The sequence below is a fragment of the Ambystoma mexicanum genome, chromosome 1q (assembly GCF_040938575.1).
Source record: "Ambystoma mexicanum isolate Mex_15411 chromosome 1q, UKY_AmexF1_1, whole genome shotgun sequence".
NCBI classification, from domain to species: Eukaryota; Metazoa; Chordata; class Amphibia; order Caudata; family Ambystomatidae; genus Ambystoma; species Ambystoma mexicanum.
Genome location: NC_090922.1, coordinates 16,394,145 through 16,538,323, shown reverse-complemented (window position 1 = coordinate 16,538,323; position 144,179 = coordinate 16,394,145).

Below are 144,179 nucleotides of genomic sequence, written 5' to 3'. Positions count from 1 at the left end.
GCATCATCTTTTTCTGTGTGTCACACAACACCTTCAGTGCAGTGACACAGGGGTGTCTTTCCAACTCCCCAAGGTTTAAATACCTTCTCTGGGACGGACTACCATCTCCCAGAGCATGTAAAGTTAAATTGGCTTTACTAGTCTCTTTACATTTACTGACCCAGCACACACTATCTTCCTATAGAGTGCTGGAGGGGTTGCTTAGCTTCGCCTGAGTCAAAACGCTCATGCAACAGTAAAATGATACATTTTCCTACTTTAAATGGCTGGTGGCAGTGGTTTAGATCAACTACTGTGATTTTTCCCGACTGCTAACAACGGTAGCTAAAAATCGGGTCAGCCATGTTTTTCAATATGACGCCCAAGACCTATCTGTAAAAACAGACTCTGGTCATCTTTTTGCAACATTTCTTTTAGGAAAAGTCCTTCTTGTGTTTGTCTCTGCGCGCCAAACCAGGTTTGGTCCCTTTGTTTGTTGGCCTTTGGCAGGCTTCAGTGCTGAAGCCCTCCTCTGGCACCTGAGTCTCTGGGATGGACAGGATGTGAGGGAGGTGCCTGAAACTCCCTGTGCTTAGTCTCCTAGGAGACCTGAATGCACTCTGCCATGATTGGCTGACTGTCCGGCAAGGACAGCCACCCTGCTGTGTGAGTGACAGCCAGGCTGGAATGAATCGGGGAAAACTGTTTAAAAGCAGGTCTCTGGGACTTGGAAAGCAGAGTCAACCACTGGAATGAAAGAACCGAAGACCAGCTGAAGGAAGAGGACTGATGCAAGCCCTGGATGACGGGTGAAGCCCTGCTGCAGGCTCCGAATTGCCTAAAACTCCAATCGACAGAGAAGCCCTTCAAGGTTAACTTCTTCCCTTGAGTTTGGTGGGAACAACCAACTCGTAAACCACCTGGACACCGTCCGTACCTGCTCGAATTTTCATCAGAGTGCTCTTGAAAACCGGATAGCCAGAGGGAAGGAAACCAGCTCGTGGACTTTTAAGGCACTTGCACCTCAAACCGACGTCTTGCTACAGCTTTTGGCCTCATCCCTGGGCAGTGCAGGAACCTACTGACGTCCTCCTTCTTGTCCCCACGACTGAAGCCCAGGAACAGCGAGATCTGCTCAAACTACCAGGAACTGCTGCCTCAGCTACAGCTTTCTTCATTGACAAGGTACTGTGCAAACGCGGTTCGGAACTATTTTCAGCCATCGAGAAAGTGCATGAAACTTTCCTCAACTACGAAGGCTTATCCTTCCCTAAACATTTGTCAAACCTTTTGCCTATCCAAATTCTTCTAAACTCTGTGGCAAGGAATTAACCGTTATCTACCGGAACTGTGCTATCCTATACAAAGACTCTGAACCATTGACTGTGGCCCAGGCCTATGAGAAGAATTGCTGGTTGTATTTAACTGAAACCCTTTGCCCTGCCTATGAATGTATTTGGGCTGTCTATTCATATAACCTTGTCTTTTTATCCCTTTAATAAGTATCTGAAATGCCATTTTGCTCCCACCTCACTGGAGCTAAACTTTTTCATTTACTTACCGGTTGGGTTTTTGTAGTGTATTAGTGCGTGATATTGAGCTGCTTATGCTAGTGTAATGTTTTCTAACTGACTGTGTAAGTAAATGTATATTCTTTTACCAAGAAACTTTGAGTAAGTGTTTGTTTGAATCACTGTATTAGTTGGTCCTTTGTGTAACTTGTTCTACTGCTCACTTAAACTCTTGAGATATGTCTGGCTGCTCAGCCATTGCTACCACTTTACTGTGTAGTACAGGCGTGTACCAAAGGTGAAATTGTGCTTACACTAGCAGCCCTTATTGCCTGTAGTGTTCCCAAAGGGTACTGCAGGGGATTCTGCCTAACACTGTTGTGCGCACATTATTTTCCATGTGCGCAACTGACTAACGAAGTAAGCCACTTTGTGAGCTACTGTCGCAGAAGAGAGTTTGGAAAGGAATTTCCTCTTCCAAGCCACTGCAATTCTTTACAAATCTTACAACACTTTTTCCAAACACATAGCCTAAAAAAAAATGTGATTATACAGAAAACTCATCTACCAGTCTAAGACTTCGCTATCTGCCACGGTACCTTGCAAACGTACTTCTGCGCAGAGAAACATTTCGGCCTCCTTGCGAGTTTGGCAGTAAGTGGTAAAGTTGGCGGTAACTCCATTACTGCCAACTTTACCGCTACGCCAAATTACGATTTCGGGCATGGAGTGGAGGATTTGCCTGCAGGAAAAGCTTGGAGGTAAATCCTACAACTCCACGCCGAAATCGTCAGAATTCTGCCAAAAAAGCCACACAAAATGTACTCAATATGAATGGGGAATTACACCACTACCACCAGTTGTAATCCGGCGGAAATTCCTCCGGACCAAGTGGCGCTAACAGTAATTCGTTTGGGCGGTATTCTGGCAAATTTGCGCTGTGATACCGTCCCAAGTAGTAAGGAGGCCCTGTATGTTTTATGCCACTGGAAATCGTTCACTTGTATTACAAAACACAAATATCTGTTGTCACAACTGATGTGGCTGTCAGGAAACTCAGACAGAATACATTTGCTGATGGGTTAATGGCAATTAAAAGCAATGTGTCAAAAACATGCTGAAAGGAGTTCAAGTGCCTCTTTAAAGAACTAATTCAAGTGCCAGGAGAACATGCTTATAATAATTTGTTTAAGGATGATAATTGCCTCAGAATAACTGCACCTTAGAATATGATGATCCAAAATTCATGTGCCTCTGCTTACTATCCACATTACGTTCTCCTGTGGGTAGTGATAACACCAGCCTTAGAGCTAAGAGACATATGCACCATGCATTTGTACTCCCTAAAAAAGGAAAAAGTGCCTAACTAAAACAAGAAATAATGAACATATCATTGCTTCAACCCACAAAGCTCCACTGATATTTTTTCGAATAAGTGACCAGTAGAGCATTGGCATAGGAAGGAACTCTAATAATATTAATGCCTGATCTCAAAAGGAATTCTATGGGGAAAGAACTTCTTTTAATAAGCAGAAAATATCCCTATTGGGAAACTGCTTTCTTACTCCCTGAAAAATCATTTGACTCAAAGTAAGGAGCAAAATCTGAGTAGAGCCCTGCTTATACCCCTCACATAGGAAGTGAAATAACAGGGCACATAATAAAGTGTATAGTTTTGCACCACAGCCTAGATAAAATTAAACAAGAGCCTTAGTGATCTTTGTTATGGAGCCCTGTTGAAGAAAATCACACATATATGCCGTTTAAGTTAATTGCATCAATTCATCAGAGATGCAACTGATTTGAGTGCCTTCTTCTGTAACTATGAATCACTCTTCTGCAATTCTTTGTGATCAGTTAAATAAGATACAGGGAGATGCTAGAGACGATACACACAGAACACATTGTTATTTTGAGAAGCTCTCAGCAGTTGAGCAAATAAAGAAAAAGAAGGTGCTGTTGACTAAATGGGTACTAGAATTTCCTATCCTTTATCCAACACGCAACACATTTCCTTCAGTGTACTGCCGAAACATCTGACTTGGTCTTTGAAAATTGCTGCTTTGTTCATCACCCGCAAGGAGTGATACTTCCACCCATACCCTTCCCCGGCCCCTGTGCTTGCTTCCAATACTAGTTGATGGAACACTGTAAAAAGTGAGGGATTGTAGCAGTAAACCCTCACTGGGATATTTGCAGACCCACAATACTTTGCAAGCAAGGCATATTAAAATGCTTCAACATATGATGTGCATTTTAAGAATGGCATGACTCTGCATGTACACAATTCTTTTTTAGTGCATACAAGATTGTTTGCAACATACCCATCCCTTATATCATTGTGTAGGATTACACAGGTGCTCAGTGAAACTGTTTTTGTATAGAAGTGAGTTAACATATAATATGTAAAGGTATATGCCCAAAGGAACTCTGAACACTTGGAAACTATGCAGATTGTGTGAAAAGCATTCTTCTGGGTGAATATCCGGTGCTCTGATACTATGGACGAGTAATCCCAGGCATAGTTCATACCCATTATCCCTTTGGGCTAAGCAAATTATATTGCAATGTTGCTCTCTACTTATAACCCCTGCTCTTCCTCTGGCCCTTCTTCGGCCACCTCTCATCCCTCCCTCCTCGGCCTTTCCCCTGTTCTCCTCAGACAAGGTTTCTAGAGAAGTCCGATCTATGAATGTCTTGTCGAAACAGGTTCACCCCTGTTCCTTCATCACCGTCAAGGACCACATTGACACCCTGGCTCTGGCTGATTTTTGCAACCACTCCTTTGCCACTGGAGTCTTCCCCTCCCCCTGAAGCACTCTCTTGTGCACCCTCGTATTAAGAAGTCCTCCGCCAACCCTTGCTGCCCGGCTAACTATCGCCCAATCTCCATCACTCCTTTCCTAGGCAAACTCCTGGAAAAGCTGGCCATCTCCCAGCTTAACCTTCACTCTGAATCTGTTGGTTGTCTCCATAACCATCAGTTTGGCTTCAGAGCTGCCAGAAGCACGGAAACTGCTCTCCTGAACATACGTGAAGACCTGCTCTCCAACCTTGATTCCAACACCCCCTGTGTCCTCATCCTACTTGATCCCTCTTCTGTCTTTGACACGGTCAACCATGCCATCCTGCTCAACCATCTGTGATAACCTGGGTATCACCGATCAGGCCCTGGCTTGGCTGACCTGCCTCTCCGATCGACCCTCCCAGGTCCAACTTGGGTCCTTCCTCTCCTGTATCTCTGCCTGTGGTGTTCCTCAGGGGTCTAGCCTCTCTCCCTGGATGTTTAACCAATACCTGGCACTTTTTGCCCACCACATTGCCACTCTCTTCCCTAACTTTCAGTGACACTGAGCTCATTTTCAGGCTCCCTTTTACCACCTCTTCTCCTTCTCTCATCTCTGACTCTTTGTCCGCCACCCAGGAGTGGTGTGCTGCCAATGATCTCTGCCCTAATGCCAGCAAGACTGAGATTCTCCTCATTGGCACACCTGCTGCCTCCTTCCCTGTCACTCTCTGGCCAGCCTCTCTTGGCCCTCTTCCTGCTCCCACTTGTGAAGCTAAAAACCTCAGGGTCATCTTCGACTTCACACTTTCCTTCTCTCCTCACATCTCTGACGTCTCTAAGAAGTCACACGACCAGCTGCGCCTTCTCAGAGGTATTCTTCCTTTCCTCTCCTTCCCCCATAAGCTCTGTCTCCAGAGCTCTGGTTCTCTCTAGGTCAGACTACTGCAACAGACTCTTTCTAAATCTGACTGCCTCTACTCTCTGCCTTCTGCAACTCATCCAAAACAGGACTGCAAGACTTTTCCTTGGCCTCAAGCCCAGGGATCGTATCTCTCCAGGACTGAAATCTCTGCACTGGTTCCCAGTGTTGGCGAGGATTAAGTTCAAGGCCCTCTGCGTTGTCCACAAGGCCTTCTGGGGCCTCAATACCTTCAAATCTCTCTCTTCTTAAATATCTTCTTTCTCAAGCTCTTCGATCATCCACATCCAACTTCCTCCGGGTTAGTCGCTTCTCCAAGCAGTGAGTTGGTGGTAGATCTCTTTTTTTCTGCTAGGGCCTCCCTCTGGAACAGCCTCCCTGCCTCTCTGAAACTTGAGGAGAACCATCGCCGGTTCCGGAAGCACCTCAAGACCTGCCTCTTTGCTTCTGCTTTCTCTCACATGCTGATCTCTTGGCTGAATCTGAAACTGCATTGGTTACCTGGCTACCCTCTGATCTCGGGCCCAGGTCCCCTCCCCGCCAGTTGCACACCTGCACTGACCCCCTGGCAACTGTTGCATTTGGGCACTAATTCTGTATCCCTACAGCCCCTATTAGCACTTGACACCTGATGTCTGCACTTACCCTTGCACTTGCCACCAGCTGGCCGCACTTTTTATTTATCTTTATTTTTTTTTTACTGTTATCCTATGTACTGCACTGCCCCCTCCCCTTTCCCCCCGCACTTTTCCCTTTCCCCCCTCCACTGCAGTTGCACGATTTGAATGTCACCTGGCCAAGTAGGATCACTGTCTATGTCTTCCCTCTGGTTCCCCGCCCTTGCCTAGTCGCACCTTGAAACACTTGTGTATAGGTACGTTATAAATGCCATATCATATAATCTAATGTTAGTAATGCTACCGTAGGAGACGCTGAGCATCACATTTGTTTTTTCAAAATCTTTAGAGGGCAAATTAATATTTTGAGTTTTATAATGCGTTAACTTACAAGGGGGCTGATTCAAAGCACGTGCATGACATATGTACAAAGAAGAGGAAGTATGGGATTTGGTTACACATCCAAGTAGCCTACTTACTTACACTCAGTATCCGATATTTGAGCTGGTAGTTCGATTATATAGTGTGGGTGATGTTTTTGGTAAAGCACAATGAGTAGTATACATTTTCGCGTGTGAACATTATTCATGTTACAACAAACATAAAAGAAGTGGATGTAGGTACACGTCTGCTAACGTTTCGCAGAGCCAAGAGAGGAAGAGTCAAGGTTGTCCTGAAGTATATTAATGTGCTATGGGACAGAAGTTAGTCATAAGCCAAAAGTGTGAGAGTCAGGTTTAGGAGTCATGGGTGGGGAGGGAACATTTTTGGTGAATGTGTGCAGGCATATCTTGGTCGGTACACCCCGTTTCGGCGCCACCAGTTCGGCGCGGGCCGATTCGCCGTGGCCAGTTCGGCAACGGGATGTTTTGGCGCTGGGATGTTTAGGCGCGCCGTGGGATTCTCTCCAGTGCCTCAGTGCGCACTCGGGTGCTCTCTTTCCCTATCTAGCTCAGGCGGCGGGTCACTGCAGGTCCAGTGCCAGGGTCTGACACAGACAGCTGAGTGGGCTAAGGCAACCGGCACCACATCCCACATTTATATGCGGCCAGTTCGGCACCGAACCGGCTCCTGCGTCGAACCGGCCGCACCAAATCGGCCCGCGCCGAACCGGCTATGCCAAAATGTCCTGCTCCGTATCTTGGTTAGATTCTTCTGTTCATGGAGCCAATTTTTCATATTAGTTTTTAACCTCTTGTGCTGTAGTTAGCTGTTAGGGATTTTAGGTGCATCGTAGTGTAATGCAAATTAGCAGAATAACGAGACTAGTTGCTTATTTTAAGAGAGACAATTACAGGTAATTGCTGTCTGTGGCTTGTGCCTTATTAAATCTTTTTGAATAGGTGAGAATTGTCTTTGTGCGCTGCTAAAAATCATCTGAGCGGCACCCAAGAGGAAGCTGGGCAAGCGCACATTTGCACAGTTTAGAGGGAATATTGAGTGGCCAAAATCCCAGAGAGATCGGATATATGACGATCCCAGGTTGGGACATTCAGTTAAAACGTGTTTTGCAGTTTCCAAACATGCAGTATTATTACACACACAGCCAATTCTATGTTCACTCTGTAGCTTTAGTGCTACAGCCAGCACAGGCAGTCTGTTTATACAAAACAGAACAAACCTATGTAGATTTTTAGAAGGACATAATTTCAGATGTGTTTGAGGCTTCTCAAAAGAATAAATCATCTGCGGGACATGTACATAAGATTTCAGTTTTGCCAAATGGGCAAAATTATTGAATCAGTCCCATTGCATCAATTTCAATTCGAATTGTTTTTTCGGTGCCTGGAAGCCCAACTCCCATACAAGGGACCAATCAACAATTTAAAACGGTTCTCATTTCTTGTCCCAATACATTTAATAACTGGCATGTCGGGTCAGTTCAAGCTTTGATATAAAGGAGGCCATGCCTTTTTAAAACCGTGGCCACCATGGAGATAATAAGACAGAGTTCCAGTCGCAGTATCTCCATGGGGACACACAAAGGAAGACAAAGTATTTTTCGCCAGAAGGGGGCCTCCAGCTTCCTGACATATGAAATGTCCATAATCTAGAGACTTTCTAGCCTGTATAAGATAGCTGGACCAAAACACAGCTTATATAGATGAATGGTACCTTCCAGACTGAATCTGCCAGTTTTATTAGTAAAAGTTATTATGAGAGCCGTCAACTGAGCCCTGATGTCCTTTTACGTAAGGTAATACATTCCAGATTACCCTGGTTCAGCTCAAATTCATAACCTTCCCATGCTTGAAGAGAATTATCAGTTTTCTTTCTGTTTATGATTAAATGGTTTTCTTCAGCATCATTTCACAGTTCATTAGCTGGGTTCATCAAGCCGGAGAAAGTATGATCTAGAATCACTAGGTTGTCTGCATAGGTGAGGCACTTAATATGGTGTGACTGAATCTTCGGGGAACATGCCCTCGCGCTGCCAAGATATCGCGGAAGGTCAACTAAATATAGGTTGAAAAGCAAGGGAGGCAAGACACAGCCCTGCTTGACCCCTTTGGGTTGTCAATGCTCCCCCACCGTCCAACCTCACCTGGACAGTATTGTCCTTGTGAGAAAGGAAGTGTAGTAGAATAGCCGGGTATCTATAACCATCCAACTTCAGCCATAATTTAGTTCTAGATACTGAATCAAAAGCCAATTGAAAGTTGACAAATAGTGCATACAGCAGAGGACTCTCATTAAGTCTGGAGCTGGAGGTCAACAGGTCCATAAGTCTTAAATGATCTGTGCAGGAACCCGGGCGGACCCAGTTTGAAATGTATCTAGCATTGCCGGAAGTCGGTAATTTTCAGGCAATGCACGGTCACCTTTTTTATAAAATGGAATTAATATAGGCGTCTTCCCTAATAGGGGAATACTACCAGTAGCTAGTACTTTCCCAAATAAGATTTCTAAAACACAAGCCCAAATTTCAGCTTTGTGTTTCAGTACTATGCTTCGTAGTCCATTTGGACTGGGGGGGGAAGCATTTAATTTACCAATTTTGGACATAAGTTTCTCTTTATCAATTGATAGTTGTGCTTTATAATTAGTAACATCCAGTTTACCACAAGGTAACGCTGGCTCCTCCACCGGGTTAAGAATGTTATCGTTTTAACACCTTTTGCCTCGCCTGATAGTTTCCATAAATCTCTTGTGTTCCTTGAGTTTAACACCTTTAGCATTCTCTGCCAAACCACACTTTTAGTCAAATTGCGCCACCAGAGCACCCGCCCTCTGAACTTATTTTTGATGTTTTTAATGACTCTCAGCACAGGGGGATCAATACCACCCTGTTTTTCACTGCAGATTTGCCTGCCTCATTTCCCTCTTCCGGTCTCTTATAGTTTTGTCAAACACTGGCCGTCTGACACTTTCATATACCACACTCGTAGTTTTATGTAATGTGATTTTAAGAGAGAGGTAATGTAGCCATTCCTCAATCTCATCTATGTTCATCTGTTCAATCTCGGCATACAAGCTGGATCCGGCTTCTTTGATATGAAAAGTTGCCATCTCCAAATGTTTCACCAACCAATTAATTAGATTGGCGGCATGGTTGATCTCGAACTCTCTGAGCTTGTGCTGAGATTTTACTTTGCCAAATGATTCAATAGCGACAGGAATAGTAGTGTGGTCACTTAAGTCATTTAACTTTACTCCCATGCCCTGAATGTTATTTGCAAAGAAATAGTCTAATGCGACTCATCATTTAGATACCAGGTATAGTTGCTGGATTAATCTCCCAAGGTCCCCCCATTGAGCATATTACAATCCCAATCATTAAGGAAACCAACCTATCTCTGACCTGCTTAATAGAGGAGGAATATTTCATAACAGATGTACCTACTATTTCTGTGTAGTCTTCAAGGATGTTAGTGCATTTACAATGTGCGTTTAAATCACCCCCCCCCCCAGCAAAATCCAATTACCATTATCACCTCTAATCCATCCTATAAAAAGCAAGGTTAGGGTATCAAAGATTACCTCCGTGCTAGCAACCCCCAGGGAGATCGTGAATACAGATTAGTACATGACTATTGATTCCAAATGACCCAGAGACCCTCTGAAACTTTCCAAAATGTATGGGGGGTGTCCCCAAATTGTCCTTGTGGGTGCGGACAATTGGGATCGCTAAGTCATATATGATGGGAGTGCCCTAGAATTAAAATCTACTTGCGGGAACTTTTACGTTGGATAAAGGAGGTGAAGGGTGTGGGGCTGGAAATGGATCCCTTACTAATTTTGCTGGGTGGCACCTCCAGTGTCAGGGAGGAGTTTTGGGTCTCAAGGATGTGGGAAGCTATGTTGAGGGCAGGGGGACTAGCAGTGGCCCAAAAATTGAAGAATCAACTGGTCCCAGATAAAGAGGAATGGATACATAAGGTTTTGGACATATTCACAATGGAAAAATGTACATATTGTTAATGATTAGTTGGGCTCCTTTAATGAGGAATTGGGGAATTTGTGAGAAAATGGGGACCAGGTGGTCTTCACTGGGTGAAGGAGAGCCAATCTGTTTATTCAGGTAGGGTATCGAGGTGGAAGGACTCCAGGATAACATCATACTCAATACTATCCCCTCATTGAATTGAATCTTAATATGATGGACACCATGCGGGATTTGGGAGATTCAGATAAGCCCCTGGAGCGAAACGAAAGGAAGAGGGAAGATCCTATGGTCGTAACATAACAGAGTCATGCGTCCTTGATGTCATCATTGGTTAACGTTTACTCACCAGAAATGTAAGGATTTTATCGAGGGACGGGGCGCGATAGGGATGTTGATTGTTTCTTTTTATTATTTGTGTGATGTTTTGTTATGAGAAAAGGTAAAAATCAAATAAAGTATGTTTTAAAACAAAAACAATCACATTTTCAGGCACCAGTCTGAACACATACAGGGTGTCCTAGAGTGAACCAGATTCCTCTTGCTTCTAAATCTTCCAAATGTTTAAATCTCCCCTTGGGAGTGAATTCCACCTCCTCCTAGGATTCTAGTACCAAACAATCATTACCCTGTGCAGGGTGGAGGTTTGTTAGAGAGGGTAGGGGTTGAAAGAATGGGTTGGGTAGATTATAGTTGGGGTTTTGTTAGTGAAGGTGGGGGTAGAGAGGTTGGCTGGGGACACCCAAAAAGAGTGGGGCTAGGGTGGGTGAGTGCACCCAGAGGGAAGCTAGTCATGCACACAGCATAAAGAGGAACACGGGTAGAGATAGTGGGGGTTTGGTAGAGAGGGTGGGGGTAGAGCGAGTGGGGTAGGGTGGGCGGTTGGGGTACAGAGAGTGGGGGTAGAGTGGGTGGGGGTAGAAAGCGTAGGGACATTATATATAAGTTATGCAGTGTTTGCAATTCCTAAGCGATATAAATCTACTATAACCACACAGAGGGCCTCTGCACATGAAGTTATATTGCTGAGCCCGTACATTCACATTGTGAGGTGTTACACAGTGTACCTTGACACATTTATTGCAATACCATTTGAGGAAGGCGAGGAAGTGCATGATTGTGTTGCATACAAGGGTCCCGAAGATGATTTAATATGACCAAGGGAGGACGACTTGAGAAAGGGGAGGTGCTCTTTGTTGATGTGTCATCAACGATTGATCAGAAGACTGGCCAGAGAGAGACAGGTGCATCAGTGGTGCGCCTTGTATTTATTTTTACATTTGTATAGCGCGCTAAACCCAGGCACATTGGGGCGCTGTTGACATGACCAGTTACTCAAAGGATTGCAGACATTATGATTCATACAGTGTACAGTTTTACAGATTGATCCGGGATGCCGGACCTTCATGAAAATAAGTGTTTTTAAGGATTTCCGAAATGTCCAGTAGGAATGTTCAGCACATAGAGTAGGTGGGAGGAGGTTCCAATGTCTGGCTGCAATGACTGGGAAGCTAGATCTCTTTAGCCTGTTTAAATTTAGGCTGAGTGATGCAGTGAGTATAGGCTGTTCTGGTTGGTCTGGAGGATGACATAATGGAGATTTTTTGGGATAAGTAAGGTGGAGTGTCCTTGTTAGGCATTTGTGTGTGATGGAGAGGGTTTTAAATTGAATTTGTGCACAAATAGAGAGCCAGTGGGCTTTTTTCCATGCTGATGTGATATGTTCGTATTTGGGGATGTTCTGGGCTGTTCTGATTGTGTCATTCTGGATAACCTGACCTTTCCGGATGTTGGTGTCAGTGGTGCCTGCAAAGTGGGCATTGCAGTAGTCGAGCCTTAATCCTATTGTGGCTCGAGCGATAGTGAGACAGCTGTTTGGGGAGAGGAAGAGTCTGGTGGCGTTTATTAGCTTTGTCATGTATGCGACAATGGAGGCAATGGCGTTGACGTGCCCTGGATTCAAGGTAAACACAGAGGGTTTTCACGAAAGGTGAAACTGGGATTGTGATTCCATCAAGTTGAAGGAGGCATATAGGGGGTTAAGCTTCCTGATCACTGATGGGCTTACAAGAAGAATCTCTGTCTTCTCATTGTTGAGGCATTGGAGATGGGTGGCCATCCAGGCTTGGATGGTCGTGTAAACAGAGTTAAGGTTGGCAGAGTCTTTTAGGTGATTGCCGGTGAGTGGGGTAGTAAGATTTGCGTGTCATCGGCATAGTTTGTATATGATATGCCGATGGAGTCAAGGAGGGCAAATAGTGGTATTGTGAATATGTTGTACCGAGATGGGGAGACGCAGGAACCTTGGGGCACACCACAGGTGATAGGTGCTGGTGGGGCGCTGGCATTCTCTGCAAATACTCAGAGGGACCTGTCCCCTAGGAAGGAGGAGATCCAAGATATGGCTTCAGGTGAGAAGTTGGCTGAGATTGATAGTATTAAGAAAAGCGCCTCGAGGGCGCAGAGTACCTGTTCATCCGGTTGACATTCTCAGAGAAGGTGCCAGACTGTCGGAAGGTCGTGTGGAGATTTGAACGACACGGGGAACGAGCCCGACTCCCACCCGAATGTGAACCAGGTTGGAGGTGAAACAGCTCCCAACGCCACGGGTGCGCTTTCCCCTGATTTACGTGACGTCAGGACAGTGCAGGCACTGACAGGGGAAGCGTTTTCTGATGAAAGTTCAAAGTCCCTCTGTAGACAACAGGATCCAGATGATGGTGGAACCACAGGCAATGATGTGGTAATGAAAGCTGATGAATCCAAAAGGGCAGCATACCAGGGCAGGACAAGAGGTAGATAAGACAAGGCAAGGCAGGGAACGCCTGGAAGAAGGCGCAGGACCAACCCAAAAGAGCGAACAGAAGGGGAACCACCCCAGGGCAATTGGGTCAAGGAAAACAAGAGAGCCCCCCACCCGGGAGGAGGGAGACAGGTCCAGGACAGCACAGCCAACAGGAAGAAACAGAAAACAGGAAAAAACAGGAATTGGGCCAAAAGGAAGAACTGGAGCTCAAGGAGTCCGGCGTGAACACAACCTGAACCAAACCGCATTGAGACGTGGTTTATTAGAATGGCCAGGCTCCTTATAAAGGGCAACCAACACCTGGGAGGCTTGGAACGCAAGCCATGCTGTTCCCAGGCGTTGGTATGCCCAGAGAGAGGCTCAGACCTCAAGTCCGTCCCAGCCCAAGTGCCCTGTGCACTGCGCATCCGCGGAGAGCGAGAGACACGGCCGCTCGCGCATATGCAGTCCAGCGCACACGGGAAACCCGGAAGCACCCGGGGACAGAGACACCCCAGGACCCCCCAGACGAAAGCACAGATACATCCGCCAGGATGGGGCACGCCGTAAGCGGCAGGAGGACCCTGAAACCCAGGTAAGTGGTGTGACACTATGCCCCCTCCCAGAAAGACCCGGGCACAAGGCTTCCAGGTATAGCGAAGGAAAAAGTCACGAACAAGACAGGGTGCATGCACATTACAGCGTGGCTCCCAAGTGCGATCGCAAGCAGGGTAACCTTTCCAATCCACCAAAAACTGGAGCACACCCCAACGAATTCGTGAATCACAAATTTCCTGTACTTCAAACACAGGGACCCCCCCCTGCACTTGAATGGAGGTAGGACGAGGACAGGAGCTCCCAAAGACATCTTCTACAAAGGGTTTCAGAAGGAAGCTATGAAACACCGGGTGTACCCGCCAAGATTGGGGCAACTGTAACCGAAAGGCCACAGAGGACAGGCGTTTGGTAATCTTGAAAGGCCCATAAAATCGGGGTGCCAGTTTAGTGGGCAAATTGCACACCAGCAGGTTCTTGGATGACAGCCAAACCAAATCCCCTACTTGGAAGTCTGGTTCTGCGGTCCGGCCCTTATCCACCTGCTTTTTCATGCACTCTCGTGCCTCTACCAAGGTACTGCGTGCCAAGTCGTGTTGCCTCTGGATATTGATGACCAACTGATTGGCTGATGGGACAGCACTGGGTTGTACAGGACGAAAAGGAACCAGTTTAGGATGTTGTCCGGCAGAACAGTAGAAGGGACTGACACCGGTGGTGGCGTGAGTGGCATTGTTATAGGAAGGCTCAGCCAGATCTAGATGCTTTTTCCAGTTGGATTGAGTGGCATTAGCATAGCAACGCAGGTACTGTTCCAAGGTCTGCTTTGTTCTTTCCGTCTGACCATTGGTGTGCGGGTGGTAACCTGAACTCAAAGCCCTGTGAATTCCAAGATGACTGCACAACTGATGCCAAAAGGAGGAGAGGAACTGGGATCCTTGATCAGAGATGATCTTCTCTGGCAACCCATGTAACCGGGAGATGTCATGTAAACCCGCCAGGGACATCTGAGAGGAGGTAGGTATTCTGAGAAATGGAATAAAGTGTACATACTTGGAGAAACAATCCACAACTTCCATTATGCAAGTGTAGTCCTCTGATGGTGGGAGCTCAACAATAAAATCGGTGGCGATGGTGTGCCATGGGTAGGGCGGTGTTTCAATGGAACATAGCAATCCCAGAGGCTTTCTTCTAGGTGTCTTGGTCTGAGCGCAGATAGGACAACTCTCCACATATTGCTTAATCCCCTTGGCCCAACCCAGCCACCAAAATTGTCTGCGTAGCCTTGATGCCACGATGACCACGTACTTGTGAATCATGAAATCCGTGGAGTATGTTCACCTGAAGAGAGCTTGTGGGAATGTACAATCTGTTCAAAAAGAAGAGTAAACCATTGCAATCTGTGGTCGTTTCAGAAGGTCAACACGAACGGGGTCGACTAGAGTCTCTTGCAATATCTTCTGCAGGTGAGGAGAAAGCGTAAGTAGAAAATGTTTGGGAGAAATCAGTGGGGTGTTCAAACTGGTGTTTTCATCTTTCTCCAGAGAGTGAGATAAGGCATTAGCCTTCAGGTTCAAAGCACTGGGAATGTATGTGATATGGAAGTCTTAATGGGAAAATAAGAAAGCCCATTGGGCTTTGCGAACAGTGTGACCCTGCAAAGACTGCAACAATTGCAAATTGTGATGATCTGTTCTTACTTCCACAGCGAAGCGTCCCCCAAGCAAATGGTGCCTCAATTCCTTGAATGCTGTTTTTATGGCCCGAAGTTCCCTCTCAATGACGGCATAATTCTGTTCGCTGGGAGAGAGTTTTCTAGAAAAATAGGCCACAGGCTGTCCATCGCCAGATACAGGATGTTTCTGTAGGAGAATGGCGCCAACAGCGAAGTTTGAGGCATCGGCCTCAACGATGTATGGCATCTCATTGTTAGGATGACATAGAACGGGAGCCATACTGAATGCTGTTTTCAAAGAGTCAAAAGCTGAGGAAGCCTGTTGATCCCAGAGGAATGGTATCTTGTTGCTGGTCAAACGAGTTAATGGGGCCATCACCCGTGAAAATTATAGAATGAAGCGCTGATAAAAAATTGGCGAATCCCAAGAACCGCTGGCGAGACTTTAAATCGTGGGGTTGTTTCCACTTTCGGATGGCTTGAACTTTATCGGAATCCATATGTATGTCTGTATTGCTGATCATGTAGCCCAAACACTCCATGTCTTTCCGATGAAAAGAACATTTCTCGGCTTTGGCGAACAGCTGATTCTGTGATAGACGATGAAGCACCTCTCGGACGTGTGAAACATGTTCCAGAGTGTTGGAAAAGACAAGGATCTCATCCAGATAGACCCACACCGAGATACCAATCAATTCACTGAAGATGTTGTCCATAAATCATTGGAAGACGGCCTGGGCATTACATGAACCAAATGGCATTACCCTGTATTCGTAATGCCCAAATGGAGTCTTAAAGCCTGTCTTCCACTCATCACCTTCTTTGATCCGAACCAGATGGTTGGCTCCGCGGAGATCTAACTTAGTGAAGAGTTTGGCTGATCTTAGGGATTCCATGATATTCCGAATCAAAGGCAAGGGGTACCTGTCGTTTAGTGTGATATCATTTAGCTGGCGGTAATCGATACGTGGCCATAAAGTGCCTTCTTTCTTCTTCACAAAAAACAGCGCGAATCCTGCGGGGGATTTGGAAGGCACAATGTATCCTTTCTTGACACAATCATTCAAATAGTCCCAAAGTACTTGTCTTTCGGATTGAGTCAGGGCATATACTTTCCCATGGGGAATCACAGCACCCGGAATCAGATCAACTGAACAATCAAAGGATCTGTGAAGTGGTAGAGGTATGTCTCGTAGCTCAGAAAACACAGTCTGTAAGTGTGCATATACTTGCGGAATCTGAGACAAAGAACACAGACCGGATGAGTCCCTACTGAAAGCTAGAAGTGCTGAAGTTGAAGAAGCCAAGGACGTGCCGGGCACACAACAATCTTGAAGACAAAGGTCAGAGGTAAATACCAGAGTTCGAGTCTCCCAATTGATGGTGGGATTGTGTCACTGAAGCCATGGTAACCCCAACACCACCTGGTATTAGAGTGACTTGATTACATCGAGAGCTATTCGTTCCTCATGTCCCTGAATCCGAAGGAACATGCCAATAGTGTGCAAACGTATGGGACCCGAAGATAGAGGTGTACCGTCAATACCCTCCACAGGCAGTGCGTTTCTTCTGGAATACAATGGTATCCCATTGTTAGCAGCAAATTCTTCATCAATGTAATTTCCGGAAGCCCCACAATCCAATAAACCATGGATATCTACTGTCTTATCAAGCCACCTCAACTTGATCTTGAAGACCATCAAGACAGCCGGTTGCATTGGCAGGGGCACAGGACTGAAACTGGAAAGGTCTCGAAGCAATGAAGGACCTGTCGTAGCCTTTCTGGTACACAACAGGTCTTCTAGTTTCCCCCCTTCTTGATAGGGCGCAGAGGACAGGTACCCAGATTGTGCTTACACTGTGGGGCTGCTGGTCACTATCGCAGACTTCTCCTGCATTTTTTCTCCTCATCAGACAAGGGACCCCTTACAGCACCCAATTGCATAGGTTCTGGAGTTGAATCCGAAGGCACTGTAGTTCCGGTTGGTATGTTTGGAGGTCTGGCATACAACTTCCCAACCCAACGTCTCTCTCCTCTTCGCTCGGCCAATCTCTGGTCAATCCGTAAAACTGTTCAATAAGACGCTGGAGGGTTTCAGGCACAGGAATGTGTAACAACTCATCCTTGTATTCCTCTCTTAATCCTCTGCAAAACAAGGAGTTCTGAGTAATTTCAGGCCATTGTGAATCGGTTGCCAGTTGACAGAAACGACCAATGCAGGTGATTATATCGCTGTTAGCTTGTTGGATGTCCATTAGTTGGTTCTGTGCTGCAGAGGCCAAATTAGGAGACTGAAAGACTTCCAGGAATGCCTTTTCAAAGGCCACAAAGTCATTGAGTATAGGACTGTTGGTGACAACCAAAGGCGTTGCCCAAGCAAGAGCATTTCCTGATAGATTGCCTAGGATGTAACCTATTTTAGCCTTATCATTGTTGAAATGCATGGATCTGTAGAGGAAATGTATCCTACAGTGATTGCAGTATTCACCCACACGTCTGGGGTCGCCATCGAACTTCATTGGTGCTGTGTGAGCCATTGTGCTTTCTGCCTGAGGAGCGTCTCCAACACTCTGTGTCACCATCTGACATAACGTTGAATTCTCCTGATGTAGCGTGGTCGTCTCAGCACGTAGCGCTTGTAACTCATTCTGAAGATCTTGGTTCTCATCCATCTCCGAGTCTGAGGGCAGGCGTCTCAATCTATTAAGAAAAGCGTCTCGAGGGCGCTGAGTACCTGTTCGTCCGGTTGCAGGTCTTGGAGAAGATGCCAGACTGTCGGAAGGTCCTGTGGAGATTTGAATGATGCAGGGAACCAGCCCGACTCCCACCCGAATGTGAACGGGGTTGGAGGTGAACCAGCTCCTAACGCCACGGGTGCGCTTTACCCTGATTAACATGATGTCAGGACAGTGCAGGCACTGACAGGGGAAGCGTTTTCTGATGAAAGTTCAAAGTCCCTCTGTAGACAACAGGATCCAGAAGATGGTGGAAACCCAGGCAATGACGTGGTAATGAAAGCTGATGAATCCAAAAGGGCAGCATACCAGGGCAGGACAAGAGGTAGATGAGTCCAATAGGGCAGCGTACCAAGGCAGGACAAGAGGCAGATAAGGCAAGGCAGGGAACCCCTGGAAGGAGGAGCAGGACCAACCCAAAAGAGGGAACAGAAGGGGAACCACCTCAAGGCAGTTGGGTCAAGGAAAACAAGAGTCCCCCACTCAGGAACAAGGAGCAGGGAGACAGGTCCAGGACAGCACAGCCAACAGGAAGAAACAAAAAACAGGAAAAAACAGGAATCAGGCCAAAAGGAAGAACTGGAGTTCAAGGAGTCCGGTGTGGACACGATCTGAACCAAACCCCGTTGAGACACGGTTTATTGGAATGGCCAGGCTCCTTGTTAAGGGTAACCAACACCTGGGAGGCTTGGAACGCAAGCCGTGCTGTTCCCAGGCGTTGGTATGCCCACAGAGAGGCTCGGACCGCAAGTCCATCCCAGCCCGAGTGCCCTGTGCACTGCGCATGCGCGGAGAGCGAGACACGGCCGTCCGCGAATGCGCAGTCCAGCGCACATGGGAAACCCGGAAGCACCCGAGTACAGAGACACCCCAGGACCCCCCCAGATGAAAGCGCGGATACATCTGCCAGGATGGAGCATGCCGTAAGCGGCATGAGGACCCTGAACCCCTGGTAAGTGGCGTAGGTGCTGGCTAAGGATATTGTGGTGTACGAGGTCGAAGGATGCTGATAGGTCAAGGAGAAGTAGCAGGGTGGGCTTGCCTTCATCCCGGATTTAATCAATCTGCATATTTAGGTCGAGTAATGCTGATTCTGTTCCGTGACCTGGGCGAAACCCAGACTGACGGATACCTAGAATATTGTTGTCCTCAAGGAAACGCTGGATTTGCAGGTAGGCTGCCCTGTCCAGGATTTTTAGCATGAAGGGGACGGTAGTTGGTCGGGATGGTGTAGACTAGTGAAGATTTTTTGATGAGGGGGAAATACCCAGGCTTCCTTGAGGCAGGTGGGGACTATGCCGGTGGAGAAGGAGCCGTTAATAAAGGAGGCAATGAGAGGAGATAGGATGTCGGCAGTCTTTGAGACTCGGCCGGCAGGATTCCCCTTTGCACTGAAGCTGTTTAAGGCCCTTTAGTATGGCTGAGACTTTGTCTTTTAAGACATTAGTGAAGTAGAACAGGGGGAGATTTTGTTTGTTGGCAGTGAGGGAGGGCACAGTCATCTGAGAAGTTTGTGAGGGGTCAATTATCGATAGTTTCCTGTCAATTTTTCATTGTAGTGTGTCGATTTTGCCAAGCATGGCGGTTTAGATATTAGTGCATCAGAGATTGTCTTTGATAATGGTGAACAGGGGACGGGGGTTAATGGGGTTTCCAGTTACCTAAGTATGGTGAATATCTCGCAGGTGTTTGGTTTGGCATCAGCAATGCATGCATTGTATGTGGTGGATTTGGCAGCAAGAGTGGCTTTTCTGAAGAGTTGGGCAGCTTCTGTGAACTGCAGCTTTGTAGCTTCAGAGTTTGTTTTTATACACTTAGCTTCTGCTAGCCTTTTGAGGGATCAGAGCATTCGAAGGTCTGGGGAGAACCAGGAGTTTCTATCTGCTAATGGTTTGGCCTTGTGATGTTAGAGAGGGGCAATGGTGTCTATGACGACAGTAAGGGTTTTGGTGTATAGGTCTGCGAGTGAGTTGGGCTCATTGTCAAAAGGTGGTTCAGGTATGAGTGAGCTGAACAGGGGAGCAAGACCTATCTTGGTGAGGTTTTTCGAGCTACAGGCAAGGGTGGGAGACAGCGGGATCCCGTTGGTCGAGACGTGTCTGGTTGGAATGATGGAGAATTGCAATATGTTGTGGTCGGACCATGGGTAGGGGCTGTTAAAGAGGATGGTCACCTGACAGTTGAGTCTTGTGATCCAGTCTATGATGCAGCCTTTTCTGTGTGTGGGGGTGTTGATGCATTGTTGTAAGACAAAGGCGCCTAATGAGTTGGAGAGTGATGTGGCTTCTGGGTCGTCAGAGTCATTGTACCCTAGGTTGAGGTCTCCCAGAAGGATAGATTTGGAGGTGGGTTTGATGTTCGTCCCCAAGGTGCGTAGTAGGTTTTCTTCAAAGGACGTAGTTTGGCCATGAGGGCGGTATATCGTGTTCAGTGTGATGGAATCTGAGTCATAGAGGGATCATTTGACTGACAGGATGTCACAGTTGTTGGGCGCGGTGGAGATCAGTTCTCTAATGGAAAGATGGTCCTTGGCGATGAGTGCTACTCCTCCTCCTCTGGGATTACTTCTGTCAGAGCGGAAGATGGTGTACCTGGGGGAGGGCAATCGAGAGCGCAGGGTCTGGATGCTGCATGCAGCCAGGTTTCAGTGGTTGCTAGGATGTCAAAGTTGTGGATGGTTATAAGGTCATTGATGTCGAGGGCGTGTACAGGGATTGACCTTGTGTTGATTAGTGTGCATTTCAGTGATAGGGAGGATATATTTTTGGTCTGTTGGCGAGAAGGGGCTTTAGCCGTAGCCTTCTGTTGGGTTATAGGTTTTGTCGGCTTTTAGGTGTTGCAGGTTGCTGTGGTTCTTGGTCTAGTGGGGCCTGCTATACGGTACCCTAGGCAAGTGTTTCTTTTGGCCATGGTTTGTGGGAGCAAAGTTTTCTTTGGGAGGGGTGTCTGTGAGTGGGGGCTTTGCAAGGTGTTCTGTTGCTATTAGGAGTAGCAGTGATGGACTTGTTTACGGGCGTATGGGTGGGGTTGGGGTTGGTGCCTGGGCAGCACGTGTTGGTCGAGTGCTCCGGAGTGAGTGGGGAGGTGGCAGGTTTGGGGGTATGAGAGAAGCGGGCGAGACTGAAAAGTATCAAAGGTTTGTTGTGGTTGTTGCGTTCGGTGTGAGTGGCGTGTGAGGAATGCTGAGCGAGTTGGATGCACATTGCTGTGTTGGTAGGTGTGTTCGTAACGGTTGTCTTAAGGTATACAGTTATGGTAAGGGCAGGACTAGGATAAGGTGCCGGAGGCCTTGTGGATGGTTGTGGGAGGGGATTCAGAAGTGTTGGAGTATGAGAGAGCCAGTGCAGTGAGTGGAGGGGGTGATGTTTTAGGACTACGGGGAGAAGGTGAGTGTCCGGTGGACCTGCCTGTGGGTGCAGGGGTGGATGGCTTGGGCTTTGTGAGTCAAGAGGTGCAAGGTGGCAAGCCCATGGATGTTAAGTGGGTTGTAGTGGCAGACAAGGCTGTAGGTCGTAATGTATCTGTGTGTGATGGGTTGGGTTGATGTGAGATGTGGCATTATCTTGATGCGGGGGCATGCAAGTGTGGTTCTTGTTAATGGTTTGGAGTTGTCGTTATGTGGTGTGTGCTGATGGCTTGGTCTTTTTGGTGTGGGGGACTGTGTGGGGGCAGCTGGGAGGTTCGGCAGGAGGTGTGCGGTTTTAGTAAGGTTGTTGTAGGGTCGGGCAGGAAAGGTACTTTTCAAGAGTCAATCTTGGCTTGGTATGGGCACAGGGGGAAGTAGATTGGAGGGGGTATCACATGTACAATAGAGTGTTAGAATGGTAGCTTGGCATAAAGGCTTACCGAAGATTGGGTCTCGTGCTGGGGGAGAGAACCAGGGCTCAGCGTGGTACGTAGTGCAAATGATGGGCGTAAATTTGTGTCCCTCAGTGTCCGGACAGGCCCAGGCAGGATCAGTCCTTGGCGGTGATCCTTGATGGTGAGCCGGCTTTGCCTGCCGGCTTGCCTCCACCACTGGATAGGCGTCTGGCAGCGCTGCCCAATGTAGATGAGGAATATGAGGTTGTAGTTCAAGAGAGGTTGCCAACACATTATTTGACTCAGGCAGAAGAACTGATTGTAATTGTTTGTAGAGCTTATACACAAGTAAAGTGCTTCAAAGCGGGAAGGGAACAGGGGGTACAGTCATCATTCTTAGGCCTTTAAGTTTCCGAATGATTTACAACAATAGCTAGCATGTTAGGCCAGAGGCATATATACTAGTAAAGTGCTTGACAAAGAGTGAGGGAGAAGTGTGTGTGGGTGTGGAGGGAGAGGGAGAAGAACAAATGGATCCATAAACTACAGTACTGGCCTGGGGACATTTCAGGTTGCTTGGTAGTTGGTCGTCAAAATTCACCTATGCATGTGTATTGCAAGCCTGCCAAAGCTAGGGATGGGAGACAGAGGGAGGACAGGACAAACAGACTTGCAAGGCCTAGAACATTCAAGGTCAAGGACGTGCAAGTGAGCATAACAGAAAGTGCAAGGGAGGGGAAGGGGGACAAGTGCGCCTAGTCCAGCAGGGGCCCGGGTTAAGCGCAGAGTGGGTGCCCCTCTCATGTAGCATATTGCCTTAGTGCACAGAGTGTGGAGGCCTGGAGGCAAGTGCAGGACTGATTGAGTAGGTTGTGGAAGAGAAGGAAGGAGGGAAAGAAGCAAGGAGAAAGGCGGTTAGCAGGGGAGAGGGAGAGAGAAGGAAGAAAAGAAGAGGTAGGTCTTGAGGAGATTCCGGAACTAAGGAGGTCTGGCTCAAGACGGAGAGAGGTAGGTAGACTGTTCCAGAGAGAGGCACCTGCAGAGGATAATGATCTACCACCAAATCTCTTTTGGAGATGCGGCTCACCCCTCCGGGAGCTGGAGGAAGCCCAACGGAAGGCTCTAGAAGGAGAGTATTTGGGAAGAGAGTGTTGTAGATAGTAAGGGCCTCGGTCCCAGAAAGCCTTGTAGACTATGCAGAGGGACGTGAACTTGATCCTTGCAGCCACAGGGAGCAAGTGGAGTGATTTCAGCGCCGGAGAGATGCAGTCCTTGGGCTTGAGGGCAAGGATAAACCACAACCCAAAACAGCTGCTAACTAAGGGGCTGCACTGTGGGGCATGGAAAAGATCACAAACATTGAAAATGTTGAGAACACTTTTTTCAAAAAACTTCTTGGGCTACCGCAGTTCTCGCCTAATTATGGCACCCACTTGGAACTGGGGTGCCCGCATATTGCTGATTAGTGGCTATTGGCCCCCATCTCGCATTGGCTGACTTTATGGTCAAACCCGAAGGCTATCCTCTCACATAAGATTATAAGAGCTCTGGTGAGTAGCCCAGCTGCAAAGAAAATCCTGTGGCTCTCCTATATCCAGAAATGCACTAGCTAGTTGAATTCTCCTAGCCTTGTATGTCCACTAACATTTTTGACTCCATGTGCCGTAAGGAAGTACAAGCAATTGTTCAATGCCATTCTTGTATCAAACAGGGAGTCTTCGGCTTTGTGTATATCTGCAAACAGAAGACATATTGTCTTAACAACCGTAGACGCCATCCAGCTGTATTTGCTCCACAGTGATAAACCCTCTGACCGCTGGGCTTTGACACAAGCCCAATTTGATTCTCTCTGACTCGGGGCCCGAACTTAAAGCTGGTCCAACAATATACAGCCTACAGCTTGTCCATGTCCACTCTTGCTCCTGACTTGGATGACCTCTGCAATCACTCTTTTGCCACAGGCTCTTTCCCTCAAGCACTCTCTTGGGCACCCTCACCTAGAAAAGCCATCTGCTGATCCCTCTTGCCCGGCTAACTATCGACCTATCTCCAGCACCCCTTTCTTGGATAAACTCATGGAGAAGCTGGTCATTCCCCAACTGACCCTCAGCACCAAATTGGCTGGCTGCCTCCATGAACACCAGTCCGGTTTCAGGGCAGCCTGATGCAGTGAAACTGCTCTACTGAATACCCAAGAAGACCTACTCTTTAATCTGGACTCTAACACTCCTGTTCTGATCCTCCTTGATCTTTCCTCTGCTTTTGACACTGTCAACCACTCCACCCTCATAAACCATCTCTGTGATACCCTAGGCATCGTGGACAGGGCACTGGCGTGGCTTACCGCTTTCCTCTCTAACAGACACTCCCAAGTTCATATGGGTCCTTTTCTCTCCTCCACCTCACTCTCTACCTGTGGCATCCCACAGGGATCTATCCTATCGCCATGACTCTTCAACATCTACCTGGCACACCTGATCTCCATCTACTCCCTTAATTTCCAGTGTTACGCAGATGACACACAGCTCTCTTTCCGGCTGCCTTCCCCTACCGCCTCCCCCTCTTCTTCCTGCCTTATACCTGACTGCTATTCAGGCATGGTGCTCAACCAGTGATCTCTGCCTCTGTGCCAGCAAGACAGAGATCCTTCTCATTGGGATGCCTGCTCCTAGTTTACCCCTCACTCTCTGGCCAGATTCCTTGGGTGCCCCCCCTCACCCACTTGTGAGGCTAAAAACCTAAGGATCATCTTTGACACTGCACTCTCCTTCTCTCCACACATCACAGACCTTGCCAAGAAGTCCAATTTTCAGTTTCATCTCCTCGGGGGTATTCTACCCCCAGGTACTCTAGGCTAGACTGTTGCAATAGCCTATCCTCAACCTTCTTCTTTCCTCCCTTAGTCCCCTCCAACTAATCCAGAATAGGACTGTAAGACTTGTCCTTCGCTTCAAGCCCAGGCACCAAATCTCTCCAGCCCTAAAATCTCTCCACTGTCTCCCAGTGACTGCAAGGATCAAATTAAAAACCCTTTGCATCATCCACAAGGCTGTCTGGGGCCTGGGACCTCTCTACATCCAGCTTTCCCTCCCAAAATACCTCCCAGTCAGAATCGTTCGACCTTCTGGTTCCAACTCTTTGTAGGTCAAACTTTTCTCCAAGCAGAGTAGGAGAGGTAGATCCCTCTCATCGGCTGGCACCTCCCTCTGGAACAGCCTCCCTCCTCCCCTCAGACTTGAGCTGGATCTTCTCAAGTTCCAGAAACTTCTTAAGTACTTCCTTTTTCCTCTGCCTTCCCTCTCCTGTGCTAAGCTCTCCACCTGCTGCTGTGACTGGGGCCTGGTCCCCTCAAAGTCATACAGACACCAGACCACTCTACACCAGTCCCTCCCAGCATCCTTTGCCAGCACTTGCCCACAAGTGCCCTTCCCCAGACTATCCCAACCCAGTCCTCCTGTCCACTGCACTCTCTTCTCCCTGGCACTTGCTGCCATGGCCTGACCAGCACTTGTCCGCACTTTACTCGTGGGTACTCCACTCTTGCACTTCTCCCTCTTCCCCATCCCCTTATCACCTTGTCATGCACTTTCACGGTAGGATTGTCACAAGAGGATTGTCACAAGGTCAATATAACCGTTTCTTTTTTCTTGCATTCTTATGATTCCCATGTTCCCCTCCCCATCATGTCTTGTGGTGCCTGGAAACACCTGTGTATAGGTGCCTTACAAAGGTCCAATAAAATAAAATAAAATAAATAGTAAATCATTTTATATTAATGAAAGGGAGGAATGTTGGGATGCGCTCACAGCGTCCCAGCCATGCGAAAAGGCTCAGGCTGAGAAAAACCTATTAGCATACATCATCGTGCAAGCAGAGTGAGTTTGGCACGGCAGAAGGCGCATGTATTGTTTATTGTTAGGTTTGACCTATATTAAATACCCACATATAACAACACATACAGAGCAACAAATGTATTAATGTTGCGGTTGCAGACGTTATTGATAGGGTAGTGTAGTATACACTCTATGTTATGTTTTCAGTCAGATGTCAGACGAGAGCTGAAATAGGTGATAGATGGAGTCAGAAAGGTACTGCGGTAGTAGCAAGGCCAGTGTGTCATATGGCAGGAGTGTTACCAAATTAGAAGTTAAGGCCTAAGATACAGTGAACAGAATAGAATGCAGACCTCAATGTGGAGCTGTGGTTCTGGTTAGTTCTGGGTTAAAACATATACCCATCTTCTGTTCCCCAGGAGAGAAGCCGAGGTCAGAGGCACCTCTGGTATGCAGGTAATTACTCCATTTTATCCAGCTGAAGGGTCTGAACATGCTTTGAACAGAATGTTAGTTGGAAGAAGAGCAGGAAGGGAGGCGCGCTTTAAAGGACACATTTATGAGAATAGGGCATGAGGTTTTGTGATGCCAATGGGACAGGTGACAATTTATAGCGCTACTGCTCTCTCTCAAGAGAGGTCATCCTATTTGAACTGCATGCAGACAAACTACCAAAGCAAATAAATGACTGAAATTCAAGCTCAAGAGTGGTGCCCTAGTCACGTCATTACCGGGCACCTGCAGTTGGAAGGAGATAATGGAGGAGGAGGGCCTGGAACATTCTGTGATTTGGGATAGGAGGAGCAGTGTTGATGCCAATAAATTCAGTACAAGGTCGGGGAGGCAACTTGTGTGCTCCACGGTATCTGGTATAATGAGAGGCCTATTGTGAGTAGTCAGTAGTGCAAGGCAAACAACTGCTTGTAGTGTTCTCAAGATTAGATATTTTGTTTGAGGAAAACATTTGCAAATAACTTTACTCTCAAGACATCTTCTGCTGTACAACCACAACAATACACGTTTTGAGTACACAGGACCCTCTCGGAACTTTCAGGTGAAATCTGCTGTCTCCACGTTCTGGCCTCCCTTCTGGGTATCCGATTCTTTTATCGAAAACATTTTTTCGAATGCCATTTTGTTGACCTCAATTTTGCCCAAATAATTTTTTTCGAATGTATTATTTTTTCGTTTATAGTTTTTTTTTTTTTTGTTTCGTAAGCAAAAAAAAGTGGTTAAAACAAAAAAAAACGGGCTTGAGGGGAGCCCCCCCATTTATTTATTTTTATTTTTTTAAAAAGACATTCAAAATATTTTTTTCCAGCCAATTGCTGTTGACAAAATGGCATTCGAAAAAAATGCCATTCGAAAAAGTCATTAGAAACCTCCCTTCTGTGCTCCTACTTGATTGTGAATTGCCAGCCTCGTGCTTCTCCTCTGCTGCTAATACTGTCAGCCTTCCAACTCCTGCTCTAGCTCCTTCCTTCTTTCCTTTCCTGCTGGGGGCTTTTATGCCTCACAGGTTTGGCAATTGGCTTCAGGTGTGAGCCATCAGCATCAACTGCCGTACTTCTAAAATGGCTTTTAGGCTTAATTGACTGACTACTACATCTACATTCCTCTTCAGTCCCTCTAGGATTATGGTTGTTTGCTTCATTAGTCAGGTTTTCCGACTGGATTATTTTTAAGGGTAGATTTAATTCCTGTAGTAATTCTACCAGAGGGACTATGATGTTTAATTCGTCAATAGACAGATGGTTAGAGAAGACAACATTTCTGCCATTCTTTGTAGTGTACCCTTGGAATTGAGGTGGAGATTTAATTTTAGAAACCAAAAACAGTCTTTCCTTTGGTATAGAATGCTTTGTTGTTACAACCTTAGGGAGGGTTCACCACCTTAGGTTTAGTAGGAGGTTCAGAGTCATTAAAATGGCAAAAAGTCATAACCTCTTCTGGCATAGTATTAAGAGTCTCCCTATCAGAGGAGAAATACCACGTCTTATCCCACGGATCTCCTCACTACCCTGGACTCTGTCTCCATACAGGTGATCCTGCCACAGTACACCACCCCTATGGTTAGGATCAGGAAGCATCTGCGTTAGGCAGGGTTTCAGTGAGGGATCAGCAGGATTCTTCACACACCCTTCCCCTAAAGACCTGACCTCTCGGTCCAGGTTCCTGTTTCTCTCCTACTTCTCGCTCCCCTGTATTCTTAGCAGGTCCACCAGTTGTTAGTCCCAGGCTGGATCACTGTCAAAGACAGCTCCACACACCCATGAATCAAATGGGGAATATTGTCAAGAATCTGTATCCACGTAGACTATGAAAATCTCTGTCCCCAAGCACCAGTCAGGGAGAGAGGAAAAGAAACTCGCAGACCGGTTATTGGAGCCACAGGTGGCTGGAACGGGAACGCTGGACCACGGGTAGCTGCAAAGGAATAACAACAATAAACCAGTGTCGGGCACTATTACCATGCAACATGGGTTTCAGAACAAGACACAATGAGCACCTACCTAAGGGACAGCTGAAGAAAAACTTAGAAGAAAAGGGACCTCAAACCAAGCAGTAGGACTGCTCAACCCAAAGGGATGTCAAATACCAGGTGACCGGGGAGCCGTACCCAGCAGCTGCAGGTCAGCGACGGCGAGCAGATGTGAGGAGGAGCAGGCCTAGTAGTCCAGCAGTAAAGGGCTATGAACTTCCAATATCCAAAAAGGCAGAACATGGAGGGAGTTCCAGCCTTAAATCAGAATCCAGGGAAGAGCAGTGGCAATCCGTATAGCAGTCTGTGGTCAGCAATGGTAAATCAAAGTCTAGGAAAGAACAGCAATCCATAGAACAGTCTGGTTTTCAAAGCCCAGGTGTAGTCAGACAATCCGTATTACGTGAGCCCAGTTTCCAGAACTGTAGACACGAGCTTCAGCCAGGTCATCATAGCCAGAGGACAAAAACAAGAGCAATCCACGGACGTGAGCGTGGTTTTAAAGTTTCAAAAAGGCACAAACGAGGTAGCGCATAGCAGACTGTCTAAAACAGCGGATAAGCACTGAACTGCAGGGCTAGGTTCCTTTTAAACGCGTAATAGTGTGGTCACATGACCGAAACAAGTCCCGGTCACGTGAACGGGGCCGTGCCACCTGACTACTGTGATGCTTACCGATGACTACGTTCCTTCCCCATGGAAACCGCAACCTCTAATGTGGCCATAGGCGCCATGTATGCCGGAAAGGACATGTCCGCAACCCTCCTGTCAAAGGGAGACCGCAATGCCGTACACAGAGATGCCGCTGCTGGATGGGCACATGAGGAATCAGGGTAGGTGTGCATGAATCAGAGGGGCTGCAAGGAGTGACTGGGTGCATGGATGAATGCATGACAGAACCCCCCCAGCAAGGGCCCACGACCCGTGGGCTGGACCGATTATCCCTGTGAAAGCGAGAAACCAAGAGCGGGGCACAGACGTTGGCAGCGGGTTCCCATGATCTCTCCTCAGGCCCGTACCCTAACCAGTCCACAAGATAATACAGGCACTCCCTAGTGAGACAGGAACCAAGGATACCGCAGACCTCGTACTCGTCCGGGGAACCCGGCAAGACAGTAGAGGGAGGCAACACTGCCCGAGTGGTAGGCGGACAAGGTATCAGAAGGGAGGTATGGAACACAGGGTGGATACGCCAGGCAACAGGCACAGACAGGCGATAAGCGACAGGATTGATAACTCTAGTAACCTTGTAGGGACCCACAAAACGAGGGAGCAGCTTCCGACACCCAGGGATGTGCAGATGTCTAGTGGACAACCATACTTTGTCCCCGACATGATACGAAGGGACTGGAGCACTATGCTTGTCAGTGGCCAGACACATAAGGGATTGCGCATCACGGAGGTGGGTCAGGGCTTGACCCTGGACAGCGGACAGATCCCTGAAACAAGCATCGGCGGCAGGGGTGTCAGAAGCAGGGAGATCGGGGAATTTCAGGGTGCTGGGATGCTGACCATACAAAACGTAAAAAGGGGAAGGACCAGTGGCAGAGTGTGGAGCGTTATTGTATGCAAATTCAGCAATAAGAAGTACTTGATGCCATGAGTGTTTGAAAAGCAGGAACAAACAGCGTAGGTATTGCTCGAGTGTCTGATTGATGCATTCTGTCTGACCATCGGATTCAGGGTGATAAGAGGAAGAGAACCTTGCTTCGATGCCAGTGAGTTTAGTGAGGGCCCGCCAGAAACATGAAGTGAATTGAGAACCCCTATCAGAAACCAGGATAGTGCGGAGGCCAAAAAGACAAAAAATGGAACGAAAAAACAAATCAGCCACAGCAGGAGCAGAGGGCACACCGGTACAAGGAATAAAACGTGCCATCTTTGTAAACGAGTCCACCACGACCCATATAGAGTCGTACCCCTGTGTTCTGGGTAAGTCGGTTACAAAGTCCATAGAGACCATATGCCACGGACAGAGTGGGAGAGGCAATTGTTGGAGTAGACCCAGAGGTTTCCCTCTGCGATTCTTTCATTGGGCACAAATGGCACAACTATTGACATAATCATACACATCCTTGTGCCTGGTAGGCCACCAACACCAACGTTGAAGCAATGCTAGGGTGCGTTTTTGACCGGGGTGTCCATTAATCAGGGCATCATGTGACCATTCCAAAGCACGGATGCGTGTGTCCTGGGTAGGTAAGTAAAGCCTGTCATGTATGAACGGCAAATCATCATGGAGGACCAGGTTCCAGTCTTGTATCAGTTCAGGGTTATGAGAAACGCATTGTCTGATGGTAGTGAGCAGACAGTCTGGATGGATAGATAAGCAGATAATGTGCTGCCTACCCAATAGTGTTTGAGGGAAAACCAGAAGAGATTCACCCCAGGTAGACGCCACAGGGCATCTGCTTTAGCATGGATAACACTGGGGCGGAGGCAAATGACGAAGTCATGGGTGGAAAAAAAGAAGTGCCAATGTACCTGCCGGCTATTGACACATTTGAAAGTAGCAAGATCCTGTAAATTAAGGTGATCCGTATATACCGTGATTTGATGTTTGTCTCCCAAGAGGTGGTGTCGCAATACTTGGAACGCATCCCTAATAGCCAACATCTCCTTTTCTGTGACGGTATAGTGGGATTCCGTAGGAGTGAACTTGCGGGAATGGAAAGCCACTGGATGGAGGAGACCAGTGGCGGGACAGGTTTGAGACAAAACTGCACCTAGAGCGTAGCGAGAGGCATCGGCCTCTACATAAAAGGGCTGTTCTTCATGAGGGTGTTGAAGTATAGGTGCCATGGTGAAAGCAGTCTTTAATGCCAAAAAAGCCTCCTGTTGTATGGAGGTCCAGAGAAATGGTGTCTGTGAACTAGTGAGTGCAGTCAGAGGAGCAACAATGAAAGAGAACCCCGGGATAAACCGCTGATAAAAATTGGCAAACCCAAGGAAGGACTGAAGCAATTTTACTGTAGTGGGGACAGGCCAGTCAAGAACTGCGTTGACTTTGGTAGCATGCATGGACAACCCGCCTGAAGTAATGCTAAACCCTAAAAAATACACTTTGAAGGGATTGTGTCCTCCGATGTATTCCTTATCTTGATAGTTCATCTCCAGCTTGCTGGCCTCGGAAACATTTTTTCCGTAGAGGGCGCTGCGCGTCGACGTCCCTCGAGCCGATGTCCCCCGACAGCCTCCGTATCGGTGCCGACGTCATCATGCGTATAAATAGACTTGCGCAGCGTCCTTTGCTCAGTTCCGTTTTTCCGCGCTTCGTGGGCCTCGGAATCGCATTGCTCAGTTCGTTAGTCAGATATATTCATTATTCCTTGAGAATACCAACACTTATTCGATGGCTTCCTCATCCGAACCGACGACCCCACGGTCCGGCTTCAAAAAATGTCAAGACTGTGGAAACAAAATGTCGTTGACAGATCCTCACAGGATCTGTTTGTGGTGCCTGGGATCGGAGCACCAATGTTCGGAGTGCGAGGACTGCATGTCCATGACGGCGAAAGCCTTGAAGGAGCGTAAGGGGAAGCTTGAGAGAGGTAAGACAGTTAAAACTCCTTCGAAAGTTTCCTCGGCAGAGTCGAGACATTCGTCTCCTCGCTGACACAGGAAACATTCTCGTTCTAGGTCTCGAAGCAGTTCCCACCACTCTTCCAGGCATTCGAGTAAGAGACGTCGAAGATCCTCTTCCTCGTCTTCTTCTGTTTCCCCGGAACGAGTCACCTGCCCCACAAAACATGGCTCTCAGGCTGAGTGGGAGGAATTATGTAAAAGGATGCTTAGCGTCTTTGAGAAAGCGGCCTCAACCCCCTCAAAGACAGCTGAGGGTGATACCCTGGGTGAAAGACCCAAAAAATCGAAACGCCGCGAGTCGTTGCACCGGCGAAAGAAACTACTCGAGAGCGTCACGAACCCTCGAGCAAAGGCACTGTGCCATCAACGCGATCGTCGAAAGTCCCTTCGACGCATACATCTGCGTCATCGACGCCATTATCGAAGGGTTCGTCGACGCATAGGTCGACTTCGACGCCGATAAAGAACAAACCCACGGCCATCACTACCTCACAGTCAGTGGTCATACCCAGGGCCTCTAACACGACCTCGGGAATGTCATCGACAACCTCGAGTAGGATTTGGATCCTTTCGAGCTCTTCGAGGCCTCTTCTGATCTTCTCAACGCCTTTTTCTGGGTCTTCAAAGCCTTTAACGTCCGCGGTGACGATGTCGACGTTTTCTCAACCAATTACGACAAATTTGACCCCTTCTGCTCTGGAAATGGGATTTAAGCCATTTCCAAGATCTGATTTTTTCAGACCCTTGTCTTCAATTTATGAAGAAGGGGAGGATTCGGATCAAGAAAGACCCTTTGGGTTGCAGAGAACCACAACACCTGAACCAGAGGAATTTACCTCTGAGGAAAATAGGTTGAAGGACCTCCGAGAATCCTTACATGAGGCAAGTGGGTTAGATACTTCCCCAGAAGTAGAGTTTGCCAAACCAGACCCAGGGGAACATGCCGAGACCCCTTACAGAATTTTAATGGCAAGGATTATAAAATTCATGGGTTGGTCTACACCTTCCACCTGCATTTCAACAGAATGACCTTACAGACATTTTAGTTAAAGGCACACAGGAGGATCCTGTGGTTCCATTTCACACTGCATTACAAAGAAAAATATTGGCTAACTGGGAAACTCCTGAGGTTATCCTGGCGGTTAACAAGAAGTTATCAGCCAAATACAGGGTATCTACTACAGACCCTGAATTTTTGTCTAAACATCCAACTCCAGAGAATCTGGTTGTCCAAGCAGCAACTGCATCAGGCAGTAGATCGGCATACCCTACTGTTCCACAGGACAGGGATGACAAAAGATACGACTCTATGGCTAAGAAAGTCTTTTCTGCATGTAGCATGGCGTTGAAATCTATTAACGCTACTTGTACGCTCGCAAGGTTCAGCCATACACTTTGGGAGTGTGCTTCATCGGCGGCTGACTGCCTCCCAGAGGGAGAAGAAAGGGAAGCCCTTCTAAACATCATTAATGTGCGAATCCCTTCAAACTGGCATTGATTCTGCTGACAGTATCAGTAGGGCCATGGCGGCAAGTACTACAACCTGCAGCTTTGCGTGGTTGCGAAAGTCTGGGTTTGCTTCAGATGTACAAGCCAGACTTTTAAATATGCCCTTTGACGGCTCTTCTTTGTTTGGTAAGAAGGCGGATGACAGCCTAGAAAAGTTACAGACATCCAAAGCAGCAGCTAAATCCCTGGGAGCTGCAATCCGTCAAACGGGATATCGCCCCTCAGGAACCTCTTGGAGAGGTAAGTCCTTTCGCTTTTAGCCCGCATTCGGAAAAGGCAGAGGACAGCCGGTTCAAAGAGGTCAAAAAAGATTCACCCGAGGTGGACGGATTAAAAATACAAAAGCAGCAGCAGCAGGTGCCTCTTTACCCTCGGCATCCGCATCAGCCGCCTCTAAATCACTCTGAGGACTCTCCTCACAAGACACCAGTAGGGGGCAGGCTAACTCAACATCTGACGGAATGGCAGGCTATTGCTTCAGATGCTTTGGCATTGGAGACAGTTGCCCAAGGTTACTGCCTGCCTTTTCTACGCATTCCTCAGAGTCATCCACCGGGGAACACCTCTCTGAAAGTTCCAGATCCGCTCCTCTTGCAGGAAATTGTAGAACTGCTGGAGAAAGGTGCCATAGAACCGGTACCTGTAGCGGAGAGGAACAAGGGCTGGTACTACCCCTACTTCCTAATACTGAAGAAGGACGGAGGACTGAGACCTATCTTGGACTTACGAGAATTGAACAAGTTCCTCAGGAAGGACAAGTTAAAGATGGTAACTCTCTCTCAGATCCTTCAGGCCCTCCCGCTCCAGGACTGGCTGGTATCTCTGGACCTTCAGGATGCTTATTTCCATGCGCCAATCCATCTCAAACACAGGAAATACCTGAGGTTCGCAATTGGCGGCTCTCATTATCAATTTTGAGTTCTGCCATTTGGGCTGACTTCCGCCCGAGGGTCTTCACAAAGCTAATGTTGGTAGTGGCTGCAAGTCTAAGGAGGGAAGGGATTCACGTCTACCCCTACCTGGACGATTGGCTGATCAGAGCTGTATCTCCGGAACAAGCTCAGATCCAGCTAGATTATGTCTGCCACTTCCTTCACAAACTGGGCTTCTCCATCAATTTAAAGAAGTCACAGATGATACCATGACAGAGACTCCAGTTCATTGGAGTGGTCCTGGACACTTCGCTCGGAAAAGCCTTGCCACCAGAGGTGAGGGCTCGAGATATTCTGCAGATGGTCACCAAGTTTCAAAATGCCCAACGTCTCCTAGCCTTCGACTTTTTGAGGTTGCTAGGCCTCATGGCATCCTGCATCTTCCTTGTGCCATAGGCTCGCCTGAGAATGAGATCTCTTCAGTGGGCACTAAGAACTCAGTGGTCGCAATTCTCAGGGAGAATGACAGATCTCCTTCAGGTTCCAGACAAGGTGGCTCGAGACAGGAGCTCAGGAGAACATTTTGAAAGGAGAACTGTTTTGGCAACCATGGCCGGATATAACAGTAGTCACGGATGCCTCACTCACGGGGTGGGGAGCCCATGCCAACGACTTGACCATCAGCGGTCGTTGGTCTCCATCGGAGTCCAGACTACATATCAACTTGTTAGAGCTGAGAGCGATCAGACTAGCGCTGAAGGCTTTTCTGCCATCTGTACAGGGGAAAAATGTCCTGATAATGACGGACAACACAGTGGCCATGCACTACCTCAATAAAAGAGGAGGCGTAGGATCACTGCCTCTGTGCAGAGAGGCGATGCAGCTCTGGTTTTGGGCAATCCAAGAAGGAATCTCTCTATCGGCAGTTCACTTAGCCGGAGAGAAGAACTTGACGGCGGACGCTCTGAGTAGGCAGAGCACAGTCTCCCACGAGTGGGAACTAGCTCAGGAAGTCCTTCAACAGATCTTCACCCTTTGGGGAACCCCTCAAGTGGATCTGTTTGCCGCTAGCATCAACAGGAAGTGTGATCAGTTTTGTTCAAGGGAATTTCCCCCGAGAGGAGCTCTAGGGGACGCGTTCGTAGTGGACTGGGAGTTTCCGCTTCTGTACGTGTTTCCTCCAGTCCCTGTCATTCCTCAAATGATAAGGAGGATGAGAAGGTTCTGGAAAGCCATGATCCTAATTGCCCCGGACTGGGCCAGGAGAACATGGTACCCGGGCCTTCTGGACATGTCCATCTGCCCTCCAAATCGTCTTCCACTCAAGGAGAATCTTCTCTCACAGAAGGGAGGTCAGGTTCTCCATCCAGACATCAGAACCCTCAACCTTCACGCTTGGTATTTGAAAGGTTGAGATACAAGGATTGGGACCTCCCAGATGACGTCATGAAGACGTTGGAACACATTTTGCAGCTGGTGTAGAGAAAAGAATATCGATCCCTTTTCATGTGGTATACCAACGGTGTTATCTTTTCTACTCTATTTGGCAAATTCGGGCCTTCAGGTTGGCACTATCAAGGGCTATCTCGCAGCGCTATCGATCTTCAAGCGCACTGCAGAGGAGGCATTGTATTTCAAGTTACCCTTAGTAATACAATTTCTGAAGGGATTAACCAATGTCTATCCTCCAAGACCATTCCAAGTTCCCTTATGGGACTTAAATTAAGTCTTACATTTCCTGATGGGTACTCCTTTCGAACCACTCCACTCTTGTTCGTTAAGATTTCTCATCCTTAAAACTGTCTTATTAGTGGCATTGACATCTGTTAGGAGGGTGAGCGAATTACAAGCTCTATCTTGTAAACCCCCTCATACAATTTTTCATAAAGACAAAGTTGTCCTACAAGTGAAGCCTAATTTCCTCCCAAAGGTGGTTTCTGAATTCCACATCACTCAGCAGATTACCTTACCTTCATTCTATCCTCCTCCCCATCCGGGGAAAGAGGAAGAAAGGCTACATAGGCTGGACCCAAGGCGGGCTTTGAGCTTTTACATCAGCAGACTTGCTAGGATTAGGCAAGCAGACCAACTTGTAGGTTACTCAGGGCACAAATTGGGATTACCGATAACAAAACAGACCATTTCCAGATGGATTATTTTGGCCATTCTGGAATGTTACAAACTGGCAAGGAAAGAGCCTCCTCAAAATCTTAGGGCTCATTCAACCAGGGGTATCGCAGCCTCTTCGGCCCTCCAAAGAGGGGTACCGATTCGAGACATATGTGCGGCTGCCACATGGTCGTCTGCACATACCTTCACAAAACTTTACAACCTGGATTCCTCCTCTAGCCAAGAGACTAGATTTGGCAAAGCTGTGTTACACTCTGTTCATTCTTAAAGGGAAACATGGCAATTTTACTCCCACCTCCAGTTACACACCACTGCTATGAGAGTCTATCAAGATAAGGAATAAGTCGGAGGACACAATCCCTTCGACTGAACAAGTTACTTCTTACCTGGTAACGTTCTTTCGATGGGATGTTCCTCCGACGTATTCCTTATCACCCCTCCCATCCATCCCCTCAGTAAAACGTCCCTTGTGGTTACAGCTTACGCTCCTTCAGGGTCAATAACCAATTCATGTAAAGCTACTGTTAAACGTCAAAACGGAACTGAGCAACAGACGCTGCGCAAGTCTATTTACATGCATGATGACGTCGGTGCCGATACGGAGGCTGTCGAGGGACGTCGACGTGCAGCGCCCTCTACTGAAAAAAAATTCCGAGGCCAGCGAGCTGGAGAGGATCTATCAAGATCAGGAATACGTCGGAGGAACATGCCATCGAAAGAACGTTACCAGGTAAGAAGTAACTTGTTCTTCTGTGGCATGAAAAAGACACTTTTCAGGCTTTGCATATAGTGCATGGGTTTTGAGTCGAGCCAGGACCTCCCGGACGTGTGTTATATGTTCCTGTAGAGAGGGAGAGTAGACCAATATGTCCTCCAAGTAGACAACGACAAAAGCGTCAAGGACATCATGGAACACATCATCCATGAACCTCTGGAAGGTTGCAGGGGCATTACATAGGCCGAACGGCATCACTGTATATTCATATAGGCCATATTGAGCGCAGAACACGGTTTTCCACTCATCATCCCTCCGAACGCGAACCAGATTGTAAGCACCCCGAAGATCAAGCTTTGTTGAAACCGTGGCATGAGTCAACTGGTCCAGAAGAGGGTTGATGAGCGGAATGGGTTATCGGTTCTTAATAGTCACTTAAGCCGCCTATAGTCCACACAGGGACGGAGGTCACCCACCTTCTTTGGCACAAAAAAGTGTCCAATATGGAGGGCATGTTGGATGTATTCCTTCAGGGCCTGATCTTCTGAGGGGGATAATGAGTATATTCGACCGGTCGGGACAGTAGCACCAGGAACCAGGTCAATGGGGCAGCCAGGGGAAACGGGGTGGGAACATAGACAGGAGTCTGCTGGTTGGCGCTGCTGGGCGAACTGGGTGGCGGTTGGGGATCCACAAATTCCCGGTCTACGGGTAGAGCATGCCATTCACTTTGTATGACATCCAGTCGTTGGTGTATGGCTGCTGTGGCGGCTGACATGTCTGCCCGCAGAACTGTAATAGCCTGAACCAAGGCGGCTACCGGTTCTCCAGCAGCAGCTTCCATAGTCTAGGTAGAAGGCTTATCAGTCTGTCAAGAATCTGTATCCATGTAGACTATGAAAACCTCTGTCCCGAAGCACCAGGCAGAGAGAGAGGAAAATACACTCGCTGACCGGTTATTGGGGCCACAGGTGGCTGGAACAGGAACACTGGACCCCGGGTAGCTGCAAAGGAATAACAACAATAAACCAGTGTTGGGCGCTATTACCATGCAACAAGAGTTTCAGAACAAGACACAATGAGCACCTACCTAAGGGACAGCTGAAGAAAAGCTTAGAAGAAAAGGGACCTCAAACCCAGGAGTAGGACTGCTCAACCCCAAGGGATGTCAAATACCAGGTGACAGGGGAGCCGTACCCAGCAGCTGCAGGTCAGCGACGGTGAGCAGATGTGAGATGGAGCAGGCTTAGTAGTCCAGCAGTAAAGGGCTATGAACTTCCAATATCCAAAAAGGCAGAATGTGGAGGGAGTCCCAGCCTTAAATCAGAATCTAGGGAAGAGCAGTAGCAATCCGTGGTCAGCAATGGTAAATCAAAGTCCAGGAAAGAACAGTAGCAATCTGTAGAACAGTCCGGTGTTCAAAGCCCAGGTGTAGTCAGACAATCCGTATTGCGTGAGCCCAGTTCCCAGAACCGTAGACACGAGCTTCAGCCAGGTCGTCGTAGCCAGAGGACAAAAACAAGAGCAATCCAGGGACGTGAGCGTGGTTTCAATGTTTCAAAAAGTCAGAAACAAGGTAGCGCATAGCAGACTGTGTAAAACAGCTGATAAGCACTGAACTTCAGGGCTAGGTTCCTTTTAAACGCGTAATCGTAATCGTGACCGAAACAAGACCCGATCATGTGAACAGGGCCGCGTCACCTGACTACTGTGATGCTTACCGATGACCACATTCCCTCCCCATGGAAACCACAACCTCCAATGCGGCCATAGGCGCCATGTACACCGGTAATGACGTGTTGGCAACCCTCCTGTCAAAGGGAGACCGTGACGCCGTACACCGAGATGCCACTGCTGGATGGGTACATGAGGAATCAGGGTAGGTGTGCATGAATCAGAGGGGCTGCAAGGAGTGACTGGGTGCATGGATGAATGCATGACAAATATGATGATTTTTGCCCATTTGACCGATTGACAGATTGTACTTCAGTTTTTAGTTTCTTTTGAGCTATATGATGAATCTATTCATCAAAACATGGGACCTCATGTCATGATGCCTACCCCTGGGGAACCAGACCAGGTCCAGCTACCCCGGAAGCAGGCATCAAGTTGTTTTGAGCAAGCCCAAAAACCCCTGCTAGGGGCTGTTTGGGTGCGGTCCTGGCGCCTATGGTGCCAGGCTCATATGGAGAGTCAGTCCTGGCGCCATAGGCTCATAGAGTAGAACTTACCTAATGCAGACCATGCTGCAAGCTTACCTGGTGCAGACCATGCTGCAGAGCTCCAAGCCAAATGAGGCTTGGAAGGGACTATTTTACTGAGGAACTATTTTTTACTTGGGTGGGGCTGGGGAAGAATACTTACCTGGGACTACTTTGGAGGCTATGTAAACCACGCCGGAAGAGCAGCACACGCTTCACGTTATTCTGCATCCAGCAGCGTAACGCTCACCGTGTCTGCAAGCCTGCATCCAGTCTTCTGCCACGCCCGCCTCGAGTCTGCAGCTCCTAGAAAAAGGGAGGAACAGATGAAGAAAAGCTTAGAATAAGAGCAAACCTTCGATCCTTACCTGAATTCCGGATCCACCGCACCTTCGGGCTAGAAGAAAGAAGCATTTTACCCGCGCCTCCTCGCCTGCTGCAGCGCCGTGCTGAACTCGCCTGACTTCGCAGCATCCTCACGATCCACTGCATCCTTCTGCACGTTCCCACCGCATTCTGGCACCTAAGGGGAACACAAGAACAGCAAAGGTGAGCCAAGGAAATAAACAGAGGCAATAGTAACTACCCCTATAGACTTACCTGATTACCGCCGGGGATACTATTCCCCTTCACGGGTCGGCGCAGTCTCCATTGCATCCTCGCCGTACCCCGGCCCCTAAGGGGAACAAAAGGACGACAAGGTGAGACAATGGGACAAATGAGGTGAACTCTTCTCACCGCAATAGACTTACCTAATTTTACCGCCGGAGGCATAATTCCCCGAACTTCATATTTTCTCGCCACACCTGCATAAGGGAACAAGCAGCTTAAATTCTGGCCTTATTTTATTGAACTGTGTAGGATAAGCCAAATCCTTACCTGAACTTCGTCAGCTACCACGAGGAACTCTTCGCTGGGGTCAAGCTGCAAACTGCAAGGAATCGAACAAGAGTGAAAGTCAGACATGTGAACTCTTACGAACTACATACTTTTCGGAGTTAATATTGTTCTGGAACTCACCAATTCCTTCGAGCCAGTGAAGCAACTGGTTATCAACGCGCCCCTGCGCTCAATGCAGGATGGGGAGCTCATCTTTTCAAACCATCAGGTGAGACTATAAGAGGGGACATCAAAGGTGATCTGTGGGGAGAACAGTGGGGGTTGGGGGGGTTTACGCTCAACTCCACGGGTGGTTAATTCCCTTTCTCCATTTGCAGAAGAATATTCCCATACGGGCCAAGCAAACAAAGCTAGGTGGGCCAGTTCAGTCCGTCATCTCGGCACTACACGTCACATTGGTGGAGACCGCAGCTGTCCAGTTCAGATCGATGCTCTGTGGGAGCCAGGTGAGCGTAACAGAATGCAAAGCCTACCCACAAATTCCCACATGGGCGTTGTGGATACCTCAGAGACTGACCAATTGGCCCAATTGCTAGGGGAACTGACGGCTGAAGTGCATTCTGCCCGTCAAGAAACTAATGCTCTTAGGAGAGAACTGATTTTGTCAAAGGAGCGAACTGATGGCCTTGCTAGGCAACTATTGCAAAGCCAGGCTAGACAAGCACCCCTACCTGGTTCCGGGGGAAATCCAGCTCCTGTGTTATTGAGTAACCCTGTGCAAATAAACCTACCAGGAAATATTCCATTAGCTCCATCCGAACGCTTTGCCAGAGATCCCAAAAGGTTCGCCGTGTTTATGAACCAATGCCGCCTGCACTTTTTATGCAGACCTGGAGCCTTCCCAAACGACCAAGCCAAGGTAGCCTTTATATTGTCATATCTCAGCGGCAGTGCAGCTGATTGGTCAATTCCACTAGTCACTCAGGATGACTCAATTCTTCGAGATTTTCAGGGCTTTCAAACTAGCATGGAAAGACTATTTGCCCGGCACTCCCAAGGACAGGCCCTGGATAACAAACTTTTGTCCCTACGACAGGGTAACCAGGACCTTCTATCCTACATTGCAACCTTTAATAGGTTGATAGTGGAAACTGGATGGCCTGAGGTAAAACGAATCACGTTATTTCGTTGAGGGCTACGAGGAGAACTCAAGGATGTCTTGGCTCAAGTCGTGAACCCACCTCAAGACTGCGCTGAATATATAGACTTAGTGGTCCAGTTAGATCACAGACTTCAGAACAGAAAGGCTGATCGAGCCAAGTTTGAGAATCGGGTGTTGGTCAAAACCCACGCTAACCCCAAAGGAGCAGATGCTTCAGAACCCATGCAAATCAGAGGGGTTAAAGGACCCTTAACCCAGAAGGAAAGAGAAAGGAGATGACAAATGCAATTGTGTCTATATTGTGGAACTTCTGGGCATTTTCTATGGGATTGCCCTGTAAAACCACCCAAGAAGGTGGTAGGAGATGCTGATAAAAGCCATATGGAGTCAGACTCGGGAAACAACCACGCCCGACAAGCGTAGAGGTCCGCTTGCCGAGCTTGAAGAAGGATACTCAGACCTCACATTTCATCATACCAATGGTCCTGGTAGATCCAGGGCAGCCATTGCGTATTCACGCAGTAAGGGCATACATTGATAGCGGGGCCATAGGAAACTATGTGGACTATGAATTGGCTTCCAGGATGAATCTACCTCTTTGCTGAAAAACCACCTCAGATGTCATCACCACAGTCGATGGAACTGAAATTGCCTCTGGGCCTGTAACTCATTCCACCGCAGAGAGGACACTATTGGGTCAGGATGGGCATCGAGAGACTATTGTGTTTGATCTAATCAAAGCCCCACAGTTCCAAATAATACTGGGGATACCTTAGTTGGAAACACATAATCCTTGTATTGATTGGCGAGAGAAGAGAATAACCTTCCCGGATTGTGCACAAACCTGTTATCCACAGACAAATCAGAATGCAGGCCTGGCCACAGTAACCACAGCAGTCATGCAACTACCTCCAGAATACCAAGAATTCCAGGATGTCTTCCAAAAGGAACAGGCAAACACCTTACCTCCCCACAGATCGTACGATTGTCAAATCAATCTCCTACCCGGTCCACAACCCCCTTGTAGCAGGATCTATGCCCTTACGGAACCTGAGAACCTTCACCTATGGCAATATTTAGACCAGTACCTTGCCAATGGTTTTATTCCCCCATCCAAGTCCCCTGCATCTTCAGCTTTGTTCTTTGTGCCCAAAAAGGAAGGTGACCTCAGACGTGCATAGACTACTGCGCATTGAACCAGATAACTGTTAAGAACCGATACCCATTGCCTCTCTTCCCTGAACTACTAGACCAAGTGAAGGACGCTTGTATACACACTAAATTAGATCTACGGGGGGGCATACCATCTGGTACGTGTAAAAGAGGGTGACGAATGGAAGACTGCTTTCCGCACTAAGTACGGGTTATTCGAGTACCAGGTGATGCCTTTCGGGTTGTGCAATGCACCAGCAGCCTTCCAATACTTCATGAACGATGTCCTTCGTGAACTCATTGACATTTGTGTTGTCGTGTATATCGATGATATTCTAGTATACTCCTCTTCAGAATCTGACCATGTAAAGCACGTCCGAGCAGTCCTTGAGAAATTGAGCCAGCACAAACTATATGCAAAACTAGAAAAATGCGTTTTTCATGCCACAGAAGTTGAATTCCTTGGGTTTATCCTGACCCCAAAGGGAGTCCGAATGGACTCACGAAAGGTGGACGCAATCTTTAAGTGGCCATCACCAAGTTCAGTTAAAGGAGTACAAAGCATGCTCAGCTTTGCCAATTTCCACCGCAGATTCATCCCAGATTTTTCACATTTCGTACATCCCATCACATATGGACTGAAGAAGCTGAAAAAGCCTTCCAAGAACTGAAAGCGAAATTCACGTCTGCACCTGTGTTAAAGCACCCGCGCCCTGAACTTCCATACATAGTGGAAACTGATGCATCCAGTCTAGCCATGGGAGCTGTCCTGTCTCAAAAGGACCCTGAAACTGGCCAGCTTCACCCAGTAGCATTTTGGTCCAGAAAGTTCGCGGCACCCAAGTTAAACTATGCGGTTACCGACAAGAAGTTATTAGCCATTAAATCCACCTTCAAGGCTTGGCGGCACTATCTTCTCAGTGCCAGGCATACCATTACTGTGATCACCGATCACCGGAACTTACAGTATTTAAAAACAGCCAAGGCCCAATCATCACGTCAACTCCGATGGGCATTGTTCTTTGCCGAGTTTGATTTCGTGATAACCTATCGACCAGGTTGTAAGAATGGTAAAGCAGATGCCTTATCCCGAATAGGGATGGGAGAGGCAGAAGTGAACCCAGAACCAGTACCTATAATTTCCGAACAAAGGATCCTTGGCATGACTACTCTACAGACACTAGAGGACATTCAGGTAAAGATTCAGCAACTCTTTGATCCTACAGCCCTGCAGGACTGGGTAAAGAAAGGCCCGGACTACTCTGTCACCAATGATCTGCCTTATTACCAAGGGCGACTGTTTCTGCCACACAAGAAATTACAGGAGCAAGTCACTTCCCGTTATCATGATACCCTAATGGAGGGGCACCCAGGTATTGCAAAAACTGAAGCTAGGATTAAAAGACAATTCTGGTGGCCCACCTGGCGAAAGGATATTAAATCATTTGTGATGTCTTGTGGCATTTGCGCCCCCAAAACAAAAGTCAAAAGAAAAAACCAGGTGGACTCTTACAACCTTTAGACATTCTGCCGACACCATGGCACACCTTATCGTTAGATTTTATTACTGATCTTCCTCCTTGAAATGGGTTTAACACCATTCTAGTTATTGTGGATCTTTTTTCCAAGATGGCCCACTTTATTCATTTAAAAGGACTACCTTCAGCCTTAATCCTGGCCAAAGAATTCCTCGAAAACATTGTTTGCTTACATGGATTTCCGTCCGTGTTGGTCTCTGACCGGGGCAGTCAATTCATTTCACATTTTTGGAAGAAATGTTGTCAATTGGCGTAAATCGACGTGAGATTATCGACCAGTCACCACCCACAGACCGATGGTCAAACAGAGAGGACCAACCAGACTCTTGAACAATACCTGCGTTGTATGTTACATCAAACTGAGAGTAATTGGAAGGACATCCTTTGGATCGCCGAATATGCATACAATAATTCAGTACATTCTGGAACTGGACAAAGTCCCTTTTATACCCTATATGGGCACCACCCTCGAACCTCACACCTTGACTCACCCCAACACTTAGAAATGCCCGCAGTGGACCATCTACACTCTAGGATTACACAAGCCTTTAAGGAGGCAACTGCACATTTGAAACAGGCGAAGGAGAAATATAAGAAAGATGCTGATCAGCATAGACGTGATACTCCACAGTACCAGATAGGGGACCAAGTATGGTTGGCCACAAAATGCATACCTCTCAAGGGAACGCGGACCTTTAACCTTAGATATTTGGGACCTTACTCTATTAAGGCCATTATCAACCGTATGGCCGTCAAGTTGGACTTATCTGCTAATATGCGAATTCATCCGTCTTTCATGTGTCACTTTTGAAGCCAGTGCAACCAGGGACAAGACTAACCAAGCCACCAGACCCCGTCCTTATAGACGGGGAACCCGAATTTGAAGTTAAGAACATCCTGGACTCCAAGATGGTGAAGCCAAAACTTTTTTATTTAATCTACTGGAAAGGGTACGGACCACGGGAAAGGTCTTGGGAACCTAGTGACCACGTGCATGCACCTCGATTGGTGAAAGATTCCACCGAAATTTCCCAGACAAACCAAAACCACGGGGAAGAACGACTTTAGAAGGGGCCTTGGGGGGGGGGGGGAGTGCTGTCATGATGCCTACCCCCGGGGAAACAGACCAGGTCCAGCAACCCCAGAAGCAGGCATCAAGTTGTTTTGAGCAAGCCCAAAAACCCCTGCTAGGGGCTGTTTGGGTGTGGTCCTGGCGCCTATGGTGCCAGGCTCATATGGAGAGTCAGTCCTGGCGCCATAGGCGCCAGGCTCATAGAGTAGAACTTACCTGATGCAGACCATGCTGCAAGCTTACCTGGTGCAGACCATGCTGCAGAGCTCCAAGCCAAATGAGGCTTGGAAGGGACTTTTTTACCTAGGGACTATTTTTCACTCGGGTGGGGCTGGGGAAGAATACTTACCTGGGACTACTTTGGAGGCTATTTAAACCATGCCCGAAGAGCAGCACATGCTTCCCGTTATTCTGCATCCAGCAGAGTAACGCTCACCGTGTCTGCAAGCCTGCATCCAGTCTTCTGCCACGTCCGCCTCGAGTCTGCAGCTCCTAGAAAAAGGGAGGAACAGAAGGAGAAAAGGTTAGAATAAGAGTAAACCTTCGATCCTTACCTGAATTCCGTATCCACCGCGCCTTCGAGCTGAAAGAAAGAAGCATTTTACGCGCACCGCCTCGCCTGCTGCAGCGCCGCGCTGAACTCACCGGCCTTTGCAGCATCCTCACGATCCACTGCATCCTTCTGCACATTCCCGCCGCATTCTGGCACCTAAGGGGAACACAAGAACAGCAAATGTGAGCCAAGGAAATAAACAGAGGCAATAGTAACTACCCCCATAGACTTACCTGATTACCGCCAGGGGTACTATTCCTCTTCACGGGTCGGCGCAGTCTCCATTGCATCCTCGCCGTACCCCGGCCCCTAAGTGTAACCAAAGGACGACAAGGTGAGACAACGGGACAAATAAGGGGAACTCTTCTCACCGCAATAGACTTACCTAATTTTACCGCCAGAGGCATAATTCCCCGAACTTCATATTTTCTCACCACACCTGCATAAGGGAACAAGCAGCTTAAATTCCGGCCTTATTTTATTGAACTGTGTAGGATAAGCCAAATCCTTACCTGAACTTCGTCAGCTGCCACGAGGAACTTTTCGCTGGGGTCAAGCTGCAAACTGCAAGGAATCGGACAAGAGTGAAAGTCAGACATGTGAACTCTTACGAACTACATACTTTTCAGAGTCAATATTGTTCTGGAACTCACCAATTCCTTCGAGCCAGTGAAGCAACTGGTTAACGTGCCCCTGCGCTCAATGCAGGATGGAGAGCTCATCTTTTCAAACCATCAGGTGAGACTATAAGAGGGGACATCAAAGGTGATCTGTGGAGAGAACAGCGGGGGGTGGGGGGATTTACGCTTAACTCCACGGGTGGTTAATTCCGTTTCTCCATTTGCAGAAGAATATTCCTACGGGCCAAGCAAACGAAGCTAGGTGGGCCAGTCCAGTCCGTCATCTCGGCACTACGCGTCACATTGGTGGAGACCGCAGCGGTCCAGTTCAGATCGATGCCTCTGTGGGAGCCAGGTGAGCGTAACACCTCACTGCCCAAAACCAAAGACGTGGGAAGGTCAGATCTTACAATCACAAATATTGAAGAATTATTCCCTAAAATGTTAACATCGAGAATGGTTAAGGGATGTTTTTCATTTGCCCATGAACACAATTTACTTCTTTATAGTCCATGGTTTTCCATCTAGCTGGAAGAAGACTAGCTTGTATGGCAGAGTTTTTACTTCCAATAATGAACTGTGCCCAGATAGTGTTACCCTGGAACACCACAGGTATTCTAAAAGTGGACTATTTCCAAGTATACAACATGTTAGCTGCCTGCTCTTCTTTTTTGTATTTGGACACATTTAAAGAGGACATACTGTCTTTAGAAATGTCTTGGTTTCCTCTTCCCACTCCTCCTGTAAGACTCTATATGGATGCTGAGGTCGACATCCATACTCATGCTGGTCAAAACTCTGACATTGCAAAACACCTTGACTCAGGAGATACATCTCTCTCAGAAAAATCTAAGTCTCTAAAAGGAGAAGTGTTTTCTTGTGAACTTGTAGAATCAGAATGCTGGGATATATCAAAACCTGGAGGTAAGGTTTCATCTTCCTCCTCAAATGTGGATTTGTTTTTTTTAGAGATGAAGAATCCCCATATGATCTTCTGTCACTAAACCTGATAGTTTCTTAAAAAGTATTACGGTTTTGTTCTTCCTCCCCACTCCAAGTGTCACTAGCCTTTTCTTGGTAAAGTGGTTCAATTTCTGGACAACTAGTATCCTTCTCAAAACAGTACAACATGGTAGCCTGAGTATTTTCCCTTGTTGCCTTATACATGTGTCAAGGTTGGGATAACAACTCTTTCTTCATACAATATAACATGGTATTCTGGTGATCTTTCTGTTTGGTCCTATTCGGGTTAGTGCCACAAAGTTCACAGGTAGGAAAAAAAAATCTAGGCCCACTACCAGCATTTTCAGGTGAATCTTTCTCCTGATACCATGACTCCCAAGTGTAAAGAACTCATGGTGGCAACAGTAAAGACAGACACAAGTGATCACAGTTCAAGGGTGTTTATTAAACTGTATAGGAAGGTTGGAAAAATGCCTAATCTTAACCTAAATCTAAGCCCAACCTTCTCAGGACGATTGCTTAAAAGTAGAGGAGGGCTTAGATTCCAAGATCTCGAAGGCAAGAGAATCAATTGGGACTACCCGTGTCTTGTTGCCTCCCCGGCAAAATCTCCCGATAGACCAGTAGGAGCTAGGTGAGGTAGAGATATTTGATTTCTCAAATATTGCAACAAAGGACATGAGGTCTCTTTTATCCACTACGAGACCCACACCCTGTAAACAGAACGTACTTCTCCCTAGGATTATCTTAGAACACCGAGACATCTTTATACCTTCCTTTACACCTGGTAAATGCATCATTTCGCGATAGTTGCATACCAGAATCTATCAAAACAGTTAAAGTAACCCTATTAGTAAAAAGCCCAGTTTGGACCACAGGGACCTGGTAACGTACGACCAATCACTAACTGCAACTTGTTACTGAAGATCCTAGATAAAGGGGCCACGTTTCAGTTGCAAGCCTTTGTTGAAGAAAATAGCATCTTGCATAGGCAACAATCAGGCTTTAGTCCGGCTCATAGTACTGTAACAGTCATGGTCGATCTGCAGACCCATATGCTCCACATTATGGACAAGGGCATGGCAGGTATGCTGGTTCTATTAGACTTCTCTGCAGCCGTTGATCTGTTAGACCATGAACAACTTCTCTGGTCTCTGGAGCACATGGGCGGTTGCTCAACAAGGGCAATTAAATGGGTATTTTCCTTTCTTGCCACTCGAAGATCAAAAATTAATTGGGGTGATGCTTTTTCTTTCCTGGTGCCCATTAACTGTGGAGTCCCGCAGGGGGATAGTCTGTCCCCCCTCCTTTTCAATCTTTACCTTAGATTACTTTGCTCTATTCTCGAGGACATAGGAGTGTTATTCTCGAAATACACTGATGATACCCAGCTGGTTATAGAACAGAGCGGTAATTACAAGCCAGATGCCTGCAAGCTCGAGTCAGTCTATAACACCATAGAGGCCTGGATGACATCCAGTTGGATGTGTATGAATGGAAATAAAACAGATATTGATTTTTGGCTCATGGCAGGCACGTGCTAAATTATGAGACCTTCCAGATTAAAAACTCCACCATCCAGGTCCAGGAAAAGGTAAAGACTATGGGTGTCATCTTGGAAGCCTCACTAAATGCAGAGTCGCATGTGAGCAATGTCAACAAAAGCTGCCAATCCTATCCACGTCTGCTCAATCACATCAGACCATTTGTGAATGAAAAGAATAGTGCTACCATTGCCATAGCTATTATTCTATATAGGCTGGATTATGGAAATGCACTGTTAGGAGCAAATGTTGCATTGCAAGATGTCAGATCATTCAGAATTGTGCAGTGAGAATTGTCAAGAGGAAAACCAAAAGGGAGCATATAACCTCAGACAGAAGAGCCCTGCATTGGTTGAGAGTTAAAGAACCAATCACGTTCAAGGCCATGACCATAGTCCACCGATGTCTCTATGGGCAGGCTCCTGCCTACCTGAAAGATCTAATTTCCCCTTATATACCAGGCTGATCATTGAGATCTGAATCTAGGGCTCAGATCGCCTGCACAGCGTTTAAATGCTCAAATGGGCTAAGTAGATCCTTTCTGGTAAAAGCAGCCCAAGCATAGAATGGACTTCCGACTCTAGTCATAATAGAGAGCAATTACCTGACTTTTCGGAAAGGCTCTGAAGACTGCCATCTTTAAATAGACACAGTAGATCCCTCAAGGTTGACCAAGTAGTGCCTGTCTGTCTCGTTGACTTTGTATGTTCCTCGTCTAAATGTATGCGCCCTGATGCCTGCAGGCTTCAGCGCAATATAAATGAATAAATAAGATGGGTGCATGCTACGACCATCAAATAATAATAAGGCAGTCCTAGTGGCGGCTTGTCAAATAAAAGGGCCTATACTAAGAAACCTATTGCCAAAATACAAAAGAGTGTGGGATAATGATCACAAGAAAGAAAGAAGTGTAAACAAATAATAAGTCAGGATGTGGTAGCCGCAGGTCCCTCTTCACCACGTTTTGAGCATGGGACAAGGTGGGATTCTGGAGCACAGCACACGCTTGAGCTTTCCCAGCACGAGCCAACAGTTTCGCTCTCAGCTATCAGGACCTTCAGTGGTTAAATCTCTCTTTTACAAAAACAAGTCTCTTGCTTCTGAGGACCTGTGTATCCAAAATAATAAACAAAAAGTTCCTTTTCGCATGTACTTTGGGTGATACCTTTTCACCCCTGGGTCCCTTCTTCCGGGCTCAGACCCTTCAGCCTCCCTCTGTCGGGTTCACTATGGCTTCTCAAAACAATCTCTTCTGTGACATTCACAAATCTTAATGTCTTTTTAAACAGTTCACTCTTGTCAACACACTATTCATTGGGACTTTAGGCTTCGCCTGCTAATTCATCGGCATCCCTCTGTCGGGTTCACACTTGCCATCTTTGCCAATCACACAATTCCTTGAACAGTTCTTATGATGCAGGAATCACTTCCCTTCGCTTCACAATCATCTGGCGGTCAAAGACTTTTGACTGTACAGAGGATTTTACTAGACCCCTGTATGACCACTTTGACCCCTTTCTCACGTTTCCCAACAATAGGGTAATCGCCCAGAGTTTCCCGGATGAGCACCCACGCGGTGCCTGACTCCTGTGTAGCTGGTTTTCCCCTCTCGTTTAGTTTAGTTTATTTATTTGTAGAGCACGCCAAGCCTGTAGGTATCTGGGTGCTATGCTTACAGGTTCCAATCAAGTACACAACATGGAATACATCAATATGACACATAAGAATTACATATATACATCAGACATAGGAAGTTACATACAAATATACATGGCAGGTCGTGGTTATGCGACCGAAATGAGGTCTTGCTCATGGAGCCATACCTTGACCTTTTTTACAGAATAAGAGGTAGGAGGGTTCCTCTCTTAGTGAGATAGGGAAGGTGTTCCATTTCTTTGCAGCGAGCACTGAGAAGCTGAACCCGCCTGTTCTTTGTTGCTTGAAGCGTGGGATACTGACGCAGTGCGTCTGGGCTGTTCTGGTAGGACAGGTTGTAGTGTGGTGGGTTATACTATTAGACAGGTAGGTGAGTGCCTGGTTGGTAAAGCACTTATGGGTGAGGGACAATGTTTTAAGTGCAATTCTTTGCTTGATGTTAAGCCAGTTTAGTGTTTGTCTAGTTTCCAAAATGTGTTGTTTCCTAGGGAAATTCAAGGCTGCTCTGATGGCATTGTTTTGCATAACTTGCATTTTGTTAAGGTTTTGTTGTTAAATACCTAGATAGAGAGCATTGCAATAGTCAAGCTTGGAAAGGACAAGGGCTCTTGTTACTGTGATGCAGTTAGGCGATGTCAAGAAGGGTTGGCAAGCTGTTATGAGTTTACAAGTGTAAGCGGTGGATGAAGCCAAGGCGTTAGTTTGTCTAGTTAAGGTTAATGCGGAATCTATGTAGATTCCTAAAGTTTTCAAAACATTGGAGACTTTAATTATATTCCTGTCAATGTTAAAGGAGGTGAATAGCACATCCGGTTTGTTCAGGTTAGCAGGTGATCCTAGGAGGAGCAGCTCTGTCTTATCGTCTTTAAGACGGAGCCCATGCTACGCCATCCAGGTTTGTATAATGAGGTAAATGTCATTGAGGGATTAACAAGTTTGTATTAACAGTTCTTTGTACTTTCTTCAATTCACTGTTTGCTACTTTTGTTTCAACACACTTCGGTTTCTTATCGGCTCTCCCCTCAGCTCACTGGCTGTGATGAACCGCTTGGTTTTTCTTGTCTCTGACGTCAAGGCCGGTACCACGGTGGCAAGTGGCTCTACTTGGCTTGGTTATCAGCGGAGGAGAGTCCTGTGTACTGTTGACATCTGCTGCAACACACGCTGGCTATTGTTCGCAGTGTTACGCTTCCTTCCATGGAGGTTTCACCCGCCTGGCTCGGGAAAGGGCAATGTCGCTTCTCTCCTTGTCACTCTCTCGGTTTGCAATGTCTTTCTCCTCCGCTTGAAATGGCGTGCTGAGATAGCTCTCTCGTCGTGCGGTCTGTCTTGCTCCTATTCTGCTCTCGTGCTCCACCTTTTATCCCTGTGGAGAAGGGAAAGGGTTGTCAGATATGTGTGATTCTGGTCAATTGCCTGACTTTGCCTGACCCTTGTGTTAGGACATGTCAGGTAAACGGCTCTGGTGTTTGTCATCGTTCATGTTGTGCAAAAGTGTTTGTGTCAGAAAAGGGATTAGAGTGTTTGAGTATCCTATGTGGTAAGATGGGGAAAAGGTGTTTATAAGAAGGGGGATACTGCGTCTCACAGGTCGGTGTCCCACTTCCAATCCCCGGAGACACCCCATCCAGGTGATCCTCCCTCACTGTTTCGCCCCAGGAACTGGATCCACTAGCGATGGTCGTGTCCTGGCCACCTGGATGACAGATCCCTGGGGACTAGTCAGGGAGACACCGTCAGGTTTCTCACACAAGCTACATCATACATTAATCTGCCCAATCTATCTTCTCTCATTTTCATGGGAAGTGTTTGAAAAATTGAGAACCATAAGTTTCAATTCTTTTCTACTAGAGATAAGGGGATAGATTTTAAATATGGGTCCTTGTTCCGGTATAATGTACACAGATAAATGGGACATTCTACCTCTAGTAACAAAGACACTGTCAACGTGCCCTTTCCTGGTATTATATTATTTTAAGGGAAATACAGATGATACACATTCCCTTCACCATATTGGGCCTCATTACGAGTTTGGAGGTAGCTGTTGTGTCTTGACTGTCGTGTAGAACGAGGATACCTCCATCCACAAGTGCCACAGAGGGAGACCACAAATGTCACTCTCTGTACAGCCCTTGAGGCCACCGGTTGAGATGGTCTTCCAGAGCCAGGGACTTCTGGGAACCCCTGGGCCACTGCAAATAAACACTGGTTAAGTAACTAGCCACAACAATAATCACAAACCAAACAACAAGAAAGGAACGGTCTTACCAATGGCTGATAGGCATAGTTCAGTTGAACCTAGTGAGGGGTTCTGGGACCCACCAGTGTCTTGCCTTCGATGCAGGTTGTTCCTCCCCAGAAGGTAGGTGGAGTACTTTGAAGGCACCGGGCCCACCTGTTGATGGAATCCAGCAAGAAGTCCAGAAAAACAAAACCAAGATGAGTATCAGAATGGAAGACCAAAGGCAGTCCGTGATTCGTAACCAGAGTTCCAATATCCAAGATCCAGAACACAGGGCAATCCAAAAAACAGTCCGTGAAACAATCCAAGATCGAATTCCAAGAGAGCACCAAACAGTAGTCACTAGAACAGCTGTGAAGCACTGAACACTCGTATTCGAGCGTTTAAATAATGGCGCTACGTTTGTTTTCCCGTCACGTGGTCCAAACCCGCATCACGTGATCGTGTTGTTGTTACACGTGAGCGGGAGATGTTGGTCACGTGACGCGGAAGCAGGAAACGCGGTTGATCCAGCAGCCGCCACGGAATACGTCAATGGAGCGGGCATCCGCGGTGATGGGCTGGCCGTTGGCGCTTCCGCCCCGGAACACGGGAGGAAGGCAGCGGTGGGTCCCGGATCCTAGCCTGCGGATGGGCGTAGTGGAGGTATGGGGTCTGGGGTTTTGGGGAGTGACATCGGGATCAACGGGAACTCCTAGGGACATGACAGAGCCCCCACACAAAGGCCCACGACCCCGTGGGCACGAAGGATTGTCCCTATGGAAACGTGCCACCAAGCGCGGAGCGCAAACATCCTCAGCGGGAACCCAGGACCGCTCCTCAGGCCCAAACCCAGACCAGTCCACCAGATAATGAAGGCGACCCCTACAAAGGCGCGAACCCAGGATCCCAGAGACCTCAAAAACATCAGGGGAGGACAAGAACACCGGAGCCACAGGCGCCCAAAGCCGAGTCGGACCAGGACAAGGCTTGAGGAGAGGAAGCTGGAAGGCCACAGGGTTGATGACGCGGGTGATAACATAGGGACCCACAAAGCGAGGGAGAAGCTTACGGCATCCCGCCAGCCTTCATGGACGCCTGAGCCTCGAGTAGATGAGTCGTGGTCTGGGCGTGGATGGAGGACAGGTCCCTAGCACATGCGGCGTCCGCGGGGGAGACTGAGGAAGGCATGGCAAGGAAGGGCAGAACCCAGGGATGCTGGCCATACAAGACATAGAATGGGGAGAACCAAGTGGAAGAATGTTCTGAATTGTTATAGGCAAACTCAGCAATGTGGATAACTTTCAGCCAGGAAGTTTGTTGTTGCATCCGACTAGGGATGGTATGCCGAAGAGAAATGTACGTCGATGCCAAGTAGTTTGGTCAAAGCACGCCAAAAGCGTGATGTGAATTGGTACCCCTATCCGAAACAATGACCATGGGTAAACCAAAGAGACAGAAAACCCCTTCAAAGAACAGTCTGTCTAATGCTGGAGCGGAGGGAACGCCCTTGCAAGGGATAAAACAAGCCATCTTAGAGAAGGAATCGATAACCACCCACAGAGTGTCAAACCCCTGGACCCGGGGCAGATCGTTGATGAAATCCATAGTGACAGTGTGCCAGGGCCTGGGGGGGAACAGGTAACGGAAGCAGGAGACCAACACCGCGACCTCTGCAGTGTTTAAATTGCGCGCAAACCCCACAAGTATTAACATAGCACTCTACGTCCCTTTTCATAGATGGCCACCAGCACCAGCATTTCAACAGCGTTGGAGTACGTTTCGGACCAGGGTGTCCATGTTTAGGGGCATCATGAGACCATGCAAGGGCCATGTTACGGGTTTCGGTAGTGGGCAGAAAAAGTAAATCGGCAATAAACGGTAACCCGTCATGAAGTGTGAGATCCCACTCAGATAATTGGTCAGGATGCAGGGAGACCCAATTCCGAACAGCTTCCAGCAAAGGCGGTGACGGGGTACATAGACAAACCACCTTTCCGCAGTCCAGGAGAGTGTCGGGATATTTCGGTAGAGTACCCCCCCAGGGGAGCGAGAAAGAGCATCGGCCTTCCCGTGAGCCGAACCTGAGCGATGTTTGATAACAAAGTCAAAGGCTGCAAAAAACAAATGCCATCTGACCTGTCTACTGTTAATGCACTTTAGAGAAGCCAGATCCTGCAGATTTTGGTGATCGGTGTACACGGTGACCTGATGTTTAGCACCCAAGAGGTGGTGTCGCCAAACACGGAAAGCGTCCATGACTGCCAACAATTCTTTTTCGGTCACCGTGTAATGGGATTCTGCGTCTGTGAATTTGCGAGAGTGAAAGGCCACGGGGTGAAGCCGACCGGTAGCGGGACAGACTTGTGACAGGACCGCTCCCAAGGCAAAGGAGGAAGCGTCAGCCTCCACGATGAATGGTAATTCCGGGGCGGGGTGTTGCAGAACCGGGGCGTTAGTAAATGCCGTCTTGAGGGAATCAAAGGCCTGTTGGTGTTTTTCGGCCCATAGAAAGGGAACACAAGGACTTGTCAAAGAAGTAAGAGGAGCCACTAGAGAAGAAAAGCTGGAGATAAACCGTCGGTAAAAGTTTGCAAAGCCAAGGAATGACTGAAGCGCTTTTAGGTTTTTTGGAACCGGCCAGTCTAATACGGCCCTCACTTTGGAGGAGTTCATGGTGGAATTGGCATTTCTCTGGTTTCGCAAAGAGTGAGTGTCTTTGTAACGCGAGAGTACCTCCCGTACATGGGGTACGTGTTCTTTCAGGGTTCGGGAATAAATCAAGATGTCGTCTAGATAGACAACAACGAACACATCCAGAATATCGGAGAAAATATCATTCATGAATCTTTGAAATGTGGCCGGGGCACTGCATAGACCAAACGGCATGACTGTATACTCGTACAACCCATATCGAATGCAAAAGGCGGTCTTCCATTCGACCCGAGGACAAACGCGGACTAGGTTGTAAGCCCCACGAAGATCTAATTTTGTGAATACAGAAGCATGAGAGAGACGGTCAAGCAGTGGCGTAATCAGCGGAATGGGATATCGTTTTTTTTCTGTGATGGCATTTAGTCACCTGTAGTCTACACATGGGCGGAGGTTGCCCTCTTTCTTGGGGACAAAAAAGATTGGACTGGCTGCAGGCGAAGTAGATGGACGGATATGGCCTAACCGGAGGGACTTTTGGATATACTCCTTGAGTGCTGTCTCTTCAGTAGGGGTCGGGGAATAAATCCAGCCCGTGGGTACTGTACTGTTCGGTATCAGATCTATTGGGCAATCATAAGGACGGTGCGGAGGAAGCACTTCATAAGAATCATGGTCGACTAATCCAGCAAAATCTTGGTATTGAGTGGGAATGAGTGCAGAAATCAGTCCCACCATGTGGTGTTCTGTTGACAAACTCATGGTGTCCTCGATGGTTAAATGGGCTATAGCCCCTAGGGCTTGAGCAGGAGTGTGATCGTGGGTGTTTGCAGGAAGACAGAAGAATTAGCACAACTCTGACTCAAAGTGAAGTGAACCCTTCTTCCAGTTTATCAGTGGATTATGCTCATGGAGCCAGGGGATCCCCAATATTAGGCCGAACTGGGGCATGGCAATGAGGTCGAAACTTATGGTTTCTTTGTGTGTCTTGAATTGTAAGTAGCATAGGAGCCGTCTGCTGTTTAATAGGCCCGGATATCAGGGATGCGCCATCCACCGCCTGAACCGGTTCCGGCCTGGTCTTAGTCAAAAGGGGCAAGTTGAGTGTGTGGGCAAGCGTGATGTCTATGTAATTACCCGTAGCCCCGGAGTCAAGGATGATCGTGACCGGGTGTGAAATCTCAGGTGAAGGTTGTAGTTTGGCCTGTAAACGTATGGGCCGGATACGGTCAAAGGCAGGTATCGGGTCCGGGGTGAGAGGGACAGTGCTCGACCCAGTCCCCGGGTCTAGGGTCGAGCATTCCGAAAACCTGGCGTTTTCACTTTTGGACGGCGGGGGCATTCCTTAGCATAATGGCCAGTCAGACCACAGTAATAGCATGTATTTTCCACACTCCTGAGCTCCCTCACTGATGGTGTGATTGGACTATGTATGCCCCCTACCTGCATAGGTTCCTGATTGGAGTTGGAGGCAGTAGAGGTGGAGGATGGTACTGACGCAGAAGCAAAACCGGCCTCGGCTCTGCGTTCTGAACGTCTAGCATCCAACTGTAAAGCCAGATCCACTAGATCATGGTATGCCGTGGGTAAAGCAGGGACTACGGCAAGTGCGTCTTTCATGACATTGTTTAGACCTCTGTAAAAAACAACGGCCTTTTTACTCTCAGGCCATGAAGTTTCTGCTGCAAGTTGGTTGAACTTGGTAATGTACTCAATCAAAGACCCCCTACCCTGTACCAGATCCAATAGTTCCAAGTCTCGGGACTGCACCTTATGGCGAGTATCAAATACTCGGGCCATCTCTGTGATCAACAAGTCGAAATCATAAACCACCGGACTGTTGCTTTCCATGAGAGGATTAGCCCAAGTGGCAGCTATGCCCGCCAAATGTGATAGGGTAAAGGCGGCTTTTGCAGCTGAATCTAGGAAGGCCTGGGGTCTACACAAAAAGTGCAGTTTGCACTGATTGATGAATGTTCTAAACTTGCCGGGGTCCCCATGATACCTTTCCGGTGCGGCCAAAGGAGAAGGAGTGGGAAGTACTATAGGCGTGGGAGTCTGAGGGATTGGAACCGGAGCGGGAGCTATTGGTGGGGCGGAAGAGGCCCCTCTGAATTCCAAATCAGGAGGCAGGGGGTGTCTGATACTCTGGAGGTAGTCTAACCGTTGGTGAATGGCAGTGTTTGCTGCGTTCATGGCTGCGCGTAACACGGTTAGACTTGAACCATAGTAGCCAAGGGTTCTTCCGCGGCCCCTTCCATCGCCTACACGACAGGGTGGCTTCACAGTCTGTTGTGTCTTGACTGTCGTGTAGAACGAGGATACCTCCGTCCACTGGAATCAAAACTCCGATCCTCCTTATTAATGAATGGGTTAGAACCAGGGTTGGAATGGGAAGTAGGAGTAGGAGGGATTGGACAGTACTAAATACATTGTGGATCCCCATTTTGTATCAGCTGATTCCGATCCCCATCCCTGACACCATAAGTGAGGAGTCGGTAATACAAGACGGACAACTGCTTGTAATATTTTCACGATTAGATATTTTATTAAGGACATTTTGCAAATAAAGCCTTGCCTGCCCTGCTCTCTTTGGAAATACCCTGCCTATTCTAAAGGCTGAGGGAACAACTCCTAAGATAGGTAAACTGGCCCTCAAGCTAAACAACAAAAAATAAAAAGCATATTATAAAACTACATAAGATGACGTACAAGAATTGAGCAATATCTGGATGACCTTCACCTGTCCTGGGAGAAAACTTCACAATGTTTGTTGAGTCACTCACCCGATGGACCCACCACGTCCCTCTGCCGTGTCAGATCCGATGGTGGGTCTGGGACCGCCCGCACCGACCTCCGCGACTGGGACTGCTTTCTGTCCTGGGGGCTGCCATGACGAGTGCAATGCGCATGCCCAGGGCCCACCTGCTGCCTGCCATGCATGAGCAGTACAGGCAGCATGGTCCATTGCCAATGGTAACCTGTGAGCATGCGCAGAGCCGACCTTTGATTCCCAGCATATAAAATAATTGCGAACACCAACATCGGTACATCGTAACCTATTCTGTTTGTGTGGACTCAGTTCTCTTCCTTTGTTCCCTTGTCTGAACACTGCTGCATTTTCCAGATTGCAGCCCTTGCCTTTCCACCTTGCTGGCCAGCCTGGCTACTGTTCTATTATTTCCTGTACCCTGCCTTTTTCTCAAAACAGTATTCTGTTGCCTACTTTCAATCTATTCTGCTATTTAATTTATTTTTCTCTACTGGCACCCACACTCAGGCCGCAGTGAAGGTGCTAAACAGCACGATTCACTGCGCCAAAAGAGGACGCCCAGGGTCCACTGCTATTCTCAAGTGGGCCTGGGCGTCCTCATAGAGCACGACAGTGATCTGTGAGGATTGCGCCTGTTTTAAGGTGTTACGGGTGCAATCCAATCTCGGCAGCATTTTTGTAAAATAACGACAGATTCGTTATTTTACGAAAATGCTGCAGAGAACACAGATTAACGCGTTCCTATACACCAAAGTGAGCAGCTTCAACATTGCAGGATGTTGAAGCTGCTTACTGTGGTTTATAGGAAAGTGTTCATATACACCTTTATGGTGTATATGAACACTTTCATTCAAAGCAAGCAGCTTCAATGTTGCATGCTGCAATGTTGAAGCTGCTTGCTTTGGTGTAAATGGAAATGTTCATATACACCCGTGCAGTGTATATAAACACTTTCATTCAAAGCAAGCAGCTTCAATGTTGCATCCTGCAATGTTGAAACTGCTCGCTTTGGTGTAAATGGAAGTGTTCATATACACCCGTATGTTGTACACGAACACTTTCATGTACACCAAGGCAGGCAGCTTCAACGTTACGTTGAAGCTGCTTGCTTTGGTGTTCATGAAAGTGTTCATATACAACACACGGGTGTACATGAATACTTTCATTTACACCAAACAAGGCTTCTTGTGCCACTCCTCCAGTTTAACGGCACCAAAAGGGTACCATATTTGTGTGCATGTTTAGCACACATATTAAACTGTGTGTTAAACAAAAATAGGCTTCCAAAAAGCCAGTTTCTGAATGTGGCAGTTGCTAGGTTGGTTTCCAACCCATCCGAGCAACCGCCACATATATTCCGAAAGTGGCGCATTCCTTCCGACTTCGGGGAATGCGCCAACTTCAGAATAGGTCTTAAGTACCGAAAAGGTCGGTAAGTCTTTTAACGTCCTTTTGGGTATTTAACACCTAGATGAGAATAGGGCCCTCAGTGTTTTACGCTGCCTGGCACCACGTTAATTGTGAGGAGCATTTCTTTCGTGATGCTGGGGAACTGCTTCCTGCCTCTCTCTACTCATTACCCTCTGGCTTGAACCAGGAGGTGGACTCACACACTTCACTACCTACCGGACTGGACAGATACCACTTCTCAGCATTATCCTGGGCCGTCAACCATGCCAGACTACAGGTGGGGGGCACACTGTGACAATGTTCAAAGAAAAGTCTAGAACCCGTTCATATCAGTTCCAAAGTAAAACAAAAGCTCATCAAACAAAATTCCACTGGTAACTATTCTCTGGTTTCCATTGAAAGGATCCCCTTCCAGTTCCAGAAAAGAAAATAGCAACAATGGTAATCCTGGATCTCTTCTGTTCTCAAGAATATTTGCCACAGTTCAGAGAATAGGTATAGAACTTCTTGTTCTACCACTTTATAATTGGTTAGGACATATGCAGTACATTTGGTATACTTGTCAGGATGCTTCTCTTGGTTTTGCTGTTTCCCTCTCAACAACCCCTCTTTTACTATTGTTACTATGAGAGCAGTCACTTTTGTGCCACAGTATACCACTACTCCAAACCACTTCATTGTGATATCCACTGACAGTATTATACACCACTACAGTGCAGGTACTTATGCTTCAGTTTTATATTTTATAATCGTTAGGCATATGACAAGGCACTTTGACCTCTAAATGTAGGCAAGGCACTCTCCCTTTCTATGTTCCAAGAAAAGGGCAGCCTCTTAACCTCTTCCATCTATCTTACTGCCACAAATATAGCCTGCCTTTTCCCAAGACTGATTTTCTCTCAGCTTCCGCAGTCTTCAGCATTACAGGTTATTTCCTTAATCTGCTTTACAAGTATCTAGCTCCCTTCCCCAGCTTCACTCACACATTCTTGGTTCCAGCAACTACCCCGAAGCTGTAGTGCCACTATTTCAGCTTCAGGTAAAAATGCCACACTTGTATTAGGGGCCTCTGGACCTTTAACGACTTTATAATGTAGGTGGATGGGTTTAAACAGTATTTGTTTCACTATGGAAAGGGTTTGCCTCTTGGCTTGGGTAATGCTTGTTTTCTTTGTTAATATAACAACTTTTGGGATAACGAATGATTGTTCAGGATACTACAAGGTTCAGTCTTCAAAGGGAAAACATAATTGGGAACATGCGACCACTCTTTAAGATAGATCTTTTTCCTTAAAGGGTTGCAAGCAATTGTATTCCCGTAATATCACGGAGAGGATTGCAGCTCGGGAAACACAATCAGCCACATGCAACCTTCCTTTGAGGCTATATCCACTTGTAACTCTTGTGAAAAAGTCAATGTTGGCCTTCAGAATGGGACAAGGTGGGATTCCGGTGGCGACTGTCGCTGCACATGCCCGCAGACCTGTCCCACCATGTCCTAAAACGTGCTGCACAGGAACTATCCTTCACCTTTGAGAGCTGAAAAAAGGCTAATATCCCGCCACGGACAATCGTTGCATGCTGCAGCCGCTGAGTACCGGAGTGTGCTGTAACTGCAGGGGTGAAACCTATTAGCAAAGTCGACTAGACTGGCAAAGTTTGGGCCAGACTGTATTGAAGGGCCGGTGAGTACATTCATCACTTACCGGTGGCCCCCTGCCACATCCATCTGTTTTTACGTACAGGAATCCCTTAAACGATATTCGCCTTGGCTGGGCTAGCCTGTGCTCCCCAGCTATTCCTGAAGATTCCAGCTTTTCTCTTTATGCACGACCGCTTGTTGTTAACGCACTGCTGTACTTTGAGCACAAGGCTCCACATTACTTAGGGCTGGACTACATAAGTTAGGGATTGACTACGAAGAATTGCCTAATACGATATCTCTGTTGAACTTACCACTTTCAGTTGCATGTTGCGGTTATTTTCTCCCCTTTCATCAGCATTAGGCTAAACGCATTTAGTATATATGTTACATAGTGAATAAGCGTGTGTTGTAACTGTTTTCTTAATACTGTGGTTTCATCGTATTTTGTTATAAAGCCCTATAATAAATGTATTTTGATATACATCTGTCTAAGAATATTCTGTGGAGTTTTACTGTGTGCGCTCAGTGTGGGCTTCCGATCACTCGCACCCCTCCTGAGACTTAGGGCCTCATTACACGGATGGCGGTAGGTATTTAACGTTACCGGTAATGGAATACCGGTAACGTTATATGCCCATGCGGATTACGACCCGGCTCACCGCCATTAGCGGCACTGCTAATTACGGTGCCACTAATAGCGGTCAGTCCGCGTGCGCACGACACGCCAACCCGTAAATAACGACATGCCGCTAATAGCACACCATCACAAGGCTAGTGCACACGGCAATAGCGCCATGGTAAATACCCCAAAACCCCTTACCGGCATGGCAGCAATACCGGCATCGCGAACCACCCGTTAAAAGAACTAAGCAGTGTCAACACCTGCCACAGGTGGCCAAAATCAGCACAGGCGGAGGCAATGGAGACTGTGGCTGCTCAAAAGAAGCACACCACACCCCTTCCCACACCAAGATGGTTCCAATACTGGCAGCATTACATGGCCTGGAGGACCTGTTTGCAGCGCTGCTGCTACAACAACAGGCTGCACAGAGGAGAGGCAGGAGGAGGAGGGCCAGACAGGCACAGCAAGCACCACCACGCCACCTAATCATACCACAGAGGCACCCACCAATTCCCCAGATCAGAGCCAGTCCATTTAACATAACACCTGAGCAGATACACACCCTGTACCGTCTGGACCGGGACACCATCACCAGCATCGTGGACATGATACACAGCGACATTGTGAGCCTCATAGATATCCGAACTGCCATCCCCCCTCTACTCAAGGTGGTGACAGTGCTCCACTTCCTGGCCACAGGAACCTACTAGCATACAGTGGGGCAGATGCATGGCATCTCCCAACCAGTATTCTCACGCATACTGAACCAGGTACTTGATGCCCTCCTGAAGCATGCACCCGAACACATATCCATGCCACGGACTGCCAAGGAGATTGCAAACACCAAAGTTGGCTTCTATTCACTGGCAGGCATCCCAAGTTGCATTGGGGCCATCGACTGTACACATGTGGAATTGGTCGTCCCACATCACAATGAAGTAGTCTACCGAAACAGGAAGCAATTCCACTCCATCAATGTCCAAATGGTATGTGACGCAAAGAAGATCATCACACATTGCTGTGCCCGATTTCCAGGATCTACCCATGATTCCATGGTTCTGCGGAACTCAACTATACCCCGCTACATGGAGCGACAAATGGGACAACGTTTGTGGCTACTTTTTGAGTTCCAGGCCAAGCACATGGCAGTGTGATTGGGGGGGGGGGAATAGATAGATACTCCAACTGGGTGTGCATTGGGGGGTTGATAGATACTCCAACTGGGTGTGCATTGGGGGGGAGATAGATACTCCAACTGGGTGTGCATTGGGGGGGTAGATAGATACTCCAACTGGGTGTGCATTGGGGGGGTAGATAGATACTCCAACTGGGTGTGCATTGGGGGGGTAGATAGATACTCCAACTGGGTGTGCATTGTGGGGTAGATAGATACTCCAACTGGGTGTAGCCTGTAGTCCGTCACCCAACTGCACATACAGATGTACGCTAATGGGCATCTGTGAGGGCAGCAACGTACTTGGGATGAACGGACATGCAAGTATATGCCACACGACACAGCTGACAATCCAAATCTAGTGACATCAAACATCAATCCTCATCCACATTGCACGACACTCCACGCCACGAAATACACAAATGTCATCCATGCCATCAACATAGTCATGCAGCATTCCTACAGCACAACATCAGCAATGCATTGTGCCCTTGGATGCATGCAAAGGGATACCCCCTAGCTATGGCAATGCACCACAAAACCATGGCACCACTGAAGTGTCAAAAAGTAACAGGAACCCATTCCTCCCCCCATGTAGGTGATGCCGGCTATCCCCTGAAGAGGTGGCTCCTCACACCTGTAAGGAACCCACAGAACAGGCACGAAGAAGAATACAATCGTGTACATACCTGTAACCACCTTGTCATCGAGCAGACTTTTGGACTTCTGAAGTCACGGTTAATGTGCATTAGCAGGTCTGGAGGCGCCCTCCTGTATGGCCATGAGAAGGTGGCAAAGATCACCACGGCATGTGTCGTGTTGCACAATATTTGTATGAGACGGAATGTGCCACTGCCCCCTAACGTTGAAATGGATGCACCTGATGAGGATGATGACGGGGATGAGGATGGTGGTGAAGGGGATGCAGGTCATGCAAGAGGGGATGGCCAGGAGGGACGTGCTGTGAGACAGCATTTGATCAACCAAATATTCTGAGTAACATGTAGTCATACTGTCACCTGTATATGGCTGGTGATGCACTGGTGTCTGTTTGTTATCGCACAATGGACCTTGGCGTCAATAAATTGATCATACACAATGAAGGAGTCAAGGCCTGTGTTTTTCTCAAACAACAGTGTATTAATGAACAGAAACAGAAAAATGTGCAAGCCCCCAACCATCCCGCCACCCTTCCCCCTACAACTGTCCCATCACACCCTTCCTCCCACAACTGTCCCATCACACCCTTCCCCCCACCCCCCACAACTGTCCCATCACACCCTTCCCCTCACCCCCCACAACTGTCCCTCATGAGTCTCCAACAATGTATGTGTCCAGGCACGCACAGAGGTCAATGGACATTCACGCCCTATTGTTCATTGCTAGGGCCAGCATTTGGGGGCTGGCTGGAGGTGCGCCTGGTGGTGCGTGAAGAGCATCTGAGTGGGCTTGTCTGCCGCGAACTGGTGGTCGAAGAGGTGGCAGACTGTCCTGGTGGAAATTGGCGCTCCATTGCATCTGCGATACGTGTTAACACCTCCCGGACGCGTATCAGCTCCCCACACAGCCTGTCCCTGGAGTGCCTGGATGTCTCCCCGAGGTCAGCCCTGAGACGGGCAACCTCCTCCACATGTTGACCTACGAGGTCTGTGAGAGCCTGCTGGTGCTGAATGACGCTGGCCAGGTCAAGGGCAGTGGCGGCCTGTGGTGGTGTGCCTGCTGCGCATCCTGATGCTGGCTGGTGTGCAGATGCCGCCTCTGGGGGGCTACTGAAGGCCTCCATGGACTCGTCAACAGTGATGTGCGAGCCAGGTGTGTGTAGTGGTGATTGCTCGGGCGTTACAGCAGGGCTTGGGGTGTGCATAGGCAGATCGAGATCTGTGGGCTCATCCACGATGGACAATGGGGCAATGGCTGCTGCCTCCCCTGCCGAACTGGCAGCAGCTGAGGGTGGACCCTCGGTGGCGGTGATTTGGGGGGGGGAGTGGACCTCCAGAGGCGGGGCAGTAGGGTTTTGCGTGGCACTGGCAGTGGCGCGCAGGAGTTGTTTTGGACGCTGCAATAGGGGCCTTGGCCTTTTTCCCCTTGATGTTGTTGGTGCGTCCTCGCTGGGCTGTGGCCTTTTCTTCTTTTGCACAGGGGGTGCCTGGGATGCTCCCTCGCTGTCTGTATGCGACCCTGTCGGGGACAAGAAGGGGGATGTCATTGGTTATGGTCGCATGTACTCAATGCAGGCTACATCATGAATTCATTTGGGGCCGTTTGAACTTCATTGTGGAGGAAGCAGGTGAGGTGTCATTTCAGTGCCTCATCCATGCAGTGTTGTGTGTGGCACTTTGCTCTGTTGATGTATGCATGTGTGTGTGTTGGGGTCTGGCGCTGACATGCGCCGGGTGGGATGCATGTGTGGATGCCGGCCATCCATGCAGTGATCCAGGGCTGCCATTTGTGGGGACCTGTACATTCACATTGCATGCTTGCATCAGTGCACTTACCTCCATCAGAAGTGTCTGGCACGCCGTGCTCCATCCTCCCGACTCCCTCAATGCATTCTACCCCAATGAGGTTTGCGCATGTCTCCTCCCACTCCTTCAACTTGATCGGTGACCCTAATCCTCCAGCGGTGGCAGTCCTGTGGTTCTCGGCCAGGATCCTCCTGACCCGGAGTCTCAGGTCGTCCCATCGTTTTCTGCACTCGCGTACAGTGCGCGTGCTGGTGCCTACAGCACTCACTTTTGTTGCCACTTCGGCCCAGATTGCTTTCTTCTTTAGGAGGGTCTCCCGCCGCCTGTCAGTTGCGAAGACCACTTCTGCATTGTCCGCTAAGGTCTGAGTCAGCATCACTAACTCCTCAGTGGAGAACTTCTCCTTTCGCTGGCGGTCTGTGGTTTTTTTTTAGTGCCTTGGGCATGGTAACAGTGTAGCAATGGATCTCAGGCAGCAAGGTAACACAAACAGGTCCAGGGGGCAGAGGATGGCAATGGATTGTGTTTTTAAAGATGGCCGCCGTGCTCTTTCCCGTTCCTGTGCGATGATGCTATTTCCGGTTCCGGTATTTAACGGTCACCGCTATTAGCGGTGGCCGCAATTTGCACGATGCGTCAAGGCGGAGTTGCTATCTGCACTGTCGTGGAAGGCGGTAAGTGACTTTTGGGGGAGATTAGCGGCAAGGCGGGAGGGGCATTACAGGCATGGCGCAAAGCTCGTGTCCGCGTACTCGGAATGGTATGCTATTAGCACCCTCCTACGAGGGCGGACACATTAAGGGCGCCATGCCGGTAATTTGCAGATTTTACTGCACAACATGTAATGAGGCCCTTAGTCTTGACCGCCTGCCAAGCTATCGTAGATTGGTCTGGTTTGTCCAGAAGGTTCCCCTGTTCCTCTAAACTAGGGTGGCCTCCTAGACTTCTGCCCACCAGGTCAGAGTTTATAAATCCATTTTAACGGTCTCGATTTATTAGTGGGTTAGTAAGTGCACATAACCAATCCCGTACCTGGATTCATTAGCTGTCGCCATCGGTCAAAGGACTATAGGATGGCATTAGTATGTTCAATAGCTGGCAGCCAATGAGGGTGGTGAGATATCATTGTAACCTACACATTTAAATTATGAGGTTTTCCACTATACAACCTGTAGCTTCCCAAGGTGTAAAGAGCTCTGCGTCCGTCCAGTTCTACAGGACCGTCTGAGATATTTTTGCATGTAATAAACCTTGTTTTCCCTTGCAAAGAGGTGCAGTGTTTATTTAGCCTTTTCGATTATTTTTACAGTTCGGTTTTTGAGTTGCTGTTTCCCTTTACACTATCCATATATCGTATGCATTGTGGAACTAAGTGTCACCAAAAAGTGGTGAGGGGTTATATTTATAACACATCCTTGCACTATTTTTTTTTCAAACAAATATCCATTTAATGTGCTAATTCAGGAAAGTAATATTCATACATGTTACAAGTCCATTCTTAAACGTGGGTTACACAGCACAGATACAATAACATGGGAACACATTAAAAAACATAAGATATTACGGAATCCTCTGTATCATGACACCGCCATATGTGATCACGAAAACACAGCCAACTGGCATATATGTCCATAATGATTTAATTGTTTGAAGAGACATCTAATTGTTGTGTGCAGTTTGCAGTCTTCAGTTAATTGCTTAATGTTACTCCTTTCGTTCTTTCAACTTGCAACTTGCATTGCTTCTAGAGTAGCCTCAGTGAATATCTGAGTAATCTCCAAATTTGATCACACACCCTGTGGGTCTTGTTACATTTGTAGCCATCTATGGTGGTGTTCTTAATGCATCTTCATTTTGGGTGTGGCTGTCCTAGTAGTAGCTTCAATAGGTTTTTGCTGCACTTGTTGAAGCTACCACTAGGACTGCCATGCATGTTTGGTGATTACTCAGATATTCACTGTGTCAACTCGAGGAGCCTGTAAATATATCCTGAAACAACAGGACAAGGCCTATCCCTGAAAAACTGCTTGTTGGGCACATATTCATTCCATTCAGCAGCTTGGCAATTGTTGGTGGGCCTGCGTCTTAAAGACGTTCCGCCAGTGCAGGGAGAACAAAACATGCTAGGCTTCAAATACATATGATGATGTAGACCTTTCAAGTTGAAAACTGAAATGAGTAACATTAAGCAATCAACTGAGGACATCAAACTGCACAAAAACATTAGCTATCTCAAACAATGAAATAATTATGGACACATCTTCCAGTTGAATGTGTTTTGATGATCATATATAGGCAGACTAATAATACTAAGGAACCCATGCAGATTAATGATCCTAAGAAGCCTTTATATTTTGTACTCTTTTATTCTCGAGCAAATCTTATCCATCTAAATTCTGGACATTTGAAATGAATTATTTCCTACAAGAAAACGGAGACTAAATCATATTCATCTAAATACTAGATATTCTGATTTCAATATATTGTAATTACTCATGATGAGCGGTAGTTGGTGAAACACGTGTCGAGGGAATAGAGGATATATGGACATGGTATTGTGGGAACAGAGGATATATGGACATAATACTGAGGATTTTTGAATGGGGAACATTTCAAGTGTAAATCCAATGTTTTTTTAAAGAAAATTCTAAACAATCTTTAAGAAACACTTTAAAGGAGTAGTGCACTCAAAAATATTATTGTCCCGAGGGTTCGGGCATGTGTTTTTAGGCACATGTTGATCGATTGTACAAACATTTCCTATGCACCTTACCATAGTTTTCCTCTTTTTTACACATGCAAACTCAGGCAGCTGGGAATGGCCATCTTGTGCTAATCTTATCTGTTGCTGCATCGCCCTAAGGTGAACTGCCCTGGCGGCACTAAATCATATCCCCTGCCCCTGAGGCTGACATCACCAAACCTAGTGATATTCTCTGCCTATCTCTGTGTCGTCAATGGGCAGTGTAGCCAAACGCACCCAGTCATCACCTACGTGTTAACGTAGGTTGATGCAGAACCCGGAATATCAACACACATCATCTCACAACACAGCGCATCCCAATTTTGAATATAAAACTATACTTTTAAAGGAAATAGCAAAACTCTACAATTTGTAAAGTACTTTTATTTCACAATAAACGCTCCAAGAACATCTGGCCATTGCCATTTTCAAGCAAATAGGTAATTTTTTTCTTTGTTCTCTATCCACAAATGTTTATCGTGAGTCACGTGGTTTTCCTTTTGGGTATAAATGTGCATTGAACGCACGTATCAGCTTGGCGCTAGGCCACCAAAAACAATGTGAGGTTGCTCCTTATCGCTGGTACCGCGTAAGGGCATATCGGCCCGTGGCGATCGTCCCAAAACAGAGTTGTGGTGATCCAGCCATTTAAGTGTATCTGTAGCTGTCTGTTAAAAAAGCAGTCAATTGCTATCTGGAATTGATGACAATCGCAGAAAGGCAGGATGTAGCTGTTTGAAAACATAACAAAAATGTGTCTTAGTAGCCGTTCTTTATTATAATTTATCATTTTACCCATTAATTCTGCACCGTGTGAAAACTAATGATGAACACAAACGTGAAACAATGGGAACACTGAGAAAACAACGTGGAAAGTAGTTTACAATTTGCTTTAGAGGTTAGTGCTATGGAGTATGTTTAACTCGAAATGTATGCGGAAGCTGATGCTACAATTCGAAGAACACATAGATGACATTTTAACTAAATATTAGCGTAGAATTTGGCGTTTGTGGAACCTGGGGGAACCCAGATGTGGACTACATGCATTTCGATGCTGGACTGCCCATGTGCCTAGGACAAAGACAAGTACACACACAGGTTGTATTTGCGTGTCGTTGCAATATGCCACAAAGAACAAGCCAGTACAATGTAAGCCAGCAATAACCGTCCGCTAATGATAAGTTGACTCGTTGGTCTATAAAATCGTCTACAGTAAAACGTACATAATATTCAGCATTTCCCTTCTCTCGGTGTAACGCAGAGACTCCGTTCAGATCAATGAATTTTCATAAAATGAAATTACATGTTCCTTTGTCCAGTTTTGGAATGGTGAACTTTATCATATTTGATGGTATTACACCCCTCCCTTCATTCATTCCTTTCAGAATCCTCCCTTTCTTCCAAGGTCGAAAAACAATTGAACCGTATACTGTGTACAATGCGTGGGTTTTCTCAGCTCGCAAGTAAAATTCAAAGCCGCTGACCTTCACTCCGAATGCGAGCAAATAGCCCTTCAGATCATAATGGCATTAGAAATATTTTTTAAAAACAAATGAATTGATTGCTGCCATCCACCAATGCCGCATGAAGTTTTGAGTAATTTACTTTTTTTTAAATGAAAACTGTTAGTTTACTTCCAAAAGCCGTATTTGTAATGTTCCTCTGGAGAACTTTGTACTCTCCCAGCGAATCCAAGAGCCAGCCCACACCACCTGTCAGCTCAGCCCGTCTCCTGTTCACACAGCAAATCACGCAAACATTTTTCGCAAGGAGCGAGTCTCGAGCCCTGACAAAATGTACTTTTATGAGAATGTCCGAGCAAGTCCTGCTGCAACCCCCTCCTGACAGGCCGCGGTACCCTGAACCCATGACCCCGGTTCTCCTTGAACGCATCTGGTTTCCAGGCCCTAACCCTGCCCCACCTCAACCACACCCCCATATACCTATTCTTTATTGGTCATATATTCTGGTAACGCTGACACCTACCCCCACTGCGTTTGAAATCGTAAGACTCTGAGGGCTGCAAATCAAAGATTGGCCCCTGTGATAAGACATCCGATAGTGAAGGTGCTCACTCCCCACACTGATCTACACACTTATCCTAAAAATGTATTAAATAATCATCATCACTATACCTTTTAAGTATACATTAGAGCCTATAAATTGCACACGCGTGTTTGTACTATCCCACTTTGGGTCACTAGCGAGGTGAAGGGTATGGGGGTCTTGCCCCTGAGGTAACCTGTGGGGGTTGGGATTGATAGCTGACAGGTCTGGCACATCAGATGGAGAAAGTGGGTGAAGTGACACATGTTAGTTTAGGACGGAATATACTGTGACTGGGGTCTTGTTTTATCTTATGAGGCACTCTGGGGCGGTCAGCAAGGAAGGGTCACACTTGTGGTACATCAAAAGAATAGCTTTGGAGGGGCACAAGGTTGAACAAGCAGTCATTTTCCAGCAACTGTGGTGAGAGGTACAGGAGCACATTTGTTGAGATGGATGAACTACAAGTCATGGTTTGGCCCTGTCTCACACAGCACAGTGATCTCAGAGGAAGAATGAAATTAATACACTCTTTGTTCGCAACATCTTGTCTCAGCACATCCATGAGAAAGGGACTTGGGAGGCGCAGGAGGAAAAAGGTGGGGGCTGTCAGTGATTGCTGTGCGTGGCGCTGCTGAGGGGAGGGGAAACTTTGCAATGCTAGAATGCTGCTTAGTCCAAAGTTGGAGTCGAGGGTACACAAAATGGAGTCCAAGTGTGTCTAGCAATAGCCCCACTTCTGCTTATGTCAGGGCCTTCTGCCCCATGACTGCAGAAGTGCAAGAGGAAGGTGTCACTTTTGCATAGAATGTATGGGGGCTCAACCGACCCGCTCCTTCCTTACATTAGCAACAACCCCCAACACATGCCCCCATGAAAATATAGGTCACGGTGCAGCTATTTCTCACCAACAAACCCCCTTTGATGCACTGTTTTGCTTACAGTCAGTAGTTCTTGCGTACCGGGTATCTTATCTAGCCTAGGTCTCATTCCTTTTGTGGGATGCGTAGTTATTCAGCTATTTGGGCAAGTGTTTGGTAAGGCAACTACAGAACCCCAAAGTGAAGGACCCACAATGGCTCGACGAAACTGGGAAGTGTGAAAGCACAGCGTTACATTGTATGGCATTCTCAAAAAGGCACTTGTTGAAAAAAAAATGGACAAAGAGGATAGATTTCAAAAGACAAATTGGACGCTTTATTTGGACACTTTATACAAACATTTTCGAACATAGAAATCGCTGCTAATCATTTGTACAGGGAAGTGAACTGTTCCACAAGCTCTGCTTTCGGTGGACACGGCACGTTTGTAGTGTTTTGTGGCAATGGATGTGTCCTCGGAACAAAATCGTGTGTGATTCCGTGAGTATGTATGTCCAAGACAGTCATAATAAGATCTTTCACAAAATCAACTTCCATTTCCTGGTATATTGGCTTGACCACCCATTGTTTTGCTTCTTTTCGTAAAGGCCATTGTGTAACGAAGCATCCCAAAGTTTCCCACAGTCCTCGATTGTTCACGCTCTACATTCTCGTTATGCGCTAATACCACTAGTAATGTCCTATATTGCATCCCGTCTATGCCAAAATGCAATCTCTTGGACCTGTACTTTAGGCACATATTGTGGAACACCTCCAAATCTCCCGTGTGACAGAATTCTGTGAGTTCCTTCAGATCTCTTGATAGAGTTTTATCAAACACGATCTTTCCAAGAGCTTTGTGTGGAGGTGAAGATAGAATCAACCACATCTTCTTGTGTTCCTGCTCCGGAGACAAAGGTCCATGTGCACATTGGTGGAAATGTTGGTTTTCTGTCCAAGAGTGAACGTTGGAACAGTGGTGCATTAGTGACCGCCATTTCTCTAGTAGAATTTCCACAGAGCCACCACAAGCTTTGGAGCTCCACCAAAGATGGTTGCTGAAAGACTGGGAACACTGTAAAATATTTTCAGAACCTTTTTCTCCAGCTACTGAGATGTTTTAATTGATTGATTTGGCAACGTGCCATACATCGAATTGATGGCGAATATTTGGAAACTGCTCTCTCGTGGTCTTGGCTATTGAAACATGTCTGTGGCTATGAAGTCAATTTGCATTCCCCTCGATTGGAGATCTCGCAGGGATTTGATGAAACCATGTTTGTCCATGGCCACTGAGGATTTACATTCGGACAGCTGCACGACCACCGAACTCACAATTTTTTTTGTTTCCATGTCATGAAAGTGGTATGTGCAGTACTTTGCTGAAAATCGGGGGCTGTCACACTGTCCATCGCCATCTAGCCTGAACAGTTTGTCAGAGAATGTGCTTTCAATTGACATTTGTTCAATTTTCCATGCTTCACTAATAGCAGGGAATAAATATTCACGTTGATATTTGTAGTACTGCGTTTTAGAAAGAAACTGGATTCCCAAAAAATGACAGAAACTGGACAACCTATTAAAAGTAGAGTACTGAAAAGTAAAGCTGCTACACACAGTAGATTTCCAGCTGCCACTTTTCCCAGCATCGGTTGAGCGGACCATGAAACATTTGCATGGAGCAGATCACAGGTGGCTTGTATTTTCAAGTTAGTGCCTTGTGATACACAAGTCACAATCAACAATGGCTTCCCGCACACTTCCCCCATCCCTGGATGGACACATTTCAGCATCTGTACAATGTCCATCAGGCAGCTGTTGAATACAATGCATTTGGGCTCCTGTATTAGACTATCGTCCTGCATGAATGTGGTTTGTGACTCAACTGTGGTGGACATATCGGCCGAACAGGACGCACTGTAGTCTAGATCTTTGGCAAGTTCCTTGGTCAATTGTGTTGAGGCTTCAGTCTCTGTTAATTCAGCTTGTGTTATTTGAACATGAATCAGAGAAAACATCAATGTTGTTGTTGTTGTTTGTTGGGTGGCCCTTTTTTTGCTGGGGTCGATTGTGTCAAGTGGTCTGCACATAATTCAAAAGCATCATCATTATATTCAGTTTCGTCTTCATCTTGTGGTGTTTTCGCATTGTAGCAATGGTCCAACAACACTTTGATGGCTTCGCCCGTCACATTCAATTCATTTTCTGGCCATTGGGCATAAGCATCTTGAGTCTGCTTATTGATTTGAAAACGCTGCGCCTGAAATAATAGTTGCTCCATGGTGAAATCAGTTTGCCAAGCAGCATCTCTGGCTTTAGTAGCTGTCTGTGTCATTAAAGTTCATTTACTTCTGGTCCTCTAGGAGATGGGTTGTGAAAACATGTTCAATGTAAAAACAACATACAGTATACAGCACTTTAGATTTTTTTAAAAGCATGTTTTGAAGACACCAGCCCAAAACACTTTTTGTAATCGCAATTGTTTGCTAGTTACCCTTGCTTTCTTGATTTTCTTTGAAACTGTGTTCTTCACTGTAACGACTGCACCAGCAAGTAGGTCCGCCACCTCAGATCCACGTGCCTCTTCTTCTATTTCCCGACCTTGTATACATGCCTACAATAGAATATTGATTTTTCTAAAAAGTCAATCGTATTTGAAATCAAATGATTTCCTTGTACACACAGCTTACATAGATACCCTCGTACACTGTGTACGCCATTTAGTTAAAATATACGTTTTGAATTGCACCTGATTGATGGCTAGTGCACTCGATCAGAGATCACTGTGCAAAACCCACTGATTGTAATGTTGCACTCAAGCGTTTTGCAAAAGATGCTTGTTTATAATAATGTCACTGTCTAATAGTATCAGATGTACGATATACTTTCTTTCATTCAAGGGAACTGTCAGTACGCCTAACTCAGGCTCTGGATCAGCTTGAAAGGATGACGCAATTGTAGTCGAAGTACCAGCATCACCCTGTAACACAGTACTACTTTTAGTATGGATGAAAAAAGTGAAATTGAACACACACAATGGTATGCAGACAATGGTACAAATCAACAAAAACCCATAAATGAAACATTATGTAAACAAACGACAGGATACGTAAACTTTATCATATTATCTCTAATTCCATGCATAGTACATTTCCGGAACTGAATAGCGAAATAAAACTACCTAATATGCGCTCAAAGTTGTTGTTGACTCCAGGAAAGACATGGATGCAGAATCTTGCTCCTTCATATTCAGTGCATTGTCATGGAGTTGTAAAGGGAAAATTAGATTTGAATTAGACATGCTAACCTAAAATAATTGACATGTAAAGCAACCGATTACGAAAATATTATGCTTATTTTCAAGGGCATTAGTGCATAGTTATCTATGCCAATAAATAGTTTTCTATGATGCTCCTAAAACCAAGCACAGATGTATAGCAACATGGGGTTAAGTTATAAAGCAATACAATCTTGTAAATATGAGAAGTATTATAAGGGACATTTACACCAATCCATCCACGTAGTTACCTGTTCTCTACCTCAAGGCCTACAGCTAAATCATGAACTGTGACTCGCCCGAGGCGGTGTGTGCATGAATAGAGTTGGAATTGCATTTGGAAGCAATTTACAAGACGTTCTGAGTCGATGCTGCTTTGTGTACTGTGATTGGTCGTACCTAATTGTGGTAAAGTGCAGGCTGCATATGCGGAATCGATCACCCCTCAAGTCCCCCAAGACATCCTGTGCTCTACTTTCAAGCTCATCCGGCGCAAATCCGCAATATCTGACCCATTCTCTTATTAATTGTATATTCCTATGGAATATATGCATTATTGTGTCTTTAGGTTTATTATGGGTCTTAGAATGGCAACCGCCATTCATACAAGCAGGCATTCTTGAAAATTCTGTAAACAAAAGGTCCACATCATAAAAAAATTATTTTGCATAAAGGCGTGAGAAAGATGGAATTGTATCATACATTTTTCTATGCAATCTATGTTTTGGTCACGAAGCTAAACCTGTGTAGCGTGGCGTGGCCGACTGTATTCTAGGATAACTTTCATATACAATTGATTGATGTGACGCAAATGGTAAAATGTTACTCGTCCCTTGAATGTACTATTCAAAAGGAAACATGCTTATAAACACGGTCCGCGAGGATGCAATTAGATCCCAATTGACACTGATGACAATTGCTATATATCGAGAACAGAACAAACTAAACTCAAGTCAATGGTAATGGCAATGAGATAAATGAACATTACACTACTGGGCACGTTTGTTCGAAATAGATAGAAATTTAAAGATCAAGGAGATATGATTAGGTGACCTGCCCTTGCATTGACCAACAAACAGTTAGATTCAGCAAGAAGGGTAGTTAGTGGCAGGAGAACAGGGAGATGTTTACAGGTAGCATGATAACAAGCTAACTTTCAGTGGTCACAGAAGTTCTCAGGTAGCACGTTCATGAGTTGACTTGCAGTGCTCACAGATGTTCTCATGATAAATATCAAGGAGTTTATAAAGAATTAGAAAAGTGGGTGTGTATTTGAATGAGTGATGTGTGTATATGGCGTGGTCTGATGTGGATAGTAGGGGCGCAGCCTGCTTCAGGGGAGCCTGCATGGAGACACAGGGTCTGGCTAGGCCATGTGTACAATGGCCCCTGCGAATAATATACCTTTGAAGTGTACATGGTGTTTGGCACCTTGGCCGTTCCCACCTCTGCTAGCCCCCTTTGGCAGCGCACATCGACTGGTGCGAACTGCTGTTGATTCTGGTGGGGGTATGGATGGGCATGAGGCCTGCAGACAAGGGCCGGAACAGCACTGAAGGGAGAGACACACTTATATGGCTTGTAGGGGTACAGCCTGCTTCAGTGGAGCCTGCATGGAGACACAAGGTCTGGCTAGGTCATGTGTACAATGGCCCCTGCGTGTAAGATACCTTTGAAGTGTACATGGTGTAGAGGAGGTCCCAAGCACGATTCACACCCCTGCCATCCATTTTAAAGTACCAGGAACGTTCACGCTGAAATATATGATGTAAGAGGAGCAAATAAACCAGCAGAGAGCCGCAGTCGGGCTCTGTCCAGTACCTATCAGATTGACAGCACCTATTGAAGTACCAACACCTAAGAAAACCTGGACAGTGAGGTACCCATTGAGAAAACCATATCGACAACTGAGACAGAATGATTGTCAAAATGCAATACCTGAAGAAGCCAAAACGATACCAAAAGAAGACGAATGGTGATGTCACAAGAACCCGGACTGACTCGCATATAGACGATATGATGACCTGTGAATGATGAAAAGAGACGAAACACCATGGATAAGTGACATCCTGAGTTTAAAGTGAAACAATTGATGTCAAATGTTAGAAACATATGCCATGAGCGTGATGAGGATATTCAACCAGTTTACACGTGTACATATGCACAATAACCGAAAGAAGCTAAAATAAAAAAATTGTGAGGCTTGCTTAAGCTTAGTAGTAAGAAAGATTGCAGCAAGCGCCACCTATACATATCTACCTCAAAAGGAGCACTTTATATAAGTAGACTTCCTCTATGCACAAGAGCACAATCAACCAAAGGTTATTTAAGGTCTCAAGAGGAGAGCTTCGCAGCAGGAAAATCAAAAAATTAAGGACACAGAGAAACTCAGACGAAGGCAAATCGTGGCAAGAAGCCAAGGTTGAAGCAGACCAGCAGTGGATACAATTAATGAAGAGAAGAACAGAGTATCCTATTCTGAAAGGTCAAGATAAACAACAGAAGGCAGATGGCTGGCTGAATTAAATCTAATACACGAATTGCATGGAAAATAAGACGATTTTGGTGTCGAAATCACGTGACCGAGTGTTACGCTCACCTGGTCTCTGCAGAGGCATTGGGGCACGGTTGCAACCGTCCGTGAACTTGAATCACCCCCTTTAGGCCTCTCCCTCAGTAGAAAAGCTGTGAGCGGTGGTACGTGGTGATATTGACCCTGCCTGGAGATAAGAGTGCGTGAATCTGTGATTGTTGTACCTCTCGAACCCTTCAGCCCAAAATACGGTTTCTGTGAGCATATGCCAGCCCATAAAGCTCACCTGTGAATTATGGAAGATAAACTCTCCGTCCTGCTACTTCTGGCAGGGGCACATCGAATGGGATCTAGTTCCTTCACTGATCCCTGATAAGGATTAGTCCAGTCCAGCTGCAACTATGCTTCTCCTTATGATCGGTAAGTCCTTTTTGAGCTCTTGTGATGCTGTTCGTTCTGTTTAATGTCTTTCTATGTTGCTCCTATTTATGCCCGCAATAATGTCTCTCTTCTGTTTTCTTCCCTTAGATGGAAATGGGGCCTCAATGCAGCTGTGAGACGCGAGATGCGGCCGAATGGAAGATCGATGCTACCGCAATGTTTGACAGCAGGTAAGTGATGGTTTAAGGAAAGTGCGAAGTATGGCGAAGCACAACCTTAAACTGACTGTTTTTTCAATGTCTAACCTTGTCTTCTGTTTTTCCTTGCAGGCGCTGCTGTCGACGATGGAGCGTGTCGTGCTGCGGTGCCAAGATGAAGATTTCGGCGTTCCGGAAAGTGTAAAGATGAATACTTGGTTCGCTGAAGAGATGTACTGGTAAGAACAGCTTCCCCCAGTTGGTAAGTATGCTGGCAGGAAGCAGGATGTCCAGGAAGCAGGATCTTCAAAGGTAAGTCTGACCTCAGGCGACGGTGAGCGTTACACTGCTTGCAAGTGCAGAATAATGCGAAGCGTCTGTTTTGAGGCTTGGGGCAGCTTATATAGCTGATATCGTGGGCACGCCCAATAGGGACGACTTACCAGCCACACCCTGCCACTCCTAGAGAGTGAGCACGTGCAAAGGCAATCCATTAGCAGCCACACCCAAGAATGCACTTGGGCTGCTTATTGGATGGAATGTTCAAGGTTAATGCATCCTGCTTAATGGATGGAATGTTCAAGGTTAATGCCTCTGAAGTGCTATGTCCATAATAAAAGCTTTTTGGCGTTAAATGGATGTTCTTGTTTACTTTTGTTCATGAGCCTGGCGCCAAAGGCGTCAGGACAGTGTCAACCCAGGTCTCCTGTGCATGCGACCCCTGCATGCCTGTGCCCCTGACTTCATGACCATGACAGCACTCCACCTCAAGGCCCCTCTCAAGGGTGGTTCCCCTCCCGGTCCTGGTTTGGTGGGATAATTGCGATGGAACTGTATAATTAAACGCGGAGCATGGACGTGTTCACTAGGTTCCCAAGTTCTATCTTGAGGTCCATAACCTTTCCAGTCAATTAGGTAATACAATTTTGATTGAACCACCTTGGAATCCAGGATGGATCTGACTTCATATTCTGGTTTTCCATCTATTACTTAGGGCTCTGGCGGAGAACTAATCCGTGTATTGGATTTCATTGGTTTGAGGAGAGAGACATGAAATACGGGGTGAATTTTCATGTGAGATGGTAACTCCAATTTCATGGCGACAGGATTGATTATGGACTTTATAGTATAGGAGCCCAGTAATTTGGGCAGAAAGCTCTTGGCCCCTTTAGGGGAATATATTTGGATGCTAACCACACCCTTTCTCCAATCTGGTAGGTGGGAGCTTCCCTACGATGTCGATCAGCAAACAGTTTTTGTCTTTCCTTAGCCTTGGTCAGATGCTCTGTCGCCTCCTTAAGAACCTGAGTGATGGTTTTATGCACGTTTTTAATAGCTGGCATTTCCAGGGTATCGGTTGTATCAAATACTGATGTCCTCGGATGTCTTCCGTGCACAGTGTAGAATGGAGTTTGCCCTGTGCTTGTGTGAACTGAGTTGTTTGATGCATACTCAGCTATCCAGAGTATATTTTTCCAAGAATACTCAGACTGTTTCAACATACACCTGAGATATTGCTCTAAAGTTTGGTTGGTTCGTTCAGTTTTCCCATCAGTTTGAGGGTGATGGCTTGTGGACAACCGGAGATCAATTTTGGCAATCGTTCAACACTTTCTCCAAAAGGCAGAAACAAATTGAGTTCTGTGATCAGATACTAATATTGATGGAAATCCATGCAATCAAACCATTTTCTATAGGAACACAGAAGCGAGAGTTGACACAGTTGGGGGTCCCTTCAGAGGGATGAAATGGGCCATTTTGGAGAATAAATCCACAACGACTAATATGGTGTTGTATCCATTGCAGGGTGGAAGATCTATGATGAAGTCCATCGACAGGGTATGCCAAGTTGCTGGCGGCACTGTTAGGGGATGTAGTAAGCCAGCAGGGTTTTGTTTCTGAGACTTGTGTTGTGCACAGACACCGCAGGTTTCAATAAATTGGGTGATGTATTTTCGCCAGGTTGGCCACCAGTAGTTTTGTTTTACCTTAGCCTGAGTTTTGGCTATTCCTGGGTGTCCTTCCACTAATGAATTGTGGTAATTTGTGATGATTTGCTTTTGCAGTTCTTGTTCTTGGACATATAATCGTCCTTGGAAATACGGTAGATTGTCTTCGCTGGTGTACTTGTCACCTTTTAACAGCCATTCCTGTTGTGTTGATTGATCCATCGGGGATTGCAAACTGGTTCTTTGGTCATCCGCACACGTGATGGCAGCTATTCTGGTTTGAAGCCTTTCCTCAGGAATTATGGCCATGGGGTCGGATGCTTTAAAAGCCTCTTTTTCTTCACTCATGCATGATACAGCGTCCGCTTTCCCATTGCGTACCCCAGGTCTATAAGTGATAATAAAATCGTATTCTGCGAAAAAGAGAGACCAACGAAGTTGACGCGAGGATTGTGGTTTGGCGGTTTTCAAGTATTGCAAGTTACGGTGGTCCGTGATGACAGTGACCGTATGTCCCGCCCCAAGAAGGTAATGTCTCCAGGCCTTGAATGCTGCTTTAATCGCCAGTAATTCCTTATCTGTGATTGCGTAGTTCAACTCGGGGGGCTGAAAATTAGCAGGACCAGAATGAGACGGGTGCAGTTGTCCTGTTTCAGGGTCTCGTTGTGACAATACTGTTCCCAAGACTATTTTTGAAGCATCTGTCTCAACTATGTAAGGTAGGTCTGGTTGTGGATGTCGAAGGACTGGTGCTGTAGTGAATGCTAGTTTCAACTTCTGGAAGGCTTCTGCAGCTTCTGTCGACCAATGGAACTTTTGATTTTTCTTTAACAGGGAGGTACTTGAATGTACAATTTGTGAAAACCCAGGTGTAAACCGACGGTAAAAGTTGGCAAATCCGAGCACGCTTTGCACTCCTTTCGTGGATGTTGGTGAGGGCCATTGGAGGATTGCATCCACCTTTTCATGTATACATATGTACGCCTTGTGGTGTGAGCATGAAACCGAGAAACTCGACCTCGGTTACATGGAAAAAACATTTGTCCAACTTGGCATACAATTGGTGTTGTCGAAGCTTCTCTAAGACTGCCCGGACATGGCCTACATGTTCTTCCATGGAATTTGAGTAGATAAGAATGTCGTCAATGTAAACAAGAGCGCAAACGTCCAGTAGTTCACGGAGTACATCATTCACAGAGAATTGGAACACTGCAGGGGTATTGCATAGCCCGAAGGGCATGACCTGGTATTCAAAGAGGCCGTACTTCGTGCGGAAGGCCGTTTTCCAGTCGTCTCCCTCTTTTACTCTTACAAGATGGTATGCTCCTCTTAAATCCAGTTTTGTGTAGATTTGAGCATGTTTCACTTGGTCCAGGAGCTCTGATATAAGTGGTAAAGGATATCTCTTTTTTTACTGTGATCTGATTGATGGCTCTATAGTCGATGCAAGTTCTTAAGTCCCCCTCCTTTTTAGGCACAAAGAATAAGGGCGAGGAGGCAGGTGACTTGGAAGGGGCGAATGAAACCGTTCGCCAGGTACTGATCCAGGTAACTTCTAAGATGCTGATTTTCCTGTTCTGTCAGAGCATAAATTCGGCTGCAAGGGATCTGGGCTCTGGGTACAAGATCTATTTGACAATGGTAGGGTCTGTGTGGGGCAGAAGGTTGGCTTGCTCTTTTTTGAAGGCATCCTGGTAATCTTGGTATTCAAGTGGTAAGGAGCTGATGAGGCCGAACATGATTCCTTTCTTCAGTTTCAGATTGGTGTCGTCTTTTTTGTAACATGTGTAGGCACAATCGTGAGGAAATGTCAGAACCCGTTTTTCGCCAGTCGATCCTAGGATTGTGGGTCTCCAGCCAGGGCATTTCCAATATCATCTGGAACTGAGGAGCACCGATGAGATCGAAAGTAATGACCTCTTGATGCCCGTCCTGACACAGAAGCTTGACTTTCTCTGTGTATTGTGTCACCGGGCCGGATGATAGCTGAGAACCATCCACAGCAGTGACGTTTTCCGATTTCTGCTTCTGTCGGTGAGGAAGGCCTATTCGGAGAGCCAAATCTTGGTCACTGTAGTTACCCACAGCTTCACAATCAATATATGCCTCCAAGGCATGTATTTTTGATGGTTGCTTGTGATTCACCAAAAGCACTGGAAGGACTAAATATGAGATCTGTACGGATTCCTTTTTCATGCTCGACAAGCAGACCCCTACATTTGCTGGGCATTGGCGTTTCCTGAGTTCTGTTCTTCTTCTTCATCAGTTTTGTCAGTTGCCCCAACTGTTTCCTTGGGTGGTTTTACCGGGCAATCATGGAGGAAGTGACCTGTTTGTCCACAATATAAGTAAAGCTGTTGTTGTCTTCTTTTTTTCCCTTTCTGCTTTGGTAAGGGGACTTCGTAATCCACCAATTTGCATTGGCTCAGACTGTTCATGTGGTTTAGTCTGATTCTCACGAGGTCGTATGTAAACTGACCGTCCCTCTGATCTAGCTCGATCCATTTTCCGATTCTGCAACCTATGATCAAGTTGCACAGTCAGGTCTATGTAGTCTGCACACCTCTCGGGGGAGTTCACCACTTGTGCCAACACATCCTTAAATTCTTTACGTAACCCTCGGTAAAGGAGTGTAGTCCTCTTCTCTTCTGGCCAGTTGGTCTGGGCTATGAGATGATTGAAGGTTGCAATATAGCTTAATAGATCTTGACTCCCTTGTCTGAGTGACAACAACTCGTCCAGAGCTTGTCCTTGAGTATGACGGGCAATTTCTCCATCTCATGTTGGAAATTCCCAAAGTTCCGGAATAAAGGGTCCTCTTGATTTACCAAAGGTATAGACCAGTACGCCACACTACCTCCTAAATACGAGAGTACAAACGCCACTTTGGCTTGGTCATTAGGAAAGGCTCCTGATCTGCACAAGTTATGAAGGCCACATTGGTTCATAAATACAGCGAACTTGTTTGGGTCACAGATGAAGCGTTCGGGGGGGCTAGAGGTACTGCTCCTGGAAGAACTACCTGAACCGGTGTTGATTGTTGTGGTGTGGAAGAATGAGAAGAATCGGTCACTCCAGGCAGTGCAACCTGTACTTCTTGTGCTTATAGCATTTGTCTTGCCAATTCGTCAGTTCTTTCTCGAGTTACAGTAAGATCCCTCCGTAATGCATTGGTTTCCTGTCTGAAGCATGTACGTCAGCCCGTAATTCCCCAAAAAGAGGGGTAACTGATCTGTTTCTGAAGTTTCCATAACGCCCAGGCAGAGAGTATTAGAGGCTTCGCGTTCTATTACGCTCACCTGGTCTCTGCGGAGGCGTTTGGGCACAGTTGCAGCCCTCCCTGAACTTGAATCACCCCCTTTATGCCTCTCCCTCAGTAGAAAAGCTCTGAGCTGTGGTACGTGGTGATATTGCTCCTGCGTGGAGATAAGAGTGTGCGAGTGCGTCATTCTGTGATTGTTGTACCTCTCGAACCCTTCACTCCAAAGTACGGTTTCTGTGAGCATACGCCGGCCCATAAAGCTCACCCCTGAATTATGGAAGATAAGCTCTCCGTCCTGCTACTTCTGGCAGGGGCGCGTTGAATGGGATCTAGTTCCTTTACTGATCCCTGATAAGGATTAGTCCAGTCCAGCTGCGATGATGCTTCTCCTTATGATTGGTATGTCCTTCTTGAGCTCTTGTGATGCTGTTTGTTCTGTTTAATGTCGTTCTATGTTGCTCCTATTTATGCCCGCAATAATGTCTCTCTTCTGTTTTCTTCCCTTAGATGGAATAGCGGCCTCAATGCAGCTGTGAGATGCGAGATACGGCCGATTGGAAGATGGATGCTACCGCAACGTTCGACAGCAGGTAAGTGATGGTTTAAGGAAAAGCCGAAGTATGGCAAAGCGCAACCATAAACTGACTGTTTTTTTCGATGTCTAACCTTGTCTTCTGTTTTTCCATGCAGGCGCTGCTGTCGACGATGAAGATTTCGGCGTTCCGGAAAGTGTAAAGATGAATACTTGGTTCGCTGAAGAGATGTACTGGTAAGAACAGCTTCCCCCAGTTGGTAAGTATGCTGGCAGGAAGCAGGATCTTCAAAAGTAAGCCTGACCTCAGGTGACGGTAAGCATTACGCTGCTTGCAAGTGCAGAATAACGCAAAGCGTCCGTCTTGAGGATCGGGCGGCTTATATAGCTGAGATCGTGGGCACGCCCATTATGGCCGGTTTGCCAGCCACACCCTGCCACTCCTAGAGAGTGAGCACATGCAAAGGCAATCCATTAGCAGCCACACTCAAGAATGCACTTGGGGCTGCTTAATGGATGGAATGTTCAAGGTTAAAGCATCCTGCTTAATAGATGGAATGTTCAAGATTAATGCATCTGAAGTGCTATGTCCATAATAAAAGCGTTTTGGTGTTAAGTGGATGTTCTTGTTTACTTTTGTTCATGAGCCTGGCGCCAAAGGTGCCAGGACAGTGTCCACCCAGGTCTCCTGTGCATGCGACCCCTGAATGCCTGTGCCCCTGACTTCATGACCATGACACCGAGCAAGCAGAAGTGATGAAACTTTCATACCCACGCATGGACTTGTGTCATGCCCAGACGCGTTAATTTTTCCAGATCAAAAAGAAGCAGTGTCGAGGCCAAAATACAAAGAAATAATTGACACATGACCACTGAAGTGATGATTGATTTTTTCAATAATTGGACAGAGGCTGGGGGTGCAGACAAACTCCCTGCACCTGGCTGGCTATTCAGCACACTGCTAGGCTAGTGGAAAAGTATAAGTGGGGTTGATGCCAACACAATCATAGTGGACCAAGTAATCTAGGGTCCTATTGTTAGTAGAACCAATAAGACGTCATACTTTTAGTGACGTCTAATGTAGCCATTTTGAAGGAAGGGCTTAGATGCCCCACCTGACACCGTTTAACCAATCCCCTCACTTCGTTACCATATACAGATATAGCACCTATATTAAACTTACCTTCCTAGAACCAATAGAATTGCATAGCAGAATTTAAGCGTTACACGTCCGTGATGATGAGTTTTTAGTATAAATGATGTGTTTTTTATTAAATTAAGTGGAGTGGAAGTGAGAAGGAAGATCGAGCGATTGCTGATATTCATTAACTCCATGTTTTTCGCACTCTTCATTAAACAGACTCCCTTTGCCAACCATTGAGTTGTCATTGATTTAATGCAAGAGTATTCATCTGCATCCCCATCCATCTCACGGGTGCTGCTGCCGCCTCATCTTAAAGTGCTATTGGGTAACCCCCCAGCTCTATGGGCCGGTTGGGGTCCTAGTGCAAACTTGGTAGCAGAGATAGGATGGTTTATCGACTATCGATTAGATAAGACACCGATTGACCATCGACATAAGTAACTCTAGGTCCTCTGCAATATCATGAGTCCTTTGCCATCCGGCTAAGTAGACCGAGAGGCTCCCCATAGATAGTGGTTAGACTAAAGTGTAAAAGCTGCAGGTTGAGGTGTGAAGGAACCTGTGTTTTCTCCCACGAACCTCTCCCACTTCTACAAGCAGCTGACCGGACAAAAAAAAGGAGAGGCAGTAACGAAGGCATTGATCCCGAGCATCCAGAGAGGAAAAATGCAAACGGTGAGTGAAAAAGACTGAATATTTTGGCAAACAGTTGCATGCCTTAGAACAAGTAAGGAAAGGTAACGGGGGGAGGTGGGCCAAAAATAACGTTAGAGTAAGAGTAGAATGTATATATATAAGGGAAAGAAATATTGATTCTAGGGTGACTGATCAATAGATAAAGGTACCGGGAGGATACCCTAGCATAGAGGATACTGAGAGGTTACCCGAGCTAGAGAGAGGATACCAGGAGGATACCTGAGCAGAGAGAGGATACGCACAAATACGCTTTAATATAGCAGTTAGAACAAGCCTACGTTTAAAGTCCTGAATGAATAAGGCGTAGTAGGAGACCAGAATCGATGAAAGAGGCGATCTGAAGGAAATGGGCTTAAATTCCATGTCGGGATAATCATAGTGGCATGAGATTTGTGTAGCCGGCCTGAGTCTGTCTAGTCTGTTACATCTGTCTTATGTTTTTTTTTCTTTTTTCTCTCTGACGTCATAAAGTAAGAATTCTTTTGGGGGGAAACAGCATGAAAACTACGCAATTGTATAGCTAGGATGTTGTATGACATGAATTGATGGTTGTTGTTTGAAAAAGTAAAAAGACATTTTTTGTGAAAAAACGGGATTGGAGCTTGCAACAATTGGTGCTCGCTCATGTTGTTGATTTTGTTTAAGAAATGTAAAATGTAATAAAGTGTTGTATGAGGAGAAGATACATAATTTTAAGCATGGAAGACATTACACTGTTAGTACACTTGTGCAAACAGTTGCCAAAACATGCACCTAAGCTGAAGAAGTACAGTGCAGAATGGGTTAAAGGAACTGCCCACAAAATGTTTATGCCATGGCCCCAGGGTGGATCGCTATCTAAAACCGTCCTGCAACACATGATGACATATTTGCACGCCACGTACACTGGCAAAAAGTTAGACAAATGCCTAGCTAGTTTAGAGCTTTGGAAGATGTACCAAGAGGATAAAGAGGCGGAGTCGCTGTTAGATTGGATACTTAACATATGTACAGAGGTGGGGGTGAAACGCCTTCCGGGCCACCCACCCCGTCTGAAACAAAAAGCGAAGCCAGTAAAGACGAAGGATTGTACCTGCTGAGGGAACTTAAAGCAGCCACGGGATATAGCAACCCGGCATATGAGTCACCTATGCAAAGTAGTGATGAAAACCCAGACAAGGACAGAGATAGAGATATCTCCTCCAAAGTCCCGAGGGACAAGGAGAGGCGCGAGAAAGAAAAAGGAGATCTAGCGCAAGCAAGTACATCTACAGATACAAATAAAGAGGGAAAGAGATGGAAAGGAGATGAGGCCAGAATTGATGAGATGGCATTCACACAGAACGAATGCATCGGAGGTCAGATTCTATCGAAACTTAATGGTAAAGGCATTGAGGATGTGAGACAAAAGGCAGAGTCAGACGACTCAGAGCGAAAAGAGAAGTAAAAGGAAAAATGATTGAGAGATCAGAGAATTAGGAAAAAAGATAGACGGAGACGAGAACAGCTGTATCACGAAGAGCAAGAAAGGAAACGCGATCATAAGCCAAGAGCAGCTAATGATCGGGACAGGCAAGTACAACAAAAAATAGAGGAAGAGAATAAAAAGACAAAGGGATGAGGAAATGCAAATGGAAAATGAATGTAGAGATGCGAAAAAACAGGAAGAAGATAGGATCTGAGAGGAAGCAAGAAAGCGCAGAGAGTTCGATGACGACATAGAACGCAAGTGAAGACAGAGGGCACGGGATCTTGAATATCCAGAGAGAGAGGTTAAAAACCCCGATCTAGTGGTAGACTGAGAAGACAAAGAAGAATTATTTCCTGAGTACGTTTCAGTACCAGGCACGTCTAGGGTAAATATCGAATATGACTTCGACACCAGAAGCATCAGAGAAATGATCGATAGAATATATGATGAAATGGGGCTAGAAAAGGTACCCCAAGGGAGAGGAGAGGACGAGCGTTTTGAGAGCACTCAGTTGTATGACACTGAGGACGCCTCTAGAAGTAGCAGAATTAGAGAGCTATCCCTGGATAGGTTGACGCTAAATAGGAACGAGAAGATGAGAGGAGTTACACGAATTGGGCACAGACAATATCAGACGCAGAAAGAGAAGAATATGAAGAAAAGGGAGACGAGAGGAGACACAAAAACGGGAGGAAAAGGAATAAGATGGTTAGATTCTAACGAGTTTGCATCTAAGGTATCAGAGTCAGCCACACAATCAGATCGACACAAAGGAATCTTACGGTCAGAGGGGGGTGTCTCCACTGCTCTATGTGAGCCTTACTAAGGACATTGCCAGGTAGGCGGTGCTGCAGGACCATTACCCCTGCAGTGGATAGAAAAATTATGAGGGAGGAAAAGGAGTGCCATGTGTTACAATTCCCGTTGCTCAAAAAAGGAGGAACGAGGCCACAGTATGTACCCTGGCCACACATGGATCGAGACAATCTGAAAAATAAGCTTCAATGTTAACATCAGGAGCCAGAAAATGGATACATGAGCTAGAAAAAATGACGGGAGGGAACACGTTAGCTATAGGGGGTATTAAGGGTCTTTTAATCGCCATACATGGTGATAGAGCTGACGATGTATGGACAAGGGCAGGTGATCCTGGCGTGACCACAGTTAATACTGCACACGATGGAGCTCCATTTAACAATTGCAGAGCCGTAGTATGGAAAGCAATATGATTGATATACCAGGATACTTCTGATATGGGAGCTATAATGACACGCAAAATGAAGGAATCAGAAGATCCTTTGCTTTGCATTCAGAATTTCCAAGACACATGGGTGCTGGAAACGAGGGAATCTTGGGGGAAATCTATACCCGTGTTTTACCATATGTTATGCAAAGGGATGCTAGATCAGGTACAGAAGCAGCTCAAGAAATTGGTAGGAATCAAGCCCAAAACGTGGTCTGAAATACAGTTGACCAATGTTCCCTCTAAGCTGTGCGCATGTGCGCTTGCCCAGATTCCTCCTGGGTGCCGCTCAGATGATTTTTAGCAGTGTACAAAGACAATTCTCACCTATTCAAAAAGATTTAATAAGGCACAAGCCACAGACAGCAATTACCTGTAATTGTCTCTCTTAAAATAAGCAACTAGTCTCGTTATTCTGCTAATTTGCATTACACTACGATGCATCTAAAATCCCTAACAGCTAACTACAACACAAGACGTTAAAAACGAATATGAAAAATTGGCTCCATGAACAGAAGAATCTAACCAAGATACGGAGCAGGACATTTTGGCGCGGCCGGTTCGGCATGGGCCGATTTGGCGCGGCCAGTTCGACGCAGGAGCCGGTTCGGTGCGGCAGGCTGTGCCGAACTGGCCACACAGAAATGTCCTGCTGAACTGGCCGCACAGAAAGGACCTGCTCCGATATGGAGACCCCAGGGAGAGCGGCTATCAAAGTTTCCAGGACTCAAAGGCGGAGCAAGTCTGCAAGCATTGCACCTCTAGCGAGCCTAGTCCACGTTGCAGCATTATTGCAGGGCTATGTGTTCGCTCTGTCCGTGAAGCTGTTCCACCTTACCGCTCATATGTGTTACATAAGATAATGACACAAGGCTAGTTCTTTCCACAAAATACGGAGAAATCACCCCCAAACAATCGACCGTCCCAGAACAGTCCTCTGAACGCACACGTGTTTTAGTGCACACATACGGATGTGTCTATATTATCCCCGAAGTTACACAGCATTTATTGTTCGCTTTGGCTCAATGCGCCTTGTGGGATGTGGTGCCGGTTGCCTTAGCCCACTCAGCTATCTGTGTCAGACCCTGGCACTGGACCTGCAGTGACCCATCGCCTGAGCTAGATGGGGAAAGAGAGCCCCCGAGTGCGCACTGGAGAGAATCCCACGGCACGCCTAAACATCCCAGCGCCAAAACATCCCATCGCCGAAATGCCAGTGCCGAACTGGCCACAGCGAATCGGCCAGCGGTGAACCGGTGGCGCCGAAACAGGGTGTACTGACCAAGATATGCCTGCACACATTCACCAAAAATGTTTCCTCCCCACCCATGACTCCTAAACCTGACTCTCACACTTTTGCCTTATGACTCTAACTTCTGCCCCATAGCACATTAAGATACTACAGGACAACCTTGACTCTTCCTCTCTTGGCTCTGCCAAACATTAGCAGACGTCTACCTACATCCACTTGTTTTATGTTTGTTGTAACATGAATAATGTTCACACGCAAAAATGTATACTACTCATTGTGCTTTACCAAAAACATCAACCACACTATATAATCGAACTACCAGCTCAAATATCAGATACTGAGTGTAAGTAAGTAGGCTACTTGGATGTGTAACCAAATCCCATACTTCCTCTTCTTTGTACATATGTCATGCACGTGCTTTGAAGCAGCCCCCTTGTAAGTTAACGCATTATAAAACTCAAAATATTAATTTGCCCTCTAAAGATTTTGAAAAAACAAATGTGATGCTCAGCGTCTCCTACGGTAGCATTACTAACATTAGATTATATGATATGGCATTTATAACGTGCCTATACACAAGTGTTTCAAGGTGCGACTAGGCAAGGGCGGGGAAACAGAGGGAAGACATAGACAGTGATCCTACTTGGCCAGGTGACATTCAAATCGTGCAACTGCAGTGGAGGGGGGAAAGGGAAAAGTGCGGGGGGAAAGGGGAGGGGGCAGTGCAGTACATAGGATAACAGTAAAAAAAAATAAAGATAAATAAAAAGTGCGGCCAGCTGGTGGCAAGTGCAAGGGTAAGTGCAGACATCAGGTGTCAAGTGCTAATAGGGGCTGTAGGGATACAGAATTAGTGCCCAAATGCAACAGTTGCCAGGGGGTCAGTGCAGGTGTGCAGCTGGCGGGGAGGGGACCTGGGCCCGAGATCAGAGGGTAGCCAGGTAACCAATGCAGTTCAGATTCAGCCAAGAGATCAGCATGTGAGAGAAAGCAGAAGCAAAGAGGCAGGTCTTGAGGTGCTTCCGGAACCGGCGATGGTTCTCCTCAAGTTTCAGAGAGGCAGGGAGGCTGTTCCAGAGGAAGGCCCCAGCAGAAAAAAAGAGATCTACCACCAACTCACTGCTTGGAGAAGCAACTAACCCTGAGGGAATTGGAGGTGAATGAGCGAAGAGCTCGAGAAAGAAGATATTTAGGAAGAGAGAGATTTGAAGGTATTGAAATCCTTGTGAACAATGCAGAGGGCCTTGAACTTAATCCTCGCCAACACTGGGAGCCAGTGCAGAGATTTCAGTCCTGGAGAGATACGATCCCTGGGCTTGAGGTCAAGGAAAAGTCTTTCAGCCCTGTTTAGGATGAGTTGGAGAAGGCAGAGAGTAGAGGCAGTCAGATTTAGAAAGAGTCTGTTGCAGTAGTCTGACCTAGAGAGAACCAGAGCTCTGGAGACAGAGCTTCTGGGGGAAGGAGAGGAAAGGAAGAATACCTCTGAGGAGGTGCAGCTGGTATTGTGACTTCTTAGAGATGTCAGAGATGTGAGGAGAGAAGGAAAGTGTGAAGTCGAAGATGACCCTGAGGTTTTTAGCCTCACAAGTGGGAGCAGGAAGAGGGCCAAGAGAGGCTGGACAGAGAGTGACAGGGAAGGAGGGAGCAGGTGTGTCAATGAGGAGAATCTCAGTCTTGCTGGCATTAGGGCAGAGATCATTGGCAGCACACCACTCCTGGATGGCGGACAAAGAGTCAGAGATGAGAGAAGGAGAAGAGGTGGCAAAAGGGAGCCTGAAAATGAGCTGAGTGTCACTGAAAGTTAGGGAAGAGAGCGGCAATGTGGTGGGAAAGAAGTGTCAGGTATTGGTTGAACATCCAGGGAGAGAGGCTAGACCCCTGAGGAACACCACAGGTAGAGATAGAGGAGAGGAAAGGACACATGTTGGACCTTGCTTTTCCGAGAGTTTGCCTAGGAAAGGAGTGATGGAGATTGGGCGATAGTTAGCCAGGCAGGAAGGGTCGGCGGAGGGTTTCTTAATAAGAGGGTGCACAAGAGAGTGCTTCAGGGGGAGGGGAAGACTCCAGTCGCAAAGGAGCGGTTGCAAAAATCAGCCAGAGCCGGAGCCAGGGTGTCAATGTGGTCCTTGATGGTGATGAAGGAACAGGGGTGAACCTGTTTCGACAAGACTTTCATAGATCAGACTTGTCTAGAAACCTTGTCTGAGGAGAACAGGGGAAAGGCCGAGGAGGGAGGGATGAGAGGTGGCCGAAGAAGGGCCAGATGAAGAGCAGGGGGTATAAGTAGAGAGCAACATTGCAATATAATTTACTTTGCCCAAAGTGATAATGGGTATGAACTATGCCTGGGATTACTCGTCCATAGTATCAGGGCACCAGATATTCACCCAGAAGAATGCTTTTCACACAATCTGCATAGTTTCCAAGTGTTCAGAGTTCCTTTGGGCATAGACCTTCACACATTATATGTTAACTCACTTCTATACAAAAACAGTTTCACTGGGCACCTGTGTAATCCTACACAATGATATAAGGGATGGGTATGTTGCAAACAATCTTGTATGCACTAAAAAAGAATTGTGTACATGCAGAGTCATGCCATTCTTAAAATGCACATCATATTTTGAGGCATTTCAATATGCCTTGCTTGCAAAGTATTGTGGGTCTGCAAATATCACAGTGAGTGTTTATTGCTACAATCACTCACTTTTTACAGTGTTCCATCAACTAGTATTGGAAGCAAGCACAGGGGCCGGGTAAGGGTATGGGTGGAAGTATCACTCCTTGCGGGTGATGAACAAAGCAGCAATTTTCAAAGACCAAGTCAGACGTTTCGGCAGTACACTGAAGGAAATGTGTTGCGTGTTGGCTAAAGGATAGGAAATTCTAGTACCCATTTAGACAACAGCAACTTCTTTTTCTTTATTTGCTCAACTGCCGAGAGCTTCTCAAAATAATCATGTGTTCTGTGTGTATCGTCTCTAGCATCTCCCTGCATCTTATTTAACTGATCACAAAGAATTGCAGACGAGTGATCCATAATTACAGAAGAAGGCACTCAAATCAGTTGTATCTCTGATGAATTGATGCAATTAACTTAAACAGCATATATGTGTGATTTTCTTCAACAGGGCTCCATAATAAAGATCAGTAAGGCCCTGGTTTAATTTTATCTAGACTGTGGTGAGGAAGGGTGGGCAAAACTATACACTTTTTTTTATGTGCCCTGTCATTTCACTTCCTATGTGAGGGGTACAAGCAGGGCTGTACTCAGATTTTGCTCCCTACTTGGAGTCAAATGATTTTTCAGGGAGTAAGAAAGTAGTTTGCCAATAGGTGAAGCCCAAGCGAGTCAAGGGCGAGCAGCAGTCAATAAGGACTGTTTCACTGTGCTGCGTTATATTACAGTTACTTTGTCTGGAAGACAGCAGGTGCTGTAATTTGTCGGACTCTTCAAGCCCTGAAGCCGTGAAAGGAACTGCGCGCTCGCACTGAGGCTGTGGGTGCAGAGCAGCGTGTGCGATGGCTGGAGGGCATTGTTCCTTTAACCACTCTGTCCGCCGAGGCCCAGCCCACAGAAAGCGCCTCACAAAAGGGGAAAGTCATTGCCCTTGCGGCGTGAAGCCTGAGCGAGTCAAGGGCGAGCAGCAGTCAATAAGGACTGTTTCACTGTGCTGCGTTATATTACAGTTACTTTCCCTGGAAGACAGCAGGTGCTGTAATTTGTCGGACTCTTCAAGCCCTGAAGCCGTGAAAGGAACTGCGCGCTCGTACTGAGGCTGTGTGTTCAGAGCAGCATGTTTGATGGCTGGAGGGCATTGTTCCTTTAACCACTCCGTCCGCCGAGGCCCCGCCCACCGGAAGCGCCTCACAAAAGGGGAAAGTAATCACCCTCGCGGCATGAAGCTCAAGCGAGTCAAGGGCAAGCAGCAGTCAATAAGGACTATTTCACTGTGCTACGTTATATTACAGTTACTTTGCCTGGAAGACAGCAGGTGCTGTAATTTGTCGGACTCTTCAAGCCCTGAAGCCCTGAAGCCGTGAAGGGAACTGCACACTCGCACTGAGGCTGTGTGTGCAGAGGAGCGTGTGCAAGGGCTGGAGGGCATTGTTCCTTTAAACACTCCGTCCGCCGCGGCCCCGCCCACAGAAAGCACCTCACAAAAGGGGAAGTCATCGCCCTCGCAGCGTGAAGCCTGAGCGAGTCAAGGGGAAGCAGCAGTCAATAAGGACTGTTTCACTGTTTGCTGCTTTGCTGGGGTGCTGGGTGCTGGCCGTTGGACTCTGGACGCTGCACTTGAATACCTAATGGGAAATCAGTGACTACAATAAAGAGAGACGGTAAGCCTATATTATTAAAACTCTGGAGGTGCACTAAAACGGTGATTGAGCAGCCAGAAACTGCCATCTCTACTGTGTCGGGGATGCTGTTTAAAACGGGACAATATCAATAAATATTTTTGAACAATACTACAATTTTTAAGTAAGAAAAGGGGAAGAAAGCAGCACAACTAACACTGCTGTTATCGACAAAACCATCAAGTGTTTAGCGAGCGGGAGACTGCGGGGGGAAACTCCTTTGATCCCGTTCCCATTGTAAAACAGCTGAGTAAAATACATCCAACTCAGACCTCAAAACTGACAAAGACTTCCTTAACTCAAAGGAAATTACTTCGAAAATTGTAATCTGAGTGTTGACTCAGAGCCTTCATATGAAACTTCGCAGTACAAAAGACATGGAGACAGAAGGGGATGGGTCATATCTGAATGGAAGCCAGGAACCGGATATTAGGGCCAACACTATAAACCATGACAACTTGAACCTTAATAATCCTCAGCAAATCCGTGTTCAAATACACACGGAAGAATTACCGGTCCATCTAGTTGGCAGTCATAAAGAAAAGAACCTTATTACTGCAATTATAAACAAATGGAAACGGGGACTGGAATACACAACAACAATAAAGAGAATCCAACAAAAAATCGAAAACCATTTTGGAAAAAAACAACACAAAAGCCATAATGATGTTGAAGGAGAATCAATCATCCTGTGGGAAAACCCGAGGCAACCCCATACCCCATCCTCTAATACGGAAATCCCCTTCTCACCAGCAAAATCGAGGAATTAAACTGACTTACCAAATGAAGGGGAAAACGTTGTGTTAACATCAGTTCTTCAGGACAGCTAGCTACTGGAAAACATAGGACGAACCCCAGAAGGTAAAAGAGATATAGATCATCAGGAAGACCACAAAATAAAAACAGACCCAAACCCAGACACATTGAAAGCATTAAACTTTGTTCTCAGCTCATTGGTCTCAGTTTTCGAGATGCTAAAAATTGAGGTGCAAGCACAAAACGGGACACTTTTGGAGATGACAAAAGAAATAGCATTGTGTGATTCGTCCTTAGTTGGCCTTGTAACTGCAACACACACTAATATGACTAAGCCGCTCCGGGACTTAAACCTGGAAATGATAAAACAAGGCCTAGACATCTCCTCCATACAGCAAAATCTGAAAGAAAAAAGTCAAATGGAGAAACAAAACAATGAACTGCTGGGAGAGGTGCTTTCTTTAATGAAAGGAAACTGGAAAATAAATCCAACAGAGGAAAACAAGGAAAAAACTTGAGAATACTCATTAGATGACACACTGCTTTCAGATTCAGTGTTGGAAGAATTTCGAAGAATGGCAAACGCTGTAGAAGGAGAACTGGACATTGGAGAAGGGGAGCAAGCAATACAGCCAGAAAAGGCAAATGTGAAGCAAATAGAGACACACCAAGACTGGCAGTATCCAAATGACCAGACATCAAGAGGCAGGAGAAAGACAAGGAAACGTCTAGCAAGAAGAGAGAGGTCAATGACAGTACTCCCCACAACTAAGAAAAGTCAACAACAAAAAAACTGAAAGAAACCAAACCTAAAGGGAAAGCAAAAGAAAGAGCAAATTCGCAGGTAAACCCTAAACATTCTGCGAAAAGTGTTGAGCAGGACAGCCAAATAAGTGATACTGGAAACCTACAAACTCATTTGGGGAAAAACAAAACATTCCAAGAGAAGAGAATCCAGAAACAAACCAAAAAGACCCCCAAATGATCAAGAAAGGAAATTGTAACAAGCCCGAAGAAGCTGTAGCAATTACGAAGGCAAGCATAGGTTTACAAACTGAAAACAAGGCAGAGGAGGGCAATGCTCCAAGGACAAAAATCAAGGAGAGCAGCATGAAAGATCTACCTACTCAAGGAAAACCACAAACAAAGAAAGAACTCTTAGGAGACCTTCAAAGAAATGCTGATACAAAAGCAATAAAGCGGGCCCCAATTTTTCAGAAAAAAATAAGATCTTCAGTCAGGCAAAAAGACCAATTGTTCAGATAGCATTGCAATGGAGCCGGGTACACATAATATAAAAATTGCTTCTATCTTTGAAAAAAAGAGTCAGAAGATCGGCAAGGTGCTGTTTCGAAAAATTCGATCATTGCCTTATCCTCGAACAAAATAAAAACAAATGTTACCAACGACGAAAATATTCGAAATGGGGAAGGAAAATCGGTTAAACTAAACAGCCTAGGCAAGCTGGATGACACCAGCTCGAAAACACAGTCGGCATCAAAAACCAGCGAACATATTAATCAAGACAATCTGAAAAGAATTGCCATCCAAAGAGTCTGGTTAAGACTGCGTTCAAACACAGGGCCTCATAAATCACTAAGCCGGGCAGTAATCTTGGGCATGACAAAGAAAGTAAAAAATCTTCACTGTTTATCGTCAGAAGACATAGAAAGTGTTAAATTTCCAATGTCACAAGATCCCTTATTGGTGGAGCTGGTCCTAACGTCACAAGATGCAAAAGATATCTTGCTACAAGAATCAGTAGAGTTAGAATCCTATGGGTTGGAAGTCTCATGTAATGAGTCAGAAAGAAACATCATCATCAAACAGCACAATGTACCAACACCAATAAACAAGGGAAGGGAATCTGTGAATGAACGGAATCTGATAAGATGGGAAAGCAGAGAGAAGGAATCAAGCTTGAAAGAAAATACCCTTACACTTCTTCCAGAGATCCTTACGCAAGTGCTGCAGAAACTAGGACTGGGCACGCAGCAACTTTAGGAAAGACAACTTAAATGTGTTCAGCTGGAACATGCGGGGCTCCAGCTCAATAAGAGCAAAATAAATGAGGGCAGATCTTTTTAACCTGGTTGACGTCTTCTTACTACAAGAAACCTGGTTGGTGAATCCATTGAGTATAGAAGGATATACAGTTCTCTACTTATCAGCATCACTAAAACCATTGGGGCGTCCATCAGGGGGATTAATTATAGCACTTAAGAATCAGATCTTTAAGAACATAGTAGAAATTTGGAAAAATAAAATAGGTTTTCATGCATGCAGAGCAAATACATATTCACAAGGGAAAGCTATAACTTGGGTCATGATAAATATTTATTGGAATCCCGCCAGCTCAACACTGGACATCTTTCTGGAAAATGTGGGTCTATTACTCGAAGCAGTGAAACTGAACTCAGCCTCTAGCAACATCATTTTGGCAGGAGATTTCAACTCAAACTGTCTATACCCACAAAAAGGTGAGGCAAAACAATCAAATGCGGGGAAGGCAAGCAGGGGCAAATTGTGGCAAGACTTTATGGAATATTGGGACCTTGAAATGGTTAACAGCTTACAAGAGAGGGATCAAGGAACATACACAACATGGCATAGAGGGCAAACATCCTCTGCTCTAGATTTTATCTTTGTCTCTAAAAATCTACATGCCTCACCCTCTCTTCTTGTCCTTAAACGGGACGGGGGCAGTGACCATACCAGACTCGAACTAACATTCCAAAATATACTAGGAATAAAAACGGAAAGAGAACTGCAGAACTTGGAAGGAAAAAAGGGTAAAATCAGAATCAGAAAGTATAAGAATGAGGGAGTGAAGCTAAACAAGCGGCTAAAAGAGATTCCCGAGTCTATCTGGAAAGTGGAATGTGACCCGCAAAAGTTTAACAGTGGAATGTGACCCGCAAAAGTTTAACAAATTCCTATGGTCAACACAGGCTCCCGAAGATCTAGCAGGGAGAGCTAAACAAAAACATCTTCAAGCCTTCGATGAAACAACTCAAAAAAGAAAAAGCGATCACAGGAAAGCACTGCGAGAAATAAAGAAAATAGGATATCCGGTGGAACATTTAAAAATAGAAATAAAAAGAGAAAAAAACAATTATAAGTCATGGTCAGCAACTTTTGGGAAGCACTAAATCAATTTGAGGGTGGAACAGGCAACTCTCTCTGCAATCTGGTCTCTGAAGAAGACTGGGTTGAATATCTGACTGAAACCTATAAGAGTGAGAGTACTTGCCACTTCTCGACCATTCCAGATACACCGTGGCAACTTAACATCAATGAAGAAGAAATTTGTGAGATCATAATGAACTCCTCAACTTCTAAAGCCTCAGGACTAAATGGACTGACTTATCAGACACTTAAAAAAGAACCAGAACTTTGGTTGAAGTTACTATCTCGTCTGTTTGGTGAAATCCTTAAAAAATGAGAATTTCCTACTGCTAGGAAAACGGCACTGATAATACCATTCTTTAAAAAGGTGATCGGCGAGCAGCAACAAATTATAGACCAATCGCGCTGCTCGATATCGAAAGCAAAATATTTATGACACTTCTCCTAAAGCAAGTTTCAAAATGGGTAGAAGATTTTGAAGTTTTATCACGCTTCCAAACAGGACTTGGGAAGGGGCATTCGACGTCACTCAATGGTCTGATCCTAAATTTATTGAATGAACAAACAGAGAGTAAAATCTCGCCCCCAATATATGGAGCTTGGATTGACCTATCGAAGGCTTTCGACCAAATTGAAAGAGTATTACTCTGGAAAAAACTGTGAAGGTGGGGGAACGCCAGAAACTTTACTATCAATTTTAGTGGAACTACATAAGTCTACAAATCTAAGAGTCCGCCTTGATGTAATAGGGCACCTATCAAAACTAATACAGGTAAACAGAGGGGTCAGACAAGGGTGCCTAGGAGACCCACTCTTCTTTAATATGTTTCTGGCAGACATGGGAGCTTTTCTGGAATCTGCTGCATTGGTCAGTCCCACATTAAATGGGAGGAAGATCTGTTAGCTGGCCTATGCAGATGATATTGTGCTTCTAGACAGGACACCAATCGGTCGGCAACATTTGTTAACGAGCCTGAATGAGTACACTGTAACAAACAAACTTGCAGTAAACCCTGCTAAATCAAATATTCTTATCTTTAAACATCCACTGACAAAAGCCAAATGCAGCAATTGGAAACTGGGGGGTGGGGGGGGGGAATATATCAGAGTTGTAGAATCCATAAAATATCTGGGTTACAATATACATGCCCACCCAGCCCAATACAAGACAGGAGCTGAGGTGATGGATAAAGTAACATAAGCTCGATCCCAAATGATTAAATTGAATTAAAAATTTTGTAAATTTTCCATTCTACCCTTAGTTAAGTATTACCTAGCAAAAGTGGTACCAGTGATACTTTATGGCCTGGAAGCCAAACCGGGCCTCTGGGCAGCAAACTGGGAAACTTATGAGGGTCGACTTTGGAAAAGAGCTCTGTGTCTTCCAAGTTGCACAGCTATAAACAGCTTGAGATTTGAGCTGGGATTGAAGTCACTAAAGTGCATGGCAGATTGGAAACTGATTTCCCTGTTTCGAGAAATAATTATGGGCAAGGAGACAACCCTATATGGAGATTTAAGGTCTCTAAAACTACAGGGTAAGTCTTCTCTCTTGACCATATTGGGGGAAAATGTTTCAAAGGCACTGTCAGAAATAGAGCTTGATGTGGATTCTCTGATTTCAAACCCACTTAAAATTAAAAGAAAGTTGGAACTTTTGGATTGGATTGGAACGATAGAAAATGTCAGATCGGACCCATTCCAAAGTACTTTTTTGATGGGGGGAAAAAAAGCTTGATTGTCTTTCGAGTTATCTAATGAAATTCCCCAATAGAAAGCTCCGCTCAAATCTTCTCAGAATGAGATTAAATTTGATTAATTGCGGGGAAATATTAGAAAAACGAAAAACAAGGGACTAAAGCAAAAAAATGGTGTATCATCTGCATAAACCCTGCCAAGCAAACATTAAAACATCTATTAATGGACTGTGTAGGTTCATGGACACATCGTCTAAGACTCTTTAAGAACTTTGTGCGCATAGAGGAAGACATTATATGAGACTTTTTTTGGGACAGACTGGTCTCTGGCACAAACGCTGCTCTGTCATTGGCTGCTCTACAGGTGTTAATAAATTGCGAAATAGTCATTTAATTTGTAAAACTCAGGAAATAGATCATCACAATAATATGGACCTTGACGGTACTTGAAAAGTGGTAGGGTTTTTGGTAAAGAAAAGGATTGTTTTAATGTGAAATAAATGTGTATCTTTGTCTGTCTTTTTTTGGTTTCTTTTTTGTAAAGGCTCATTGAGCCAAAACAAATAAAACAAAAAATAAATAAATAAAAGAAATTCTTTCCCCATATAATTCCTTTTGAGATCAGGCATTAATATTATTAGAGTTCCTTCCTATGCCAATGCTCTACTGGTCACTAATTCGACAAAATATCAGTGGAGCTTTGTGGGTTGAAGCAATGATATGTTCATTATTTCTTGTTTTTGTTAGGCACATTTTCCTTTTTTAGCAAGTACAAATGCATGGTGCATATGTCTCTTAGCTCTAAGGCTGGTGTTATCACTACCCACCGGAGAACATAATGTGGATAGTAAGCAGAGGCACATGCATTTTGGATCATCATATTCTAAGGTGCAGTTATTCTGATGCAATTAGCATCCTTAAACAAATTATTAGAAGCGTGTTCTCCTGGCACTTGAATTAGTTCTTTAAAGAGGCACTTGAACTCCTTTCAGCATGTTTTTGACACATTGCTTTTAATTGCCATGAACCCATAAGCAAATGTATTCTGTCTGAGTTTCTTGACAGCCACATCAGTTGTGACAAGAGATATTTGTGTTTTGTAATACAAATGAGCGATTTTCCAGTGGCATAAAACATACAGGGCCTCCTTACTACTTGGGACGGTATTCCGGCGCAAATCTGCCAGAAAACCGCCCAAACGAATTACTGTTAGCGCCACTTGGTCCGGAGGAATTTCTGCCAGATTACAACTGGTGGTGGTGTTGTAATTCCCCATTCATATTGAGTACATTTTTTGTGGCTTTTTTGGCGTAATTACCGCAGCTGAAATGCTGATGATTTCGACGTGGAGTTGTAGGATTTACCTCCAAGATTTTCCTGGAGGCAAATCCTCCACTCCATGCCCGAAATCGTAATTTGGCATAGCGGTAAAGTTGGCAGTAATGGAGTTACCAATTACGGAAGAAAACCAGAGGATACAATTTTGGAGACAGAAGGAATCAAGAAATTTAATTGAACCTGATCCATTATTTAAATATCAAATTTTAATCGAGAATTAATCATTGCACTCAATAATTTTACATCGCAGGAAAGGAATTAAGAACACATCATTTCACATAGTTTCACATATAGTCCATCTCATTCGTACACAGGCATCCAATAACCATTCATTCATCCATCACAATAATACATGTAAGGTAAAACTTTATCCTAAAAAAGTCATAACAATTGATTTACTTATTGTCTTCATAAAAAAGAGAGAGAAAGAGATATATAATAAATATATATGAAAAGCCACAACAACAAATAGTTCAGTTGGTCATCAGTTTAGGATGGGTCACATCGATGTCCAAAGTTGACCTCATCACTGGTTTCTCAACCGGTTTCGGCGTATTTAACTTTAATTGAGTTACGCCTTCATCAGCAGAATAACAATTCAACTCTAAAAAGACAGGGAGATATACATATATGAGAGACCTCATCATAGAACCACTAGAGAAAACAAAGGGAAACCCCCAATTATCAACCAATTCATATTCATTAAAAGTGATTTAAAATCAAACACAACCTGCCCCCTACCTTGTGCCATAACTCCAAGGGGGTTACTTTGCATGCTATAAACAGTGCTACCATGATCATTGATGCCCCAAAGTGCAGAGAGAATCAACCCCTCGTGGCCATCAAGCGGACCCATTAAGTTAGTGAGAAGATGCAAATTCCCATGTATTAAACTTGCGTGAACTATTTATACAGGCAGTGTGCTATGCGAGCGCTTATAGGTCTAATTTTTAATAACTAACCTTCATGAATGAAGAGAGAGAAGGAGAGACAGCTGAAAATTCCTGATATGAAGAACAGGAGTACCAGCTATACCAATATGCGATGTCCCAACACGTCTGTACTGCGTTACCGTCAGCTGGAGATATGGGAATGGTTCAATCATGCAGTGGCTTTTTTTCATGCAGACAGCACCATTTTGGAGGAAAGGATCAATCCTCCAATATAAATTTTCACAAATATTGGTCACATTAGATATTGAGGCTCTTTATACAAACATACCTCAAGAAAGAGCTATACAGAGCTTAGAAATCATACTCAATAGACGACCATATCCACATAGTGTTCCCACCAATTTTCTGTGTGAAGCTGCCAAGTTAGTTTTAACCAACAGTTTTTTTAAATTCAAGGAAGAATTCTTTCTACAAATTAAAGGGACTGCTATGGGCTGTACTTTTGCCCCAAATCTAGCCATCATCTTTATGGCTCTTCTTGAGGAAGAAAAAATCCTGGCAAACTCAAATCCGTTCCAGCAACAGATTAAGTTATACCGCCGATACATTGACGACATACTCTTAATATGGGAAGGCAATACTCAGTCTTTAATTTAATTTGTGGAATGGCTCAACAAAGTTGATTCAGATATTCATTTCACGTTTGAGTACTCCACTACGAGGATTGCTTTCTTAGATTTATCTATCTTTGAACAAAGAGGTATCTTACGAACTGAATTATTCAGAAAGACAACAGAAAGGAACACCACACTCTGTTTTGACAGTCAACATCCCTCCAGCTTGTTACGGAACTTACCTTTCGGTATGTTCCTGCGGTTACGCCGGAATTGTTCTGATATTGATAATTTTATCAAACATGCTACCATCCTAGAAAATAGACTATTAGAACGAGGCTACCCTAAAAAGCTCATCAAACACTCTAGAAAGAGAGCCCGCTATGCAAATCGAGATCTGCTACTATTACCTAAAAATGAGAACATTAAAAAAGAACAATTGGTTTGTGTCTCAACCTATTGCCAATACAGTAATACCATTAAAGGCATCATTTTAAAAAATTGGCGGGTCCTGAATGCATCCGGCATGATTTTGCCAAAACCCTTATTTGCTTTCAAGAAAGGCAAAAATCTAAAACAAAAAATGACACGTGCAAGTAGAACTTCAGCTAAACCAACCGCGATCAGGGACACCAACTTTAACCCAGTGATAGGGCATTATCCATGCACGTCATGTACTGCCTGCAAGTTCTCAAAAAAAACGACTTCTTTCATAATGGAAAATAAAACCTGGGACTTGCGCACCTTTACAACGTGTAAAAGTAAAAACGTCATTTATGCAATTTCATGTCCTTGCAAAATGATGTATATTGGAAAAACCACGAGAGAAGTAAGTACCAGAATTAATGAGCATTGCTCAAAAATTAATACTCGGAATCTAAATGCTCCTATGGTAATTCATTTTGTTCAAATGGGCCATACTGCGGAACAAATGGAGTGGTTCTGTATTGAAAAAGTAATTGCCTCCAACGTAACCCAAATGACAAAAAAACTGGCTTACAAAGAAAAATTATGGATCTTTAACCTAAAAACGTTAACTAATGGTTTGAACATACTAGAACCAGGTCTTTCATATTCCTAAAGGGGATCCACCATTGAGACGTTGACGTGGGAAACACCTTAGGTCCCGTCCATCGCGAGCCCTCTGATGCCACTGAGAACGACAAAAACAGGCCGGTATACCATTCATAGTCCGTTTTTCACCTTGATTGACAAGCTACAGTCACGTGAGCGGCCCTTGCAGTCACGTGAGCGCTAGTATAGTATTTAAGAAGCCGTAGCAATAGTTCTTACGTCGCCAGACGGGCGCCGTCGGGTTATGGACCATACAGACCCTGCGAGCGGGCATATTTTCAACAGCTCGTCCCGGAATAGTAAGTAGACTCTTCCTGTTTTTTGTTAGAAAGCATTAATTATTTTTTCAGCCACGAGCTACCTGGTATTTATTAGGCTTGCATACAGTGAGTCTTTGACTCTGTTGAATTATATATGTCTCCGGCTGCTGACACCCTTCCAATGCCGAGCACTCTCCCGTTAGTAACGTGAGCCCTGGCAATTGATTATCTTTGCTTCGGGAGTTCTACCCGAATTGTTATTGTGATTCACGTGACTTTTGCTTCGCCCCAACTCGACCTTATCAACAGTTCTGACCTTTTTTCTCATTTATATAGAGAACAGGAGAGTTGTGAATCTCTGGGTGTACCCCTTGAGTCTATGAAAATTTATATTGGAGGATTGATCCTTTCCTCCGAAATGGTGCTGCCTGCATGAAAAACAGCCACTGCAGGATTGAACCATTCCCATATCTCCAGCTGACGGTTACGCAGTACAGACGTGTTGGGACATTGCATATTGGTATAGCTGGTACTCCTGTTCTTCATATCAGGAATTTTCAGCTGTCTCTCCTTCTCTCTCTTCATTCATGAAGGTTAGTTATTAAAAATTAGACCTATAAGCGCTCACATAGCACACTGCCTGTATAAATAGATCACGCAAGTTTAATACATGGGAATTTGCATCTTCTCACTAACTTAATGGGTCCGCCTGATGGCCACGAGGGGTTGATTCTCTCTGCACTTTGGGGCATCAATGATCATGGTAGCACTGTTTGTAGCATGCAAAGTACCCCCCTTGGAGTTATGGCACAAGGTAGGGGGCAGGTTGTGTTTGATTTTAAATCACTTTTAATGAATATGAATTCGTTGATAATTGGGGGTTTCCCTTTGTTTTCTCTAGTGGTTCTATGATGAGGTCTCTCATATATGTATATCTCCCTATCTTTTTAGAGTTGAATTGTTATTCTCCTGATGAAGGCGTAACTCAATTAAAGTTAAATACGCCGAAACCGGTTGAGAAACCAGTGATGAGGTCAACTTTGGACATCGATGTGACCCATCCTAAACTGATGACCACTTGAACTATTTGTTGTTGTGGCTTTTCATATATATTTATTATATATCTCTTTCTCTCTCTTTTTTATGAAGACAATAAGTAAATCAATTGTTATGAATTTTTTAGGATAAAGTTTTACCTTACATGTGTTATTGTGATGGATGTATGATTGGTTATTGGATGCCTGTGTACGAATGAGATGGACTATATGTGAAACTATGTGAAATTATGTGTTCTTAATTCCTTTCCTGCGATGTAAAATTATTGAGTGCTATGATTAATTCTCGATTAAAATTTGATATTTAAATAATGGATCAGGTTCAATTAAATTTCTTGATTCCTTCTGTCTCCAAAATTGTATCCTCTGGTTTTCTTCCGTAATTAGTAATTTGCTAATACTCTGACCCAGAGTATGGGGTTTCCTGTGTCCTTCAGATAAATATAGTAATGGAGTCATCGCCAACTTTACCACTTACTGCCAAACTTGTAATGAGGCCGACATTTTTCTCTGCGCAGAAGTACGTTTGCAAGGTACCGCGACAGATAGAAAAGTCTTGGACCGGTTGATGAGTTTTCTGTTTAATCACATTTTATTTTAGGCTAAGTATTTGGAAAAAGTGTTATAAGATTTGTAAAGAATTGCATTGGCTTCGAAGAGGAAATTCCTTTCCAAACTCTCTTCTGCGACAGTAGCTCACAAAGTGGCTTACTTCATTAGTCAGTTGCGCACATGGAAAATAATGTGCGCACAACAGTGTTAGGCAGAATCCCCTGCAGTACCCTTTGGGAACACTACAGGCAATTAGGACTACCAGTGTAAGCACAATTTCACCTTTGGTACAAGCCTGTACTACACAGTAAAGTGGTAGCGATGGCTGAGCAGCCAGACATATCTCAAGAGTTTAAGTGAGCAGTAGAACAAGTTACACAAAGGACCAACTAGGGAACATTGTAGTTGACCATGGCTCACTATTACAGGCTACTGCAAGAAAAGAATCGCAATAAAAAGGCTGCACAAAAAGCTGAAGAGGCAAAATGAGTGCAGAAGAAATTGTTAAAATATGCCATTGAAGGGGCAATGATACAATACTACAGTGGAAATCTAGACCCATTGATGAGAGGTCACTTCCGTTGCGAACAAGGCTTAGCTGCTGCAGAGTTCGCCATAGAGAAGGCTACATCCATTGTGATAGGATGCTCAATGACGCTGTTCGTCGAGCATGCACTATTTGCTATTCTAGAGAAACCAAAAGGCACATTGACATCTCCGAGAGCTTCTGCGTATAAAGTGATCATATTGAATCCATCGATTAAGATAATTTGATGCAAGATAGTGAACCCAGCTATATTTCTAGCAGAACCAGTCACTGAAGGAAAGCTGATCCATGACTCTGCAAATTATATGAAGAATTCTATGATGAGATTCCCAGAGTGAAAGAAATGCATTAGCAGAAGGGGAAATTGTCTTAATTGACGGTTATTCGGGAATCGATCAAAATGATGGGCAAAGATACACAGGCCCCGCTGCGATGAAGCACACAGCGAATGGAGAGTTTCCAGTACTTATTCTGCACGATTACCATCTCATTACTCAGCACAGGCTGCAGAATTATTTGGTGTTGATACTCGCACTTGGAAATCACACATAGCAGGAAGTAACAGTGTACAGTGACTCTGCCTATGTGACATCAACAGTGCACGCAGGCTTAGCGCGCTGGAAAAGGAGGGGCTACCTCTGAGCGGATGGCTTGCCAGTGCAGCACGCGGCCCTATTGGACAGACTGATAAAGGCACTACAGCTCCCAGTGGGCATAGCGGTCCTGAAATGCGCTGCCCACACGAAGGGGACAGATTTTATCTCACGAGGAAATCAAGCAGCAGACACAGAAGCCAAGCGTGTGTCGACCAAAGACGAAGTCATAATGGATGTGGAAATAACTGATGTGCATGAGAGAATGATTGTTGCACAAAGTGAAGCAGACAGTTATAGCAACATGGAGAAAACCCAATTAATGGAACTCCAAGGGGTGGCACCACAGGAAGAAAAGAATCTTTGGAAGCAGCAAGGGTGCTCTTTAAACCCCGCTGAGAGCTTGTGGCGACAAGACAGAACTGGTAAACCGGTGATGCCTACAGCCCTATTGAAGATAGCACTGGAACAGTGGCATTATCCAGCACACATGCCAAAAGAAAATTTAGCAGCAACAAATACTGAAGACTGGTTTATACCGAACTTAGTGGAGCACGTTGCATTTTTTATGGTGAACTCTATAATCTGCCAACAGTTCACGGCTGGGCATACACTAAGAGCAGTTAGAGGAGTCATCCCAAGGCTTAATGGACCTTTTCAGCACTTGCATGTCGATTATGTCGATATGACACAAGTATGTAACGGGTACAGGTATCTAATTCTTGTGGTGTGTCCATTCTCTAGATGGATAGAAGCAGGTCCATGTACACAACCAGACTCTACCTTTGCGGCCAAATGTTTGGTAAGGGAGGTTTTTCCCAGATGGGGAGTGTGTGAGGTCATGAGATCAGATAATGGACCTTACTTTGTTAATGCAGTCTTTGAACAGATTAGCTTGTTGCTTGGTATAAAGCACAAGTTCTCTTTGGCGTATCATTCTCAAGGTTACAGGATATGTGAGAAGCTCAACGGCTTGTTAAAGGAAAGGATACCCAAGTTGAAGTTCACTCTAAAGAAGGGATGGCTACACTGCCTTCCGCTGGCACTGTTTGCGTTCAGAAACCAGCCCGATTCTGACCATCACCTTATGCCGCACAAGATCATAACAGGCAGAAGGATGCGCATGCCACTTACACCCCGAGAAAGAGCTAGATGTGATGCTCAGCCAACAGAAGTTTTTGGGTCTGAAATGCAAAAGTACTTGAATTGCATGACATTTGTCTTACTGTAATTTCAGGACAGCTGCAGTGAGGACAAAAAGGGTGCAGGGAAGCACAGAACACAGAAGGAGATACTACAACAGACCCGATTCAAGGTTTACGTCTACTACCAGTTTTCCCTGGGGACACAGTCCTGGTGAGAAACCACACGAGAAAAAAGTGGGACGAGCCAAGGTTCAACGGTCCATTCAGAGTGGAGAACGTTACTCCCCCTGCAGTCAAGCTGGAAGGAAGAAGAGCTTGGTTATTTCTGGGTGATATCAAGCCATACATCGGAGAAGGCCCCCTGCCCGCACCCCAACGCATAGAGACTACAGACAATGGGGAAGAACCACAACACGTGCAGATGAGATCCATGACGAGGAAGAAGGACGCATGACCAGCAAAACAAAGATAAAGCACTTTTGTGCAAGTTGTGGCTTAAAGTTGGACATTTCCTCTGAGCAAAAAAGGGGATAGGGACATAAAACACTGACTCTGTGCATCCTAGTTGCAGGGTGAAGAAAAAAAATTGCACGTACAAGCCACAACATATTCTGTTGACTTTGAACTTTGGACTGAGGCATACTTAAGCCTTGATAAGAAAAGGATATGCCAAATTTTGATTGAGGACACACAAACTGGAAGAAAATACAGTATCCAGGCATGTTCCAAACAGGAGCATTATTTGGACTCACTTATAGTGTCCCACAGCAGCAACATCACCAAAGACATTCTAATTTACTTCAAACTAGTATTGAGATCATATCCGTCGTTAGTGAGAAGGCTCAATAACATCACTGAATTTCTTTAAAACCCTGAAAACGAAAAGACAATAAGGAGGCTACTCATTGTGATCGCCAAGCAGTTCCTCCTGCTTCTGCAATACAGGGAGGACAAGACAAATATCCCAAGCAGAGGAAGCAGCAAATAGGCTTGTCAGTGTGCTATTCTTTCGCTTAATTGAAGACTGTCCATATCTTGTTGGGAGACGTCTTGACATTTCTTCGAGATCGGCAAACACAGAACGTTTGAGCATGATCCTGAATGGAATCATAATTCAGGTTGCTCTTCAAGCTCATCGAATTCACAGAAGCTGCTCACATTGAGTACCAAGCAGTTGCAGAATTCAGCAAGGACTAGACACATGTCCCAGTCACCAGAAGATAGCAGATTGGCAAGCAACGTCTTCTTTCGCCTAATTGAGGACTTTCCAGAACGTGTGGGAAGCCTGCCAGTGTTGACATCCTCACTTTCATCAGAGACCCAGCAAACTCTACACAGATGAGCGTGCTCCTGCATGGTATTGTGATGCAGGTTGAACTTTCTAATCATCATCCGAATTTCCGGAGGAGACTGTAAACTTTCCGCCGAGGGACAGATTGAGGAAGTGTTGACAAAGAATACACTTTTGCTGACAGAGAAGCAACATGTCTTCTGGAGTGAAACAGATCAGAGGCATTGAGTGGGAGCTTGTTTATTTTGACCACGCACAACAAGAGACTTGCTGAACCTATTACCTTACGTTGCCATTTTCATATCCAGAAAAGAGAACTGTGTACAGTGACGAGAAACAATCTAGTTGTCAGGCAAAGAAGGACAATCGTTCCAGTATCTGAAATCTACGAGCAGAAGCAGCAGAACCCAGAGATAACGATATTATCTAGAATGTATTAAACTGCTAGTTTTCTTTCCTTAAAATGATAGAGATGGGCAACCGAAGGAGTAATGTTGTCATTCCTCAAGAGGAGAGGTGCTCATACTGCTCCAGAACTAAGTGCTGCCGACTGACCTATAGAGGAATCATGTACCTATGCATTATATTCTTCATTGTTTTACTGTCACTGACGATTCGAACTGCATTTTTTATTGGTGCACAAAGTGTTCCGATTCCAGTGCACCCACCTAATGATGTACGCATGACACCCACGAAGGCACCCAGACCTTTTATAGTAATTCCAGTCCATAGACAGTCTGACAAAGGAGTGAGTGAACTTGAAATGGTTGTGATTAGCAATGACACACACACACGTAGTAACAAGCAAGTTGAAAAGCGCAAGACTGGGTCGGCAGAGTAAGAATGAGAAAAGGTTACTGAAAGACACACACACGCAAACGATAAGTGCACATACACCAGGTCTAGTGTCAATAACTGCAGAACCACAGGCCAAAGAAGGGGAAATGTTTGGACATCCTACTATGAGAAGTTCCACTATAAGCGAAGTAAAAGGACAAATGGAGAAAGCTGAACTCTTAAAGAGACAAAAGGAGTTGGAGAATAAACCAACAGAGACAGCATTGATAAGCACACCTGATCCAATGAAGGGGACAAGTACAGGTTCTACAATACAGCCATATACTGGACCAATGGCAGAGTGGATATGGACATTTATAACCAGAAGAAAAAAGATGCAAGAGGACAATTAAAGAATTGCCAGACTTTCTTCTACAAGACTGGCACAGATTAAGATGCCTGCCCCATGGATTGGGATACCTGAAAATCCTCTAGCAAGAAGAAGCCATACGGATGCGTTTAATGACATAGTTATAGCGAACTACAGGAAGACCTTAAGAATCAGAAGAAGCATACAAGAAGATGACAATGAACTAAATGACTACCTGGACAGCACAGCACACTTGGGAAATAACATCTGGTACCAACACATGAAAGAAGTTGGATGACGAAATTCAGAGGAGGAATGCTTTGTTTGTGCACTCCTACCTTACAGCATGGGGAAGTCAAAGATCTTCGTAGCTGTAGAAATTGATGTTCAGACAGCACTCTGTCTATCACACGTAGCAATGTGCAAGACCAGAGGCCAGTTCATGGGAAGTGATGCTTCACTCAAATGGGCAACTGAAGCAACAGACCCAAAAGAAGACAATTATGTCCAAGACATAAAGAAAAGAAACAATGGAAAAACAAAACACATTGTGACCAGATATGAGAAGCCTGGACTTAAAGGAGCAGAGATCAGAAGAGAAGCAAATCACAAACTGAATGTTCAAGGAACGATGCCAGAAGAAGCTCGAAAGTGGAAGAACAGAGGCCAAATGCAAATTCGGGGAACAGTGCTTTCACCAGACAGATGGGAGAAGGGAGTAGTGATCTGCAGAGCATGGACGGTCTTTGGTCACTACGTGCTTACCATCAACATAGTGCGAAATGGATGTAAGCCATTATGGCCAAAGCTTGCTAAACTATTGACATGGGTCGAAGACAGAGGAGCACCCTTACAGATAGTGCCGTTGGAGAATCTGAAATTCTGCTTCCGGAATAATGGTACAAGAAAAATGTGAGAGAATCAGAATTGTGGCCGAGTCTTTGACGCTCCAGGAATGGTACACGGTACAGCAGTGATCATGGATTATTATTGGGCATGCAGATCCAAAGCATATATCAGGCTGCCAAAGAATTGGGGAGGTATATGCACAATAGTGAATGTCCATGTTCCAGCAATGGTGATTCGAAAAAGTGATCTGAATATCGACAGTTTCCCAAAAGCAGATGCTCACCTGAGGTAGAAGAGATCTGTGGAACTGATGAGCCAAATGAAGAGAGAGAATTAAGCTTTTCATGCAATCCCGTATGAACACAGGCTGTTCAGTCTAACCTCATCCGTGTTCACGACAATTTTTATGCCAAGAGTTCAGGTTGGCGCGAATAGTAAATGGTTGCAGATAACCAGATGGGAGTCACTGCAGACCATCAACACAACCATAAAAGGATTCAATGCAATCAAGGAAAATTGAGGGCAATTCGACTAATGACTCTGCAGAACAGATATGTCCTTTACATGATCACAGCTATGGATGGGAGGTGTTTGTGCAAAAAATGGAGAATCATGTTGCACATTTATACCATCTCACGACGAAGAAAATGGAACTTTAACTGAGGCCATAGGTATGCTGACGAAACTACAGAATCAGATGATCGATGAAGCTGACGAGGTTGAAGATGACAGCTGGTTTGGATCACTATTTTCATGGGTTCCACAATGGATGGCAGATGCATACAAATTCCTGGGAGCCCTGCCAGTGATGATACTGCTCAGATTCTGTATTATCAAGATAATAATCTCTCAGTGCCAGAAAACTGCAAAAAAGGCCATAGGGATAAAGATCATGATTGATGTCGAACTAGGATGGAAGCCCAAGGACCTGACTGATGAAGAAACAAGAGACTTTGTGAAAGCCAGCATTCATGCACCAGAAGGAACAAAGTTTCGGTATCCAAGGAAACACAGAAACTATGTGGGAAGATGGATCTATTGCCCAAGTGGACAATGTCAACTTATGACATGGAATAAAGACGAACACGTGAGAACAGCAGGAAGCTTGAAGGGAGTCATAAAAATATGGACTCCAAAGAGACACTTCTTCAGACCTCAATGTATGGACCCAGAGGATGAAAGAACAATGGACCCAGGATATGAAGAAAAAAATGGATCCAAAAGATAAAGAAAAGGTGGATACAAAAGAAGAAGTGAAAGTGGTTGATGAATAGCCCAGAGGGGGAGTATAGAGGAGGCCCGAAGCACGATTCGCAACACCTACCACCAATTTTGAAATACCAGGAACGTTCACGCCAAAATATGTGACGTATGAGGAGCAAATAAACCAGCAGAGAGCCGCAGTGGGGCTCTGTACAGTACCTATCAGATTTACAGCACCTATTGAAGTACCATCACCTAAGAAAACCTGGACAGTGAGGTACCCATTGAGAAAACCATATCGACTAATGAGACAGAATGATGATTATCAAAATGCAATACCTGAAGAAGCCAAAAAGATACCAAAAGAAGACGAATGGTGACGTCACAAGAACCGGACTGACTCACATATAGAAGATATGATGACCTGTGAATGAGGAAAAGAGACGAAACACCATGGATAAGTGACATCCTGAGTTTAAAGTGAAACAATTAATGTCAAATGTTAGAAACGTATGCAATGAGCGTGATTAGGATATTCAACCAGTTTACATGTGTACATATGCACATTAGCCGCAAGAAGCTAAGAAAATCGTGAGGCTTGCTTAAGCTTAGTAGTAAGATAGATTGCAGCAAGCGCCACCTATACATATCTACCTCAAAAGGAGCACTTTATATAAGTATTCTTCCACTATGCACAAGAGCAGAATCAGCCAAAGGTTATTTAAGGTCTCAAGAGGAGAGCTTCGCAGCAGGAAAATCGAGAATTAAGGACAGAGAGAAACTCAGACGAAGGCAAATCGTGCCAAGAAGCCAAGGTCGTATCGGCTGAAGCAGACCAACAGTGGATACAATTAACGAAGAGAAGAACAGAGTATCCTATTCTGAAAGGCCAAGATAAGCCACAGAAGGCAGATGGCTGGCTGAATTAAATCAAGTACACAAATTGCATGGAGAATAAGACGATTTCACTGTGTCAAAATCACGTGACCGAGCAAGCAGAAGGGAGGAAACTTTCACACCTACACATGGACTTGTTCCATGCCCAGACGCCTTAACTTTTCCAGACCAAGAAGCAGACTTGAGGCCAAAATACAAAGAAATAATTGACACATGACCACTGAAGTGATGATTGATTGTTGCAATAATTGGAGGGAGGCTGGGCTGGGGGTGCAGGCAAACTCCCTGCACCTGGCCGGCTATTCTGCACGCTGCTAGGCTAGTGGAAAAGTATGAGTAGGGTTGATGCCAACCCAATTATAGTGGACCAAGTAATCTAGGGTCCTATAGTTAGTAGAACCAATGAGGCGTCGTACTTTTAGTGACGTCTACAGTAAGCATTTTGAAGGAAGGGCTTAGATGCCTTACCTGACACTGTTTATCCAATCCCCTCACTTCATTACCATATACAGATATAGCACCTAAATTAAAGTTACCTTCCTAGAACCAATAGAATTGCATGCCAGATTTTAAGCGTTACACGTCAGTGACGACAAGTTTTTAATATACATTTAGTGTTTTTTATGAAATTAAGTGGAGTTGAAGCGAGAAGTAAGATCGAGCGATTGCTGATATTCATTAACTCCCCGTTTTTTGTACTTGTCATTAAACTGACTCCCTTTGCAAACCATTGAGTTGTCATTATTGATTTGATGCGAGAGTATTAATCTGCATCCCCATGATTCTCATGGATGCTCCTGTCTCATCTTAAAGTGCTATTGGGTAACCCCCAGCTCTATGGGCCGGTTGGGGTGCTAGTGCACACTGGTGTGTGGCACCTTAGCCATTCCCACCCCTGCCAGCCCCCCTTGGGAGGGCACAGCCACAGGTGCTAAAAGTCATTGATTCTGGAGGGGGGATGTAGGGGCATGATGCATGCGGAAAGGGCCGGAACAATATGTCTCTAATGGCACCAACGACACAGGCGGGTATTACTCATCGAACGCAGTGTCCAAGCTTCCCATGAAGCCACCATGTAAACGAACGATAGGCCACCAGCCTGTACCACCTGTGGAAGAGAAAGATACAAACTGTTTTTAAATTAACAAGATAAGTGTATTAAACCTTAGTTGAAAATGCAATTGTGTATCCAATGGCATTGTTGCCAGTACAAATGTTACTTCACCGATCAATCCACTTGGGCTTTAAAGTGTAGACACATTACAATATAGAACGACTATGCATTCCATTACATTTGGGACACAAAGAAATATCGCTTCATGGTTGTACAGGAAATAAACATAAGAAGACCACTAGGATTTCCCCAAATTGCGCGAGTGATGTATAGAATTGCAAGACTACATTCATTTGGCAGTGATAGATCAAAGTTACGACAATATAGGAGACAACCATGAAATGGTAGTGGCCTAAGTGACATCACAATTAGAGTACACTTACTCATTACTTGGATTGCAATGGCAAACTGTTGCACGAAGTTCATAATCCTCAACACGGACCGTGTGAGGCAGGCTGCCCTAAAGTCATGCAGCTCGGTAACGCATTGCGGCGTGTCTCGCCTTCCGATATGTAGGACAAGCATCCAGAGTTTTCTCGGCAGCAGCAGTTCTCCTCCTTGGTTGGCATTAGTGTGCATCGATTGCAGGTACACCAGGTGGAAACGTCCATGCGACTAGCCTCAGGCTCTTGATCTGTTGATTCGTCCTCCCAACTGTCGTCTGAAGCCCCATCGTTTTCGCATCTTTCTCCTTCGAGTAATACACCTGGGAATACTCCGGCTCGTACTGGTAGGGCTGTACTGTTGCCATTATGGGACAAAATAAAAATGGATAGTAATGGTACTAACATCTGTTCTCACGTAATAGGAGCAACAAAGGTAGCTGACCACAGCACAGAAACGAGGCACAAAATACTCAAAAAAAGACAGTGAAATGATTGGAAAAGCAAATCTGATGTTGTCTGATGAGAAGAGGTCTGTTTATACTTATTGAGGAAAGAGGCGTCCTGCCATTTCCATGGAGACACGTCATTAGCTGAAGCGCAGAGAATGTTGACACAAGACATGCATTGGCGTTGTGAAATGGGCGGTACGCGTCTAGTGATCTCAGCCTCAGTGGCGGGGGATATGATTAAGTGCCGCCAGGGCAGTGCACCTTAGGGCGATGCAGCAACGGATAAGATTAGCACAAGATGGCCGCACCCTGCTGCCTGATTTCGCATGTGTAAAAAAAGATGAAAAATATGGTAAGGTGCATAGGAAATGTTTGTACGATCGATCAACGTATGCTTAAAAACACATGCCCGAACCCTCGGGACAATAATAAAATACAGCTGAGACCAGCAGAGCCTTCCCACACAAACATAAGAGGTACAGACACAGCATAGGCAGGACCAGCACAGGCTTTCCTCAAACAGGTACAACATAGACCAGGCTATTGTAAGCATTCCTAAAAATCCATCAGGAACAGCATGGACTTTCTACAAACAGGTACATCATGTGAAGGGCCACTACAAGCTTTCCTAACAATCAAGTATACATACAGCATTGGCAGGGTTAGTGCAACACTAAATCTCACACAAATGCAACATTTATACAACAAGAGAAAACTTCTCTAACAAACGGTTCAACATGGTCAAGTGGAAGTTGTCTCACAAAAAAAAACAATTCAAGTGTCCCCCACAAAATGTACAGCTATAGAGTGGACAGGCCAGGTCATGTTTCCCTCACAAGTGGCTACAAGTACAGCAAGGGCAAGTCTATTAATTTTTCCCCTAACTAATAGAAACATGGAGAGCATGGGTAGGACCAGATAAGCTTCCCTCTCAAACAAGCACAGTATTTGCAGGGTCACTTCACGCTTCCCTAACAAATAGGTACAGCATGGGCAGGGTAGGTGCAAGTCCTGTGCAATTAGGTACTCGCACAGTGTTAGGCAGAATCCTGTGCAGTGCCCTTAGGGACCACTCCAAACGATTAAGACCACAGGTGGTAATACATGTTTTACCTTTGGTACAAGCCTGTACTACTAAGTTATAGTGGTAGCAGTAGCAGAGAAGCCAGGCTTATCTCAAGAGTATATGAGCAGTAGCAGAGATTACATAAAGGGACCACAATTACTGTGACTCAAGCAAACACTGACTCAAGGTTTCAGGTAAAAAAATATAAGTACATTTATTTTAAAACCATCAGTTATAAACACAACACTTCTATTAACCTTTAAACAAAACCACACGTTAAATATACAACTGACCAATTCACTTTGTACAGTATGTCTCAAGGTAAGTACCCTGTGTTTGAATGTACCAGTGTTATGAACAAAACACGATACCGCGGATACGGTTGCGATCACTTTTTGACAGTTCGGTCTACTAAATAAAAGCGTATCCGTGACATGAAATGCTACTGGGGCAAAAACACACTTAGCACCTGAGATACCCAGAGGGGGTTGGAGGCAAAAATCACAGGCAATATTTAGGTTAGGCAGACAGCATCGAGAAACACTCAGAAACAGGAGTTCAAAAGTCAAAGTGCCGAAGCCAGGGTTAAGTGACACCGGAGACCTGTTGCCGAAGATCACACCGTTAGACAGTTCACGATTCAGCGTAGCCCAAAAGTACTTTGATATTGCCAATGTTCGGAAGCAAAAGTTATAAGAAGGAGGGAAGACAAGGACAAGCCTTGAGGATGAAGAAAAGGGATTCACCCAGTTTCCTCGAGCAGAACACGGTACCTTATTCCCATGGTGCAGCTGGTGCCCTGGCAGTTGTTCCTGTTGGTTTCCCGCAGACCCAAGATTCCTGGAGCTTTGTTGTGAAGGAGGACGTCTGAAGGGGATCTGCACCACACAGGGATGAAGCCGGGAAGCAGCAACAACAAATAAAAGGTGCGCTCCTTAAAAAAAGGAGAGGCTCGGCAGGCGGCTATCTGGACCACTACAACAGTGTGCAGCGATTTCAACCACGACGGAGACCTCTGTCTGAACATGATGAGCTGGTTATCCCCACCAGGCTCAAGGGAAGAAGACTCCGGACTGGATCTTCTTTTAGTCGTCGAAGGGTAGATAGCTCAGGACTGCAGCAGGGCTTCACTGGGACGGGGTAGTTGCAGCAGCCATCATTCTCTCCACTTCTCTTCGGTTCCTTGTAGTTCCAGAGGCGACTCTGACTTCTAGCCCAAGAGATCTGCCTTTTATGCGCAAAACCCCTATTCACACAGCCTGGCTGTCAATCACACAGCAGGGGGGTTGTCCAGTCGGGACAACCACCTCGGCCAATCATGGCAAAGTGCGACCTTGGTTTCCTAGAATATCCTGTGCAGGGGGTGACTGCACCCCTTCCCCATATTCAGTCTACCTAGACACCCAGGTGCCAAGAGGAGGGCTTCTCTGCAGAAGCCCGCCAAAAGACGGTGAACAAAGAAGGCGAAGCTAGTTTGCTGCGCAAAGTAAAACACAAGAAGGACTTTAACAAAAAGAAATGGTGAATAAACCCAACCGGAGCCAAAAGAAAGACGATTTGGTCAAGCTGGTTTATGCTTAAGGCTGTTAAAATAGCCAAAGGTATTACCACGTTTATCTAAGATAATCGCAGTAGAAAAGTTAGGGTAGATACCACTGCCACCAGCCAAGTCTAAATGTTAAAAGAGCAAAACAATGCTCAGGGAGGTACAGACAGAAAAGGGGTACATATTAGCCCTTTCCAGTACTCCATATAAGATGGGGTGTACGGGGTCTGTGGTAAAAGTGACTATGTAAAGTAAATGGCAACTTTACCTTTCTCTGGAGGACAGTAGTCAGCCCCAGCTAAATGGAGTCAGAGGGCAGTCTAAAAGACAACCCTGGGCTACTACACTGAGGGTGCTGTGTAACCCATACAAGAACAGGGGCATCTGGAGTGGTGTGCTCTAGTGCCCAAGATCACACAATGAGTAAAAACACATAGGCCAAAACACATGTAAGAGAGAAAAAGGATGTACACTCTTACCAGGTGGAAAAAATAAACTCCAGAAATCCAGCAAAGCTGCTGGGGGACTCACTAGGTGAGGAAAATTAGCCCTAGAAGGAGAATTCTCCCTAACACTCGCCCCCCCCAGACTGAGGGACAGGAGGATTTAATCCACTCCTGGATGGATCTCATACCTCTAGTCGGTTACAAACATCCTAGAGAGACCATCAGCATTTTGGTGGTGACTTCCTGCTCTGTGCTCAATGGAAAAATCAAATCCTTGCAGGCAGATTGACCATCTGAGTAATTTTGGGTTTTCCCCTTTCATTTGCATCAGCCATCTCAAGGGTTGGTGGTCAGTCTGAATGATGAAGGTAGATCCATACAAGTATGTTCTAAACCTCTTCAGTGACCACACAATAGCAAAGCATTCTCTTTCTATTGTTGCCCACCTTGTTTCAGGATCCTTTAACTTCCTGCTGATGAAACAAATGGGGTGTTCCCTACCTTTCTCATCCAGTTGACTAAGGACAGCACCTATACCTATATTAGAAGCATCAGTTTGTACAATGAAGAGTTGGTGGTAGTCAGGAGCTCTTAGGACTGGAGCTTGACAAAGGGCTTTCTTTAGACCTTCAAAGGCTTGATTGCACTCCTCATTCCACCTGACCTTTTTAGGAAATTTGGGAGAGGAGATGACATTCAAGGGAGAAGCTGTGGTCCCATAGTTCTCTATGAAGTGCCTATAGTACCCAGTAACACCTAGGAAAGCTCTTACTTGGGTTTGAGTAGTAGGGGTGGCCCAGTTTTGTACAGCTTGTACTTTGCTAGGCAATGGCCTTATTTCACCTCCTCCTACCTCATGTCCAAGGTAGACCACTGAACTCTGACCAATTTGACATTTGCTTGCCTTTATGGTCAGATGGGCCTGTTCCAGAGCCTGCAATACGTAACCTAGTGTTCTGACTTGAGTGTCGTGTAGACAGTTGATACCTCCGTCCGCAAGTGACGCACAGGGGAACTAAAAGAAACCCGCTGTGCGACCTTTGGGGCCACAGGTGGGAAATGTTACTTCCCGGATCCACGGAACCTCTGGAACACCGATGCTGCTGTTAAAAAGAACGAGGTTAAGTACCAGGCAATTACAGTATATCACATTAACCAAAGGATCTGAATAGCCTTACCTATCTGGTCTTAGGAAAACCCAGGAAACCTAGGAGGGAGGTTCGAGACTCAGATGAGGCGGTCCCTAGAACAAGAGGACCGCAGAAAAGCGTGGATGCAGGATAAGCCACCTGTAGGACTGTAGGCGTGACTTGAATCCCAAAAGGGAAATGGCGTAGAAGTTCAACAAGGTACCAAGGGATGATCCAAAGGCAAGTCAGGGTCGTGTCCAAAATCCAACAACAGGTAATCAGTTCCAAGCAAAGGTACAAAAGGGTAATCCAAAGGAGTCCAAGATAGACTTCCAAGATCAAGGTAAACAGCAAAGCAAAACGTAACGCCAAACAGGGTCTGAAGACAGCTGAGAAGCAATGAGTGTTCCGTGTCTCAAGCCTTATATACTGGGCGTTTTCGGGGTCATGTGACGTCCACCAAGGTCACGTGAGGAACGCCACTCTGGATCACGTAAGCAAGTGAACGAGCGGCGTGGAGATGTAACGCCGCCTCTTCTGCTGTAAGTTCTCCATGGCAACTGCCAGAGCAGGAAGAGTTGCAATCGAGCCCGTAAATCATACCTGGTACGGAGCTTTCGGTCCTTTGGGAAAACCGAATCACAAGAGCCTCGAACCCTGGAGGGAGGTGTTGGGGAAATGTGAGCAGTGTTCTGGTGTGCAGTGGATCGGTGTGCAGCGGATCGCCTAACATAGCCCCCCCCAACGGCCCACGACCCCGTGGGCAGGACGGGTGATCGTATGGAAGCGAGCCACCAACCGAGGACCGTCAAGATCCAAGGCGGAAACCCAAGAACGCTCCTCCGGTCCGTAGCCCTTCCAATCCACCAAATACTGGAGCCTACCCCTAAACCAACGGGAACCCAAAATGGCCGACACCTCTAAAACATCAGGAGAGGCCAGGGACACCGGAGCAGCAGGGGCCCGGAGGCGGGAAGAATCAGGACAAGGCTTGAGGAGAGAGACATGAAATACAGGATGGATACGCCAAGAACTTGGGAGAACTAGACGAAAAGCCACCGGATTCACAACCTGAGAGATCACATACGGGCCAACGAAACAAGGTAGCAGTTTCCGGCAACCCACTAGGCGAAGGTGACGGGAAGACAACCACACCCTAGAACCCACCACCAGGGGAGGAGCAGCCAGACGCTTGCCGTCAACACGAGCCTTCATAGAAGCCTTTGCTTCGGTAAGATGGACCACAGTACTAGCATGAACAGTAGACAGATCCCTAAGACAAGCCGAGGCCGCAGGATTCGAAGAAACAGAAGCATCAGGAACAGGCAAGACCTTGGGGTGTTGACCGTAGAGGGCGTAGAATGGAGAAAAACCTGTAGCAGAATGAGCCGCGTTATTGTATGCGAACTCAGCAAGCCGTAAAGCAGTCAACCAGGAGGTCTGCTGTTGCAAAATAAGACACCGAAGATACTGCTCCATAGATTGATTCGTCCTTTTGGTCTGCCATCAGTCTCAGGATGATAGGCCGAAGAATACCTGGTATCGATGCCCAGTAATTTAGTCAATGACCTCCAAAAACGAGAGGTGAACTGTGAGCCCCGATCGGATACCATGACCGAAGGGAGTCCAAATAACACAAACACATGTTCAAAAAACAAGTCTGCCAAGACCGGTGCCGAAAGAATACCCTTACAAGGAACAAAACGAGCCATTTTTGTGAACGTGTCCACCACCACCTAGATGGTGTCAAATCCTTGTACCTTGGGGAGATCGGTTACGAAATCCATTGTCAGTGTATGCCAAGGTCTTGGAGGTACCGGAAGCGGAAGCAGCAGCCCAACCGGTCGTCCCCTTCGATGTTTAGCCTGAGCACAAACAGCGCATGAATTGACATAGCATTCCACATCGCGCTTCATAGAGGGCCACCAACACCAGCGCTTTAGGAGATCCAAAGTGCGCTCTTGACCGGGATGGGCATTGAAGGGAGCATCATGAGACCACTCAAGGGCCAAGTTACGAGTGTCAGGTGTGGGTAGAAACAGACGTTCATGCACGAAAGGCAAACCATCAGAATAAACGGGGTCCCAATCCCGCAATTGGTCGGAATGATTGCTAGTCCAAGATCGTACAGAATCTAACAATGACAAAGAGGGAGTGCAGAGACAAATCACATGATTCTTTCCGAGAACAGTGTCAGGGAAGGTTGGCAACTCGACCCCACCCGGGGAACGCGACAAGGCGTCCGCTTTTCCATGTGAGGTTCCAGGACGATGCATAATATGGAAATCAAAAGAGGAAAAGAAAAGATGCCACCGGACCTGTCTGCTATTGATGCACTTCAATGAGGCCAGATCCTGTAGATTTCGATGATCTGAGTATACAGTGATTGGATGCTTAGCCCCCAGAAGATGATGGTGCCAGACACGAAAGGCGTCCATGACAGCCAGGAGTTCCTTCTCCGTTACGGTATAATGGGTCTCCGTATTGGAGAACTTACGGGAATGGTATGCCACCGGGTGCAATTTGCTTGTTGTAGGACATGTCTGAGATAATACCGCACCAAGAGCAAAAGAAGCGGCATCCGCCCCAACTATGAACGGAAGATCGGGATTGGGGTGCTGGAGCACCGGTGCGGTAGTGAAAGCGGTTTTCAAAGCCTCAAAAGATTCCTGATGTTCCCTCTGCCATTGATAGGGTACCTGAGGGCTGGTCAGAGCCGTGAGTGGGGCAACAATTGTGGAAAAGGAGGAAATAAAACGCCTATAAAAGTTGGCGAAGCCCAAAAAAACCTGCAAGGACTTGAGTGTTTGAGGAACTGGCCAATCTAGGACTGCCTTAACCTTGGATTCGTTCATGGATAATGCCCCAGGAGTAATGTGGAATCCCAGAAACTCAACAGACGTTTTATGGAACTGACATTTCTCGGGTTTGGCAAATAGGGAATGTTCCCTCAGACGGGATAATACTTCTTGGACATGCTTTACATGATCATCAAGATTTCGTGAAAAGATCAAGATGTCGTCCAAATAAACAACCATGTATACATCCAGAATGTCCCTGAATATGTCATTCATAAAACGCTGGAATGTTGCCGGGGCGTTACATAGGCCGAAGGGCATGACTAGATATTCATACAAGCCGTAACGGGTACAAAAAGCAGTTTTCCACTCATCGCCTTCGCGAACGCGCACTAGATTGTATGCGCCGCCAAGATCCAGCTTGGTGAAAATAGAAGCATGAGATAAGTGGTCCAGAAGGGGTGTGATTAACGGAATTGGATATCTATCCTTTTTCGTGATAGCATTAAGACGCCGATAATCCACACAAGGACGTAAATCCCCCTCTTTCTTAGGTACAAAAAATATAGGGCTTGCCGCTGGTGAAGTAGAGGGGCGGATGTGTTCTAATCGTAGGGCGTTCTGTACATACAGTTTCAATGCTTGTGCTTCCGAGGGAGACAAGGAATAAATCCTGCCCGAAGGAATGGTGGAATCAGGGATTAATTCGATTGGGCAGTCATATGGTCTGTGTGGAGGAAGTACCTCGGAAGAACCGCGATCGAAAACTGATTCGAATGCTTTATACTCAGATGGAATCCCTGACACCACCCCCCCCAACGGTTTGGGAATTCACAACCTTTGATCCTTCATCATTCAGCGTGAGTTGAGCTAGAGCTCCCAAGGCCCGAGAAGGAGTATCGATTGCTTGATGGGTTGGGAGACAATAGTTCTGACAAATCTCAGACTCGAAGAGCACTGTGCCTGATTGCCAATTAATCAGAGGATTGTGTTCACGTAAACATGGTATTCCTAATATGATACCGAATTGAGGTGTGGTAATCAAGTCAAAACTTAACGTCTCTGTGTGAATGTCTTGTATGGTCAACAATAGAGGTGCAGTTTGGTGTCTAACAGGACCAGAGACTAGTGCAGTGCCATCTACGGCCTGAACAGGTTCAGGTTGGGTTTTTACCACTAAAGGTGGATTGAGGGAATGGGCTAACGCAACGTCTATGTAGTTCCCAGTGGCACCTGAGTCAATGATGATCGTGACTGCATGAGAAATACCTGTAGAGGGACAAAGAGTGGCCTGTTCAAAGATGGGCTGGATACGAGCAAAGGCAAGAGGGGTACCCGGAGATGAAGACTGAACACTCGACCTAGTCTCTGGATCTAAGGTCGAGCTGTCTGAAAAACCTGACTCTTCTTGGGACGTCGAGGACATTCCTTCACATAATGTCCCGTGGTGCCACAATAAAAGCATGCATTATCCACCCTTCTACGTTCTCTCTCAGATGTTGTAATAGGGCTACGTAAACCTCCTACTTGCATAGGTTCTTCAGTACTGGAAGCAGGGGTACTGACAACTGTAGGGTGGGAAGAAACCCCCAACTCAGCTCTGCGCTCTGATCGCCGCACATCTACCTGCAGAGCAAGATCCACTAGTTCCTGATACTGAGTGGGCATGGAAGGTATCACTGCTAAAGCATCTTTCATTACGTTATTCAACCCTCTATAAAAGATAACTGCCTGCTTGCTTTCTGGCCATGATGTCTCGGCAACCAATTGATTGAACCGGGTGATGTAATCTTTCAAAGTTCCTCTGCCCTGAGTTAGTTCTAACAACTCCAAATCCCTAGACTGTGCTTTGTGTCTGGTATCAAAGACTCGAGACATTTCTAGAATTAACAAATCAAAATCATAAAGAACCGGGCTATTATTCTCCAATAAAGGATTAGCCCAAGCGGCAGCAGTCCCGGCCAAATGTGAAAGGGTAAAGGCGGCTTTAGCAGTGGAATTAGGAAAGGCCAGAGGTCTGCACAAGAAATGTAATTTGCACTGGTTGATGAAGGTCCTGAATTTCTTGGGGTCACCTTGATAACGTTCAGGAGCGGCCAGGGGGGAAGGGGTTGGGAGGACCCCGGAGTTGGAGCTGGGGTATTTGCCAAGGGAGGAGGTGTGGTTGAAGTGCTAGCATCCCCAAATTCAGGGTCTGCAGGAAGAGAATGCTGAACACTCTGTATGGAGTCTAATCTTTGGTGAATCACCATATTCGCAGCGGCCATATCTGCCCTTAATACTGTAATCGCCTGAACTAAAGCAGCTATGGGTTCTTCCGTGGATCCCTGCATTATCTAACACGACTATACGGCTTCTCAGTCTGTTCTGACTTGAGTGTCGTGTAGACCGTTGATACCTCCGTCCTCAAGTGACGCACAGGGGAACTAAAAGAAACCCGCTGTGCGACCTTTGGGGCCACAGGTGGGAGATGTTACTTCCCGGATCCACGGAACCTCTGGAACACTGATGCTGCTGTTAAAAAGAGCGAGGTTAAGTACCAGGCAATTACAGTATATCACATTAACCAAAGGATCTGAATAGCCTTACCTATCTGGTGTTAGGAAAACCCAGGAAACCTAGGAGGGAGGTTCGAGACTCAGATGAGGCGGTCCCTAGAACAAGAGGACCGCAGAAAAGCGTGGATGCAGGATAAGCCACCTGTAGGACTGTAGGCGTGACTTGAATCCCAAAAGGGAAATGGCGTAGAAGTTCAACAAGGTACCAAGGGATGATCCAAAGGCAAGTCAGGGTCGTGTCCAAAATCCAACAACAGGTAATCAGTTCCAAGCAAAGGTACAAAAGGGTAATCCAAATGAGTCCAAGATAGAGTTCCGAGATCAAGGTAAACAGCAAAGCAAAACGCAACACCAAACAAGGTCTGAAGACAGCTGAGAAGCAATGAGTGTTCCGTGTCTCAAGCCTTATATACTGGGTGTTTTCGGGGTCATGTGACGTCCACCAAGGTCACGTGAGGAACGCCACTCTGGATCACGTGAGCAAGTGAACGAGCGGCATGGAGATGTAACGCCGCCTCTTCTGCTGTAAGTTCTCCATGGCAACTGCCAGTGCAGGAAGGGTTGCAATCGAGCCCGTAAATCATACCTGGTACGGAGCTTTCGGTCCTTGGGGAAAACCGAATCACATGAGCCTCGAACCCTGGAGGGAGGTGTTGGGGAAATGTGAGCAGTGTTCTGGTGTGCAGTGGATCGGTGTGCAGCGGATCGCCTAACACCTAGGTGTTCAATAGGTTCTTTCCATGTAGGGCTGAACATTGCAATGTCATCCAAGTATGCCATGCAGAAGTCCTCCATCCCATTCAGAACTTGATTGACCATCCTCTGAAATGTAGCAGGTGCATTCTTTAGTCCAAAAGGCATCACCTTGAAGTGGTAGAGGCCAGTTGGAGTGGAGAATGCAGTTTTCTCCTTGGCATGGTCTGTCAGGGCTATTTGCCAATAGCCTGATGTTAGGTCAAATGTGCTGAGGTACTTGGCTGCACCAAGTTTGTCCACCAGCTCATCTGTCCTAGGAAAAGGATGGGCATCAGTCGTGGTGACTGCATTTAGAGCTCTATAGTCCACGCAGAATCTCAACTCCTTGGATCCTGCCTTTGGTACAAGCATAACTGGGCTAGACCATGGGCTAGTAGAGGGCTCTATAACACTGAGTTCAAGCATCTTGTTGACCTCATTCCTTATGTGGGATCTGATTTTGTCTGACATTCTGTACCCCCTGCTTTTGACAGGTAAACAGTCACCAGTGTGTATGTCATGCTGGCCCCAAGGGGTCAAGCCTGGTGAAAGTGAGAACAGGGAGGCAAACTGATTCAACAGTAACTTGCACTCATCTTGCTGGTCAGATATGAGACTGGAAGAGAGATTCACACCTTCCACTTGCTCATCTAAAGGTAAGCCTCTGAGGAGGTCAGGCAGAGGTTCACTCTCCTCCTCCTCCTGAGTTGAAGCTAGAAGCAGAGCTCCTATTTCAGGTCTAGAGACAAGCCTTTAAACAGTTGGTGTGAAAGACTCTGGGTGCAACCTTAGGGTTGCCTAAGTCCACCAGATAGTTCACTTCTCCAAGTTTACCCACAACCTTGAAGGGTCCTAACCATTTGTCCTGTAAGGCCCTCTGCCTTTTGGGGACCATAACGAGAACAAGCTGGTCTTGAGTAAACTCAACCATGTTAGCCTTCTGGTCATGCCAATGCTTGACCAGAGCTTGACCAGCCCTCAAGTTATCAGTTGCTTCTGCCATCATGTGTGACATTCTCCTCTGGAGACCTATCACATAGTCAGTCACTTTGACTGGCTTGGGGGAAGGAGCACTCTCCAACCCCTCCTTAATCAGGGCCAATGGTCCTCTGACTGGATGGCCATAGAGAAGTTTGAAGGGACTAAATCCTACTCCCTCCCGAGGGACCTCTATAAGGAAAGAGAAGGCATGGCAGTAGAAAGTCCCACTTTCTTCTATGGGGTTCTTCTAAAGCATCTATCATGCTCTTCATAGTTCTATTAAACCTCTCTACCATCGCATTGGTTTGGGGGTGGTAGGCAGTTGAGAACTTGTAGGTAACTCCACAGGTTTTCCACATGGTTTGCATGTAGTGGGACATATCATTTGATCCCCTGCCAGATATCACCTCCTTAGGAAAACCTACTCTGGTAAAAATACCAAGTAGGGCCTTAGCCACAGCCGGAGCCGTAACAGTCCTCATAGGTATGGCTTCAGGAAATCTAGTGGCATGGTTCACTACAACCAGGATAAACCTGTTGCCTGAAGATGTGGGAGGGTCAAGAGGAACAACAATGTCAATCCCCCCCCCTCTCAAAAGGAACTCCCACCACTGGGAGAGGCACTAATGGTGCCACATTCTTGGACCCACTCTTGCCAGAGGTTTGGCAAGTGTGGCAGCTTCTGCAGAATGTGTCTAGTTCTGTACCTGTCTTAGGCCAGTAGAAGTGCAGAGATAGCCTTTCCTTGGTCTTCTTAAAACTTAAAGTGACCAGCCAAAGGTACCTCATGGGCTAACTGTAGAAACTGGAGTCGGTTCACTAGAGGTACTACCAGTCTTTTGTAGTCTCCAGGGGTTGACTCAGTTGGTTCACTGCAGAAGAGGCCATCTTCCCAGTGCAACCTATACTTCCCAGGCTCAGTCCCATTGAGCTGAGAAGTGGCCTGCTGGCGAAGACCTTCCAAGGTTTGTCCCTTGCTGAAATCCTCCCTGTTGGGTCCACCTTCTGCCAGTAAAGACTGCAGCTCAGGATGGTCACCAGGGTCAAGATCTCCTACCAAGGTAGGATCCTCTTCTAGATCTGATTCCTCAGTATCTAGTTTGACCAGACAGGGTTGAACCTCACACTCAGCCTCAGCTGGTGTGGGAGTCACAGGTGTGACTTTGGACAGCCTCGGGGATGTCCTTCTGGGCACAGGAGTGCTTGCTGGTTTCTTGCTGGCTGACTTAGGTTTCCCTTTTGTCTTCTCTTGCCCTGCAATGGCAGTAAGTAAGTCCTGTGGACTTGGGGTGATAGCTTCCTCTATCATGTCCCCAGGAGAGCCTCTTAAGGTTCTCTCCCTTGCAGACCTTGTGAGCTCCTGCTTCCTTCTACTGGGGGGGCTGGGGTTCTAGACACAACTCCAAGAGTTTTAAGGTCATTACCCAACAGGGCCCTCCCAGGTATGTTATTTTGCACACTTACATGTATCCTGACAGTCATGTCATTACACAGGATGAGGGCTGGTTACTGGGGAACCATTTGAACAGGGCCTCCAGGTAACTTGGTTAGGTGTTTAGGTGCCTTAGCAACATCCTCCACCTTGAAAAAACATTCATCAACCACAGTTATGCTGGCTCCAGTGTCTCTGATGGCAGGGGTCTCCTGACCATTCACAAGAACATTATCTTTGTAATACTCTTTAGTATTATCTGGGATGGAGTTATAGACATCTAAGTTATGTTGTTCCCAAGGACCCAAGGACACTAAAGAAACATTAGCTGAGACTCTCATGGGCTCATCGGCTAGTTTCCACTTGTCATAGGTACTTCATCCACCTGGGAGAAGGCTAAGGAGACAGTGTTGATCTCTGAAGGTTTACCCTTACACTTGGGATCTCCTTTCATATGGCCAGGCAACCCACAAACAAAGCATTTCCCAAATGCTCTCTGGAATGGGGGCTTGCTCTGACCTCCATATGGTGTGGAACCAGGTGGTACACTGGCCTGATTCGGTTTACCTTGTGGCTTACCCTGGTTATGTTTGTGGCCCTCTTTTGGATTGGAATTATTGGAATGCTCCTTGTTGTCTTTCTTGGACTGATTTCCCTCTTCCTTCTTCTGAGTTGCCCCAGAATCCTTGTGAGTAGCCCTGTTGGCAACCCACAAGTCAGCAGCCTTTGCTAACTTCTTGGGATCTATCTCCTTTGAATCAGCCAAGTGCTGTCTAAGCTCAGGAGAGCAGGCATCAAAAATAGACTCCAACATTACAAGATTCCTCAAACCTTCATAAGTGTTCACTTTGTAACCCTTAACCCAACCATCTAAGTTTTTCAAACAGTCACACACCCAGGTAGCCCAAGGGGTACCATCATGCTTTTTGAGGGTTCTAAACCTCTTAAGATACTGGGAAGGGGTCTTCCCAAACCTAGCTATTAATGCTAGTTTCACACACTCATAATCCTGCTTATCCTTCTCCCCCAACTCCATTACAACATCACTTGCAACAGGGGGAAGCCTAGAGAAAAGCCAAGGAATCAACTGATTCCCTCAGATACCTTGAATCCCATGATTGTACTCAAACAGTGCTAACCAATCCAAAACATCACGTTTAGTCTCATACATACCAATCATTTCCTTTGGCATATGGGGTCTCTTAGGGCTGGAAGACCTAGAAGACTCGTGGAGAGAAGCATTTTCTAGAGACAGTTTCTTCATTTCTAGTTCATGATTCAGCTCCATTTCTCTGAGCCTTAACTCTTGAAGTTTCATGGCAGTTTGTGCATCAATACGTTTCACTTCCAATTCAAGTCTCATTTTCTCAAGTGCAATAAATTCAGGAGTAAGTGTAGGTCCCTGTGGACAGAGGTTGTGCATTCTGAGCAGGCAAAGGAGTTGTAGGGTTTCCTAACAAGGACTCATCTACTTCTTCTAAATTAACACTCTCAGAATCAAAAACATCCAAATCCACATTGGCTGGAGTGGTAGGCCCTTTTGACCCACTCTCCAGACTTTTTCCCATTAACTTTGCAACCAGTTCAGATTTCTTTCCTTTATCAGACCTCAGCAGTATAGAGTAAAAGATTTCTCAGTTAAACAGAATTCCTGGTGTTAGCCTTGTGGTTAGTTGAACCCAAGCAATAGCAGCACTCTAAGTGTAATCACTCTACTTTCAAATCTTCACCGCTGTACACCAGTGTTAGGCAGAATCCTCTGCAGTGCCCTTAGGGACCACTACACACGATTAAGACCACAGGTGGTAATACAAGTTTTACCTTTGGTACAAGCCTGTACTACTAAGTTATAGTGGTAGCAGTAGCAGAGCAGCCAGGCTTATCTCAAGAGTATATGAGCAGTAGCAGAGATTACACAAAGGGACCACAATTACTGTGACTCAACCAAACACTGACTCAAGGTTTCAGGGAAAAAATATAAGTACATTTATTTTTAAACCATCAGTTATAAACACAACACTTCTATTAACCTTTAAACAAAACCACACGTAAAATATACTACAACTAACCAATTCACTTTGTACAGTATGTCTCAAGGTAAGTACCCTGTGTTTGAATGAACCGGTGTTATGAACAAAACACGATACCGCAGAAACGGTTGCGATCACTTTTTGACAGTTCGGTCTACTAAATAAAAGCGTATTCGTGACATGAAATGCTACTGGGGCAAAAACACACTTAGCACCTGAGATACCCAGAGGGAGTTGTAGGCAAAAATCACAGGTAATATTTAGGTTAGGCAGACAGCATTGAGAAACACTCAGAAGCAGGAGTTCAAAAGTCAAAGGGCCGGAGCCAGGGTTAAGTGACACCGGAGACCTGTTGCTGAAGATCACACCGTTAGACAGTTCACGATTCAGCGTAGCCCAAAAGTACTTTGATATTTTCAATGTTCAGAAGCAAAAGTTATAAGAAGGAGGGAAGACAAGGACGAGTTTTGAGGATGAAGAAAATGGATTCACCCAGTTTCCTCGAGCAGAACACAGTAACTTATTCCAATGGTGCAGCTGGTGCCCTGGCAGTTGTTCCTGTTGGTTTCCCGCAGACCAACGTTTCCTGGAGCTTCGTTGTGAAGGAGGACGTCTGAAGGGGGTCTGCACCACACAGGGATGAAGCCGGCAGTAGCGACAACAAATAAAAGGTGTGCTCCTTAAAAACAGGAGAGGCTCGGCAGGCGGCTATCCGGACCACTACAACAGTGTGTAGCGATTTCGACCACGACGGAGACCTCTGTCTGAAGAAGATGAGCTGGTTATCCCCACCAGGCTCAAGGGAAGAAGACTCCGGACTGGATCTTCTCTTAGTCGTCGAAGGGTAGATAGCTCAGGACTGCAGCAGGCCTTCACCGGGACGGGGTAGTTGCAGCAGCCGTCGTTCTCTCTGCTTCTCTTCGGTTCCTAGTAGTTCCAGAGGCGACTTTGACTTCTAGCCCAGGAGACCTGCCTTTTGTGCACAAAACCTCCATTCACACAGCCTGGCTGCCAATCACGCAGCAGGGGGGTTGTCCAGTCGGGACAACCACCTCGGCCAATCATTGCAAAGTGCGACTTGGGTTTCCTAGGATACCCTGTGCAGGGGGTGACTGCACCCCTTCCCCACATTCAGTCTACCTAGACACCCAGGCGCCAAGAGGAGGGCTTCTCTGCAGAAGCCCGCCAAAAGACGGTGAACAAAGAAGGCGAACCTAGTTTGCTGCGCAAAGTAAAACACAAGAAGGACTTTAATAAAATGAAATGGCGAATAAACCCAACCGGAGCCAAAAGAAAGACGATTTGGTCAAGCGGGTTTATGCTTAAGGCTGTGAAAATAGCCAAAAGTATTACCACGTTTATCTAATATAATCGCGGTAGAAAAGTTAGGGTAGATACCACTGCCACCAGCCAAGTCTAAATGTTAAAATAGCGAAACAATGCTCAGGGAGTTACAGACAGAAAAGGGGTACAGATTAGCTCTTTCCAGTACTCCATGTAAGATGAGGTGTACTGGGTCTGTGGTAAAAGTAAATGGCACCTTTACCTTTCTCTGGAGGACAGTAGTGAGCCCCAGCGAAATTGAGTCAGAGGGCAGTCTAAAAGACAACCCTGGGTTACTACACTGAGGGTGCTGTGTAACCCATACAAGAACAGGGGCACCTGGAGTGGTGTGCTCCAGTGCCCAAGATTACACAATGAGTAAAAACACATAGGCCAAAACACATGTAAGAGTGAAAAAGGATGTACACTTTTACCAGGTGGAAAATATAAACCCCAGAAATCCAGCAAAGCTGCTGGGGGACTCACTAGGTGAGGGAAAGTAGCCCTAGAAGGAGAATTCTCCCTAACTCACAGCATGCCAGGGTCAGTGTAAATTTCCCTCACAAGTGTGCACAAGTACAGCATTGGCAGGTCAACTGATGGCATGGGCCTCTGCACACTTCACTCAAATTGGTACGTTTCTGTACTGACAGGACCAGTGCAAGCTGTAAACGCCTGCAAATAACAGCAGTTATTTTCATGTGGCCCACTTTCATTCCCGATTGCTTTTTCCATTATAACTGAGGGTATCCTACCGAATAACCCTGGTTATGTGAAAACTTTTGAGTCTGAACTTTGTCCCCAGCCTCCCTCCCACTCCCCAATTTCACATAGTGTCCTCTTTCCCCTTCCCACCTTTAGCCTGATGCCATTTCATCCTTTGTCCTACTCCAAATGGCATATCTCCACTTTTTGTGTTTGGCTAACTCAGGTTATTCCTGTTATAACTGTGGTTATATCTCCCACCGAGAACACATTTTTTAAAAACTTTTTCATGTCCGAAAAGCATCTCTCTTGCAAAGCAGTTATAAGTTTGGGAGAAGGGGACAGCCCCTTCTTTGTCAAATATTTGAGCATCTACTGGACGGAATAACCACAGACCCCTCCTGGAAATTGAGTCAACGCTTCGTGCACAAGTTGTTTCATACCTGGTCCAATTCTGTCCAGCGGTTTTTATTTGCAAAATATCAGCCAAATTCATCATGTGAGTCAAAAGTTATTAACAATTCAATTTTCGGATTTCCTATGTATCTGTCATGATGCGCACGCCATGGAAACTGTGGTGGAAATGGAAGAGGGGCTAGCTGTCGGTAGTAGCGAATGCAGCGGTCTAGTGTTTTCGACGCACTGGGAGACGCGTACAAGTACGAGTCCAGCAGAAGCATTGATGTGTTGCAACCCTTCAGCTTCTACCGGTTAACACACTGTGTTTTACTTTTCGCCTAACGAAGAAAGTAGCTTTTCTCTGCCTCATTTCCCTCTTTGTCCCTTTACCCCCGCGCTTCTGCCCTCCAGTTCTGTGATTCGTCCTGTGTGTTGTGCTATTCTTCTGCCAGTCCTTTTTCGGCTCCTTTTCTTTACGAGCTGTGGTTTCCCCCGCGTCCTTTCCAGAATTGCTGGACTCCTTCCCCTTACTTGCATTCAAGTGCTGGGTCCGTGTCCTCCTATGTGCACCTCCTTCCCGTGCCAGAAGGAAGGTTAATTCCCTCATTAGCTTCCTTTGCCACTTGGATTCTACACCATCCACAAAGCCTTCCGAACTGGTCAATGCCATACAAGGAATCACCGCTGAACTCCAGACTATGAAAGCAGAGAATAATGTGCTCAAAGCAGACAACACTGCCTTCAGGCAGCAGATCACTCAAAGAGATGACGTTTGTGGCGATCTTCCATCATTGCCTTTACCCTGCAGTAAATATGATGGTAACCCTAAAAGATTAAAAGAATTCCTAGACGCAGCCTGATTTACTTTACTTTCCGCCCAAAGATGTATGAGTTGGACCGGGCGAAGGTCGGATTTCTCATCTCAAATTTAGTGGGCAATGCTCTTGCATGGGCGACCCCGTTGGTCACAAACGCCGACCCTGCCTTAAATGATTATGAAACCTTCGTACAACAATTCCGCACCAGGTTAGAAAAACCGGAAGTATTGTATACATCATACAAGAACCTTTTGGACACCAAACAAGGTCCTTCAGATGTACAGACGTACGTCTCCAACTTCCAGGAATTGCTCTCGAAACCGGATGGCCTGACTCGGCTAAACAAACACTCTTCAGAAGATGATTGCACGAGGAGATAAAGGATGAACTTTCCAGGTTGCCTGACCTGCGTCTTTTCAAGAGTTGGTTGCCTTAGCTCTACAGATTGAATACCGATTTTCGGAGCGACGAGTAGAAAGAAGGAAACCCAAACTATTTACTCCGCATACGCCTCCTTCCTACCCACCTGTTACCTCTGAAAAAGTCACACCTCAGACTGAAGAACCTATGCAAATGGGAACAGCCAGCGGCCCTCTGACGGTCGCTGAAAGAAAACGGCGAAAGGACTTGAGCCTATGTATGTACTGTGGTTCCGAGAAACATCTTGTACGTGACTGTCCCGATGTGCCTTCCAGGAGGTCGGGAAACGAAAGACCCCGACCCTGAACAGGGACAAGGAAGGGGCTTCACTTGCTTATCCCTGTGTTACCAATTCATCCGTTGCTCTGGATCCCTTACACCAGTTAATGGTCTTTAAGGTGGTTATGGAATGGACGAAGGATCATACGGTTGAATGTCTCGCCGTGCTGGATTGTGGAGCAGCTGGAAATTTTATGTATGACCAATGGGCAAGGGAACATGCTGTTCCAAGAAGAGAAAAGCACCAACCGATTCCTGTAGAAGGCGTTGACAGCACCCCTCTATCGTCAGGTCTGATCAGACAAGAGACTCAAGAGGTCACAGTCAAGATGAAGACACACCATGAAAGAATAGTATTTGACTTAATAAAGGCAGCCCACTTCCCTGTGATCCTGGGAATCCCATGGCTGAGAAAGCATAATCCCGGCATAGACTGGGGTTCCAACACAGTGGAATTCTGATACAAACTTTGTTTTCAATCCTGTCTATCCCAAGACGAAAAGCAAAGCAACAAAAAAGTTCAATACCAGTGAGGATTATCAACTCTATACCATTAGCATACCAGGAATTCATAGATGTCTTTGTTGATACTCAGCCCAGACCACTACCACCACACCGACCAGACAATTGCAAAATCGACCTAATTCCTGAAGCAGTGGTTCCGTTCGGGAGGATGTTCCCATTGTCTCTTCCAGAGAAAGAAGTCTTAAGGGAATATCTAGCAACCAATCTTCAGAACGGTCTTATACAAGAAGCCACCTCTTCAGCTGGTGCTTCCTTGTTCTTTATTCCTAAAAAGGGAACGAATGAACTCAGACCTTGTATTGACTTTCGAGGTCTCAATAGACTAACCATCCGAGACAGATAGCCCATGCCCTTAGTAAAGGATATTATGGAAGCAGTCCAAGGAACTAAATGGTTTACCAAACTGGATCTCAGAGGAGAATACCACCTCCTAAGGATACAAAGCGGGGCCGAATGGAAAACAGCCTTTCGAACTCCCTTAGGCCATTACGAGTACAGGGTGATGCCCTTTGGTTTAGTAAACGCTCCAGCCCAGTTTCAGAGATTTATGGACAAGGTATTTAGCAATCTACTATTCACTTCAGTAGTGGTATATTTAGCCGACATCTTAATCTATTCAGCAACATTGGAACAGCATCGCCACGAAGTAAGGGAAGTACTCAGAAGACTCTGACACCATCATTTGTTGGTAAAACCGGAAAAAGGCCTGTTTGAAGTTTCTACTGTTCCATATTTGGGCTTTATTCTCTCGGAGAATCGGCTAGAGATGGATTCAAACAAGACTGCAGCCATTACCAACTGGCCTACTCCCAACTTGGTGAAAGACATCCAAAGGTTCTTAGGTTTAGCCATTTTTTTTTTGCAAATTCAACACCGGATTCTCCAACATAGTTCTACCCATCACAGCCCTGTTGAAGAAAGGGATAAGATTTGACTGGAATCAAGAAGCTGACCTTGCATTCAAGCAACTTAAAGAAGCCTTTACTACCGCTCCGATCCTCAGACAACCAGATCAAACCTTACACTTTATAATAGAAACGGATGTCTCCCACGGGGCTCTTGGAGCCGCACTTCTACAAAGGAAGGAAGACCAGCTGGAACATCCAATAGCTTACTACTCGAGAACACTTAACTCCAGTGAAAAGAACTATTCGGTAATTGAAAAGGAGCTGTTGGCTATCAGACAAGCCTGTGAAGAGAGGAGACATCTGCTACAGGGAGCTAGGTACCCTTTTCAGGTTCGCACAGATCACAGAAATCTCAGTATCCTACAACAAATGGAATGCAGAAATTCCCGTCACACCAGATGGGCGTATTTCTTCTCCCAATTTGATTTCGAACTCACTTACTTGCCTGGGAAGGAGAATCACCTAGCAGATGCCCTCTCACAGAGTTATGGAGAAGAATCAGGAAAGTACTCCGGACATGAGCAGAAATCCTCTGATGGGTTCATAGTGACATTTTTGAACGCCACATGTTCGAAATGCCTTTTTGTCAACACAATATTCCCGGAAATTATTTTGGGAATGTTTTTATTTTATTTTTTAAATGGTAGGTGGTTCCCCCACAACCCCCTGTTTTTTTTATTGACACTTTTTTTACTAACGAAACAAAAATAAAACAAAATAAAAAAAAATTGAAAAAATAAATTTCGCCATTTTATTTTCAACAAAATGGCATTTGAAAATATGTTTTTTTCGAAAATTTGACTGGATACCCCTCTGATACACTAATTCCGTCATTGATCCAGAAGGGGGAGCTCCTGTTTAAAGAAAATTTGTTATACTTGCCAACTCAAGCCCTCCAGTCCCAAGCCCTAACCTGGTGTCATGACCTACCAACAGCTGGACACAAGGGCCGATCAGCCACTTTGGAATTAATGAGACGACACTTTTGGTGGCCAGCTATGGCCAAGGACACCCTAGAGTATGTCTCTTTTTGTCCTACTTGTGCTCAGAGTAAGTACAGTACAACAAGGCCTTTGGGTCTCCTCCAACAAGAAAACCCTCCCGCAGGACCATGGCAACACCTATCAATGGATTTTATTGTGGAACTACCTGAATCAGGAGGGTGCACAGCAATCATGGTGATTATCGACTCTTTCAGTAAACTGGCACATTTTTCTCCCCTAAAGGGCACTCCATCTGCCACTGTTACAGCCGAGATTTGTCTTAGAGATATAGTACGACTGCATGGACTACCACACACAATTGTTTCAGACAGAGGTACACAATTCACTTCCAAATTTTGGACTACTTTATGTAAACAGTTACAGATCCAAAGAGCATTATCATCTGGGTTTCATCCGGAGAGTAACGGACAAGCTGAACAATTTAAGGCCACTTTTGAGCAATCAAACACAGGATAATTGGTGCCATCTCTTACCAGTGGCTGAGTTCTCATATAACAACACAACTCACTCAGCTATCGGAATTAGTCCTTTTAGGTGTACTTATGGGTATGACCCCAGACATTTACCCTTTTCCACAATTCAACCTATCAATGTACCCACCATCGATCAATTAATGAACTCTCTGAAACATATCCATAAGAAGGGCCAGGAAACCCTGTCCGCCAGTCGCCAGAACTATAAGAAATGGGCTGACAAAAGCAGAAGGTTAAACCCAACATGGCAGACTGGAGATAAGGTCTGGCTGTCGACCAAATACCTACCTAGGCGAGTACATCCAGGAAATTTCACTCCAAGATCTATTGGACTTTTTACCATTGATTGACAGGTTAATCCGGTGGCCTTCAGGTTAGCTTTGCCATATTCCCTATGCAGGGTACATCCAGTGTTTCATGCCTCCCTTCTTAAAGAATACAAACCCGATCCACATCAAAGACAGATTAAGAGAAGAATTCCAAGTCTGAACGACACCCAGGAGTATGAAGTATCCTGCATCTTAGACTCCCAATATAAACACGGAGTGGTTCAATATCTCATACTCTGGAAAGGGTACCCTTGGACAGAAAGATCTTGGGAACCGGTAAGAAACCTCAGGGCACCCAGACTCCTGCGCCAATTCCATCAGGTTCATCCGGGGAAGCCTGAAGGGGGACCTTTGAGAAGGGGTCATACTGTCATGACGCGCACGCCGTGGAAACTGTGGTGGAAATGGAAGAGGGGCTAGCCGTCGATAGCAGCGAATGCAGCGGTCTAGTGTTTTTGACGCACTGACGCGTGCGTACAAGTACACGCCCAGCAGAAGCATTGGTGCGTTGCAACCCTTCAGCTTCTACGGGTTAACACGCTGTGTTTTACTTTCGCCTACCGAAGAAAGGGGCTTTTTTCCGCCTCATTTCCCTCTTTGTCCCTTTACCCCCGCGGTTCTGCCCTCCAGTTCTGTGATTCCTCCTGTGTGTTGTGCTGTTCTTCTGCTGGTCCTTTTTCAGCTCCTTTTCTTTACAAGCCGTGGTTTCCTCCGCGTCCTTTCCGGAGTTGCTAGACTCCTTCCCCTTACTTGCATTCAAGTGCTGGGTCCGTGTCCTCCTATGTGCACTTCCTTCACGTGCCAGAAGATAGGTTAATTCCCTTGTTACCTTCCTTTCCCACTTGGATTCTACACCATCAACAAAGCCTTACGACATTTCCCATCTGGAAGTACATGTGAGCGAGCATTCGGAGTATCCAAGTGCCTTCTGGGAATTGAAGTCCGTTCTTCGAGCAAATCCTCCGAACACCATCAGTGCTTGTGACTGCATACTCTTCACCAGGGTTTTCAGCTACGCTTTTCCCTGGTTGTGGGGCGAGCTTCCTGGGGGTCCCACTGTCGATCATATAGCTAGTTGACAAGGTGGCCTCCAGTAGAGCCCGTCCTAAGGTCCACACAAAAAAGCCAGACATCGCTTGGAGACAAAGGAGAACAAAATCGTCCGAAGACTCATCTGAAGACGTTATTACAGGTGAGGAGGAGGAGGAGCAGGAGGAGGAGGAGGAGGCGGGAATTAAGGGCATTGATTGGGTCAGACCCTCATCAGTTTCTAAGAGTATCTTGATACTCAACTTATCTATAGTGCGGTGACCTCTGCACTATAAGGTATAAGTTACTTACCTGTAACTATTGTTCTCCAGCATGGGTCTGGCATGGATTCACATGCTCATGAATATTCCCTGTCGTCAGGCTGGGAATCCTCGGTAAAAGAAAAAGGTTTCACTTTAACTTTAAAACTGTTAGACCAATCACTGTACTCTGGGTCATACTGTCTCCATCCAATGACAGTCCTCTCCCTAAGCTCATCCCTGCTGGCTATCTTCAGATTTGGTAAGCATGTAAAGTGTTGGTATGAACCAAGAAGAGCCACAGAGGGGACATAGGGAGGGTTAGCATGTGAATCCATGCCAGACCCATACTGGAGAGTAATAGTTACAGGTAAGTAACTTAAACCTTCTCCGGCATGGGGTCTGGCATGGATTCACATGCTCATGAATAACGATTACACAGCAGTACATGTACACAACCACGGGAGGTGGCAAGGCTCAACAGAAACAATAACACTCACCTCTGGAACAGACTCACCTCAAACAAACAGGTTACATAGCACTGATTGACCGCTTCTGGACTACTCCCTGGAATCCCTGTTGACGCAGTAGAACCTTGTGAAGGTGTGTGTGGACCTCCACGTAGCAGCTCTGCAGATGTCGAGCAGCGGCACACCAGAGAGAAACGCTGTTGTTGCTCCAATGTCTCTGGTGGAATGGGTTCTCAGCCGGCCCGGCAGCGGCTTGCTTTGCTTGGCAGTTGATGGTAGTGTATAATGCAGCTAGAGAGCCACCTGGAGATGGAAGCCTTCGACAAGGCTTTCCCTTGATTTACAGGTCCAACTTGACTATCAACTGAGAGGTCTTCTGAAAACTCTTAGTACGTGCCACATAGAACTTCAAAGCACGAGCAACGTCCAGCTAATGCAAAGCCCTTTATGCCGGTGATGCTGGATTCGGGAAGAAAACGGATACCACCAAAGGCTCGTTGAGGTGGAATTCCGAAGGTGGGGTGTGTACGCAGTACCACCCTAGAAGCGTGGAAGGACAAGAAAGGCTCCTTGCAAGACGGGACCTGAATCTCCCCAAACCTCCTGGCTGAGGTAATAACCACAAGGAAAGCTGTCTTCCACGAGAGAAACTCAAGCGGGACCTGATGCATAGGTTCGAAAGGCGCTCCCATGACCTTAGTTAGCACCACATTGAGCTCCCAAGCCGGTGGAGAAGCCTTCACCGGAGGGAAAGTCCTGAAAAGACCCTTGAGGAACTCCTTGATGAGTCTGTGAGACCACAGCAAATGTCTGCCTGGAGAACTAGTGTACCTGGATATGGCGGCGAGATGCACCTTGATAGAGGCATGAGCTAGCCCCTCTTTGGCCAAGGAAAGCTAGTATGGTGGAAGCTGAGGGGCATGACCCGCAGCGGAGTAATCTTCTGCGTCCTGAACCACACGGAGAAGCATTTCCATGTATGCCCGTAGCACTTCAATGTTGACGAGGCCCTGGCCAGGATGTACCTACATTTGTCGGATAGAGCATAACCCCCAAACTCTACGACTGCATGAGCCATGCCCTCAAGTTCAGAGACTCCGGATTGTGATCCTGAATCACCCACCCTCTCTCTGGCGAGAAGGTCCGGGGACAGTGATAGTCTGATGGATGGAGCCACTAACAAATGCAGCAGGTCTTGGCCATGCTGGAGCGATGAGTATCATCCTGCAGTGGCACTGTATAAGTGTGTTGATCACACGTAGTTGGAACGGAAATGCATACAGGAACCGTCCCCCCCACAGGAACGAGAATGCGTCCTTCATGCTTTTCGGCTGAGGGAACATGCTGGTTATCTATCTGGGTTTGCCCCCATTTGTCAAACAAAAGATCCACTTGGTCCTGGCGAAGCTCCCACTCATGGCAAGAACAACGTTCCCTGCTGGGTGAGTCCGCAATGGTGTTCTTGACTCCCACCAGGTGAAACAGAACGAGGAACATGCCTTGATGAATGGCCCACTGCCGAAAGTCCTGGCCCTCTTTGGAGAGTGCCGGTGGGTGCGCCCCCCACCTTCTTCCGGATGTAGAACATGGTTGTGGGGTTGTCTGTGAAGATCCTCACCAGATTTTCCTTCAATGATGGCAGAAAAGACTTGAGGGCCCAGAATACGGCCCGAAGTTCCAGGACATTGATGTGAAGGTCCTTTTTCTCAGGTTGTCACAGGCCTCTGGCATGCAACTGTCCAGTGTGGGCTCCCCATCCCTCTAGAGAGACGTATGTGGTGACCGTCTCCTGATAAGGAGGAACCTGAAACGGAGCTCCCTGGATGAGATGCTGCCGAACTCCCCACCACTGTATTACCCAACGGAACTCTTCATTGAGGACGATCTTGTCTGTAAAGTAACCCCAACACTTGCATCCAGGAACTCCTCGGGAGGTCTCATGCACAGTCTGCGAACAAGGTAGATGCAGGAGGACAACATGCCCAGAAGCGACTTGATGGACCGAACCGTCGCTGCTTGGGCCGATGACAAGCACTGCACCTTGCCTTGTATGGCTTTCACCCTCGCCGAGGGAGATGCCAAGCACGTCACTGTGTTTAGTCGCGCACCTAGGAATAGAGCGTCCCGAGATGGCTTCAAGCAATACTTCGGATAGTTTATGGAGAACGCCAGCCCGGGCAGCACAGCATATACGGTTCCAGCCATGTGTTCGCTTGCCAGAGATTGTGAGCTGGAACGCACCTGCCAGTCATCCAGGTAGGGGTATACGTGGATGCCTTGCAGATGAAGATGTGCCGCCACCAGGGGTGCACCCTTGGGGCCGACTTCAGGCCGAAAGGCATATACTTGAACTGGTAGTGCTGACCCTGAACTACGAATCGTAAGAACTTGCAGTGCTTTTTGTGAATGGGGACGTGGAAGTAGGCGTCCTCCAGATCCAACACCGTCAGATTATCTCCCTTTTCCAGCTGGTCGAGCATGTGCTGCAACGTGACCATCCGCAACATTTGGGACTTTAAGTACTGGTTGAGACTGTGAGAAACCCAAGGGTGTCTCACCTACTAGGCCCCAGGGATCTCTCTCTCAGGTGGCTAGGGCACGGCCGTCGCCTTTGGATCCAGAACCTGGGGGTGGACCAGTTCAGGAGGATCACCTGGGTGAGAAGTCTTCAGGGAGCGGGGGTGAGACAACAAATGGTGAGTTGTGATAGTCCCCCTTTCCCATACCCATCCTATTTTATAGGATTCTCCAATGTTCCAACTCACCTCACTGCCTTTTCTACACAGACACTGGGCCGAGGAAGAGGGCGACTGAGAGTAACAAGGCTAACCCGTCCAAATTTTATTGGACATGTCCCGCTAATCGGGTCAGGCAATGTCAGGCACTTGACTTTAATCACCTACATTTGATACCCATTATCTCTTCCCACACAGATAAAAGGCGGAATATAGAGACACACTGAGCAAGGTGGAACACGAGAAAGAGCATAACCTCTGGGGGGAAGGCAAACCTGCTGGAGCAGAGCGACCGACAGAGGGACGAGAGTAAAGGGTAGAGAAACCCAGGAGTTCCCTGCAGGGCGCCGTTGCCTCCAAAAAGCTGTGAGATACGTGGAGAAGGCCAAATCCCATACAAGAAGACTGCATTGTTTTTCAAGGGCGCCAGTTGTTCTGACTTGAGTGTCGTGTAGACCGATGAAACCTCCGTCCTCAAGTGACGCACAGGGGAACTAAAAGAAACCCGCTGTGCGACCTTTGGGGCCACAGGTGGGAGATGTTACTTCCCGGATCCACGGAATCTCTGGAACACCGATGCTGCTGTCAAAAAGAACGAGGTTAAGTACCAGGCAATTACAATAAATATATCACAATAACCAAGTGATCTGAAATAGTCTTACCTATCTGGTGTTTGGGAAACCCAGAAAACCTAGGAAGGAGGTTCGAGACTCAGATGATGCGGTCCCTAGAACAAGAGGACAGCGGGCAAGCGTGGATGCAAGATAAACCACCTGTAGAACTGAAGTCGTGACTTGAATCCCAAAAAGGGAAATAGCGTAGAAGTTCAACAAGGTACCAAGGGACAATCCGAAGACAGGTTAGGGGCGTGTCAGAAATCCGGCAATAGGTAAACAGTTCCAGGCAAAGGTACAAAAGGGTAATCCGAAGGAGTCCAAGAGAGAGTTCCAAGATCAAGGTAAACCAGTAGTGTAATCCAAACGTAGCGCCAACCAGGGTCTGAAGACAGCTGAGAAGCAATGAGTGTTCCGCACATCAAGCCTTATATACTGTGCGTTTCGGGGTCATGTGACGTCCACCAAGGTCACGGGGGAAACGCCAGTCTGGATCACGTGAGCAGGTGAACGATCGGCGTGTAGGTGTAACGCCGCCCTTTCTGCTGTATATTCTCCATGGCAACTGCCAGTGCAGGAAGGGCTGCAATCGAGCCCGTAAATCGTACCTGGTACGGAGCTTTCGGCCCTTTGGGAAAACCGAATCACATGAGCCTCGAACCCTGGAGGGAGGTGTTGGAGAAATGTGAGCAGTGTTCTGGTGTGTAGTGGATCGGCGTGCAGAGGATCGCCTAACATAGCCCCCCCCCAATGGCCCACGACCCCGTGGGCAGGACGGGTGATCCTTATGGAACCGGGCTACCAACCGAGGAGCGTCAAGATCCAAAGCAGAAACCCAAGAGCGCTCCTCTGGTCCATAACCCTTCCAATCCACTAAATACTGGAGCCTACCCCTAAACCAACGGGAACCCAAAATGGCCCACACTTCAAAAACATCAGGGGAGGCCAAGGACACCGGGGCTGCTGGGGCCCGAAGGCGGGAAGAATCAGGACAAGGCTTGAGGAGAGAGACATGAAAGACAGGATGGATTCGCCAAGAACTCGGAAGAACTAGACGAAAAGCCACCGGATTTACAACCTGAGAGATCACATACGGGCCAACGAAACGAGGCAGCAGTTTCCGGCAACCCACCAGGCGAAGGTGACGGGAAGACAACCACACCCTAGAACCCACCACCAGGGGAGGAGCAGCCAGGCGCTTGCCGTCAACACGAGCTTTCATAGAAGCCTTTGCTTCGTTAAGATGGACCAAAGTACTAGCATGAACAGCAGACAGATCCCTAAAACATGCCGTGGCCGCAGGATTCGAAGAGACATAGGCATCAGGGACAGGCAAGACCTTGGGGTGTTGCCCATAGAGGGCGTAAAAAGGAGAAAAACCTGTAGCAGAATGAGCCGCGTTATTGTATGCAAACTCGGCAAGTCGTAAGGCACTCAACCAGGAGGTCTGTTGCTGCAAGATAAGACATCGAAGATACTGCTCCATAGATTGATTCGTCCTTTCAGTTTGCCCATCAGTCTCAGGGTGATAGGCCGAAGAATACCTGGTATCGATGCCAAGTAATTTAGTCAATGATCTCCAAAAACGAGAGGTAAACTGTGACCCCCGATCGGAAATAATAAAAACAAGTCCGCCAAGACTGGGGCTGAAGGGATTCCCTTACAAGGAACGAAACAAGCCATCTTTGTGAACGTGTCTAACCCAACCCAGATGGTGTCAAAACCTTGTATCTTGGGGAGATCGGTCACGAAATCCATCGTCAGTGTATGCCAGGGTCTTGGAGGTACCGGAAGCGGGAGCAGTAGCCCAACCAGACATCCTCTTCGATGTTTGGCCTGAGCACAAACAGCGCATGAATTGACATAGCATTCCACATCGCTCTTCAGGGCCACCAGCGCTTCAGGAGATCCATAGTGCGCTCTTGGCCGGGATGGGCATTAACAGGAGCATCATGAGACCACTCAAGGGCCAGGTTACGAGTGTCAGGCGTGGGAAGAAACAGACGCTCATGTACGAAAGGCAAACCATCAAAATAAACGGGATCCCAATCCCACAGTTGGTCGGAATGATTGCTCGTCCAAGCTCGTACAGAATCTAACAATGACAGAGAGGGAGTGCAGAGACAAATCACATGACTCTTACCAAGTACAGTAGCGGGGTAGGTTGGCAACTCAACCCCACCAGGAGAACGTGACAAGGCGTCCGCCTTTCCATGAGATTTTCCAGGACGATGCATAATGTGGAAATCAAAAACGGAAAAGAAAAGATGCCACCGGACCTGTCTGCTATTGATGCACTTTAAGGAGGCCAGATCCTGTAGATTTCGATGATCTGAGTATACAGTGATTGGATGTTTAGCCCCCAGAAGATGATGGCGCCTGGCACGAAAGGCGTCCATGACAGCCAGAAGTTCCTTCTCCGTTACAGTGTAATGGGTCTCAGTATTGGAAAACTTACGAGAGTGGTATGCCACCGGGTGCAGCTTGCCTGTTGTAGGACATGTCTGAGACAACACCGCACCAAGGGCAAAAGAAGAGGCATCCGCCTCAACTATGAAGGGAAGATCGGGATTGGGGTGCTGGAGCACCGGTGCGGTGGTGAAAGCAGTTTTCAAAGCCTCAAAGGATTCTTGATGTTCCTTCTGCCACCGATAGGGTACCTGAGGGCTGGTCAGGGCCGTAAGTGGGGCAACAATCGTGGAAAAGGATGAAATAAAGCGTCTATAAAAGTTGGCGAAGCCCAGAAAGGCCTGCAAGGTCTTGAGTGTCTGAGGAACTGGCCAATCTAGGACTGCTTTAACCTTGGATTCGTTCATGGATAGTGCCCCAGGTGTAATTTGGAAGCCCAGAAACTCAACAGACGTTTTATGGAATTGACATTTCTCGGGTTTGGCAAATAGGGAATGTTCCCTCAGACGGGAAAGGACTTCCCGGACATGCTTTACATGGTCATCAAGATTCCGTGAAAAGATCAAGATGTCGTCCAAATAAACAACCATGTATACATCCAGAATGTCCCTGAATATGTCATTCATAAAACGCTGGAATGTTGCCGGGGCGTTGCATAGACTGAAGGGCATGACTAGGTATTCATACAAGCCGTAACGGGTGCAA